At 58.9% G+C, this 130,611-nt stretch overlaps 16 protein-coding genes across 33 annotated transcripts in view; 8 read left to right on the top strand and 8 right to left on the bottom strand.

The window, feature by feature from the left end:
• Positions 1-9,523, bottom strand: part of CEP85 (centrosomal protein 85) — a 10,359-nt gene extending 836 nt beyond the window's left edge. The window contains exons 1-12 of the mRNA XM_082329598.1: positions 9,457-9,523; positions 8,709-8,861; positions 5,740-6,464; positions 4,957-5,090; positions 3,937-4,054; positions 3,358-3,543; positions 2,845-2,997; positions 2,437-2,591; positions 1,810-1,930; positions 1,298-1,348; positions 1,104-1,211; positions 220-448 (exon numbers count right to left, since the gene is read on the bottom strand). Coding sequence (XP_082185724.1) covers positions 220-448; positions 1,104-1,211; positions 1,298-1,348; positions 1,810-1,930; positions 2,437-2,591; positions 2,845-2,997; positions 3,358-3,543; positions 3,937-4,054; positions 4,957-5,090; positions 5,740-6,464; positions 8,709-8,861; positions 9,457-9,511 — 2,188 coding nt within the window. The 5' untranslated portion in view covers positions 9,512-9,523. The remainder of the gene's footprint in view (positions 1-219; positions 449-1,103; positions 1,212-1,297; positions 1,349-1,809; positions 1,931-2,436; positions 2,592-2,844; positions 2,998-3,357; positions 3,544-3,936; positions 4,055-4,956; positions 5,091-5,739; positions 6,465-8,708; positions 8,862-9,456) is intronic.
• A 2,242-nt stretch (positions 9,524-11,765) lies between these two features.
• On the top strand, positions 11,766-12,365 carry LOC309598811 (claudin-19-like; the record flags this gene model as incomplete). Its single annotated transcript, XM_082329755.1, has 1 exon — positions 11,766-12,365. The coding sequence occupies one exon, from the start codon at positions 11,766-11,768 to the stop codon at positions 12,363-12,365; it is 600 nt and encodes a 199-aa protein (XP_082185881.1).
• A 746-nt stretch (positions 12,366-13,111) lies between these two features.
• Positions 13,112-20,241, bottom strand: CNKSR1 (connector enhancer of kinase suppressor of Ras 1; the record flags this gene model as incomplete). Its single annotated transcript, XM_082329754.1, has 21 exons — positions 13,112-13,580; positions 13,658-13,839; positions 14,084-14,198; positions 14,274-14,338; positions 14,583-14,656; positions 14,753-14,824; positions 15,212-15,285; positions 15,368-15,540; positions 15,636-15,666; positions 15,936-16,102; positions 16,188-16,333; positions 16,841-16,926; positions 17,091-17,210; positions 17,631-17,699; positions 18,122-18,181; positions 18,266-18,565; positions 18,651-18,692; positions 18,924-19,008; positions 19,084-19,274; positions 19,655-19,812; positions 20,190-20,241. The coding sequence occupies 21 exons, from the start codon at positions 20,239-20,241 to the stop codon at positions 13,380-13,382; spliced, it is 2,463 nt and encodes an 820-aa protein (XP_082185880.1). The 3' UTR covers positions 13,112-13,379.
• Positions 20,242-23,027: 2,786 nt separating this feature from the next.
• Positions 23,028-24,368, bottom strand: ZNF593 (zinc finger protein 593). The gene is made up of 3 exons (XM_082329633.1): positions 24,143-24,368; positions 23,691-23,753; positions 23,028-23,508 (listed from the first exon to the last, which is right to left on the bottom strand). The coding sequence occupies exons 1-3, from the start codon at positions 24,337-24,339 to the stop codon at positions 23,367-23,369; spliced, it is 402 nt and encodes a 133-aa protein (XP_082185759.1). The 5' UTR covers positions 24,340-24,368; the 3' UTR covers positions 23,028-23,366.
• A 673-nt stretch (positions 24,369-25,041) lies between these two features.
• Positions 25,042-26,016, top strand: LOC309598754 (uncharacterized protein C1orf232; the record flags this gene model as incomplete). Its single annotated transcript, XM_082329627.1, has 4 exons — positions 25,042-25,128; positions 25,236-25,322; positions 25,411-25,508; positions 25,758-26,016. 4 exons carry the CDS (start codon positions 25,042-25,044, stop codon positions 26,014-26,016), a joined length of 531 nt encoding a protein of 176 aa, XP_082185753.1.
• A 315-nt stretch (positions 26,017-26,331) lies between these two features.
• Positions 26,332-30,644, bottom strand: FAM110D (family with sequence similarity 110 member D). Its single transcript, XM_082329618.1, has 2 exons — positions 28,999-30,644; positions 26,332-27,959 (listed from the first exon to the last, which is right to left on the bottom strand). Exon 2 carries the CDS (start codon positions 27,838-27,840, stop codon positions 26,803-26,805), a length of 1,038 nt encoding a protein of 345 aa, XP_082185744.1. The 5' UTR covers positions 27,841-27,959; positions 28,999-30,644; the 3' UTR covers positions 26,332-26,802.
• Positions 30,645-30,785: 141 nt separating this feature from the next.
• PDIK1L (PDLIM1 interacting kinase 1 like) lies at positions 30,786-43,817 on the bottom strand. 5 transcript variants are annotated; one of them, XM_082329609.1, is made up of 3 exons: positions 43,749-43,817; positions 41,206-41,507; positions 30,786-38,466 (listed from the first exon to the last, which is right to left on the bottom strand). In XM_082329609.1, the coding sequence occupies exons 2-3, from the start codon at positions 41,488-41,490 to the stop codon at positions 37,726-37,728; spliced, it is 1,026 nt and encodes a 341-aa protein (XP_082185735.1). In that variant the 5' UTR covers positions 41,491-41,507; positions 43,749-43,817; the 3' UTR covers positions 30,786-37,725. The 5 variants fall into 5 exon arrangements, with proteins under 5 accessions (XP_082185735.1, XP_082185732.1, XP_082185731.1 ...); XM_082329606.1 differs by having other exon boundaries at positions 41,206-41,923; positions 43,749-43,809; XM_082329605.1 differs by having other exon boundaries at positions 41,206-42,614; positions 43,749-43,804.
• A 2,794-nt stretch (positions 43,818-46,611) lies between these two features.
• On the top strand, positions 46,612-50,133 carry TRIM63 (tripartite motif containing 63; the record flags this gene model as incomplete). Of its 2 annotated transcripts, none has more annotated exons than XM_082329611.1 (9): positions 46,612-46,770; positions 46,929-47,095; positions 48,198-48,366; positions 48,635-48,730; positions 48,898-49,131; positions 49,245-49,267; positions 49,451-49,575; positions 49,686-49,763; positions 49,874-50,133. In XM_082329611.1, 9 exons carry the CDS (start codon positions 46,612-46,614, stop codon positions 49,882-49,884), a joined length of 1,062 nt encoding a protein of 353 aa, XP_082185737.1. In that variant the 3' UTR covers positions 49,885-50,133. The 2 variants fall into 2 exon arrangements, with proteins under 2 accessions (XP_082185737.1, XP_082185738.1); XM_082329612.1 differs by having other exon boundaries at positions 46,639-46,770; positions 48,201-48,366.
• Positions 50,134-51,141: 1,008 nt separating this feature from the next.
• Positions 51,142-53,398, top strand: SLC30A2 (solute carrier family 30 member 2; the record flags this gene model as incomplete). The annotated part of the gene is made up of 8 exons (XM_082329753.1): positions 51,142-51,191; positions 51,378-51,577; positions 51,811-51,957; positions 52,267-52,420; positions 52,509-52,665; positions 52,846-52,951; positions 53,042-53,176; positions 53,253-53,398. The coding sequence occupies 8 exons, from the start codon at positions 51,142-51,144 to the stop codon at positions 53,396-53,398; spliced, it is 1,095 nt and encodes a 364-aa protein (XP_082185879.1).
• Positions 53,399-53,967: 569 nt separating this feature from the next.
• EXTL1 (exostosin like glycosyltransferase 1) lies at positions 53,968-61,825 on the bottom strand. Of its 4 annotated transcripts, XM_082329597.1 has the most exons (12): positions 61,461-61,825; positions 59,972-61,257; positions 56,748-56,841; positions 56,565-56,672; positions 56,028-56,147; positions 55,817-55,949; positions 55,619-55,737; positions 55,164-55,259; positions 54,976-55,062; positions 54,616-54,776; positions 54,370-54,541; positions 53,968-54,288 (listed from the first exon to the last, which is right to left on the bottom strand). In XM_082329597.1, the coding sequence occupies exons 2-12, from the start codon at positions 60,904-60,906 to the stop codon at positions 54,103-54,105; spliced, it is 2,211 nt and encodes a 736-aa protein (XP_082185723.1). In that variant the 5' UTR covers positions 60,907-61,257; positions 61,461-61,825; the 3' UTR covers positions 53,968-54,102. The 4 variants fall into 4 exon arrangements, with proteins under 4 accessions (XP_082185723.1, XP_082185722.1, XP_082185721.1 ...); XM_082329596.1 differs by having other exon boundaries at positions 56,565-56,841; XM_082329595.1 differs by having other exon boundaries at positions 53,968-54,541.
• A 3,100-nt stretch (positions 61,826-64,925) lies between these two features.
• Positions 64,926-68,452, top strand: PAFAH2 (platelet activating factor acetylhydrolase 2; the record flags this gene model as incomplete). Its single annotated transcript, XM_082329613.1, has 10 exons — positions 64,926-65,015; positions 65,175-65,325; positions 65,538-65,634; positions 65,793-65,861; positions 66,036-66,150; positions 66,958-67,071; positions 67,489-67,580; positions 67,695-67,865; positions 67,985-68,133; positions 68,358-68,452. The coding sequence occupies 10 exons, from the start codon at positions 64,926-64,928 to the stop codon at positions 68,450-68,452; spliced, it is 1,143 nt and encodes a 380-aa protein (XP_082185739.1).
• An 11,890-nt stretch (positions 68,453-80,342) lies between these two features.
• Positions 80,343-84,822, top strand: STMN1 (stathmin 1). Of its 3 annotated transcripts, none has more exons than XM_082329629.1 (5): positions 80,343-80,403; positions 81,947-82,017; positions 82,819-82,991; positions 83,790-83,981; positions 84,359-84,822. In XM_082329629.1, the coding sequence occupies exons 2-5, from the start codon at positions 82,005-82,007 to the stop codon at positions 84,425-84,427; spliced, it is 447 nt and encodes a 148-aa protein (XP_082185755.1). In that variant the 5' UTR covers positions 80,343-80,403; positions 81,947-82,004; the 3' UTR covers positions 84,428-84,822. The 3 variants fall into 3 exon arrangements, with proteins under 3 accessions (XP_082185755.1, XP_082185756.1, XP_082185754.1); XM_082329630.1 differs by lacking the exon at positions 80,343-80,403 and adding an exon at positions 81,416-81,651; XM_082329628.1 differs by lacking the exon at positions 80,343-80,403 and adding an exon at positions 81,664-81,856.
• A 2,139-nt stretch (positions 84,823-86,961) lies between these two features.
• On the top strand, positions 86,962-90,561 carry PAQR7 (progestin and adipoQ receptor family member 7). Of its 4 annotated transcripts, none has more exons than XM_082329616.1 (3): positions 86,962-87,068; positions 88,414-88,544; positions 89,336-90,561. In XM_082329616.1, the coding sequence occupies exon 3, from the start codon at positions 89,375-89,377 to the stop codon at positions 90,413-90,415; it is 1,041 nt and encodes a 346-aa protein (XP_082185742.1). In that variant the 5' UTR covers positions 86,962-87,068; positions 88,414-88,544; positions 89,336-89,374; the 3' UTR covers positions 90,416-90,561. The 4 variants fall into 4 exon arrangements, with proteins under 4 accessions (XP_082185742.1, XP_082185741.1, XP_082185743.1 ...); XM_082329615.1 differs by having other exon boundaries at positions 88,389-88,544; XM_082329617.1 differs by lacking the exon at positions 86,962-87,068 and adding an exon at positions 87,331-88,312.
• A 905-nt stretch (positions 90,562-91,466) lies between these two features.
• On the top strand, positions 91,467-95,853 carry AUNIP (aurora kinase A and ninein interacting protein). Its single transcript, XM_082329604.1, has 3 exons — positions 91,467-91,581; positions 92,293-92,428; positions 94,203-95,853. Exons 1-3 carry the CDS (start codon positions 91,489-91,491, stop codon positions 95,153-95,155), a joined length of 1,182 nt encoding a protein of 393 aa, XP_082185730.1. The 5' UTR covers positions 91,467-91,488; the 3' UTR covers positions 95,156-95,853.
• Positions 95,854-96,077: 224 nt separating this feature from the next.
• On the bottom strand, positions 96,078-107,631 carry MTFR1L (mitochondrial fission regulator 1 like). Of its 5 annotated transcripts, none has more exons than XM_082329624.1 (8): positions 107,561-107,631; positions 107,330-107,447; positions 106,242-106,346; positions 105,417-105,526; positions 104,396-104,607; positions 101,160-101,472; positions 96,951-97,076; positions 96,085-96,657 (listed from the first exon to the last, which is right to left on the bottom strand). In XM_082329624.1, the coding sequence occupies exons 2-7, from the start codon at positions 107,342-107,344 to the stop codon at positions 96,971-96,973; spliced, it is 861 nt and encodes a 286-aa protein (XP_082185750.1). In that variant the 5' UTR covers positions 107,345-107,447; positions 107,561-107,631; the 3' UTR covers positions 96,085-96,657; positions 96,951-96,970. The 5 variants fall into 5 exon arrangements, 3 of the variants coding, with proteins under 3 accessions (XP_082185751.1, XP_082185750.1, XP_082185749.1); XR_014230117.1 differs by having other exon boundaries at positions 96,088-96,247; positions 96,493-97,076; XR_014230118.1 differs by lacking the exon at positions 96,085-96,657 and adding an exon at positions 98,500-98,718 and having other exon boundaries at positions 97,008-97,076.
• Positions 107,632-107,857: 226 nt separating this feature from the next.
• SELENON (selenoprotein N) lies at positions 107,858-126,158 on the bottom strand. Its single transcript, XM_082329603.1, has 12 exons — positions 126,027-126,158; positions 120,325-120,442; positions 119,371-119,501; positions 118,675-118,887; positions 117,707-117,831; positions 116,770-116,907; positions 115,039-115,120; positions 113,864-114,052; positions 112,685-112,790; positions 111,711-111,823; positions 111,443-111,544; positions 107,858-110,736 (listed from the first exon to the last, which is right to left on the bottom strand). Exons 1-12 carry the CDS (start codon positions 126,132-126,134, stop codon positions 110,566-110,568), a joined length of 1,596 nt encoding a protein of 531 aa, XP_082185729.1. The 5' UTR covers positions 126,135-126,158; the 3' UTR covers positions 107,858-110,565.
• Positions 126,159-130,611: the final 4,453 nt, after the last annotated feature.

The raw sequence follows: 130,611 nt of genomic DNA, 5'->3' as shown, positions 1-130,611 counted from the left end.
TTGCAAGTGAGCCAGAAAAACCAACGCACATTTGCAAAAGAGGTGCTATGTAACATTTGGTTATTACAGCACGCACCTTTAGAGCTAGCTAACCACAGAAAGAAGATTCAGAATCCCAGACAGATGAGAACCTTCCATGCTGTAATATATGCGAGTTATTTAATTCTGCGGCAGCACAGGAACCGAAGGGTTTGCTCCGCCATCACTCCACATACTTACAGCGAATGCCCAGGAGCAGAGAGAGGTTGGGATCCTTGCCCTGAGCCCTCTGAGTGACAATGCTGTAGACAGACTGCAAATCCTGCAGACAACTGGCCAGCTCGCTGTGCAGCTCCTGGGCGAGGCGGGCTGTCTCCGCAGGCAGCGGCTGGGTTGTTAGCTCTGCCTGCCGGAGTCGTTCCTGAAGGGTCAGGTTCTTCTCAATGAGATCCTGGTTCTGCACTGAAAGCTGAACAAACGGACGCAGCAGGTTAGTGGTCACTCGGTACAGAACTAGCACGCTTACAGCAACTTAACGCAACTGCTCGATGACGACGGGAGCGCCGAGGGCAGGAGGAGCTGGTTTACATCGAGCCCTCCAGACTCTCGCCAGATGAGCGACTGCCAGTCCTAGCGGGTGTGAGCATTCGGCTTGCCTGGCTCAGACAAGAAGCGTCCCATCACGCGGCACCGTCCCTGCCGGGGCACGACGCAACAGAGGCGGCTTCCAGGAGGCTGCGCACCAGCCGCTCACCCCAGCGCCGGCCATCCCTTCCCTCAAGGGCTGCCATTGTGCTTGCCTGCCTTTAGGCTGGAGAGTGGTGCTCAGGCCTGCCCTGCAGCCAGGGCTGTCCTGAGTTTGGGCTCCTGCTCGCTGCCTTGCTGCCCCCAGCTGGCAAGCTCAGCGTCCTCCACCACAACCCGGGCTGAAGTTCCCGAGAAACTGCCTTTCTCCTCCTGCTCTTGAGCAGGGAAGAGCTCCTTTCAGAGCACTGACCCGGCCAGTGACTAGCGGGAAGCAGGAGAGGTTGTGCTGCTGACTGCAAATTAAGGGCCTTGGTAAAAGACAATCCCTTGTTCGTTCAGCTGCTATGCTCGGGCACTCTAAACGCTCCTGCTCTGACCTCTTTCACAGCGGTCCGGAGCTGCTGCAGCGCGTTTTCTCGTCTCATCGCCTCCTCTTTCAGAGCTTGGCTTGTCCCCTCTTCCTGGGCCACCTGCTCTTCCAGGTTCTGGAACAGACCACGGGAAAGCAGTAAGTCTAACTCGCTTCACAGCGGATTCTCAAGTTCTAGGTCCCTCCACAGTCATCTCTCACCTTTACTTGCAAGGACAACTGCTCCATCTTCTTCTGCTGTTTGTCCACAATCTGGAATCAAAAGCAGAGGCATCAGAACTGGCCACACAGATGCAGTAATTCCACCAGGATTTCTCCTTGGGTAGGACAGCATCCCCTCTCCTTCCCTTTCCTGTTCACTTACTGCTCTAATCACTGCCTCTGTTAGTAATGGACTTAGATTGCCCGATAAAAGGCAGCTGATAAAAGGCACCATTAGAAGCATCAGCTAAAAACAGAATGGAGAAGTTGCATTCTTGTGGTTTTCCTCTCCCCTCTTCTGCATTCTGCAACTTCTCCCCCGTGTTACTACAGGAGTGCATGGTTATCACACCAAGAACAGCGTAAAACCCCTCGGTTTGGAATTCCAGGAACTGCTGCTTCTGTGCAATTGTGACTGCCTATGACTGCAAAAGTCCTCGATTTCATTTTAGTGCCTGGTGTGACTCAGTGGAAGGAAAAACGTGTGACTCCCAGTTGGGACAGCCTGTTACCTTCCTGAGGCAGTCGCATTCTTTCTTCAGAGAGTCATTTTCTGTTTTCTGTCTCTCCCCATCCTGGGCAGGGGTTCCTCTCTCTGCATTCTTTACGCACTGCTGCATCTTGTCCTGCAAGCTGACATGAGCAGAACGCCATGGGAAAGCCAGCTTTATTTGGGGTGTTTCCCCTCACTAAATACGAGGCAGTGAATGTTTTTCCTATCAGGTGTCAGTGTTGCCCTCTTTGCATCCCAGCTTGCAAACTGGGGTGTGAAGGAAGGAGTCCCTCTCCCTGGACGCAGCCCTGCCCACGATATTGGCACATTTGCAGAGATGCAACGATTGTGGATTACGTAGGTCCATTTTGCAAGGAGTTACAGTTGAGAGCAACAGCCCCAGGACACAGACAAACCCAGGTGACAAAAGAGGGCCCCCCCTTTCTTTCAGCCATCTGGTTCTGCTCCCACCCTCCACTGCTGGCTCGCAGAGTTTGAACGCGGTGTTTTGGCGAGCGCTCACCACAAATCCACGGCGACCTGGTTCTGACCGGTGCGACAGTGGCTGTGCTGAACCATCACTGCTCTTGCGCAGCGATTACTTCGGTGCTAAGATGAGGCTTAGTCTAACCCTCCAGATTTTTACCTGCGCACAGTGGAAAGCAGCTCCATTTCCTTGTGTTTTTGGGTTTCTAGCTGCATCTCTTGCTCCCTGAAAGCAGCCCGGACGTCTCCAAGCTCCGTTTCCAGTGCCAGCACTGTCTCCTGCATAGCAGTACTCTTCAGTTCAGATTCCTTCAGCTGCAACAAAGACCATCACAACACTCTAGAGACCTCCCAGGGTTTCACCACACACACCGTGTTTCAACCACATTCGCGAGGCAGATTTTTACTACTACGTGGCAATTCTCAGCTATAGCTCAGAACATTCCTCCTCCGAAAAGGTCAGACCACGACGCTGCTTGGGCAGCTGCCCAGGGGATTATCTGCAGCTATAGGAAAGCCACCTGAGCAGGTATGAAGAGCTACCATCACGACTCGGAGGAAGTGTTACCTTCTGACTCTGTTTCTGGTGGTCCTCAAGGGTTGGCAGATCAGCCAGGTATCGTTCCAGGGTCTCAATTCTCTGTTGTCTCTCTCTGCTTTGTTCAGATTCCTTCTGGCATTTCTTTTTAAGATTATTAATGTGTTTGTCTCTTCCCTTTACCTGCAGGGACAGTCATATACAAGTCAGTTTATATAATTTCTTGTCCATTCTTCAGCCCTCTAAGCCCACTCATTTACCTTTTTGTACAGCACAACACCACAATACAAGATTACTAACTCAGCAGCATTTCTGCTCACTTCACTAAAGACAAGCTTCTTCTCTGGTTAAAAGAAGAGGTACTGAAATACTTCTAACTGCAGGAGGAAGGGCTTTTGCTTATAAACCAAACAATTCTACAAGGAAATCGGAAAATACCTACAATAACAGACTGCCACAGAAAACTTTCACCTACGCACTACATTGACTTTTAGCTTCTTGAAGAAAAAACACCTTCCTATCTGTAGAGCAACGGAATCATACCCTTTCTTCCTGTTTCTTCAACTCTTCTGCATGTTTCTGCATAGTTTCCTTCAGCGATTCCCGGATCAGCTTTGCGTCCACCTCTGCAGCAGCCAGTTTTCTCTCCAGTTCAATCTTTTCCTTACTGAGGGATTCAGTCTTCTCTGCGAACTGTGCTCGAAGAAACGTGTTCTCCCGCTGCAGCTCCTGCGAACAGCCAGCCCGTGAACCCTGTCCGCCAGCACTAACAGTTAGGTGCAAACTGGCACTAAGCAGCTGCACTGCCTCGGAGCCGCGTTCGCAGCCCTCCCGATTCCCAAGCATCATTCAGCCCATCTTAGAGACTGCAGTGTCTGAAATAGCACTTGTCAGTGCTGCCAGGTGCTTGCATCGCTAGCACGGCTTCTAAACAAACCGTAGCACTTCAGGGCTCGAACTCTCAAGAGTCACAGATCTCGGAGATGCCAGGTGACCAGCACCCCGTACAAAGCATAGTTTTACTCTGCATAGCCCTCCTACTCAGGAAACACCTAACGAGAAGTGGCAGGGCTGTTGGATTCAATACATATTTCATACTGACACCCTGCTGCACCCAACTACCTGCATTCTCAACATGTAGACATCTCCGTAGGGTGCTGGACAGCCAAGCAGGGCACTGTGAACCTGCAGTTCACTTTCACGGACCTTCTGCTCCAACTGGGATATGTGTTGTCTTTGTCTGTAAAAAAAACCAAACGGGTAATCCACTGTTCTCAAACATACAGCAGAGAGCAATACAACACAACAGTGCCACCGCTACTCTAATGCTCCGTGCAGCAACACGCAGAACAGAAAGACAACTCTGCACCTCAGAACTGACCTGCAGAGCAATAATCTGGAAGATGTCCACTCTGACGTTTTTACAATTGGTATTAACTTTTCTTCCTTCCCCTCCCTTCAAAGGCTCCCCCCCAGCAATGATTATACATAATCACCGGCAGTGCTAGGTTAACGGTTGGACTTGATGACCTTAAAGGTCTTTTCCAACCTAAACGAGTCTGTGATCCTATAAAACACACAAGCCTTGTGTGCTTTGGAAGATCCAGCTTGGCTGCAGAGCTTATGAGTAAAACGAACAGACAGAGGACTCAAAATGAGCAAGCAGAAAAAGTATTTACAGTCCAAATGCTGAAGGTAGTTTTCATGAGGACTTACTTTTTCCAAAAGCTTATGGACCACTAGCGTTAGGTATGAGAAGTGTCGTTTGCCAGCCCAAACTCACAAAGAACAAATTTAAAATAAAGATCTCCAAGAGCTCCCAGAAAGTCCTCAAGCAAAAAGGCAGCAGTTATGACATTCCAGATAATCGTGATGTAAACAGAAATCTTTATCCCTTACAAAACACAGAAAACCATAACTGAAGTTGATTCATTTGAACCCTTCAGGGTCATCACCCTAATTCCAAGAGGAAGGGGAGGCGCGCTGTTCTCAAAGGTCTTTATGTTCTTCTTTGCAATAAAGAAAGCTCAATCAGGTAAAAGGGACTCAGATATGAGCTTTCCTCGGTACTTTCAAAACCCTCCCTTTCCAAAAGGAAAAGCGCTGGAGTCCTTGAACCACGTGTCAGTACCAAACTCTCACCTGTCAATGAGAAGCTCTTTCTCCTTGAGCAGGTTTTCGTTGGAGTTCAGCATATTGATCCACTGGGCTGGATCAGGCGTAGGCAGCGACGGAGAATACATGGAGGGATGGTGGCAGGCGCCTCCATTTTGTAACTGGAAAAGGAGACAAAACGAGGAGGGAGAGGTTTGTGCTCCACAGAGGTAATTGCAACATTGCTAGAGCTATTCTGCACACTGTGTGCTCATCTGCATGCCAGGACATAGCTATTTCAGTCTCTGTCGATGTCCAAGAACAAGTAACTTTGCCCAAGCACAACTGGAGATTAACAAATAATTTTAGACCACTGTGCTAGCTCACTGGAAACAATTTGTCTCCATTAGGGTACAGCTGGTGGGAGGTGATAAACAAACTGTTCCCATCTAATAAACTGCAGTTAGTTTTACGTGTCTTTTAAAAAAAGCCTCTTTCCTAATTCTAGACACAGAATACAATTATTCTAGAAACTTAAGAACTTCTTGGCGTGCTTTTTCTTTCCAGTTTCTAGCGGACGGGATATTTCACCTCCTGATCTGAACGGCTGTGCAGTGCTGTAACATAATACAGGGCTGCTCTACATAAGCAGCACATCAAACGATACCTGTGACACCACACGTGAAAACAGATCATTAAGAGACTTCTGGTGTAAGACAGGGAGAAGCATGAGACATTTTCCCCCTTGCTTCCCAAGTCTGGGGCAACGATTCAGGACTGAAGAGACAGGAAGGGTTTCAAACACATACATTCGCACCAGCAGCTCCCTACCTGCATTTGCTCTATTTGGAATCGCACTTTCTCCAGCTGTTGTTTCCAGGCATTGAGCTCGCAGACCCTCTCGTGCGGATGTAGCGTGCAGGCTTCTTGCATCCATGCTCGAGATGAAGGAGTTACAGGTTTTGAAAAGAAATTGTTGGCCTGGAGTCCCGTTGGCATCAGCCTGCTCCCGCTCGGCCACGTTCCGTCCTGGGGCTCACAGGCTCCGTTAGCCCCTGCCGCTTGCTTACTCTCGGGCAGCACCTTGTAGTGGTCCTTTCCTGCCTCAGCTGCCCCAGAGTTCGGATTGAACTTCTGGAACCTGTGGAGAGGGTCAGTGCACAAACTATCCAGAAAGAGAGACTGGTTAAGGGTGCGCTCGATGGCAGGGGTGTCAAACTTCCAAGTATCTTCTGTTCTCATGTGATCAGAAACGGGATGCCAGGATTGCTCAAAACCATTTTCCCCCGAAGTCCTGTAGAGACGCAAGAGATCCCTGGGCGGCACCTGAGACGACTTTGCGGCATTAAAGTCTCCGTTTCTCGTGAGCCCTGCGTGTTCGGAGGCAGGTCCTGGCATAGCAGGTTTTGGAGCACTCTGCGAACAGCCCTGGTCTCCCGCAGAGCACAGCTTGGAGGGTGAGGCGCCCAATGTAGAAGGCATAACATGGGCTGTTGGGATGGTCACTTGGGTTTTGATGGGCTGGAATGAGGAACCGTTACTGGAATTGCAGAAGTCTAGGGAAAGAAGAAGAGTGATGCTCTCATTACAACCCTGAAAATATTCTGACGTGAACAGCCATTCCTCTGCCAAACAACTTTTCAAAAGAATTTTTAAAAGCGATTCTTTTCCCCCTGAGCACGTCCTCCTAAGCCGCAGCAGCGCGACCAAGGCATTCCTGGGCTCCCCCTCACTGCAAGTTTCGGGAGCCTGTTGACATTCTCCCACCACCGTAAACCACGGGGAGAATCCAAGTTTAGTTCAGCACACATTTTTAATCCCTTGTTTTTAAGCTACTCTAGTATAATCTTAAATCAATAACGTTATCTTTCTATAGGTTTAGAAATCAAGTCCTTTAAGTTGAATAAAAGGCTGAAACTTACTCAGCTGAACACTGAGACCTTGATTCTGTTCTGCCCGTCCCACAGCTCAGCGACTCTGAACCGTAACCAAAGCTAACTGCAGCCTCCACTAAGCCCATGATGAGCTTCAGACATAGCTGAACACGGGATCACACAGCAGCTGACCTTCGAACTCCTCCAGGACGCTGCAGAAAAAGAGCTTTTTCTAGAGGTGAGAGCAATGGCTCTCGCCTTATTGCCACAGGAAACGAGATAGAGTTCAGCGCACGCACCCCGACGCGAGCCCGTCCTGTCCGGCAGGCACCAAACCTGGCTACGTGGAAATACAGGGCTATTCTTAGCAACTCTCAGATTTCAATACAGCAACAGCAAGAGCTGAGAAAGGCAAACAGCAAAGTGCCTGTTCCCACTCCTCGTCCCGATACGCTGTGTATCACAACAATTCCAGGTTTCTCCCAGATACACAAACTTGTTTTCTTCATGGGTTTGGCTAAAGGCCCGTCCTCACATGATGTTTCTTTAATCCAACATCAGGGCTGCAAGGTCACTCTTCCACCTATTTGTAACCTCAAAGCATTGCTACAAGAAGGAATAAAAGGTTACGATTTGAATGGGACCAGAACCAGATTCTGCAAAGCCCATCATCAAACGGCAGGAAAACTATCACAATAAGGGCACAAACCCCTCTCCTCAACAGCGAGCACGAGAGGGAAGAAAACATCTTGGACATTACTTGGCTGTGCCTAGGAACTCCGGAGAACAGCATGCTACCAAGCAGTCACAAGCACATTCACCTTGGCAAACGGAGAAGAGACAGTACAATTTCCTTTTACAGCCCCTAAATTTATAGCCCAGTATCGCTGTCAGGAACTCGCGTTCTCTGACCAGCACGCCACGTGCGGATGCTGCAATCGGTTCCTTGAGTGTGCTAAGGGTCATCGCAGCGTTTCTGACTAACGCACTGGCCCGAAAGTCGGCGTGGTTCAGCCAGCTGCCAGTGCCGCAACCCAGCCTCAGCTCTTACAAACAAGGCTACGACATGACAAGCGTTCAGAGGGCAATTTCCGAAAGGGCCATCGCCATCTCCCCTGCCCTCGGCAGGCAACTGGATATTTTATTATGCTGAGAGGCTAAACGCTTAAACAGGCACTCTAGTGGTATTTCTAGCAATATTTTCACAAGCCAGACCTTTTCAAAAGCCTTCGTTTCAACTCGCACATTATTAAGATCTATGGCTCATTCAAAAAGCTCAGGGCAGCTTGTGACACACGTGAATGTGTGAGGTTCTTTTAAAGAACTCCACAGACTTCCTCGCTGCTGAAAGACGAATCAGTGAATCAATAGTGGCTTATGTCACTTTGACGGGTGAAGACGAAAATACAGGTGGAAAGGATTGCTGGGACAGGCAATGTCACAGAACGTGCCGCAGCTGAGGGCGAGGCTGCAGCATTCTCCAGCGAGAAGCACACAGCTCTAGCACTGGGGAGACTTACGCACAAAGGCACGCCGATCTGAAGTCTCGAGAGGCACCCGTAAATTATTTCTTAAAAAAGATAAATCACACAACAGACTTGCTGATAAATCACTTGTTGGTCAATATGAACCAGCAAATCACCAAGGGGGCTCTTTTAGTCAGTTAAAAATGCTTACTACACTTAAGAGGACCAAACTAGCTTCCAGAAACAGCAGGTCCCTTAATCACTTGTTTGTATTTCAGGCAGCGTATCTGTGTGCCGAGGCACTGGTTTTGAAACAGTCTCCAAACGTCATTACAGATTCTGCTCTCCCCAAGTTTTACATTCTAGGGTTCGGTAATATCGGGCTATTTAATCCTTGTCGATCTTCTGAGAAAACTTAGAGTCTTTGGCTGTTAGTGTGTGACCCCACGCTCACCATCACCTTCTGTGCTGTCCGAGCAGGAGGTCCCAATGCCCCCATCCCCGCTGTCGGCCACGCTTGAGCAGCGACTGACGCGGCTCTGGAACTTCACAGACAGCATAGGCGTCTTCCAGTCACTCTCCAAGAAATGACTCTTCTGACTGGTGCTGGGATCTGGAGAGAAAAAGCCAGGGATATTTATGTTTTAGCCAACAGACTGAAAAGCCTTTTAATACACCTAATTAAGCCATACCTCATTCCCCATGCTATCAAAAACCAAACTGACCCTCGCTTGACTCCCTGTATTGCTGCTAAAGAAATCTCTTTTACAAAAGGAAATGGCAGCAAGTACAGAGAAGTCACATCATATCAACAGGAGACTGAAAATCAATCTTATTACAGCAGTCAGGATGCAAAAGCAGTTAAATATATTCCCATTGAGAAGCTTGGCGATATTACACCCAGGCGATGCTCTCAAACCAAAAAGAGCAGCAGCAGCGTTGGCACCCAGCAATACTGGTAAAGATACAGTTTTGCATTAAGTGTTAAGAACTCTTCCCAATTTATCAGTTATCACTCAAGAGATAGGTTCGTTATCAAATGATTCTCTACCCTTGGATACCCATGCAATTGTTTTATTTTGCAGGAATAAGATTTTTTTTTTTAATAAAAAGCATTTTGGTAAAGGACTCTTCTCAGGGCCACATGTCTCCTCACAGACACTGAAACAGGATCCGACAGCGGCGTGGCTTTAACGGACTGTCCTTACCCGATGGATTGTTCTGCTGGAGCATCAGGTCTGGATGTTTCTCAAGAGCAGCCATCTTATCTAGCCAGTGAACTACAGGGCGATAAATAAAAATCATAGCTTAACTCAGCATAAACCAAACCCTGTTCCCACTAACCAAGCAAAGGGTACACACATCAGCTACTCTTCATTCAGAGTAACGCGGTATTTCAGTTAATCAGCACCTCCTCCCAAGGGCCCCTCTGTTTCATCCCCGCAGCAACAGAGGCAATACTTGGAAACCCCTTGCAGTTACGGTAGGTTTGCTTCGCGCCTGGGAAGCGAGGAGAGTTCCTGTTTGCAACGTTCTCCGGGCACGCAGCAGTTCAGCAGCGCCTCTCAACTGGGGCGTGCGTTATCCCCATCGTAGTGACTTACAGCATTGGTCACCATCGTACCTACATGCTGGCTTTACGTCTACAGACACTAAAAATTTCCCTTTAAGTCTTGACTCCAAACCAGTTCATTTCTGCCCTCTGTAGAGGTCACTGAGCAACTACATGCAGAAACGCAGTCATTCAAAACTTAGCGTTGCTGTGCCATAAATGGCAATCGTTATCTATCCGGAGCTTTGGTTTAATTTATCTGCTTATCCCAGTACTCCAGGCAGTGAATTTCCCGCCTCTGACGATGGGAACGGAATTTACAGCTCTCGGGCTTTCCCGTGGAAATTCAAGGCCTCTCACCTCTCCACCAGTCAAACACTAAATCCTCGATTACCCGCTCTTACAGATTTTTGCTTAACTGATTCAAAGAGCTCACAGAAACCATTAATTCTTAGAAAACATACATATACAGATTTTACAACATAGGATAGACATGGGGAATACAACAGAATAGCGAACCAGAAGCAGCATTTCACTCGGCAAAGAGATGAAACACTTCTAGCTAAATGTAGTGCTTATCATGCTTAATTTAGGTATGTTTCAGAAATTCCCCAGTTTAAATCTCAGTCTCCAGCACTACAGCCAGCTTTAACAGGGAAATCCAAGCGTGGGCTCTTGAAATAAAACAGACAAAGCCACCGCAGCGTTCCTGCCTCCCCCAGCACCTCCCTCTCAGCCCCGCACCATCCTGCACGCCCCCCCCCGCAGCGGGCACGGGGCAGGCCCCGCAGGGCGCCCGGGAAGCGCTTTACCGGGCGGGGGGGCGCTCGGCCAGGGTGCGGGGGGAAGCCCCTCGCCCCCAGAAGGGGACGGGGAGAACGGCGATGCGGGTGCAGGGAGGGCAGAGGGGAAGGCGGTTGACCCCGAAGGGGGGGCAACGGCCTGGAAGGCGCAGCCGGACCCCGAGGGGCCGGACCCTGGGGAGCGGGGGAGGCCAGACCCCAGGGTGAGGGGGAGGCCGGTCCCCGGGGGGCAGGGGGAGGCCGGACCCCGGGGTGAGGGGGAGGCCGGACCCCGGGGGGGGGGGGGGGCAGGGGGGAGGCCGAGCTGCCCGGACCGGAGGAGGAATGGTTTCACCGAGGGGAGCAGAGGGAGCGCTGCTGCCCCACGCCGGGGCCCGCCCGGTGGGGCCCGAGGCCCGGCGGCGGAACGGCTCCCGGGCAGCCCCGACCCCCTCACCTGGCTCCGCCGCGCCGCGACCGTTACCGCCGCGGGGGGGGCGTGGCAGAGAAAAGGGGCGTGGCCCCTCCCGCCCCCCTGCCCCGCAGCCTATCGGGGGCGCCGGCCCCGCCCCTGCTCCTCGCTCATTGGCTCTTCCGAACGCTGATTGCCCCGCCTTCTGGCGGAGGAAACTGACCACAGCCGCCACCCGTAGGGCGGGGCCTGGCGGAGCGGCGCCGGCCCGGTCCCTGCGCCTGCGCAGTGCGAGCGCCGCGGCGGCGTGGGGCAGCGGGGCTGGCCCGGCCCGGCCCGGCCCGGCCCGGCTCAGCTCAGCACGGCCCGGCTCAGCACGGCCCGGCCCGGCCCGGCTCAGCACGGCCCGGCTCAGCACGGCCCGCTCCGCTCCGCTCCGCAGTCGGGCCCAGCCCCGCCGTTGCCCCCACATTCCCTTACCCCCGCGGCCCGCACAGGCTCCACCACCCCCTCAGGGCCCCGCGTCCCCCGGGGCCGCCCAGGCTGAGGGGCAGGGCCCCCAGCTCGGCCCCCTCACGCCCGGCTGCCCGCAAGGTCAGCGCTGCGCTGGGTGCCGGCAGCAGAGGGGCCGTGGCGCTGGGCCCTTCGTTATGCCCGGCCACGTCGGGGCTCCTCACGTGTGGCGCGGGGTCACCTTCCCTCCCCGGCTCCGCGGGCAGCGCCCGCCCCGGCTGGAGCAGCGGCCCCGCCGGCAGCGAGGCCTCGCCGGCCATGGGGACCCTCTCCCTGGCGTGGGGGCTGGCGCTGGCCCCCATGGGCTGGGTGCTGCTGCTGGCGGCCACGGCCACCCCGCGATGGCGGGAGCTGCCCGAGCGGCCCGGCTACCCCCGCGACCTCTCCTTCAGCGACGGCCTCTGGGAGAGCTGCGTGGAGGCGCTGGCCCAGCCGGGCCCGGCCTGTCGCGCCCTCCCGGAGGACACGGCCCATTTCTGGCCCATGCGGGTGCTGAGGGCGGCCACCGTGGGCTCGCTGCTGCTGGGGGCCCTGGCGTGGGCCCTGGCCATGCTGGGGGCACGGTGGTGGGCCCCCCCGCCACGGACCAACCTGGTGGCCGCTGCCGGGCTCCTGCTGACGCTGGCGGGTGCCACGTATCTGGGTGCCGCTTCCTACATGGCTCATCGGGTGCTGCAGGAGTTGGCCAGCCCGCAGACCCCCCCAGCAGACCGCTTCCACCTGGGGACGTGTCTCTACCTGGGCTGGAGCGGCGGAGGGGCAGAGGTGCTGGCTGGCGTCTGCCTGGCCACCAGCTTCTGCAGGAAGAGGGGGTTCAGCGGGGAGCCAGCCGCGGCCCCGTACGAGGTGGATTATTGAGGCACTGGGACCAGTTCCTGCCGCGAGCATCACGGGATGATGCCGCTCACTGTGGGGTGGCAGCGGCTCCTCAGCCTCCCGCCGTGGCCGTCCTGCACCCCTGGAAGCCCCTTGGACCATCACTGGCTGGAAGAGGTGGGTCCGTTTCCCACCTTTACCTCTTCACTCCTAATGTTTCACTTGAAAGCAGGCGTTCTTGCCTGTTACTTGATTGTGCTTTAATCCTTCTGCAGGTTTTAGCTCCTGCAGCTGCTGCTGAATAAAGTGTCCCCATACCCAGCCGTAGCTCGTCTGTGAGGGGCCGGGTGGCACAGGGAGGGGCAGGACCTGGCCACCATCTCCAGGCTGACCACCTCTCCTCCCCCTCCTGCCCCTCGTGAGCTGCACAAAGCCCCCAGCGCGCCCCAGCCCTCCCCGGGACACCTTCCCCGCTTCATCGCCCTCCCTGGCCTCGCAGCGCCGTCGGAGCCCGTCCCTGTCCCCCACCCCACGGGTGGGTGCCATCGCCCCCCAGCTGGGCTGGGCGCACGGGGAGAGGGGAGCAGGGCGCAGAGGGACACCACAACCCCGTAGGGATGGTGGCACCTGCCACGGGTAGGGGCTGGCTGTCACCACAGGGATATTAAGCACCAAGGAAAACCACAGCACAGTCAGCCCTCGTCGACACCGTTTTATTTACAGCAGAAGAGACCCTGGCCAGGACGGCTGGCGGCACCACGCCGGCGTGCGTGGTGGGGGCACGGTCCTCCAGGAAAAGGCCCCCGTTGCCAATGTGCAGCCGAGGCAAAAAGTCCTTGAAAAAAGCAAGACCCGCTGCAACATCCCGCCCCAGGGAGGGGGGATGGAGCAGAAGCCAATTCTCCTGCAGCAAGTCCACGCTGGGGGCTGAGTCTTCAAAAATGTCGCCAATCCCCCCGCGCCCCCACCCCAGCACAGGCAGAGCGCCCGCTTTGCTCCCGCGGCACCCTGATTTTTATCGGCAACGATTCGCGCCAGAGAAGTCCCAGTGGGGTGTCAGGGTTCGGCCGCCTCTTCAGGGGGGCTGCACTCGGCCCCGAGCCCCCCGTCGCCGTCCCGGCCCTCCTGCCGTGCCCACCACTCCTGCAGCTCCTGGTACAGCTCCTGGTGCTCTTCCTTCCAGCGTGTGAACTTCTCCGAGGTGAGCGCAGTGTCGCTGAGCAGCTGCTCCAGAGCCTGCAGCTCCACCAGCTTTGCCTGCCGAGAGGAAGGGCACGTTTTGGGGTGGCTGCACAGGGGGCTTTGGGGGCATCAGGGGGCTGCGGGGGTCCCACCTTGAGCGTGCTCTGCAGCGCCCGCACCGCGTGCACCTTCTCGTTGATGCGGGGGTTCTTGTTGCGCCGGACGAAGGACTTGCGGCACTGCTCCTGCGTCAGGAACCGCTGCCGCCCGATGAGGGACACCCCCCCCTGCTTCAGGCACCGCATCAGGCACTCGAGATCCTCCTCGGCGGGGTCTGGGCGAGGAGAGGGGGCACCGTAGGATGGGGGCAGCCCCAAATCCCAGGGGGGGCTGCCCCTGCCCGCGACCCTGCCCCGAGAGTATCCCGACACTACATGGGTGACGCTCAAATACATCCCCACTCGAGTTACCCCCAACACACACACACACACACACACACACAAAAGGGTGGCCCTAACTTTGGTTAAAGGGTGCACACGAGGTGACAGGGTGGCAGATGTCACCCCCCCAGCACCTACCCATGGGCGAGCAGGGCCGGGGGCTGCCCTGGGGGCTGCTGGCTGCGCTGCTGGGCTCGCTGCCGGCCGGGAAGAGCTGCGCTTTCTCTGGGGCGTTTTGCAGCTTCTTCTTTGGCTGGGGAAGAGATGGGGCGGGAGGTGAGACGAGGATCTCCCATCCCCTCCCCGGATCTCCCACAGGGCCACTCACCAAGTCGCAGCCCTGCCTGGGGCACTCGTCATCGGGGTCCTCGGCTTCTGTCTCGCTGTAGCAGTCTGGAGGCCACGGGGGGTGGTGGGAGTGGGAAGCCCCAGGCTGTGCCCCCAGCCCTCCCCAGGGCTGCGCATCGCCCCAGCCCGCCTCTCGGGGAGCGTTTCTCACATTGCCCCCAGATCACGGGCAAAGCTCCCAGCGGTCCCGTGCAGGGGCCGCAGCACCAGGCATGGCCGCCCCAGCGGGACCCCCAGCCTGCGGCTCCCCCCAGGGTCCCCATCTCCCACCCCAGGAAGGGCCCGTTACCTTCCTCCCTGTCTGGGACGGACTGGTGGGCCAGCGCATACTTCGTTTTGGCTGTTATCAGGCGACTGACCCACCTGGGGAAAGAAAGGATGGACAGACAGACAGAGGGTCATGGCCAGCCCGGTGTGGTGGGACCGGCACGGGCTGTCACCAGCTGGTGTGTTACTCACATGCTCAAATCAGCCAGCGTTTCTGCGGCGAAGATGAAGGGCTTGTACCGCTGATGGGAGAGCTGGAACACGCTGGAGGGGGACAAGCCTTTGCTGCTGGGGCTACGCAGCACCGGAGCCAGCCCCGAGCCCCCGTCCGGCCTCCCCTGCGCTGCAGCCCCCCTGTTTCGACCCAGCCCGGGGGTTTGGGCTTTTCCCTGCCGTCGGAGATGCTCCGGTCCTCAGCCCCGGCCCAGATAACACCGATAGCGCAATGCACGTCTTGCTTAGGGCACGGTCTCCCTCATTGCACGACAGCCAGCCCTGCCACACTGCAGGGACCCCACCGGCCCCACAGGGACACCACCATCACCGCAGGGACGTGCAGGTGGGACCCAGCTCATCGGCACGTGCCCTTGGGACAGCATCCTGCCCTCCACCGCCAGCTGGGAGGTCCACGATGAGACAGACCCCACTCACTATTTCTTCTTCTGCTCCCTCGTGCTCTCCAGGTCGTAGGTGGCCACGTTGATGAGACCTGCAGCCTTCTCATCCTGCGAGGGAGAAACGGCCGCGCTCACCGCCCGCCTCGGCTGCCCCAGGTGGGGACCGAGGACACCCAGCATCCCCACTCACGTTGGGGTGGTGGTACCAGTAGAGCGTGTGGCCCTTCAGCACAAACCAGCACCGCTTCCACTTCTGGGCCATGAAGGCCACGTGGTCCTTCTTCTTCAGGAGCCAGCCATCGCAGTCCACCCGGCCCAGGTCCCGGCACGAGACCCGCCGGCGGCTCAGCCTGGTCGCCACTCCTGCTGGCCACAGCGTTGGGGGGGTCAAGAGCAGGGAAGGGGGAGCGGGGGGGAGAGCCTGGGAGAGCCCCCAGCCCCGGCAGGGTCCCGCTCACCTTTTGCTCTGTGTCCCGTCTGGGGGCTGCCCTGGATGGGGAGACAGAGACGAGTGGTTAGGGATCAGGCAGGGAGGCGAGGGCACCGCAGCGTTGGCCGAGCCCCCCTCAAGCAGCACCCAAAGCCCTTTAAGGGCCCCCAACTCGCACACCCCGCAGCAGCAAGCTCAGAGGGGAACCCACCCCAGGCATGGGTGTTTTGCCTCCCGGCTCGGGCAGGACATGAAGTCCTGCGTGTCCCCCACTGATGTCCCCCAGGGCCCCCCTGAGGCTCAGCGCTCCTCTCCCACCAGCTCTCACCTCCCCGGGGAGCCGGCCGGGCTCTCTGCCCTCAGCCCCCGTGGCAGGGGCTGCCGTGGGGCTGAGCTCCGCGGTGCAGGGTCCGGCAGCAGCGAGGGTGCCCGGGGAGCACGGGGTGCCCAGCGGGGTGCCACCCTCCCACGCTGCCTCCTCCTCCGCAGCAGCACCTGTAAACAGCGAGCGGGGCTGCAGCCTCCCATCCCGGGGGAGAGACCGCTCGGTCCCCAAACACCCTCTCCGCTCCCCTCCTACCGCGGCTGGGCAGCGCCCGCAGCTCCCCCACGGCCGCCCCGGGCAGCCTCAAGTCCTGCTCGTCCTCTCCGTCCTCTTCGTCGGAGGCAGGATCTGGCACCGAGTCCAGCCCCGAGTCCGGCCCCGAGTCCAAGTCGGCAGCAGCGCTGGGGGATAAAGGGATCCCTGAGCCGCAAGCCCCCTCGGCCGCCACGGGGGTCCCGCTTTCGGGCTCCAGCCGGCCCCGCACTCGCTTGGGGCACCCGCGGTTCTCCCTGCCCGAGGAGGAGCAGGGCTGGAGGCAACGTGGCGGCGGTGGTTTGACACCGGCTCCACCGGCCTCCGCGTTCCCCAGCAGGGTCCGAGCCCAGCCCAACGCTTCTGCCCGGCTCGCCCGCACTGCCGCCAGTTCCGCGCACGCCTTTCCATTCTGGGAGAGAAGGGTCATGTCTAAATATAGTTTCAACCCCATTAAAACGTTACCAAGTGAATGAATTACAAACACAACCACTTTTTTTTCATTCCTTAGGACTACTGGCAGCTTCCCGGGCTGCTCGCAGGCAGCTGCCACGCTGCCGGCACCTCTCCCCCCAGAACGAGCTGGGAAGGGGCCTCGGGTGCACCCAGACACCTCCGTGCTGGCCGGGCTGGGGGTGTCGGGGGACGGGGCTCACCTGGAGGTCAGGGACACGGGGCTGCCCGGGCACTCGCCGCTCCTGGTGCCGGGGGGATCCGCAGCATCCGAAAATGCTCCTGGGAGCTGCGGAGGGAGCATCAGAGCCAGCCCGCATCCCACCATGGTCGCCCAGGGCTTTAGGGACCACCAATGTGATGGGAGATGTCCGGCTCCAAGCATCCTTGCCTGGTTCCCAGCCCAGGCCAGTGCAGCACTGGAGCTGTACTGGGAGCACTGGGATCACTCACCTGCTGCCTGGGAGAGGGGGGCGAGCCGAGCAGGTCCAGAGGGATCTTCTTCAGCACCAGCGTCACCCCGCTCGCCTTCTCCAGCAGCTTCTTTGCCAGGTTGACGCGCGTCCAACCCACCTGCGCAGACACCCCGGTGAGCCGCAGCCCGGCCTCGCGCTGCCCCGCGGCCGCGTGCGCCCTCCCAGCCCCACGGCTCCCGCATCCTGAAAACCCTTCCCGGCTGCAGCTCCGGCGTCCCCCACATCCTCCCTGGCCACAGATCCACATCCCACGGATCTCCCCGGCCATGGCTCCTGTGTCCTGCAGATTTCCCCAGCCACAGCTCCCATGTCCCCCAAATCCTCCTCCGCAGTGGCTCCCGCATCCCCGAAACCCCCCCGGCAGTGGCTCCTGTGTCCCCCAGACCTTTCTCAGCCGCGGCTCCTGCGTTCTGCGGATCACAGCTCCTGTGTTCCCCCGAATCCTCCCAGCCCCGCAGCTCCACGACCTCACTGCCGAAACCAGCACCACCCTTGAGCCCCGTCCTCCCCGACTCACCACGACCTGCTCGTTGACCTGCACGATCTCGTCTCCGGGTAGGACACGGCCCCCGTGGGCAGCCAGGGCCTGGGGCAGAGGCAGGGTGGGAGCGGGGTGCCCGGCCCCCGCTGCTCGCCGCTCCCCCCCAGCTAATCCGCGCTCGGGAGCTCTCCCGGCTGGGAGGAACCGGGGGGGGTTAACCATTAACCGGCAGCCTGACCTTGCACAGCACCAGCCCGAGCGGCTGGTGGGATCGGGGTGCGGAGGGGGGCTCCCACCCTGGCCCAGGCTGTGCTCACTCGTGGGATGAGTTGCACGGTCTCAGCTGCAGGCAGCCACCCCAAGCTCTGGGCTGGGGAGCGCGGATTAGGGCCCCCAGAGGCTCACAGGATCCAGCCGGATGGGGGGCAGCGGGGACGGGTGGTATTCCCCACGGCAGGCACTAAAAGGGGGTGACTGAGGGACAGGGTGGCATGGGAGGGTGGCAGGCTGGGCAGCCCCCCACTCACCTCCGAGGTGGTCGCAGACACGAAGTGCAGGCAGGAGCTGGTGGAGGTGATCTCGAGGCCCTGGGGGGGCGGGAGGGAGGCGTGAGCAGGGTGCAGGGGGTGTGAGGGGGCAGTGGGGGACGGTGGGGGGCGGTGGGGACTCACCAGCGGGGCGGTGGGGAGCGGCGGGGGGCTCCCCAGGGGGTCAGAGGGCAGCGGCGGGGTGCCAGGGGACGGCGGGGGCCTCTCCCACGGGCTGGGGGGCAGCGTCGGGGTGTCAGGGGATGCTGGGGGGCTCCCCCACAGGCCAGGCGGCAGCGCCGGGGGGTCGGGGGACATCGGGGGGCTGCCCCGCGGGCCGGGGGGCAGCGCCAGCCCCACGCGCTGCAGCACAGCCCTGCAGTCCAGCAGCGCCGGGGGGCTGCAGCCCACGATGCTCTCGCAGATGCCCACGATGTGCTGGCACTGCGGGTGACAGCGGGGGGCTGAGGGGGGCCCTGGCAGCACCGGGCCCCCCATGCCTGCCACCCCCTCCTCACCCAGCGCTTACAATCCGCAGGATCCGGCCGTCCCTCTCAGCCGCGGGACAGTCCTGGGGGGACAAGACGCTGAGCTGAGTGGGACGGGATGGCTCAGCCCCCTCCATCGCGGCTGGGGGGCCCCGCGGGGAACCCCCCTGGACCACATCCCCTCTCACCCCAGCTCTCCCCCCCCCTCCAGCAGGCAGAGCTTTGGGGGACAGGAGAGCAGACGGCTGGCTCCCCACCCAACACCGTGCCCATCACCATGGCCTCGGGGCAGCGCGGCCGCCCTGGGCACCCACCGCCTGCAGCGTCTCCGCCAGCTGGGCGCAGAGCGGGACGATGTCCCGGCTGGCCGAAAAGTCGTTGAGGGTGGAGAAGAGGTACCTGGAGGGGACAGAGAGCTCAGCCCCAGGTGCCGGGGGCACCCAGCACCCACGGGTGCCCTCACCCGCCCCGGACCTGTTGAGCCAGGAGAAGAGCCCCTTGGCAGCCCCGACCAGGTCGACGACGCGGGCCAGGAGGGTGAGGGGGGGCGGCTGGGGGGCAGCGCCCGCCGGCAGCCCCCCCAGCACCAAGCTCTGGGTGCCCTGCGCCAGCTCCCGCAGCCTCTCCGTCAGCGTCCGCAGGCTGGTGCTCGCCAGCCCCGCGTCCTGCGGCGGGGGACACGGATGCCGGGGGATGGGAGGGCAGCGGGCGTCTCCGGGGTGCCCCCACATCCCATCTTCACCCAACCCAGGGTGCCCCTGAATCCCCCCTCCACCCAGCCCGGAGTGCCCCCACATCCTCCCCCTCCAGCCCAGGGTGCCCCCATGTCCCCCCCCTCACCAGCCCAGGGTGCCCCCGTGTCCCCCCCCTCACCAGCCCAGGGTGTCCCCGTGTCCCCTGCCTCCACCAGCCTAGAGTGCCCCTGCGTCCCCCCACCTCCAGCCGAGGGTTTCCCCATTTCCCCCCTCCACCCAGCCCCGGGTGCCCCCCACGTCCCCCCTTCCGCCACGGGAGCCCCGCGGCACCCACGGGTGCCGGCACTCACCAGGGCGCGGAGCTGCTCCACGGCCTCCAGCAGCAGCTCCTGGTGCCCCAGGCGCCACACGCCCAGCGCCTCCAGGGCCCCCGCCGACAGCCCCAGCAGGTCGGGCCCCGCCAGCCCCCAGGCCTCGAAGGGGTACCCCTGCACCGCCGCGTCCAGCCCTGCCCACAGCCCTGCCCTAGCGCCAGCCGGACACCGGGGGGGCCCAGCACCCCCCCGCCGGTGTCCCCGCTGGCCCCCGGCCGGGTGACCCCAGGGGTGACGCCTGGTGCCGGCAGAGCCCTCTCCGTGCAACGAGTTCGCCCGGTCTCAGCCCAGATGGCGGGGATGGCCGGACCCCCACCCCACCCAGATCCAGGGACCGACCCACCCCGGGGACAAGGGGCGAGGGACGGGAAATGGCTGCCACCCCCCCCCGCTGTGCCAGCTCACCCAGATGTCCCCAAGCCAGGGACAACCCGCATCAGACCCCCGCCCCAGGGCCAGCAGCGGGGTCCCCTCCCTGTTGGGGGGCAGCCGGGGCACGGGGAGGCCTCACCTCGGAGCCAGGCGGCCGCCCGCGCAGGGCCCCAGGCGCCCACGGGCTCCATGGCGGCCAGGCCGGAACCGGCGGCGGGAGCGGCTGCTCACCTGCGCCAGGGACGGGCGGCCCCATTGGCGCACCCGCGTGCCGCTCACCACGGCCTCCTGCCGCGCCCGGGGCCGCCCGCCCAGTACGGCCCAGTACGACCCCGCGGGGCGAGGCCCCACCACGCACCCCAGCGAGTCACGGGCCGGACGGTGACGCACGGCTGCCGAAACCCCCGCGGGGAAACGGCACCCGCCCAGGGAACCCTCCCAGCCTCAGTTTCCCCTCAGCTGTCAGATGAGGTGTCCACCCCCAACCACTGCATGCAGCGAGGGCTGAGCCCCAGCAGAACTCATGGCACTAGTGGGTGTCCCCCAGGAGCCGGGTGCCCTGTGGGCACAAGGTTTGGCCCCACAGACCCCCGTGAAAGCCTGGGGGGAGCCCCTGCTCAGCCCCCTCCCCACCGCCTGGGGATTTTGGGGGGTCACACCCTCCCCCAAGGCACAATTCCCAACCCTTCCATTGCCGGTGGGGAAACTGAGGCAGGGGGCAGCCCCTCGGCAGGCCTGCACGCGGGCTGCTCCCTAGCCAAGCCCAGCTCTCCCGCCCCCCCAGATCTGACCCGGGCTGGCGCTGGCCCCCCCGCCAGCGCCTCGGCGCCCGTCTCCCCCCGCCCCGGCGTGTGCGCTTGGGGGAGCAGCGGGCGCTGATCGCGGCTGACAGCTGCTCGGCGCTCGCCGGGTGCGTGCCGCCCGTTCCGAGGGGGCTGCGGGGCCGGCAGGCGGGCAACAGACGCAGACGCCCTCCTCGCGGTGGTCGGGGCAGGGGGTCCCGGGGTTGGGGGGGACCCAGCCCCACTGCTGCTGCTGACCCGTGAGGCCTGATCCTGCTGCTCCCCGCCGCGCCATGATCATCCGCCCCAGACGCTTAACCCCGGGGTACTTCCGTCTGCTCCAGGTAAGGGGCGAGCGGGGTGTGGGGAGCCCACGGGGACCCCCGGACCCTGCCCGCGCTGCCCACCAGGCTGCCGCCCGCGGGAGCCATGCCCGGCCGCACCCCGGCTCCAGGTCAGCAGGGAGGGTGCTGCTGCGGGAGTCCCGCAAGCACTGCATGGGGCACCCCTGGGCGCCCGGGGGGGCCACAAAGCGGCCCCCATCGCCCTTACACCCCAGCTGGGCCCGATGGGGACGTTCAGGGCACGGCCTCAGGTCCCCCGTCCCTGTCGGGGTCTCGCAGCGCTCCCCTCTCCTCTCCTCTCTCCCCCCGCAGATGCAGCTGGCAGCGGGGCGGGGGGCCGAGCCGGGGGGGCGGCTGCTGACCCCCCTGGCCCTGCTGCTGGCGGCCGCCGGGCTCTGCCTCTCCGTCTACAGCACCCGCAGGATGGCCGGCCCCACCAAGGCCCCCCCGGAGCCGTGAGGAGGGGGCTGGCGGGGCCGGGCCCCAGGGGGGTGCCGGGGTCCCCCTGCGCCCGCTGGCCCCCACCCGAGCGGAGCTGCCGCCTGCAGCAACTTCCCAGCTGATCTGCGCCACGTCCAGCCCTTCCCTCCATGCCTGGGCGGTGGGACGCCCCGGGGCCGGGGACACCCCCTCTGTCCCCCTGTCTGCCCCTGCTTTTGGGACCCGGTTCTATGACCGGGATGGAGAACGGAGAAGCCACCTCCCGGCTCCAGAGCTGCCGGCTGAGCCCCTGACCGAGCCACTGCGAGACACCAGGATCCGGCCGCAACAAGACCAGAGGCGGAACGGACAGACAGACGGATGGTGGAGCCGGGTGCGTCCATCTCCATCTTCCCCCCGAAGCAGAGGGGCCCGGGGGGCCCCTTGCACCCCGCTGGCGGCCATGCAGCCCCCTCCCCATCCCTGCAGGGCCGGGCTGGCTGGGAAAGGAGGTCAGCACCGCGCGCCGTTAGGTAACGCGGCGGGGAGGGCTGGGACCGAACCGGCCTCTGCCGCCGCGGGGGGAGACGGGGCCGGGGGCTCAGCGATGCAGCCCGCTGGGATGGGGTCTGCAACCCTCCCGACCCCTCGCACCCACCAAACCCGCGCTGCGGATTTAGTCGCCTCCATCGCCTGGGGGGGACAAATCCAGGCAGGCTGCGTGGAAATAAACCCTTTCCTGCCGAGCACAGCCGCGTTGTTGTGCTGCCTTTCTGCTGCTCCGGCCCAGCGCCCCGGCCCCGGCTCGGCCGGAGGGATGAACCTCCGGCCCGAGGGTTTTGCCGCCGGGGCTGCATCGCGAGACCCGCGGTGGCATCGTCACACAAAGTCCCCCAAGGGCCAGGCAGGCGGAGGCAGGGTCACCGGTGGGATCACAGGAGCATTAGGCTGGTGGACGTGACGGGGAGGCCGGATCACGGCACACACCCCAGCCCTCTAGGAAGACGAAATCACTTGCAGGCCTTGGGTTTTAGGGGACAGGAGCCTCAAAGCGTCCCTGCTGGGTGGACGCCAGCACTCCCCTCTCAGGCCCAAACAGGCAGGGCCGGCACCACAGCGAGCTGCTCGCTACAGACCCAAGTGCTTGACGAAGAGTTCACTCAAGCACATTCCCCCTGAAAAAGCAGCCCTGTATCTGCTACCAGCAGCCAGGAACCCCCTGCCAGGAGGGCGAAGCAGAGGGAGCTTTACCACCCTGCCAGGGCAGGAGCACCGGGATGAGGCTGCTCCTCCGGGCTGGCACAGACGCGGGCAATGCTTCCCTTTGCGTGATCGGGGAGAGCACAACACCGAGAGGTTGCCCTGCACCCCGAGGGGCGGCTGCCGCCCTCCAGCCAGGCCCTGGGTCACACTCACAGAGAGCTCTCGACATGGCCAGCCTGTTGGTCGACATATTTTAATGGACGAGTCACTGGGGTCAACCTCTGACCCAAGGAGAGAGGCCTAAAACCACTCTAAAAGCAAAGAGACGAGCGCACAGGCACGCCAGCGCTTCGGGAACGAGCGGCTTGCCCCTTCCCCGAGGAGGAGGGCACGCAGCGAGGGCACCCGGGGCCTCGCTGGCTCCTTCTCCTCGTTAGCGCTCCGGCGAGGAGGGCTGCCAGAGCAGCGGTGCCTTTGCTCGCTGGCGGGCTGCGCTGCGGCATGTTTTTCTCACAAAGCTGAGGACAAAGACGCCTTTACGGAGCCGCCCGGCCCCTCAGTCCACGCTCAGCTGGACGCCTCCATCTCGGTGACCTCCTCGAGCGGCTGGGTCTGCACTTCCACCTTCTTTGGGGGGATGTAGGAGCCCATCCCGGCGGCGCGCTCTGCCTCCTCCTGCGTGTACGGTGCCTCCCGCAGCTGCTTCAGCCTGCGGGGAAGGCAGAGAGGAGGGCTGAAGCCTTCCTGCCCGGCTCCTCAAAACGCGACCGGCCCTGAGCTGCCACTGCCACCCGCCTCACCCCGAAGAAGCCGGGGCAGGGGGCCGCAGCCCGCTCCGGGGCAGGGCACGGGCCCACGGGGCGGCTCGGGGCCCCGCTCGGGCCCCCTTACCTCTTCTTGTGCACCTTGGACCTGAAATGCTCCTTCATGCTGGTCAGGTCCACGAAGTAGCGCCTGGGGGGTCGAGAGGCTGGGGGTCAGTGGGCCCCGAGATGGGAGTGGGGCTGGGGAGAGCCCTCCCGAGGGGCCGGGGTCCCCCCACACCCCTGGGGCCGGGGTCCCCCGAGACCAGGACAAGACCCCTCGCGGGGGGTGAGAGCCCCGCTCGCTGGGACCAGCCCCCCCCCCAGGAGCCAGGGACCCCCTCCGGACCAGGACAACCCCTCCCAGGGGCCAGGGACCCCCCCCAGCACCAGGGCAACCCCCAGCACCAGGAACCCCCCAGCACCAGGGACTCCCCAGCACCAGGGCGAGCCCCCCCAAGGGCTGGAGCCCTCCCTCCCCAGCCCCCTCCTCCGACCGGGACCCCCCCCCGGTGCGGGGACCCCCCCCGACCCCCGTACGCGCAGTGCAGGCAGTAGAACTGGGCGCAGCCCGGCAGGTCGGGGTCGGGCTCCTGCCGCAGCAGCCGAGCAGCGTTCTCGGGCTGCAGGTCGCCGTGGATCTCGTCCAGGTCGCGGCGGCGTCGCTTCGTCTTCAACTGCCGGGCCAGCGAGTGCGCCCGGTGGGCGCCGGTGCGGCGGCCATTGCGCGGCGACATGGCGGAACCGCGCCGGCACCGGGCTCCGCAGTGCGCAGGCGCAGGCGGTTGCAGGCCCCGCCCACGGAGCGGCAGACTCCGCCCACGACGCGGGAGACCACGCCCATGGAGCATCAGGCCACGCCCCCTCCCCCGCTCAGCCCCCGTAGCCACCCCGGGCCAGCGAATGCCCTCGGGGCACAGCCACGGCCCCGAGGGACCCCAGCGCCCGGCGGCGGCCGTCCCCAGGCTGTCCCCGCAGCGGGGCACAGCGCCTGGCCTCGGGGTCCGGACCTCGGGGCCTGCGCTGCCCCGGTCACTGCTGCGATGAGCTGGGGAGGGCTCAGCGCACCCTGTCCCGGCACCGATCACGTTTCCTTCCCCCGGGTGGTCCATTATGGACGGGGACCCACGGCGGGGGGAGCGCCCAGCCCCAGCCCCTGCCCCGCTCTGCAGGCTCGGGGCGGCCCCGGCCCTGGGGGGCCCCTGTGAGCGAGGGGCACTGGGGGGCTGGGGCGGGGGGGAGGTTTGGGGGTGGCCGGAGCAGCCGCCCCCGCGTTGCCCCCGCTCAGGCCGGGCTCAGGTTCCCCTTTGTGCATTGGAAGCGGCCCCTGAAACTTTAATGAAGCCACCGGATCGCCGGGGCGGCGCGGGGGGGCCTGGCCCCGCACCCGCCCGCTCCCCGCACGCCTGCCAGCTCCCGGCCGCGCTGAGCCCCTCGCCATGACCCAGGCCTTCTGGCGGCTCTACAAGGCCAAAGTGCTGCAGACCCTGGGGGGGGCGCGGGCGGACGGGGCGCTGCAGGAGGAGGTGGGACGGGGGTACCGGTACGGCTGGGGCCCCCCGAAGCGGGGTGGCCAACCTCCCTGCCCTCCCCCTGCCTGCACCCCTGCCCTCACCTGGGGGCTTCGTTGCAGGGAGACCCCCCCGAGCTGATGGAGACGGCCGAGCCCCCCACGCTGACGGAGGAGGGACCCAGCCCCGTGTCCCAGCTGGCGCGGAAGGTGAGGAGGGGGCCGGGGGAAGCGGGGGGCCGGGGCGGCTGCGGGGACCCGGAGGTCCCCGGTGAGCCCGGTGCTGCCTCCCCTGCAGGTGCAGGGGGTGGGTGCCCGGGGCTGGCAGACGCTTTCGTCCCTCTTCGCCCGTGAGGACGAGCACCAGCTGCTCAGCCCGGAGCCCTGCGCAGACCAGTAAGTTGCAGCTCGGTGGGGGGGACCCCAGAGCCTGGATCCGGCGCCCGGGAGCTGCTGAGCCCCCGCATCCCCCTGTCCCATCGCCTGCATCCCCCTCCCCTGCCTGTACCCACGGGGCTGGGGAGCAGCAGGAGGAGTCGGCGTGGAGAGGAGATGTGGGGGGCTTGGGGGTCCCAGTCCTGGCCACTGTGGGACCCGGTGAGAAGGGTCCCCAGCCCGACGTCGCCGTCCCCGCTCTCTCCCCAGCCCGCTGGCCGCCTCGCCGCCCGAGCCACCGCCCTCCGAGCAGGCACCCGGCTTTTGGGATCTCTTTGCTACCAAGTGGCAGCAGGCATCGGGGCTGGAGAAGGGGGTGCCCCCCCCGGAGCCGGGCGAGAGCCCCGGGGAGCCGCCAGGCGACGATGGCAGCGACCTGCGGGAGCCAGAGGAAGGGGCCTTCCGCTGGGGCTTCCTGGCCGGCAAACTGGCCGAAATCCGGAATAAAAATGCCCCGAAGGGCAACTAGAGGAGGAGGCGCCGGCCGGACTCCAGCAGCGCGGGCGAACCCCCACCGCTGGCAGGCAGCCCCCTGCCCACGCCGGGTGGCTCCGCGGTGGGGTTCGGTGATGTGTCTGCACTAAAGACCCCGAGGCACCCCTTTCCCCGAGCCCTGCCTGGTGCCTTCTTCACCCTCGCCCCCGCCCTGGCAGCCCCGTTGCCCCCGGAGCAGCACGGCCCCGTGGTGGGGATGGGGATGGGGATGGGGAGCTGCCACCCCCAGTCCCGAAGCATCCCCCACCGTCCTGGGCTCTGCCCGCCCGAACCACACACACCGCCAGGCTAGAAAACAAAATACCAGGTTTATTGAGCGCTGCTCGGGCCCCAGCAGCCCCGTGTTCAGGGAGGAGGGAGCTGCGGGCGGGCGCTGGCCGTGGCGGGGGGCTCAGGCGCTGCCCACCCCCCAGCCTGCAGCCGGGGCAGGACAGCAGTCGCCAAGGGGGCTGCAGCCCCGTCCCACCGCCCTGGGCTGGAGAGAGGGAGGATGGAGAAGAGGGGCCGCAGTGGGGGGCAGCCGCCTGCTAGACCCCGGGGCCAGGGAGAGACTCACCCAAGGGAGCCCCCTCCCCGCCTGCCCCTCAGGTGCCCCCGCTGCCCTCAGCACCGCGTCCAGGGTAGACCTGGTGGCCCTCCCGGCCAGCAGCAGCCCCACGGTGGTGGGACCGAGGATGCCACCAGTCCATGGGCCACATCCAGCGAGGGCAAGGGGCCACATCCAGCCAGTGGGACCCACATGGGTGTCCCCGTCCCCCGCTCAGACGGTGGACTCCTTGGCAGCCGCCCAGGCTCGCTGGCAGCCGTAGAGCCACTTGATAACGCGGGCATTGCGCTCCACCACCGAGACGGCAGAGCCCAGCCGGGTGTCCGGCTCCTCCTCGCCCGGCCCCGCGTCCCCCTCGCTGCCCTCCGAGGCCTGCCCGGGCTCCGACTCACAGGATCCGGGGAGCCGAGCCGAGGCGTTGTCCCAGCCCGCCGGCCCGAACCGCTCCCGCCCCAGCAGCTCCACCAGCGCCCGGTCCAGCCCGCAGTAGTTGAAGAATCGCTCCTTCTCCGAGAGCGGCAGGGAGACGCGCAGAGCCAGCGCCTGCTTGCTGGGGGGCTGGGGGGGCTGCGCCACCGGGCTGCTGGGCAGAGGGAAGATGCCACCACTGCCACCGCCGCTGCCGGCACCGGGCGTCCGCACCTCCTCCTTCTCCATGGGCACCCACAGCATGGCGGTCTCGGGGCTCTGGGGGGCTGGTGGCCCCTCATCCAGCCCCCTGGCTGGGGGGGAGCTGGGGGGCTTGTCTCTGAGGGGTCCCTGGAAGAGGCGTCGCACCAGCCCGGAGCCCTTGGCGTTCTCCTTGTCCCCCCCCGGGCAGTCCCGCTTCTGCCGGTAGATGATGAGGGAGTCAGGTCTCAGCAGGCGCCTGCCGCCGGCCCGGCGCGACACGGGGGACTGGGGGCACGGCAGCTTCCGGGGGCCTTCCCGGCCCAGCTCCGAGCCCTGACACAACTCATTGCACTGCTGACGGGCGAGGAGGCGCCGGCCGCGGGGGGAGAGCCGGGGCGAGCAGCCCCGCAGCGCCGGCTCCTGCCGGCTGTTGATGACCTGCTGGGATTTGACGTATTTGGCCTTGTCGGCCTCCAGCCGCTCCACGGCGCTGGGCACGCGGCCCCCGCCGCCCCCCGGCTCCCGCAGGCACTCGGGGCCCCGGTTCAGCCAGGCCAGGGGGGAGCCGCGGCCGGGGGTCGCGAGGCGCAGGTTGCTGGAGGCACAGACGGCGAGAGGGGGGCTGCCCAGGGGCACCATCGTCCCCCAGCCCCGAAACGGCAGCCCTGGTCGCTCTGCTCCCCGGCGGGTGGCGGCAGGGGGTCCGGTGCTGCGGCCGGGGAGGCTCCCAAAGCGTCGCTTGGCTCCTGAACTCGGCCCTGGGAGGAGAGGGGAGGGACGGGGTTGGAACCGAGGGTGCAGCAGTGGCAGGAGAGGACAGGGGGCGAAGCGGAGCCAGGGGTCCCCCCGATCCCACCCCACGCGTGGCAGGGCAGCGCTGCCCTCAGCCAAGCAGGCAGGCAGCAGGCAGCGAGCCCTGCCAGCCCAGGCAGGAACAGTCCGCCGGCAGGAAGAGAGAAGCGCCGAGCATCCGCCGGCTTCACCCGCATCCCAGGAGCGGCTTCCAACAGGAAAAAATACCGGAGCTGGTCGCCTTATCTTTCCAAGCGCAGGGAGAGCAGAACAAAGCCCGTGCGCAGGAGAGCTGGCGAGCTGCCCCGGCCGGGCCCATGCATGATGGCAGCGGGGCAGGGGGACGTTTCGGGGTCCCCATGCCGTGCTCCCTGCAGCCAGGCTGAGCTCGGCTGCCGGGGAGGGAAGGTACCTCTCCTGCTCGATGCGTGGGGGGCATGGAGCAAAGGGGCTTTTATCAGCCTTGGGGTGCGATGGCTCTTGCTGAGCCATACCCGAGCATCCATGCGGGACCGGGGCTGTGAATTTGGTGGTGAAGGCGGGTGGCAGGGGAGGGGGTCTGGAGCCAGAGCCGGGGGCTGTAAACGCCCGAAGCAGATGGTTTCGCTGAGCAGAAGAGACCCGAACGGCCGTGAAGAGCCGCCGCATCGCCAGCGGCTGACCCAGCTCCGCAGCCTCCCCAGGTGACAGCAGGGACATGGGGCCGGGCAGAGCAGGGCTCAATACAGAGCAAACGGCCCGGGAGCCCTCTGCCCACGCACCTCCACGCACACAGCCCACGGGCTCCGACACCGCATCCACCCCGGTGTACAGATGGGGAAACTGAGGCACGCGGTTTGGGATGAGCTCCCCAGCTGCCCCCGGCGCGGGGCAGAGCTTCGTGGGGGTCCCATCGCTGGCTTTGCCCCGGCAGAGCCAGGGTGCCCAGGATGCGACTGCCCAGTGCCGCTGCCAGGATCCGTGCCCGGCTGCTGGGCTCAGCGGGTGGAGGATGCTCTTGCTCACCTGAGCCCACGCAGGGATGCAGGGATGGGATGCAGCGATGCGCCGATGGGATGCAGGGATGCTCCTGTCTCACTCAGCTCCTGTCCCTCTGGCTGCCGGCAGCAAACTGAGCCCAGAGCCGGCAGAAGCCTCATATAGCGGGTGAGGAAGAGGAAGAGCCACCTTGTTAACCCCTGCCAGCCCAGCTCCGTCAGCAGGAGTCGGCCCTGTGCCCCCCCTGCCCCAGCCACAGCCTTCACAGCCGGGGCTCTGCCCCTGCCCGGCCAGCATTAACCCACCTTAACACCTCTGCCAGCTCTCCTCCTCCCTCCTCCTCTTCATGGGAGCCTGGCCAGGATTTCGGGATCCGCAGCAGAGATCCCTGCCTCCTCCCAGGCAGGACTGAGTCTCTCTGTCCTCCCAGCACATGGGGCATCAGGAATGGGACAGGGAAACCATGCCCACGCCGGCAGCTTCTCCTTCGACACCCCCCAGATGGTGGGTGCAGCTCAGGAGCAGGAGCCCACCGCGATCCCCTTCCCCAGGATCCTGCCCCAGCCAGCGCGGGAGAAGGAGGGAGGAAGGGTCCTTCTGGCACCTTCTCGGCTGGTGGCGAAAGGGTCAACGCCAGCCCCCAGCCAGGCCGGATCCTGCCTCCACTTCCCGCCGGGAAGGGCTGTAAATCGCAGGAAGCCACAACGGGCTGGAGCTGGCCCAGGGGTTATTTTTACCGCTGCCCTCTCCCCTTCCCGAGGGCTGAGCGCTGCGTGGGGGCAGCCCCCGGCCCCCCTCCATCCCCGGGGGCTGCGAAGGTGGCACCGCAGCGGGCGGGGGGAGGACACGCTGCACCCTAAGCTTGGCTCCCAGCCCCTTGGAGCAGGGCTGGAAAAGCCCCCAGTGCTCCCTGGGGACGTGCCAGCTCCCTCCATCCATCTCCCAGCCGGAGGGGACCCGCCGCTCCCGCCGTCCCTCCCCACCCCTGGATGGGAGCTGGGGCACAGCCCAGGCTGCCTGCAGGGACCCGGGGACCAGGAGGCTCCAGCGGGGACAAAGCCGTGGCATTCGGCCCAGGACCCGCAGGCCAGGGCGCTCTGTCCCCGGACGAGAGGGGACCCGGCCCCGAGCGCTGCTGGCCCCCACCCCAGTTCCTTCCTCCAGTGCCGCTGCTGGGGAGCCAGTGCCGGGAACCAGGGCCGGGGCCGTGTCCAGCACCTCCCTGCGCGACGGCACCGGTGCCAGGAAGGGGCTGGAGCCAGCGCCCCTGGGCTGATGAAAACAGAGGCTGAGCAGGATGAGAGGGGCCAGGGCTCGTCTGAGCTCTGCCAGCACCGGAAAAAATCCCGGTGAAAGCGAGGAAGGAACAAACCACCTATCCTCTTCTCAGAAACCTGGAGAGGAGCAACGCAGGCAGCCGGGCTCCCAGCAGCGCTCAGGCGCTGTGTGCAGGATGCGGCCGGGCTGGAACAAACCCGACCGTCTCCAGAGGAAGATGGGGAAAAGGATGGGAGCGAGGGACAGAGAAACCCGCAGCAGCCCTGGGATCTGCCCCCAGGAAGAGAGCACCTGGGTTCCCAGCCGACAGGACCTTGTTTTTAACTCCAGGCAACGTGAATCACTGTTTATTAGGACAGGGTTTATTTTCCGAGCTGGAATAGCAGCAGCCGTTCCGGTAAAGCCACGAGTGAGTAAGAGCAGCCTTTGATTCACCTTTCTCCGGCTGACGGGGGTGTTCCGGGGGAGGCCCCTGCCCTGAAGCGCGGCAGACGGAGCCGCCGTCCGCTCTGGCTGCTCCTCGGCGCACCGCCAGCCCCTGACTGCTGAACCGTTCTGCTTGGAGAAGGCAGATTCCCTTCGGGATGCGAAAAGGGATGGCGCGAGGAGCCCTTCCGGGCATCAGCATCCCAGGCAGCTCCCGCTTCCCCTGGGGAGGTGCTGGGGGTTTTGTCACTTCGACTTCTAGGAAGGGATTTGCCCAGTTAATCAGCCTCTCGTGAATGCACCAGGTGGCTTTTCTTAGGCACAGGGATGCTCAAAGCTCCTTGGTTTTATTTGAGGTTACTCGGAGCTCTGACAGGCGCGCTCTGCTCTTTGATGGGGCTCTGCCTCCCTCCCCTCCCAGCTCGCCGGGATGGGAGCACGGTGCCCGGCGAGCAAAGCAACCCCGGGCAAAACCCAGGCGCAGCTGGGGCCGGGTATGGAAACTTCAGCCCTCGCAGTGGGCGAGGAAAGTCTGAGAAAGTCCTCAAAGGTCACGAGTCCCGGAGCATGGATCCTCCTTCCAACGCCATTTTCCCGAGCATGCCTAGCTCCCGATTAGCCAGCCCTGCTCCGTGCGAGCCCTCCTCCCTCCCAGCCCCGCTAATTACGCCCCAGCTCATCACGCACACACGGGGCTGGGGGAGCAGCACCACCAGCGCGGGGCTCCCAGCGCGGCTCCGAGGGATCCGGGCGGGCAGGCGAAGCCAGGGGCTGCCATGCCCACAGGCAGCGGGAGGGCTGAAGCCGGCCATGTCCCATTCAGTCCTTTCCAAATGCATTTCTCCTTTAAAAATAAAAAAAAACCCAAACACTTTTAACTGCACCACAAGCAGGTGCAGAGAGGACTGCAGCACCTGATAACACAACCATCTGCTGCTACTCGCTGGTTTACTTTCACCACCCACACAAAAGCCCTTGCTGGTCTGAGGTCCATGCAAATGCCACCGCCTGGAGAGCGGCCCGCGGGAGCTGGCGGGCTCGGGAGCCGGGTGGCTGCGAGCCAGAGAGGGCTCAGGATGCAGGCACTTTCATTTAGGAGGGGGCAGGAGTGGAAGGCTTGCTCTACAAGTTTAAAAATACCAAGGGCTCAAAGGGGCATGAATAAATCCGAAACCACCCCCCAACGCGAGGCAGCCACCCACAAGTTGGTGCAAGCAGGAACCGGGCAGCAGCTGGGCCCAGGAGAAGGCACCCAGGCTCCCGTGGATGTTCGTACCCCCCGCGGGGGCTTCCAGCCCACGGTGGGCGATGGCCGGCCTCGCGGACTTCTGCCGGCTGTCCGGAGTCTGGGAAGCAAAGCAGGCCAGCAGCGGGAGCGCAGGGAAGGGCAGAGATGGACGGAGCTGCGGGACGGAGGGAAGCCTCCCAGGGTCAGCGATGAGCATCTGGGCTGAACCCACCCCCCGTGCAAGGGACCTGCAGCGGCTTTTAGGTTGCATCTGTTTCCCTCTCAAACCCCAGAGATCAGAGAGGCCTCGGAGCAATGCAATTCCAGCAGCAGTGTTGCTTTTCCCTCTTTGGGGGAACGCAGCAAGGCAGCTGCGCCCTCCAGCAGCCCAGCCCCGCACCCCTTACCCGTTCGGGGCTGCCCCGAAGCCGCGGCTGCAGCTCCAACCGCCCCGGCTCAGCCCCGCCGCGCAGCCCGGGCCCCTGCACTGGCCCTGGCTGCTCCTTAGGAACTGCAGCCCTTACACAATTGCTTTCTGCTTCAGGCACCCAAATGATCTGGAAATTCATCTGGGAACAAAGGGATTCAACAAGGCCATGGCCGCGGCTCCTCTCGCAGTGACGGTGCTGGCTCGTCCTTCAGGTCGCTCGGCTTCTCTGTGCTTTGCTTGCTCTGCTTATAAGAGTTCGCAGCCTCAGACTCCCCCAAAGCGCTTGCGGAGCCACTGAACAGAGATCCGCAGCAGGTCCGCCTTGTGTTTCCACCTCCCACCGCTCCCCAAACAGCACAGAGGCTCCGGACGGTTCGTGGCGTTTCAGATACATCCCTCTTCCTTCATTGCACTTAAAATAGAAATTGCACTTTGCATAAACTGCTCCCCGGCCCCTCAGACCGAAAGGGGAACGAAACGGCCAGCGCTCAGCAGTGCCCGTTAAATGGAGTTGGTGTTTCAATACTCGTAACCAGCTCTCCGTGGGACACCCCCTTGCGTTCGCCACGCAGACCACCAGTACAGACTAAAGACACTTAAGGACAGGATACCCCATGGAAGGATTCGCGGGCCATCGGTGGGGCAAAGGGAAAAGCAACAGGAGAAGCCGGCCGCTTGTGCCGCCCGCGGTCCAAAGGCCACCTGAGCGCGTCCGCCGGCCGGCCACCGCGCCGGGGGAATGAAGGTGTTTCCCAGAAGCGAGGGCACCCTTCCAAGGGGCGGGCAGCGGCCGCGGGCTCCGCGGGACAGGGCTTCACCTCGACCCCAAAGCAACGCCTGCCACCGCGCCGCGGTTTGCACGGGGGCCGCGATGGGCTGGCGCGAAGGAAAACCGCGTTTAAACCAACACGAAGCAAAACCACAAACGAGGCGAGGTCCCGAGCCCAGCGCTGCCGAGCGGGGATCGCCTGGCCAAGCCCGGCCCGAGGAAAGGGGATGGGCAAGCCGCAGCCCGAGGCCTCGGCATTCTGCAGAACAAGGAAAACGGAGCAGAGGTTGGGTTGGTCGAGCTGAGCTGCAGCCTTAATTGCATTTAATTTCTGCACCAGGGCATTGCCTTGCACATCCCTCCCCCCGCCATGGACCGGGTAGGTTTCAAGTACACAGGCTTCGCTTTCTTCATTTTGTGGGGGAAGAATTTAGCTTGTGTCCATATTTAAAATCACCGCTCTTACAACTAGAGATGTGACTTTCTCCTTTAATTAAGGTGCTTATCCTTTAATAAAGAATAATCTACATTTCAATCCCTTTCTCTTTTGCAAGGGCTGCACCGACTTACGGACGTAGCCGACTTACGGACGTAGCCACACAGCTCCCGCCAGGTGGGGAACGGGCCCATTTCTGGCACCAGCACACGCAGGAAGCCGCGGGCGACGATGCAAGCGCAGGGCACGCAGGAGACGCGCGGGCTTGCGTTGGTTGCGGGGGTAACAAAGGGCAAGACAAAACAATTTACAGCTTTTCCAGTTTGCGCTGTTCCCAGTCTGCACGGCCCTTTGTCCCAGAGCACTGCTAATTAAAACATGCAAATGACTCCTAGACTCTCGTATCATGTAAAGGCAATGGCGATTCCTCACCTTAATTTTTAAGGCTTCCCGGGGCGCGAGACCAGGAGGCCCCCATCCCTCGCACCCCCCCAGGCCACGTACGCCTGGTCCGGCCGCGGGAGCCGCCCCGACAGCCCGCGCACCCCCGCTCCCGCCAGCAAAGCCAGCGGCGCTCGGCCCGCGCGCGCGGGAGGGCAAGACGGCAGGGGAGGCCTTCGGCCCCCGCGCGGGGGGCAACGCTGTTCACCCACAGACCGAGGGCTGGCGGCTTCGTGGGCCAAATCCTGCTGCAGGGGAAGGGCTCGCTTCAGCGGGAGGAGCGGCGGCACCTATTCGCAGCCCCAGAAATCCAGCAGCACCAGCAGCAGGGCAGGCAGAGCCTTCCTCCCAGCCCAGGGTGGTACTCACTCTGCTTGTAACAACAACTTAAGCGTGTACTGGATGCAAGAATGACGTTTTTGGTCTTCGCTCCCCTCTTTGAAAGCGAAGCACACCCCGAAGAGCACGGTTTTGATTCTCACCGGGCCGGGCAGAAGCCGCAGGGTCCACGCGGACACGGCTCACCTCAACGGGTCCAAGAGACAGCTCTGCTGTCACGCCCAGCTCGGCCTCGCTCTGTCAAGTCCTCCGGCAGCGCGTTACGCATCCGTGAAGTCTGGCGCTGCCGCTACCCACAGAGGATGAGCAGCACAGCTAGTAGCCAACCCGGCATCTTTTACAAGCCCAGGATCACTTACGGTATGACTGTGATGAAGTGCTACAGCTTCCTCCTGTCCTAGCACAGGCAATAAACCCTTGGCAGCTTTGCCGACAGCTAGGTGACATCGCGCTGACGGAGAAGAAAGCATTTCTCTGTAGGACGTTCACAGACTTCATCGAAATTCAGATTTTATTTCAAAAACAGTCATGAACTTAATAAACTACACAATGATTTTCCTCATTATAAATTCTCCATAAAATATATTTTACAGTTTTTAAAGAAAGATTGGAAAAAAAAAATCTTTTCTGAGTGCTGAAAAGTATCTTGACTTTGTGTCACGCTGGTGAATAACTGTAGCTGCTACAATTTGATTCATCAAAGGTTTTAAAACAAAGACCTCGGACAACAACAAAACAAACCCAAACAGAAGGCAGACCTGGAGGACTGCCCCTCGGCGTTCACCCAGGAACCACTCAGTGTCACCCAACAGCAAGGCTAAGCACCATGAGAGGGATTTCAGGTACCCCCACCCTTTAAAGTGGCGATCAGTGCAAAGAAACACTTTGGGAGTCAAAAACCCCAAAAAAAACTTCCCTGTGCCATTCACCGGCACTGGTTTCTGCACAGCGGGCAGGCAGCGCGTCTGGTGCCCATCCTACGGAATACCGCAGAGAAGAATCAGGCGCTGGGCAAAGCGCCTTGAGGGTAAGTAGTATCCTTCTGTAGTCGATTCATACTTTAGAATAACGTAGCTGATTCTGACTTCGGGTGGGCAGGAGAGGAGGGGACGTTAGCAACGTATTTTTAAAAAGCTCTCAAGTTTAACATGGAAAAAAAAAATATATAACCTCTTAAAACTTTATCGAATGAGCATGTTGAAATGCAAGTACTGTGAAACGGTGCTGGCACAGACAGCGAGAGGTTTGTTTTCTTCCTTTCAGTAACATGCTGAGGCTTCAATTGTACTGAACTCGGTTAAAATATGAGAACAGACAGATCTCCACTTCTAGAACACAAGAAGAAATAGATCTCTCCTTATCATTACTCACAGATAGGGTCCAAGCCGTCTTTTACAGACTAAGCTCTCTGCAGGGGAGGAGCGACAGTGGGACACCTACGCAGGCAGCAGGCTGTACCCCGGTGCGATGCAGTCGTCTCCGTCCCTGCCCTCGCGCTGTACTCGGGAACACCGTCTTCTGAAAGTTACTTCTAAACAATAAACATCCTTCTGAGACAGCAAAGTGTATTTGATTGAGAATCGCTGTTTAGACAACTTGCCTTAAATGATAAAGTGAAGCAAAATAACAAGAATTAAGGACTAAGGCCCCCTGGGTAACTGCCGCCAGCTCTGCACAGCACCAGGGAAGAGCCAGCTGTAGTCGGTAAAGCCTCAGAAGTTTGGTAGAACCAGAATCCTTTGCTTTTGGAAGAACAAAAAATTGTATTTTGTGCTGTTTATTCACACTCGGACAGAATACAGGCTGACTGATCAGAACTGCTCTCACGGCACTAAGAGGGAACAGTATCTGAGAAGCAAGTTACACCAGGGAATACTTATGGCAGTTTTCAGGTAAGATTTGGGAAAAAAAAAAAAAACATTAAATTGATTTTATTAAGAAAACCAGCCTTTGTTGCAGCTTTAATATATCTGCCTTTAAAGGCAATTTTTTAAGGCTCTACTTTTTCCAACAGGCCAAATTGATGAGAAAGGGCACAGTCCTGCACCCAGAACAGTGTTACGCTATTGCGAAGCAGCTCCTGCCTGCTGTCCAGCGTCAGGCCTGCGTGAAACCTCTCTTCGCATCAGTCTGCTTCTGTGGAGCGAGAGCTGGGGATAAGCAGCCTTTCAGCTACTTCAAAGCTCTCCATCCTACTGTCCATGGTGTTAAATAAACATTGCTTCTTTAAAAGGAAGAAGACACATTAAAAAATTGGCCAAGGTTGTCACGCAAACCAGAGATACCTTTCACATACCGGTTACCGAGTTCTCCCATATTTGAGAATAGGTGTGTTCAAAACAAACAGTCACCCTGGATCTCCTCATCACCGCCAGGTTGGAGTCAGTGCCAGAACGGAAGAGTCCAGGACCAGTATTATTAGATTCAGTTAATGAGAAAACTGTGCTGCGGCCATGTTTTGGAGAACCTGAAAAATAACGCTCTGTGCTGCTGGATTCCCTCACCCACGTTTCCATAAACTCAGCTCACTGTACTCTATTTGAAGTACCCAAGCTGCTATTGGATTATAGATACAAGAGCAGAGAGCATGTTGTGAAACTGTAGATTAACTGATTAGTAAAGTATTTGACTACTAGAAGAACGCAAAAATCAAGTGATTCATGAACTAGCCAACATGCTAGCACCCGATTGCATACATTTGTGATTTGACTCCCTCAGTGATGAGCTCATTAAGCTGCAAGTGCTAAGCTTGGCCATGTCGGCACTTTAAAAAACTGCTGATCCCTTTGCATTGCATTTTTTGTCTACAAAGTCAAGTCTCAGACCCTATCTTTGACATTAGATAACAAAAATAAATAATAAAGTTATTCAGGCCTGGAGAAGAAGGAATGCTTCTCATTTATCTTCTTCACCTAGTTTTCTAGCAGACCCCCAATCATTCAGACCCATAGCAAATAATTTAAGAAAAGTGGCATACACTCCCAGTCACTCCTATACATAAATATATACACAGAATTACTTTACAAAGCCTGAAGATTTGCACTACCAGCATGCAAATCTCCTTTTTCCATGAGAGTTCCTAATACTGACATAGGAAACTGGAATGTACGAAATACTCCATGACGTAGTGCTGGAAATCAAGTCTCGGCTCTTAAGACATCCCACTGCCAGCACACACAAACGAACATCGTCACGTCTTACACTTGCAGGTAACGTCCTGGTATTATACACATCAACGCATCGTTAACACAACGGCCAACTCATTCGTATCATTTATGAAACTCGGAAGAGATTCGTTTGGTAGAAACTACACCCTGCAGGTTTGAGTTCAGGCTCGTTTCTTTTACTGCCATGAAGTTGCACCACCAGTTAGGTGAGGAGCCCTGCGAGAGACACGACTCGGCGGGTCACGTGTCCCAGCTGCTGTCTTTAAAAGCTATGTTGACTAATCGCAGCTCCAGCTCAAAAGCGTCGGGTCGGTCCTGCGGGTTGGCAGCCAGCATCTCCTTGATCAGCTGTTTCATTCGAGCATTCATGGATTTTTTCTTTACGGGGATGAGCAGCTCCATTTTAGGGTTTTCCAGAAGCGCCTCTCCAACAGGCACGATCGCTGTCCCCTGCTTGACGTAACTCCCCAGAAGTTCTTTCTTTGTTTCTGTATCTATGAACGTGATTCTTTCCAGCATTGCCCAGATTATAATCCCCAACGCAAAGATGTCTGCCTTGGCGGTATAGTGTCCTTCCCAGACTTCGGGGGCCATATAGAAGTCAGTCCCACACGCGGTTGATAGAAAACACTTATTGACGTTGACTGGTTCCTCGGGATTCTGTCCTGAGGCTGAACATACCTTGCTCAGCCCAAAATCAGCTACTTTCAGGGTAGGCTCCGAGTCACTGGCATCCATCCTGCTCTGAGATATCAGAATATTGTCAGGTTTGAGATCACGATGAATAATTTGATTTTTGTGCAGGAACGCCAGCGCGCTGCTGAGCTGAAGCATGAAACTGGTGTTGGTCTTGCGGTTCGGCTTCCGGGACAACAGATACTCATTCATGTCTCCTCCATCGCAGAAATCCATTACAAACCAAAGGTAATAAGCACTTCTGGGGTCAAAGACTATTTCTCCTTTTAACGAGGTCTCTACAAGCTGCAACAAGGAAAAGAAATGTCATAACTACCTGATGATCACAAGAATATAAAGATATGATGGAAAAATGCATGAAGTTTGGATCTTCCTCTCAACAATCCAGAGAGCAAGATACTGCAACTGGGGAAAATAAAACTATGCAAAATTTATGATGTAAAAAAAAAAAATCACAATGTATTTGACAGCCTCCTTATTTTCGTGCATGCAAAGCATATCAAGTTCACGCTCCTGCCCAGAAGCTGGACCCAGATAACAGTATTTTGAAAGATACTGAGCAGCCATTGCACTCCCATCTGTTTGAGCTGGACAGCGTCCCACCCCAACAAAGCCCGTCCCACCCATTTCGCTAACAACTTCAATGTACAAACAGTCTCAACAAGTAACTCCGTACAGTGCCAGGGGGTGAAATGCTCTCACTTTGTATTTGTCCTCCGCTGACGAAGCGGCACCACAGTAACTTTTAAAGCCTGTTCTCCATTCCTTACACATGAATGTATTCTAGCACATGTTAACCCAGGATCCTTAACTCGGGAGAACGCTAATCTACAGGCACAGCTGAGCAGCTGCTGCACCTAACACCCCTCTCACCACCAGGATCCACTAGCTATTTTCTAGAATATAAGCAGCAAGTAGCTCGAGCAGCCAGTTCTCGTAGCTGCTTCACACAAAAAGCAAAGTCAAACCAGCAATCACTTTTACTAATCCTGTTTACACATTTGCCTCTTCAGCTCCTCTGAGGTGGCTCTTAGCATGCTCTGGAAGGCAAATCTTGCCATTATTTCTGTTAGTAGTAAACCAATGTATACTAAACCAAACGTAGCTCCTACAGGCTTTCAAAAATTAAGGTAGCTATTAATATTTAGAGAGGCATTTTAAAGTGCTTTAAAAAAAGTGACCTTCTCCATCCAAGAGCAAAATTACTAGCAATTTACAGCTATCTTTAATTGCTAGCACAACTAGTACTCAAACCGGACCAACTTAAACCAGCAAATCCATCTTAGAACTAGAAAACAAGGTATTCAGGGGTTAGAGTCATTAAGAGTGAGATTAAGGTATCCCGGGAGAGCAGGGAGCCTCCTTGGCCGAGCGAGCACCAACGCACAGCTCTCCCCTCCACACGGCTTTACAGAAGCTGTACTTGCATCTCAGTTCAGAGCGTTAAGACAACAAAACCCACTACCACATCTGTGACGGTGGCAAAGCACCGCAAGACCAGGCTAGTTTAGGACTCTGACTTTACTGCCCGAGTTCAGCTGACAGCAGCTAAGCATCTGCCCCAAAGCCCTTCAGGAGACGCCAATGCCCCCTCCCCGCACGCTGCGCCCGTTCAGCTCTGTAACGCAATAGCACCTGGGGCGGGCAGAGGAGAGGGCAAGCCAAGGCAGATCTGATTTTCTCTGTTTTAACACGTGCTATTATAAAGTGATCCTGGTCTCTTCAGAGTCAGCTCAGCTCTGCCCTTTGCCCTTCTCTGCTCTCTGGAGCAGGAAAACAATTTGTAGTGCTTGCGCCTGACACGGGCGGGATCAGCATGCACATTGTTAACAGGCACTACAACCAAAATCCAGTGCTGCAGGTGATCTGGAAGCTCTTCCCCACCCTACAGTTCCACCGTTTTGCTTTTTAAGCTCCTCCCTCTACAGCTGTCCCCAAGTTCGATGCAATCTCTCACAGATCCACTAACAACTAGGAAGGCAAGGCACTCATTTCTCCCACATGAGCTAGCCAGTATTATTTTACCCTAATCCCTTCATGAAAGCAGGTCAGTAACAACCACCAAGCTACATCGAGTTTACAAAGGCGAGAATCCTCTTTCTCAGGCTCGTACAGCGCTCAGCACAACAGGATCTGGACAGCCGTGAAGGGTTGTCAGATGAGTGTTCACTAACAAAAGGTCCTACATTAGACATGCAAGAATGACAACAACAAGAACTGAAATTATAAAAGCTGACTAGGGATAACACAATAAACATCGAGCAGGCTACTGACTTTTTACACCAGAGACACAGATTTCTGCCAGGGGATGATTTATAGTTGGGGCAGCTTCTTGACAAGGGAATGAATCAGATTATCTTTCGGAGTCTTTCCAGAGCTGCTTATTCTTCAAAAATACACATCTTTGAACTTAAAGGCGACGTAAAGGACACTTTCAGTAGCCACACGGGGGAGTGATATTTATTCCCTTATTTAACATACCTTTACCTCTCTCTGAGCAGATTAATAGTTATTTATTCAAAAAAGAAAACAGCTCATTGCATGCTACCAATTGCTTATTATTTCTGAAAGAACTTTAAGTGTTGGCTTCCTAAATCAAGATGGCTACTTCCTCTTCTAAGGACATCCGAGATTAAGAAATTCTTCAGAGCTCTGTCCCAAGACATTCGTATCTGTCTGCTCATTAACCCTGCAGCAGGGCTTCCACCAAGCAATACGACAGCCTGCACCTCCCTCGTGCTTTACCTGTGGCGTTTCCTCAAATTATCAAAGTAGATTTGCATTAGAAAAATCCTGGAGTCTTTTAGAGTGGCATGGCTTCAAATGACAAGATACAGGTGATTGTTCAACAGATACGCTCTTTTAAAGATAGAAAATAATTTCTGGGTGTCACCAACACAAACAATACCCTCTCCTAACTAAGCATACCTCAAAAAAAAAAAAGATCTCAGCTACCCACCTCCTTCCCTCCCAGCTACACATCCATATTCATTACTTCCACCCCATTACCTCAGCTTCGTGTACCTGTAAATAAAGGGAGGAACTGGAGCCATGGGACATCTTCTGCACCATACCATCTTTCTGCAAGATGCACTCCTCCAGGTGAATGACGTTGGGATGCTGGCTCTTGATACTGCTAAGTGCCCAGAACTCACGCAGAGCTAGTTCCACGTTCTCTGGAGCATGGCACCGAATCTTTTTCACCGCGACCCGTGCAGAGGTCTTCCTGACGACTGCTTCGTACACCACACCATAACTGCCACGACCAACCTCCCGTATTAGATCGTACTTAGGCTGGCTACTCACCATCTTCAAGATCAAGGGTTCTGGGGAAGGGGGGAAAAACCCACAGAACTAAAACTCATGAACAAGAACTGGGCTGTATTTTCCCCCATATGGCTCGGTGCGGCAATATGAGGCCTAGCAAAACCCTGCAATTAACAGGGCAGTGCCTCCAAGCGTTACGCCGAACGCAACACTGCATTTCAGTGCTGGAACGTTCCAGAAGCTATTCTGTAAACCTGGACATGTTGCCACGGACTAGTTAAAAGTGAAATTACATCCTTTTGGTGGGACTATTAAGATTTCAAATACAGCCCAGTTTTCAAGGTGGCAACAATTCAAACCTAGACGTGTATTGTGCCGAGACAGGACTACTGCGTATGCTCCTGCTCCTTTCTCTCAGTGTCTTCCGTGAACATCTGCGGGAATAATAGTACGGTATCATGCTCTCCATCCACACCTGGGATAGCAGAGAAGAGGTTCTAGTTGAAGCCTGTGGCTGGGCAGTAACAGATTTAATTAACACTGCCTTTTATGGAGGTGACTGCATAAGTAAATGTTTCTGTTGCAATTTAATCATGAAATTCTTTTACTAAAACAAGAAGATGCTTTGGATCGCTTCCGATTTTTTAATGTTACTATGATTTTTCACCTAGTCTCCCCGAATGAGGAGTCTACAGTTACAAAAAGTTAAAAAAGGTAACTGATTGCAGAAGCTTGTACCCAGCAGCTAACTTTCACTTTTGCTCAACAGGGCAAGGGCAAAAGTTAAGATATTGCTCTATAAGTAAAACAAGAGACACACACACAAAAAAAAGCCACCAAACACTGCTACAGATTTATGACCCTCGCTGCACACTTCCCTGCAAGGTTACAAACCAAAACACACCAGCACCACCTTCACACAACCAAACCAAATGGGACACTGACTATAGACAGGAAAAAAAGCTTGGCTAGCCAAGCCTCACTGGTCAAACAAAACGAAACAGACAAAAAACCAAACACAGCTAGTATATCAGAACTAAAACAGTTTGTAAGATTGCCAGTGATAAATGTAATTCTCTTTATGTCTGTAAACCAGGCAATAGGGACCACATTGAAACAGCCTGTTATTAGTATGAAGCTTTCAAGTATTTCCATTGTTTTAGGTACTTTTTTTTTTTTTAGAAAAAAGAAAAAAAAAGAAAAAGAGAGAGAAAAAAGGTATCATCAGTCTCATGGCAATACTACACAGACATTTTAATCTTTCAGCAAAGTTCTGTGATGCACCTTTACAAGAACATTTTGAACTGAAATGTGATGTGCCCAAGAAACACATTACCACGAGATTCTGCTCACAAGATGCACTGAGCCTGCACCTGCAGCAGGACTGTGAGGAACAGATTAACATTACAGCCTGCACATTACAATCTGATGGGCCAAAAGCCCTTCCCATGCAGGGGAGAGGAGCAGGATCCGTAATCTCACCAGTGGCCAAGTAACTCCTGAGGAAAAGATGGTGTTACTCAAACACTCACATCAGGTTCAAAATGAGCAGAAAACGTGCCCCCGTGCTGAGGGTCAGTCAGCTGTGTGCTGTTACCAGAGAGGCTCTGTCACTGCCAAGCGTCGGGGCTCCTACCTGCCCTCCTCCAGCACCACAGCGGCCTAGGCTGGTCTGGAAATGCCACCGAGGTCTGTTGCCTAACCCGGTGAGAAGTGCCGCCTGCTCCCCAGGGCAGCGACCGGGGCAGCCCCTGCCAAGGCCTGGCAGCGGGGCCAGGCAGGGCAAAGCAAACAGGCCGGGCCTGCCCCTGCTCCCCTGCAGCCCCGGGCAGCTGCAGCCGGCACCTCACACGGGAAGGGCCTTCCCTCCCTGGCTGCCTCGCTAGCAGGGGGGAGTTAATTACAGAATAAAATAAATGACACCCCCCCCCCCCCTTGGCCCTGCTCCTCCAGGGAGGCGCCACAAACGGCGGCCACAGCGGGACCCCACCTGCACCGAGGGGGACCTTGCTCCGGAGGGAAATCACCGAGGCACCGCTCGCTTGGGGCGGAGGCCGGGAGCGGGGCCTGACCCGGTCAGCCGCGGCCCGAGGGGCAGCGCGGCCCGCTGGGCCCTGCCCGCCTCCGCAGGTACCCGGGCCCCTCACGGCCCCCGCGCACACCTGGGGCGGAGGCCCCCGCCCGTGTGGGCCCGGCGCGGCCCCCTCCGTTCGGCCCCCACTATGACGCACCGGGGCGACCGCCCGGACCCGCTCCCCGCCGCCCCGGGGCCGGGCCGGGCCAGGCCGGGCCCGCGTTACCTCAGCGCCGCCGCCGCCGCGCTGCCTCCGCCCGGCCGCCATTATAGGGCTCCCCCCGCCTGCGCCGCCGCCGCCACGCCCCCGCGCCGGCCACGCCCCCGCGCCGCCGCTGCGCCCGCTGATTGGCCGGCGGCCAGGGGGAGTGGGGAGCGCGCGCCCCTCGGCGGCGAGGTGCGCGCGCGCCGTTCCCGCGCTTCCCCGGCGGCGCGCGCGGCCGCTGCAGCCGCCCGTGCAAGGCGATGCGCGGCGCCTTCTGCATCCCCTTCTGCATCCCCTTCTCCCCCCCCGGCTGCTCTCTGTCCTGCCCCGTGCCTGCATCCCCCACCGCCGTGCTCGCCCCACTTTGCGATGACAGCTCTCCTCTTTTTTGGGGGTGTTTTGTGCTTTTTTAAAAATTTATTTATTAACCTATTGTTTGGCATTAAGAAAAAAATAAGCGGAGTCCCTCACGCCTTTGCTTGTGCTCTGGCTTTGTGTGACGGCGACGAAGCTCCAGGCAGAGACCCGTCCCCCTTCCTGGTGCCCCCCGCTCTGCCGTCGCCCCCTTTCTGCTGCAGGCTGCTGGGCTGGGGGTGCCCCCACGCACGGGAGGTGGGCACGGGGCTCCTGCCCTGGTCCCTGCTGTCCCCTCCGCCCACACGGCCATCGCAGTCATTTTGGGGGAAGCCAGGGCCAGCCGCTGCTCCGAGCCCTGCAGAGAGCAAGCAGAGGCCGTTCCGATACACTCCCGCCCCAGCAACGCTCCCGCGCCTCTCCCGGGTTAACTGGGCAGGAGCCCGGGGTGATCAATGCCCCCGGCCCTGCCTAAGCTGCCCCAAGCCAATTAGGGGCCAAGGAGCTCCCTGGGGGTTTTGAAAGCCGATTAGGGCATTACAACCCCTCCGTTCCCGCGAATCCCCTTAACCGAGTCCAGAAGCAATTAGTTAATCAATGCCACCCCCGGGCAGGGCCAGCTCGTGGGTCTGGGTGCACATCGGGGTGCCCCACTCCTGGCTCCGGTCGGTGGCTGACCCCCGCGCTGCCCTCCCGAGTGCCCGGCCAGCCCCGCTTCCATGCCAGCACCTCCCCGGAAGAGCCCCGAGTGCCGAAACGGGGACAATTTTGCAAGATGTGCTTGGCCAGTTCCAGCACAGTCACTTGCTCGACACGTGAGCCTGCCTGGAAGGAGCACCCAAACCAGCTGGGGGCTGCCCTGCCCCGGGGGGGCTGGCTGCAGCGAAAATGGGGCCTGTGCACCCATGTGCCCCTGTACCCATGCACCCCTGTACCCATGCACCCGTGTACCCCTGTACCCAGGCACCCCTGTACCCATGCACCCGTGTACCCCTGTACCCATGCATCCATGCACCCTTATACCCGTATACTCATGGTCCCAGGTACCCCTGCACCCATGCACCCCTGTACATGTCCACCTGTGTACCCCTGCACCCACATACCCCGGACTTCTGCACCCATTTACCTGTGCACCCATGTACCCATGCACCTTGTGTACGCATTTACCTGTGCGCCCATGTACACCTGCACCCATGTACCCATGCACCCCTGCATTTCTGCACCCATTTACCCCTGCACCCATGTACCCATGCACCCTGTGTACCCATGCATCCGTGCACTTGGGCACCCATTTACCCATGTACCCCTGTACTTCTGCACCCATTTACCTGTGCACCCATGTACCCATGCACCTTGTATATGCATTTACCTGTGTGCCCATGTACCCCTGCACCCATGTACCCATGCACTCCTGCATTTCTGCACCCGTTTACCCATGCACCCACATACTGCTGTACTTGTGCACTCGTGTACTCATGCACCCATGCACCCCTGCACCCCAGCACTCATCCCCTCCTGCCTGCAGCTGCTGTGGGTGCAGCAGCAGCCACCATCCCACCCCACCCCGTCCCCCTGCCAGCATGACCCATAGGCGACGGCGCTATAATTACCCCTCTCCCCTCGTGCAGCTGCCAGTATTTACAGGTCTCGCTGTGGACGGGTGCTGGCATTTGGCACAGCACCCTGTTTATCGCCGCGCCAGCCGGGCACTGTGTGCCGGGGCTGTTTTCCCTGGCGGGTGCAGGTCCCGAGGGGCTGTGCGCGGCCGCTTCCCCCCAGCCGTTTCTGGGTCAGGTTTTGCAAGCGAGCAGAGGGGCCGGCTGGGTCATGGCCGTGCACGCCAGCATGGGGAGCAGCTCTCGCAGCCCTCCCTGCGGCTGCCCCTGCATCTGGGGGTACAAAAGAGCCCCCCAGTCCCTGCCTGGGGAGGGAAGGGGGGCCCCGGTGCATGTGCCGGGCGTGGGAGCTGTGTCTCCCTGGTGCTCCCAGCACAGCCTGGGGACCCGCTGGCGAGGCGCGTCTTTGCACCCCAGCAGTGGATGCATTTTGGGGGTGCAAAGGGAGGTGCTCCTTATAAGCCAACCCCTGCTGTCGCTGGCCCCAACTCTGCCCCGTTCCTGGCACCATCACAACGCCTGAATGGCCGCAGGGCCGGTTTTTGCCCCTCCGCGCCCCCACCCCTCTGCTGTTGTGGGCTCCAGCCCCAGGATCTGGCCACGCTGCCCCCGGGGTGTGCGGCCGTTTGGCCCAGGGGCGAAGCCTGGCCCTGTTTACCCCCTGGCTCCGGTTTCGGCGTGCCAGCAGCCGCAGCACGGGCGGGCAGGGCCTCCCGGACAGCCTGTCCCCAGCTTGTTTACTGCCGCCGGCGGCATCCCGATGGCTCAGTCCCGTGTGACAGGTGCTGCTTCCCCGGACACCCGATCCCGCATCGGGATTTGGCTCCTCGTGACCAGGGAGCGACTTATAAATAGCGGGATGAGGGGTGCTGCCGGCAGCCGAGAGCAGTTGAGAGGAGCACGCCGTCGTGCCAATGGATTTCCAAGCCGGTATCCTGCAGGATGGCAGCCCCATGGAGAGCCTGGAGAAGCAGCTCATCTGCCCCATCTGCCTGGAGATGTTCAGCAAACCGGTGGTGATCCTGCCCTGCCAGCACAACCTCTGCCGCAAGTGTGCCAACGACGTCTTCCAGGTGAGAGGGGGTCCCTGCGCCCATTTCCCCCGCCCTGCCCGGGCTGGAGGTCACCGGGATGCCCGTGGTGCCGTGGGGACGCTCGCAGCGCTGCGGGGATGCTCGCAGTGCTGTGGGGATGCTCATGGACCCCCCCGATGTGCATCTCCCCCTCCCAGGCTGCCAACCCGTACTGGCAGAGCCGAGGCAGCGTGATTTCGGGGGGCCGGTTCCGGTGCCCGTCGTGCCGCCACGAGGTGCTGCTGGACCGACACGGCGTCTACGGGCTGCAGAGGAACCTGCTGGTGGAGAACATCATCGACATCTACAAGCAGGAGTGCTCCAGGTGGGCACGGGCAGCCGTGGCTGATCGCTTGTGCCTTGCCCCGGTGGGGACACGGGGACATGGGGACGCGGGGACACGGGGACGCAGGGATGCCCACCTCCTGAGCCCCAGCACCATTGCTGAGACTGCAGGAGATTGCAGCTGGGTGAGAAATTTGGGGGCTTTTCTGCTGGGTCAGTGGTCCCCGATCCAAATCTTCCTCCCCTGACCCAAATCCCTGCCCTGTCCAGAGCAGTTTGGGGCTCAGGGCGGCTCAGGGGGATGGTCGGTCCCGGGGGGGGGTGGCAGGGCAGGTCCTGTCCCCCCCGCGCTCTGCAGCCAGAGCATTCGGTGGCTGATAAGAGGTGTGGGGGCCAAATCCAGGCTCTGCTCCTGACAGCGGGCACTGCTGGCTGATAAGGGGCGGAGGGACAGTTTGGGGGGCCTCTCGGGAGCAGCAGGCAGCTGGCGGGGGGCACGGAGGAGTCACAGCTTCTCCAGGCAGAGCGGTGGCCCTGGCCAAATTCCCCGAAGCACTGTAAATATTGTTTGAGAGCCATGGGGACGGGGACGATGGCACGTGGCAGGTGTCTGCAGCCCCGGGGGGGACACAGGGGGCCAGCACCGGGTTTGCTTCGGTGGGTTGGCTTGTCCCCATGTCCCCCCTTGCTGCAGAGGGGATGATTTGGCTGCAGCCCCCAGCTGGGACCCCCCGGGGATTTCTGGGTGCCCCCACCCCGGTCACACGTTGGGTGACAACAATAAATGCCGGCAGCCCAAGGCTAAAATTAGGCACTTGCGCAGTGTCCCTGGAGCACGGCCCCGGGCCCCCTGCCCACCGGTGCCGACGGCTGCCGCGCCCAGTGCCGCACTGGTTTAAACTGGGCACAGAGGTTGGTGGCTCCCGAAGGATCAAGTGTGGGGTTATGCCAGGATCTGGCCTCTCGCCTGGGGAACCTGATCGTGGGGTGGCTGCGCAGCATCAGTGGGGATGTCACCACGGTGGGGATGGAGCTGCAATGGGGACATCATCACGGCGGGGATGTCGCTGCAATGGGGACGTCACCCTGATGGGGACGCCACCCTGATGGGGACTTCACGGCGGCTGTGCCACTCTCTCCAGCAGGCCGCTGAAGAAGGGGGAGCACCCCATGTGCAAGGAGCACGAGGACGAGCGGATCAACATCTACTGCGTCACCTGCGAGGTCCCCACCTGCTCCATGTGCAAAGTCTTCGGTGCCCACAAGGACTGCGAGGTCGCCCCCCTGCAAACGATCTTCCAGGGCCAGAAGGTGCTGTGCGGGGGGACGGGGGGGGACAGGGGGACATGGCTGGTCCCAGGGCGATGTGCTGAGCTGGGACGGCCACAAATAGCACTGGGACCTGCTCACAGGGTATTAATAGCCCCTGGGTGACTTCGCCCAGGAGACAGCCTATATTTAGGCTCAGGGCGGACGTGGGGGGAGCAGAGCAATGCCCAGCCCGTCCCCAGGTCAGGATGGGAGATGTCGCTGTCCCTGCTGGGGTTCAAGCTGTTTCTGTCCATCCACCCCTGCCCAGACTGAGCTGAACAACTGCATCTCCATGCTGGTGGCGGGGAACGACCGGATCCAGACGATCATCTCCCAGCTGGAGGACTCATGCCGGAGCACCGAGGTGAGGAAGGGGGAAAAGGACCCCTCCAAAACCCGGGGGTGAAACCTCAGCCAGGGGGCACCTGGGATGGCCAGAGGGAGCTGGAGCCCACGGAGCAGGGAAGCCCCCGGGATGCTGCTGGTGCCGAGGGACACACGCGTGGCATCCCTCGTCCCTCGTCCCCGCAGGAGAACAGCGAGGCAGCCAAGCAGGAGCTGTGCGCTCGCTTCGACGCCTTGGCAGCGCTGCTGGAGGAGAAGAAGTTGGAGCTGCTGCAGCGCATCGCCCGTGAGCGGGATGACAAGACGGGCTTCGTCCAGGGCCTCATCAGCCAGTACAAGGAGCAGCTGCAGAAGTCAAGCCGGCTGGTGGAGACGGCCATCCAGGCCATGGAGGAGACCGGGGGAGCCGCCTTCCTCATGGTGAGACCCCCAAACCTCCCCTCCTGCCGGTGCCCACACGGGCTGCCACCGGCTTGGGGACATCCCGGCGGCTGCCACACGGCTCCACTCACCTCTCCTCTTGCTCCCTGCAGAACGCCAAGCAGCTCATTAAAACGTAAGTGCCCAAATTGGGGAAAATTCGGCCATCCCCAGTCCCTGTCCCACAGCCGGGCAGGATTCAGCCACAGGGTGCCCAGGAGGGGAGCGTGGGGATGCCCCGACCCCCAAGCCTGGCACCCCGCGGTCCCCCAGCCCGGCGAGGGGACGGGGGGGACATGGCTGTGCTCTCCCTGCCCAGGATCGTGGAGGCCTCCAAGGGCGGCAGGCTGGAGAAGATCGAGCACGGCTATGAGAACATGGACGCCTTCTCGGTGAGCCTGGACCACCTCACCAAGGCGGTCTGCGCCTTGGACTTCGACCCCGGTAATTCAGCCCCCAACCCCCTGCTGCCCCTTTACCAACTCCCGCCGACCTGGTGGCACCTGCCGCGCTTCCCGGTGGCCCCGCGGTGACGTTTGGCTGCCTGTTTGCAGTCGAGGAAGATGAGGAGTACTTCGATGGGGAGGAAGAAGAGGTGGAGGAGGACGAGGCGCCCGAGAGGGCAGTGATGGGTAAGAGGGGTGGCACGGCTAAGCCCATCTCCCCGGGACCCTCAAGCATCCATGGGGGAGATTTGGGGGCTTGGACCCCCCTCGATTCCCCCATCCTCTCCCCCTGGCAGCTCCCCAGTAGCCGCAGAGACGTTGCCGGCGTAGGAGAAACGCCGCGGGCGCAGGATGTCCGGCGACGGGACTCGGGATGGGGGGGACGCGCCGCGGGGGCCGGCAGCCTCACGAGCCGGCGCCTGCTCCAGCACAGGACACTTTTCTATACGGGTGCAAATAGGACAATTCCGCACGTTTTGTATCTTCCTTGTTTTGTATATAATTGTCACGGATTTGAATTTTGTGTATTTTGTAAAGAAAACTGGTGTTTCAGGTGCTTTTTTTTTCCTTGCCTCTCGTTCTCGGCTTGCCGGCCCCATGGTGGGCATGGGGATGCGGGTGGGTTTGCCGGGCTGGTGCCATCATGGGCGTCCCTGCCAGCGCCCGGCGCGGCAGAGGGACACTTCCCAGTCCAACACTTAATTTTCGGCCTCATTGGCACCTCTGGCAGTGCTGGCACCCGTGCCTGGCCGCCTGCCCGGGGATGTAACAGGTCAGCACCCGTCAGGATTTATCTCCCGGCGATGGGGTGCCCAGGGCCAGTGCTCGCCCGGGCCCGGGGATGCAGCAGGACAGGGTGAGGATGCTCCGGGCTGTGCCAGTCCCTGAAACAGGGACGGCCTCGGCATCGAGCTCCCGGTTTGCTGCCGGCTGAGCTCACACAACTGCAAAAACGTACCATGAATGCAAAAATAGACCACAAATGCTTTTCTCCTGCAAAATCATAAGCCCGGCTCAGCACTTGGCCGAGGGGAAACTGAGGCAGCTCCCACAGCAGCGCTCTGGGCTGTGCCACAATTGCAATTAGCCCCAGGGCAATCAGTGATGCTCCTCCGGGGCGGGGGGCAGGAGTCACTGCTGGGGGGGGCTGGTCCCAGGCTTATCCATCACACGGCTGCTCTGCGGCTGGATCCAAACTGGGGGGGCCCGAGGGCTCCCCGGAGCAGGGAGGGGGTCACCGGGTGCCTTTAGGGGGGACAGGGGGATGCTCCATCCGCCCCCGCCTCGGGGGCTGCATCCGTGCCCCGGTGCGCGGTTCCTGGGGGGTGCCCGGGGGGGTCCCCCAGAGCAATCCGCCCCCATCAGCAGCCCCTCGGGTGCTGGGTGAGCGGGCCCACCCCGGGGCAGGCGGCCGCGGGCGCTTTGCAGCCGGCCTGGCCCTCCCTCCCCCGGCCGGACTTTGCACACGAGTCCCCGGCACTTCACACGGGCCGAGGCCACCGGCTGCCACCAGCGCCGGCCACGCAGCGGGGTCACCCGCCCTGGCCCCCCGCCACGGAGGAGGATGGCAGCCAGCGAGGAGAAACAGCACCTGCTGAGCGAGGGCGCAGGCGGGTAGGGGGGTGCCCCGGGGGGCTGGGGACGTGGTGTCCCCTCTTCCCCGTGGGGCTCCCAGGTGGGGTCCCCTGGAGGTGTCTGGCCAGAGAAGGGGCTGGGGGGGAGCATTCAGGGTCCAACCTGCTCCCCAAAATTGTCCCAGACCCCCCAGCTCCGGCCCCTGACCACCCCTCTCCCCAGCAGGTCCTACCTGGGGGCCGCACAAAAGAACCAGCACAACTCAGTGCAGGGACAGGCGCCTGCCCTGGAGCTGGGGGCACGGCGCAGCCGGCACTGCCACACGCAGGGGGCCGCTGGCCACCCCCGCCAGCAGAAGCGGGCACGCAGAAAGCTCTACCTGGCTGCTGGCATCTGCCTCGTCTTCATGGTGGGGGAAGCTGTGGGTGAGTGGTGGGTGCGGGGTCCGGCCGGGGTGGTCCCCATGCAGCACCCCAAGCAGCTGCCCGCAGCCCCTTTCTCCTGATTCCCTGCCGAGGGTGCAGGCAGGGTGCAGGCAGGGCTCCCCGTTGCTTTTCGGTGGGTCGAAGCACCCAGTGAGGCTCCCACTGTGGCACGGGGTGACCTGGTCCATGCCCAGGACCCCCCCCGATGCCACCCCGCTGCCCCCTCTCCACAGGTGGGTACCTGGCGCACAGCCTGGCCATCCTGACGGACGCAGCCCACCTCCTGACGGACTTCGCCAGCATCATGATCAGCCTCTTTGCGCTCTGGGTGTCCTCGCGCCCCCCCACCAAAACCATGAACTTCGGCTGGCACCGGGCAGGTGATGGGGCAGCACCACCCCGGGGCTGCCGTCCGGCTCCCAGGGACCCCGCGGAGCACCCCAGGGTGCCCTCCCCATGGGGACCGGGTGCCTCAGGGAGCCCTGGGGGGCACGGGGAGCTCTGGCAAAGCCCTGGCACCATGCGCATGGGCAGGGCAGAGGCATCACCGTCCCTGTGCAGGGAGCAACCCCGGGCACGGGTGCTGGGTGCCCACCCCAAGCCCCGGTGCTGCTGGGGGGGCCGGGAGGGTGCTTGGGCTTGGCACGGCGGTGCAGCGGCAATGCGGGGTGGGTGCATCCTCTCCACAGAGATCCTGGGGGCCCTGCTCTCCGTGCTCTCCATCTGGGTGGTGACGGGTGTCCTGGTCTACCTGGCGGCCCAGCGCCTGCTCTCGGCTGACTACGACATCGAGGGTGGCGTCATGCTCATCACCTCTGCCTGCGCCGTGGCCGTCAATGTCGTGTACGTATTGCTGGCTCTCACCCTCCCCAGGTGTCCCCCCCTCCTGTGCCCGGTGCCCCCAGGGATGCCACCGCTGCCCTGCCCGCAGGATGGGGGTGGCCCTGCACCAGACGGGGCACGGGCACAGCCACGGGGCAGCAGGCGAGCAGCCCAACACCAGCGTCCGCGCCGCATTCATCCACGTCCTGGGGGACCTGCTGCAGAGCGTCGGCGTCCTCATTGCATCCTACATCATCTTCTTTAAGGTCTGAGTCGTTACTGGGGGCAAAGGGGGTGCTGGGGACACGGGGACAGCAGCTTCAGCCAGCCCTGGCCAGGCACAGGGGCGAGACGGAGGGGACCGTGTCCCTTTCCTCTGGTGCTGAGGGGGGTTTGGGGTGGGGCGATGGCACCGGAGGGGCCTCACCCTCTCCCACCCCCTCCAGCCCGAGTACAAGTACGTGGATCCCATCTGCACCTTCCTCTTCTCCGCGCTGGTGCTGGGGACGACACTGACCATCCTCCGCGATGTCCTCCTCGTCCTCATGGAGGGTAGGGACCCACCGGGGGGTCTGGGACACGGGGCCACTCGTGGGTGCGGTGGCCCCCATCCCTCCAGCGCCTGCGGCTCTCCCTCCCCAGGGACACCCAAAGGGATGGACTTCAACGCCGTGCGGGAGACGCTGCTGGCGGTGGGGGGCGTGGAGGCCGTGCACAGCCTCCACATCTGGGCGCTGACGGCGGCGCAGCCGCTGCTCTCAGTGCACATCGCCATCAGTGAGTGTCGCTGCTCGGGGAAGCGATGGGGGGGGACTCGCCCACACCCTGATGTCCCCTCCCTCGCTCCTTGCAGATGCGGGTGCCAGCGCGCAGGAGGTGCTGGAGGAGGCCAGCTCCCGGCTGCAGGGCACCTTCCGCTTCCACACCACCACCATCCAGGTGGAGAGCTACTCCGAGGAGATGCGGGACTGCCGGGAGTGCCAGCCCCCCCGCGACTGAGCCCCCCGGCAGCCCCCTCGCGTCCCGGGGGGCACTTCTCATGCGTGGAAAATAAAGAGGAGCAAAGGGCTGGGTGCGTGCAGGGGAGGATGTTGGCTCTGGTGGCGCCGGGGCGTTATCTCGGGTGTCTGCTAGGAGCGAAGGCAGCAAGGACGGACCCACGGCTGCGGCGGCCGGAGGAGAGCAGCTGTTGGAGGCCAGAGCTGTAATTTCCCCTATTTCTATTCAGCTGGGTGGAAAGGCAGCTGAAACGTCCCCTTTCCCTCCTTTGGGGAGCGCTGCGAGGCAATGGGGTGCTGGGGTGCCCGGGGGCTGCGGGGGGACCCATCCCAGCCGGGGGGAGGGAGCACCCGCCCCGCTCTCACCTCTTATCGCTCCTCTGTTTGCCCTCGGGAAGCCAAAGGACTCGCCCTCCCCACGGGCTGGGGGGGCTGCGCGCGGCCGGGTGCCACACGGGTTATTCCCAGGGTGCCTGGGCGGCCGCCGACGGCAGAAACACCGGTGCACCAAGCTGCCGGTGCTCCTGGTGCTCCCCACATCCCACAGCCACGGGCCGGACTCTGCCTCTCCACCCTCCTTTATTGTACTGGTAAAACCCAATAACGAGTAAAACCCCATCAGCAGCCACCGCCTGCCCTGGGAGGGCTCCGTGCAGCAGGAATGGGGCGCCCGGGGCCGGCCCCAGCCCCGATCCCCAGCAACCCTCAGGGTTTCTCCAAGCGTGGGTATTTCTTGCGCAGGACGGAGACCTGGTCCTTGAAGAGGACGGGGTCGAGGCGCAGCTGGGAGGACACGAGGGGCATGTAGCCAAACCAGTCCGCCAACTGGTTGAGGCAGTCCTGCTGCTGGGAGAAACGCCGGCCGCCGGCCACCCCTGCCGTGCCCTTCACCTTGGCAGGAGGGGAGCGCAGGGGTGAGGGGCTCCGCTCCCTGGCTGGGGGGGTCCCCACATCCCCCCCCTCGCACCCTACCTGCTGGGGCACGGCCTCCTTGTGCTGCTTCCGCTGCGTGACCTTGATGGGCGGCAGCTTGGTGACGGCGGCCACGAGGACGTTCATCAGGATGTCCTCGCAGGCGGCCAGGCCGTCCACCAGCTCCCGCAGCCCCGCCGGCAGGTACTCCGTGAAGAGGCTGTGGTAGTACCTGGGGAGGGAGCAGGGTGGGGGGCAGGATGCGGCCGAGCCCCCCGCCCCGCCGGCCCCTCCCCGGCCGGGTACCTGTGGTAGAAGGCGGCGGCGGTGAGGACGATGGAGAGCTCGTTGGTCCACCTGGAGGTGTAGCCCCAGCGCCGCTGCTCGGCGTCCCAGAAGTGGCTCTGCGTGGGGAAGCCCACGATGCGCTCGGGGAAGCTGCGCCACACCACGAAGGCAAAGTCCACCTGGGACGGAATGGGGGACAGTGTCACCGGGCTGCGGGGACCTGCGGGAGGGGGCTTCCCCCGGCGGTGTGCCCTGGGCGCGGGGACAGCGGCACCGCTCCCTGCCAGCCCCGCAGTGACCACTGAGCATCCTTCCTGGCTTGGCATGGGGCTTGCCCCAGCGCCACGGAGCTGGGGACCGCGGCACCCACGGCCTCACCTCGCTGGTCGAGAGGCTGGTGTGCTCGTCCAGGCTCAGCACGGCGTCCGTCTGGATGGCCGTGTAGGGGAAGAAGCGGTCGCTGAGCTACAGCGGGGGTGAAAGACAGGTTGGGATGTGCCATGGGGTGGGTGCCCCGGCTCCCTGCCCGTGTCCCAACTCTCTGCCTGCATCCCGGCTCCTCTCACCTTCCTCCTGCCCTGGATGATGGTCAGAGGCACGGTGGTCTGGGGCCATTTCCCACTCGGCGGCGGTGGCTTCTCACAGCTCCACAGCACCAGGATCTGCAGGGGGAGGACCAGCGTGTCTGGGGGTTTTTGGCCGGGCTGACCCGTTGGGGTGTGTTGGTGCATCAGTGTTCGCAGGGGGCCAAGGCCGAGCCCCCCCAGCACCGCAGCGGGACCTGCTCCAACCCAGCTCACCCCAAAACCATCTCACGGTGGTCTGGACCACGATAAACCTGCAGGTGGTCCCACCTCCGTCCCAGCGGGCTGGGGGACAGCTCTGCCCACCCAAGCGTGACACTGTCAGCCACCCCCTCCCACCCCCAACCCCCCCTTTGCCCTTCCCAGCCCGCGGGACCCTGCCCCATCCCTCCCGCTGCCCCCCCGGGAGCTGCACCGAGCGGTGCGGGGCTCAGCACCTGGGCGCAGTACTGGGACGCGGAGACGGCCTGGATGAGCCTGAGGATGGGCTGGGAGAGGGAGCCGGACGGTGAGATGGCCCGGATGAGAGCCGTGAACTTCTCGGAGGGGCTGGAGCCTGAAAAAGGCAGGGAGAGGATAGGCGTTGTGGCATGCACTGAGTTTGCCGTGCTCAGCCAGGGCAGGCGGGGTCCTACCGTGTTGCAGGTAGTAGAAAGGAAAGTCCCCGAGGTGGGTGGAGAAGCCAGGCAGGGCCAGGAGCCCCCCGGGCAGCGTGTTCCAGAGGAAGCGGGAGCGGGAGCGGTGTGGGAGCAGCCGGTCCTTGATGATCTGCCAGAGGCCGGAGGGATGCTCTCAGCACCCCGGCTGTGACCCTGGGGGCTGGGGGGTCCGGGGCGGGGGGCTCACCTCCAGCGTGGTGTGCACGATCTTGTCGACGGAGGAGAAGTACGCGTCCCACAGGACCTGCGTCTGCTGCTGGAAAGCCAGCACGCGCTCGGGGTGGATGCAGCGGACGGCGGAGGGGATCTGTGGCGGCGGGGGGGAGCTGGTCTCGCACCTCGGCCCCCCCAGCCCCCCGGCGGGGTTGCCTTGCCTCCGTGCCGTCCCGGGGGACACCCCGTGCCTGAGGATGCTGTGCCACCACCCCGCTGCGGCTCTGCCACCGCCTCTCCCTGGAGCGGGATCTGGCCCAGGACCCCCCAGGGCTCTGGGTTTGTGGAGGCGCTCAGCACCCCTCCGAGATGGACGATGCCCCAGGGCTGCGGCTGGGATGGGATCCCCTGCTCCGGGCTGGATGAGACCCCCCTGCATCCACCCACGGGAGGGCTGCCAGGCTCGGCTGCGGGGGTTTCACCCCCAAGCTTGACTGGGGGTCCACCACCGCTGGTGTCACTATGGGCGGGTCCCTTGTGTCCGGCATGGGGCAGGATGCGGCCGTGGTACCTGCAGCAGCAGCCTCTCATTGCCCACGACAGCAGCTTTGCCCCAGTCGATGGCCTCAGCGAAGGGCAGCTCCCAGCCGTCGCTCAGCAGCACGGGGATGCAGGCGGCCTGCGGCGGGACCCCACACGGGCTGGGACAGAGCCCCCGGCCCCCGGCGCGGGGTCCCCCCCCGCCGCCCCGTACCTGCAGTGCCTCCAGAAAGCGGAAGGAGCCCAGGCGCCTGCCCCGGGGCACGATGCAGAAGGTGGAGTTGTGCAGCAGCTCCTGGTAGTCGAACCTGGCATGGGAGATGGGGTGGGGGTCAGGCACAGCCCCCTCCCAACCGTGACCATCCCGGGGGGTCTCGCTGGCACCCGGCAAGGCTGAGCATCCCTCCCGGGGGGCACGGGGCCAGCCCAGGGCAGCGTTAGGATTGATCAGGGCTGGTTTTGGCTCTGAACAACCCCGGCTCCGCGGGGCTGGTGGAGCAGAGATGCCCTGGGTGATGGAGGGACATGTCCACGGTCAGAAAGGGAACGTGTGGCAGAGTCAGGAACCAAATTCAGCTCAAAGAGGGGGGTCAGGATGGGACCCCGGTGCCCAGGCAGCGCTTGGCTTTCCATGGTGTTACCCAGCTCCCTCCACCTGCCTGTAATGAAACGCCAGGCAAAGCCAGCGCCCGAAGCCCTGAGCCCGAAACTGGGACGACTCCTCTGCCGTGCCCAGACTTGCTGGGCAGGACCGGCCCTGCCTGCCCTGGCAGCGTTTCGGCAGGGGCAGAGATCGGCTGCCCGCAGGGGTGCAGGCAGTGTGCCCCCCCCGGGCCAGGCTCGCGCCATGGGGCTATGAAAGCCCCTTCTGTGCGGCCGGTGGGGAGAGGCGCATCCGCTGCCGGGTCCCTGCGACCGCGCCGGAAAATCCAATATTGACATTAGGTCGGGACAGACCCCGTCTGTTCCTGCCCATGAGGAGGGAGGGATGGGGCAGCCGGGTCCTGGACGGGCCGGGGGGGACGCGCGTGGTCCAGCTGGGGGGGGCTGCGAGGCCAAAGGGCTGCTTGAAATGTGCTGGTCCCCAGGGGAAGGGTCCCCCTGCGGTGGGGATGTGGGGCTGGTGCCAACCTGGGGGTTGAGGACGTGTCCCCTCCATGGGTGCTGAAGCACCCTGGAGCATCCCAGCGCCCCGGGATGTAGGAAATCAGCCCCAAGGCACAAAGTTTTATGATCAAAGCCTGCCTCCGGATGAACCACCCCACCGTCTCCAATGGATGCCAAAAACCCCACGAGCGCACCCTGCCCCGTGGACACCGCAGCTCCTGGCTGAGCGACCCGCCGGAGGGGCGCGGGCGGCTCAGGCAGGGCCCGGACCCCCCATGAAGCCACAGCAACGACGGCCACATCCCCGGGGCCAGACGCTGCCGGCGCTCGCCCTCGGGGCAGCCCCGCTGCCACCCGCTCCTCCGGGACCCCAGCCCGGCCATGACCACCAGCGCCTCTGCGGGGCCGTTGCCACTGCCGGGCTGGGCGGGCAGCAGGATGCGTCCCGGGAGGCAGAGCAGCCGCGGGCAGCCTCCCCTCGCAGGCAGCCGTCGTGGGGAGGCTGGCGCCGGCCGGGCTGCGGGGCCAAAACCTCCCGATGGAAATACTTTGCTCCTGACGCGCTGCGGTTTCCGGGTAATCACGCCGTCAGGGCTTCCTTGTTTTGTTAGGAGCCGGGACGGCCGCCCGCCGCGCTCCCTCCGCCCGGCCCCTCCATGGCTCTGGCCAGGCACGGTGCCGCCGGGGGACCTGTTGGCTCCAGAGAGCCTTTCCCAACCCGCTTGCTTTAAACCTGGAGCAGCCCGCAGCGGGGCCGGACCACAGTGCTGCTACAAGCCGCCCTTTATCCGGGCACAGAACCGGTTTGTTCCAGGCAGCCTTCCGGGTGCGAGGAGGGTGATGGAGCCCCCAGCAAGGCCTTCCTCTGCTCCCCGTGCTGCCCTCCGCCGCCCCGAGCAAACGGGGACGTCCCCAATGCACCAGGCGAATGGGGCAGCTGGGGTCTCGCTTTGCCAACCGTGGTGTGTCCCCTCCCCGCTGGCCTGTCCCCATCGCCACTCTGCCACTGTCCCAGCCCCGGGTCTGGGGACATCTTCTCCTGGGGCAGGAGGGCATAAACCCCCCACGTGAGGCTGGCAGAGCTGGCCTGGCGCCATGGAGGCGTCGACAGCTTTTTGCCCGGGGGTCCTATGGGGACGAGCAGGATGGCGGAGGCTTGGGGTCACGCACGAGCGCGCTGCCCTGCGCCACGTGTTCCCTGCCTATCTGCTGCCTAAAGCCGTCCTGGGCGAGGTGCAAATCTCCCTGTACTTGCAAACAGCATTAGGGGATTACCTGGGCTGGCGGGAGGGGGATTTCCCATCCCACGGCCCCTCTGCACAGCACGGGGCTGACCTTGGGCCCCCTGCCCCGCCAGCCCGCAGCATCTCCCACGGTCCTGCGATGCCCCATCCCCAAAAAGGCTCCGCCGCAGGGGCTGACCCTGCCGGGCCGGTGGCACCCATCGGACAGGGCCACGCGGTGCCTGAGCCACCCCAAAGCCTTGGTTAATCCCAGCGCCCGCAGCACCCGAGCTCCACTTTTACCTCCCGGCACCTCCTAAGACGCTTTGAGGATGATGCCCAACGTGGCCTCTCCCCATCTGCTCTCTGGCTGGGTGGCTGCGGGGTGTCCCCAGGCAGGGGGACGGGGACCTGCCCATCGCCGGCGGGACGGGGTCTGTGCTTACCGGCGCTGGAGCGGGCAGCTGGTGATGGTCACAAGCAGCGGGACAGGGAGGCGAGGAGCCGGCGTGCGTCCCCGCAGCATGGAGCCCCCCAAACTCACAGAACTTCTTCCCCCCCAGTTTTTCTGCTAAGGTCCATCCCACACTGCTGCCACCACCCCCATTTGTGAGGGGGGACACGGGGGACCCCCCACCCCACCACGTCCGGGTGAGCTCGGGGCCGCCCACGCCGGGATGCCCAATCCCACCAGTTTTGCGGGATTTTTAGCGGAGCCAGTGGGGGGGGGATGCTTGGGCTCATCTCCAAGATAAACATTTATGTTAGGGGAGGGCAGGAGGGGGGAGAAGAAAAGCATCATTCATCAGCGTTAGGAAAAAGGGAAATCGTATTAGAGGCAGCCGCGGCGATTGCAGATAAGAGCCGCTCTCGCCAGATTACTCGAACTTTAATACAGAACAGGAAAGCCCTGAACAACCAGCGCCTCGCTCCCCACTATGGAAATGAAACCCTCATCTCTTTCGGGAGAGCCCAAAGCTTTCCGCCCTCCCCACGCCGGGAGGCCCGGCCACCGCAGACGGGCACGGCTGCACCCCGCAGAGGGGCAGGAGCATTTGCGGGGTGTTCCCCCCACCAGGCCCCCCTTCCCACCCCGTCTCTGACTCACTTTTCGTAGTCGACGTTGTCCTTGTCGCAGCGCGTGTCCTTGTGCTTCTCCCAGTCCTTGCCGTGCTTGCAGGTGGTGAGGGAGACGATGTCCTTCCCGTTGTGGATGTGGTGCAACGCGTTCCTGGTGCTGGAGCCGATGCCGGTCAGGTACCGCTTCCCCTTGAACACCAACAAGTATTTCTTTTTCAGACGGACCGAGTCCTGATACAACCACCCCCTCTCCCCGCCGCGCTGCGGGTGGTCCTTGGAGAAGAGAGGGATGGAGATGTCGAAGCCGGGCCTGAAGTTCTCGGTGTAGAAGCTGGCTTTGGCCAGGATGGCCTGGCCGATATCGAAGCCCAGGTCCTCGGTGTAATTGGGCCAGGTGCCCGAGTAGAGGTTGAAGATGAGGTGGTTACGGCCGCTGTTCCAGAGCGGGAAGCCGCGGATTTTCTCATCGACGTTACGGACGTATTGACCCGAGAGATGGTCGCGGTCCAGCGTGTCGATGCTGAGGATGAAGAGGCAGGCTTCCTCGGGGTTCGGGGTGTAGTAGCGCGAGCGCTCGATGGAGGTGAGGATTTTGCTGTAACTCTCCGAGAGGGGCTGGTCCCTCTCCCGGGGGTAGGTGAAGACTTTGAAGCCGTGCTTCTCGCACCTGGAGAAGTCAAAGCAGGTTTCCATCCGGCATCTGCTGTTCTTGTAGACGCTCAGCCACGCCGCCCGCCGTGCCCGGGGCGATGGCAGCGAGGGGTCCCCATCGCTCTGGAGCTCCTCGGGGTCCGCAAAGCTTTTGAGGAGGGACCGATCCGTCCAGCGGGGCCAGTTCCTCCGGGCTTCGGCTTTCCTCCCGGAAAAGAAAGCGAAACGGCGCAGCTGGTCTCCTCCAAAGAAGAAAAGCAGGAGCCAAGAGGCAAGGAAAGTCAGGAAAATGTATTTCTTCCTGGTCTGCATAGGTTCATGCACGGCCCCGGCTCCTCATCGGGCTCGGACGGGCACCAGAGTCCGGGCGAAAGGCCGACGTCCCGAACCCCAGGTGGGCGGTGGGGTGGCTCCCAGTCCCCAGGGATTGTCCCGTGGCCCTTGCAGCCCGCAGGAGCGTGGGTGAACCCCGCGGTCCTCTTGCTGCCCCCTCCGACCAGGGCTGCGCTGGCTTTTCGGGGCCGTCCCTCTCTCCGGCTGCGGAGCAGAGCTCGGTGCAGCGGCGTCCCGCTCCCTGCCCTCCGGCGCAGCGTTTACTTCTTCGCTGGGCCCCCGTGCCGCGACAATGACAATTCCATCGCCGCTTGGCCCAGCTTCAAATCCCTGGAGAAGGGGAGAGGTCACGCCGTCGCTGTCGCCGTCCTGCCGCCGCCAGCCCCGTCACCGCCAGCGGCTCCCCGCGTCCCCGCAGCGGGACCCCGCTTCCCCAAACCCCTCCTGGGAATAAACCCCCCGCTGCCCCCGGAGCCCCCGTCTCTCGCCAACCTGCTCCCGCCCCGCCGCCAAGCCCGCTCCCCCCGCGTTACCTTCGGGGACGCGCAGCTCCGGGGGGCTTTCGGGCCGCCGCGCCCCGCCGCCTCGACGCGCGGCTCCCCGCGGCCCCGGGCCGCATCCCCGGCCGGGGCAGGCGGCGGAGCAGCCGCCGGAGCAGCCGCCGTGCCGCCCTGCCCGGGCCCTCCCCGCCCGCGGCGCAGCGCTCCCGGGGCGCGGAGGAGCCGCTGCCGCTGCGGGAGGCTCCGCGCAGCCCCGCTCCGGGGCGCGCCTGGCTGGGGGGGGTTGTCCCCCCCTTGTCACCTTGTCCGTCTGTCCCTGCCTTGGGCTGTCTGTCCCCGTGTCCCCCCCCGGCTGCCTGTGCAACACCCCGGCTGCCTGCACCCCTCGTGGCTGCCTGTCGCCGTGTCAGGCCGCCTGTCCCCCCCGCCCGCGGCTGGCTGTCCCCTGTCCGTCTGTCCGCCCCCCCGCCCGCGGCTGGCTGTCCCCTGTCCGTCTGTCCGTCCCCTCCCCCCGGGGCTGGTTGTCCCCTGTCCGTCCCCCCTCCCGGGGCTGACTGTCCCCCTGTCCGTCCGTCCCCCGGGGCTGGCTGTCCCCTGTCCGTCCGTCCCCCCCTCCCCGGGGCTGGCTGTCCCCTGTCCGTCTGTCCGTCCCCCCCCCGCCCAGCGCCGGTGCCCCCGGTCCCTCCCCGGCCGCGGCCCCCGCCCGCCGCTGTCACCCCGCGTTCCCACCCTCACCACCCTCGCCCCTTGGCCCCGCCCACCCGCCTCCCATTGGCCATCCGCGCCCCCGTGGGCGTGGCCCGAGCCGGCCGGCGGCCACGCCCCGCGGAGCCCCCCCCTGCGGCGCCTTCCCATTGGCCGCTGGCCGGGGGTTCCCCGCGCGCCCGGGGTGGGGTGGCCGGGGGGGGGGGGGACAGGGGCTCCGCAGGGTCCCTGCGCCGCCCGCCCGCCCGCTGTGGGACCCCACGCGAGGGGCGTCCCACGTCCCGTGTCACCACTCGCCTCCCTGCTCTGGGGGCGTCCGGTGCCGGGGAGCCCCGAGGGGGACCCCCGAAGGGACGGGGCAGCTACAGGGAAGCAACGGGGCCACGACGGGGCAGCGATGGGGAGCAGGGAGCGGACAGAAACACGGCTGGGGCCGCCTCCACCCGTGACAGCCCCACGCTGCGGGGACACCCGCGGTCACAGCGCGGGGCGGGAGGGACCAGCCCTTCTGCAGCCTGACGGCTCCTGCCTAAGCCAAACCCGGCTCCAGACCCCTCCGCGCACGGGAGCACGGCGCGAAGCCGGGGCCGGGCTGCGGGGGCCGCCCTCCCTCCCGGCCGCCCCCGAGGAGCCCGGCGTGGGCGGGAGCGGGCGGCGGCGGCAGGTCCGGGCTCGCCTCTCCCGCCCCGCCCCGGCATCCCCGGCCGCGCCAGCCGCCCCCCGCCTGCCCCGCCGGCCGGGCAAGCCGGGACGCGACGGGGCGGGGGATCCCATCCGTGGGTGTAACAACCTGGCCGGCCTCAGCCCGCAGGTGGGCCAGCCTCCGGGCTGGATGGGTGCCCGGCACAGGTCAGGGTGCCGCCAGCCCCGGGGGAGAAGGCGCCGGGCACCCCAGGGTGGCCGTGCTGGTGGGTATGGGCTGGGGTCCCCCTCTCCCTGCCCCGGCAGCCGGGTGGGACCCAGGGGACGCACACCGAGTGACGGCCCCGGGGCCCACCCCGTGCCTCAGTTTCCCCATGCACCCGCGGGACCGCGCTGGGGAGCCGGCACGGGCCCGTGTGCGCAGCAGCTGGGTAGGGACGGTTTTTACCAAATCTTTGGATGTTGACTTGCCGGGCCCGGCCGGCTCGGCCCCGCGGGGAGTTAATCCCCGGCCGCGGAGGGGATCACCGCGGGCCCGAGCCGCCTTAGCTGCAGAAAGCGGATTAACCGAAGGACGGGGAGGTGGGGACGGGCAGCGGGGCCCTGGGGCACTGCTGGGGCTCGGGGGGGACACGGGGACAGTCCCCAGCCCCGGGGGGCAGGAGCCCGGCTGGGGTGCAGACAGGGACAGGGCAGCCCCGGGGTCAGGGTGCTGCCCATGGGCACGGCCCCCCACGGAGGGGCCGCAGCTGCAATGGTGACACTGGGAGCTGTGGTTTTGCCCTGGTGGGGCTGGGAGCTGCATCTTGCATTGGTGACACTGGGAGCTGTGGTTTTGCCCTGGTGGGGCTGGGAGCTGCATCTTGCATTGGTGACACTGGGAGCTGTGGTTTTGCCCTGGTGGGGCTGGGAGCTGCATCTTGCATTGGTGACACTGGGAGCTGTGGTTTTGCCCTGGTGGGGCTGGGAGCTGCATCTTGCATTGGTGACACTGGGAGCTGTGGTTTTGCCCTGGTGGGGCTGGGAGCTGCATCTTGCATTGGTGGTACTGGGAGCTGTGATTTTGCATTGGTGGCACTGGGAGCTGTGATGTTGCACTGGGGGCACTGGGAGCTGTGTCCTGTACTGGTGGCTACTGGGAGCTGTAGTCCACGTGCAGGGGTGGCACTGGGAGCTGTAGTGCAGGGCACACTGGTGCGTGCTGGGAGCTGTGACCCGGTGCACTGGTGAATGCGGGGGGGACTGGGGAGGGGGAGAATGGGAGATACTGGGTGCTGGGAGCTGGGGGGCACAGAGGGAAACTGGGAGCTGGGGAAGCCCTGGGAGCTGCGGGGGGGGGGGCACTGGGAGCCGCAGGGGGAGCTGGGGGGGGCACTGGGAGCTCTTGGGGAGCACGGGGAGCTGAGGGTGGAGCTGGGGGGCACTGGGAGCTGGGGGAAGGATTGGGAGCTGCGATGGTAACTGGGAGCGCTGGGGGGAGCACTGGGGGCTGCGGGGAGGGCTCTGGGAGCACTGGGATCTGTAGTTCAGCTGGGGATACTGGGAGGTGTAGTCCGGGGACCCAGCGCATACTGGGAGGTGCGGTCCCAGGCCAGGGCCATGCTGGGAGTTGTGGTTCCGCAGCCCCGGGAGCTGTAGTTCTGCACGGGGGGTGCGGGGCTCTGTCCCCCCGTGTCTTCAGTGGCTCCCGTGGGCGCCCGGGGCTGGCCGGCGGCCACGTCAGCCCCGCGCTGACCCCTTGCTCGCACATCGCCTCTGCCCCCAGCTCTGCGGCGTGCGGCCATCCCCAGCCCTCGGCACCCCGGGGCGCAGGGGGGTCGGGGACGCTGCCCCGCAGCAGGCGAGCCGTGGGGCAGGTCCTGCTGAGCCCCACCGCCCCGTCAGCCCCACCGCAGCGCCCGGGAGAGGAACCGGGGGGTTCATCCCTGAGCAGCCCCGAGGGTCTTCGTGCGTGGGAATTCGGTGGGGTGGGAATTGGGTGCCTGGTTTCTCCTCTTGCTGCAGGTGCGATTGCTGGCGCGGTGCTGGGGGGGATGCCTGGGGTCGGGGCAACGGGAGAGGGGTGGGGGGAGGAGGAGGGATGGAGTCGGGGTCCCCCGGACGGGAACGGACCCTGACGCCATGCCTCTGCCTAGGCTTGGCCGCGGCAGCATGGGGGGGACGCAGTCGCTGGCGCTGCCCCTGGGGAAGGGACCTCACCTCGTGGGCTGCACGGACGTCATGGTGGGCCACACACGGCAGGTACGGGACGGGGACAGGGATGGGGACGGGGACAGGCTTCCATGCCCAGCAGGGTGGCTGCAGCCAGCTGGGATTTGCAAAGGCTGAGCTCACCGAGGACACGGCCACCGCTGCTCCGTGCTGTCCCCGCCGTGTCCCCCGTTCCCCTCTCTCCTGCAGGGGCTCTTCCTCCGCCTCTTCTACCCCTGCCTGCCCCGGGCAGGGGCCGAGCGGCCGCTCTGGATCCCACGCTACGAGTACTGCGGCGGGCTGGCCGACTTCGCCCACCGCAGCCGGCGCTGGTGCGCACCCCTGCTTGGCGTCGCCGTTGGTAAGGGGGTGGCCAGCACCCCGTCCCCCATCCCGGGTGCTCCCCCGTCCCCTGGGCATCCGCTCCCTTAGCGGGGTTCGGGGACACCAAGCCCGTCCCATCTGTGCTCAGGGGAGCTGGGTGGCAGGGATGGCGCCGAGCAGGGACCCGCTGCAGCAGCAGTGTCCCGGTGCTGTCTCCCACCTTTTCCTGGGGGTTTCCCTTCCCCGCAGGCTCCTGCAGAGTGCCGGTGAGCTGGAACGGGCCTTTCAAGCCCTGCAGCAGCGGGTACCCACTCATCATCTTCTCCCACGGCCTGGGAGCCTTTCGGTAGGACGGTCCCCGAGCGAGACTGGGGGTGCTGAGCCCCTGCTCAGGGCTGGAGCCAGGACGGGGACCGGGGTGTCCTGGGCCCCCCGGGGCGCCGCTCGGACCTGCCTTGCGCTGGCGGGGCAGCCCTGACCCCGCTCCCCCCGGCTCCCTGGCAGCACCCTGTACTCCTCGGTCTGCTCGGAGCTGGCATCCTGGGGCTTCGCGGTGGCGGCGCTGGAGCACAGGTGGGTGCCCCCGTCCCCGCCGAGTTTGGCAGCCGTGAGGGGCAAGCGATCCCGCCGGCGCCTCCGACGCGGCTCCCCGTCCGCCAGCCGGGCAGGACGGGGCTGGCGGGGCATCGTGCCCCGGGGAGCTGCCGGTGCCCCCGCGACGCGCTGCCTGCCCTCCTGCCGCCGCAGGGACCATTCTGCCTGCCTGACGTATTTCTGCACGGCGGAGGCTGGGAGGGAGGAGTGGATCCCCTACCGACGGGTGCCCCAAGGGCAGAAGGAGTTTTATTTCCGAAACAAGCAGGTACCAGGGTGGGGGGTTAAGGGTGGGCACCCGGGAGGCGTCAGATCCCTCCTGCAAGCCGAGCTGGCTCCCCGCGCCTGGGGCCTTCATCTCCTGCCCTTCCCAAACGTGTACCGCCGTGATGCCGGGGCTGCGCCTTCTCCTTGCAAGCTGAGAAAAATCTGTGCAACCGGTTTATCTCCGGTTCATGGGGTTTCTCTGTCTGGCTCCAGCTGAGCCCAGCAGGAGCCGGGCTGGGCTTTGCCGTGTCCCTGGATGCTTAACGTCACCTGCACTGCAGGCAGAGACGGGCTTTCTGCCCAGCCCAGCGCCACGGGCTGGCGAGGCTCCGGACCGGCTGCCGGGTTTCTTCACGCTCTGATTTTTGTCTCTCCGTGATTACCCCGGGCCAGCTGCTTGCTGGGGAGCAGGAAGGGTTCCTGCTGAGCCAGGCTCCCCCTGCTCCTTTCTGCCTCGTTTAAAAGGACAACATCGAGTCGAGATTTGTCGTAGAAAAGCTCTCTAGGAAACGTAGTGGTTGGAGGTGCTTTTGGCAGTCTTAAATCACCTCCCAGCCTCTTATTTTTAGGTATGCGTTGCCTCACGATGTGTTGCACAAACAAGGGCAACAGTTTTCATATAAAGATGAAGCCATGAGCCTGAATGTTGAGGGTGAATGAGAAATAAATTATAAATAGAGGGAAAGGTTGCATCCGAGTGCTGCGGTTTTAGAGGGACGAGCCGGGGGGACGTCGGGGGAGGATCTGGCCCCAAACCTGCGGGGTTGGGAGTGGGGTTAACCAGGGAAGGGGCAACTCTCGCTCCCAGGTTCATCAGAGAGCGGAGGAATGTGTGCGAGCGCTCCGGCTCTTCAAGGACATCAGCAGTGGTAAATCTGTCCCGAACGTCCTTCACCAGGACTTTGATCTCTCTGTGCTGAAGGTATCAGGGTCTGTCTGTCCTGAAGGTATCGGGGTCTGTCTGTCCTGAAGGTATCGGGGTCTGTCTGTGCCGAAGGACCAGCCAGGGGGATCGTTTGGCTGATGGGGGGTCCGGCTGCCCTTTGCTGGCAGCATCAGTCCTTGTTCTGTGACACTTTTCCTCTGGGACAAGCAGGGGCTTTGCGGAGGCACAGCCTTCCACGTCTCGGCTTCTTGGTGCCTCTCCTCCTTTTTCTCCTCCATGCGTGCCGGGGAAGCCGGGTCGCATTGCACCGGCGGTGAAAACGGGACACGGCATCCCTTGCAGAGGGCAGAGCAGTGGGGCTTTGCTGATCTTCCCTCGGTGTTTTCTTCCCTAATCAGGGACCTTCTGCAGCGAGGTTTGGGCACAGGCTCCTCAGCCTTCTCCTTTTTGCAGGACAGCGTTGATCTGACCAAAGTCGCCATCGTGGGCCATTCCTTCGGCGGGGTGACAGCAGTGCTGGCCTTGGTGAAAGAGCCCGGCTTCAGGTGAGCCGCGGCAGGGCCGAGGAGCTGCGGGAAGCTCCGGCGACACGCGGCTCATCCCGGTGGGAAGGGAAGCCGCGGCGTGGGCAGCAGTGCCGGGCGTCCGTCCCGCTGCAGGTGCGCGGTGGCTCTCGACGCCTGGATGTTCCCCCTGGAGAACGTGCTGTACTCGGAGGTGCTCAAGCCCGTGCTCTTCATCAACACCGAGAAGTTCCAGACGCCAGAAAGCGTTGCCAAAATGAAGAGGCTGAGCTCCAGAAACAGCCAGACGAAGATTATAACCATCCTGTGAGCCAGGGGCTGGGGCACCCACCCGCCGGTACCCTCCTGGGAGCACCTACGAGCTGTGTCCCAGCCGGAGGACCCCTCCCCAGCTCCCACTGAAGCAGATCCCTTCCCTGTCCCAGGGGATCCGTGCACCGGAGCCAGACCGACTTCACCTTTCTCACTGGGAATCTCATCAGCCGCATCTTGGGCGTGAGGGGGACCCTCGACCCCTACAAGGCTCTGGACATCACCAGCCGGGCGGCTCTGGCCTTCCTGCAAAGGCATCTCGGTACGGCGCGGGGCGGAGGGCGCCTTGGCCGGGGGCTCGGGGGAGCGCGAGAGCTCCCCCGCTTGCAGGGGGCTGCGGGGCAGCCGCTGCCTCCCGGGGCTTGGCTTTGGTGCTTCCCATCCCGCTGCACAAAGCAAAGGGGTCCGGTGGCTGCTCCTCCTTCATGCCCGGAGCCGGGCTGATAATGGCTGTGCTAACCCCGGCACCATCTCTGCCCCGTGCAGACCTGGAAGAGGAGTTCGATCGATGGGACAACCTCCTCGAAGGCGTCGGAGACTCGGTGGTTCCAGAAGCGCCGTTCTGCCGCTCCAACCTGTAGCCTGCTCCGAGGTCGCCGGTGGGAGCGGGAAAGCGGCTGCTTCTTGTCTGAAATGAGCCGTGCAGGAGCCAGCCTCCCAAGGGCAGGGGGACCCACGGGGAGAGCAGGACCTGGGGACCACGCTCATAAGATGTCTGGTGGCCGGGGTGCTGCCCGAGCGCGCCAGGAGAGCCCTGCCTGCCCAAGCGCTGCCTGCAGTGGCTGCTGCCTGCAGTGGCTGCTGCCTGCAGTGAGGGCTGGGGGGCTAAGGGAATAAAATCCTCGGGGACAAAGACTGAGTTGGCTTCGCTTGGGCCCGAGGTGAGGCCCTTCTTGCACGCAGCGGGCAGGTGGGCATCGCTCCCGCGCTGGGCCTGGCTGGATCTGCTGCAGCTGTGGCACATCTGGCAGGAGCAGGCAGGGGATTGTTCGCCGTGGGCTGGGGGTAGTTCAGCCACGGCCAGAAGAACCAGCGCAAAGAGATGCAGCAGCAGGGCTCCAAGCGCAAAGGTAATGAAAATCGTATCGTCGTCCTGGAAAACTGGCCAGATTGCTGATTCCACACCTAAAATCTGGGGGAAAAAAGAAAAAGGGGAGGGCTGGAAGTATCTCTGAGCACCCCAGCAGCACAGGAATGTGAAATGGGGACTGAGATCAGCCCCGGGGATGGAAGGAAAAGAGCCCAGCCTGGTTTTGCAGCATGAAGAGCAACACTGCTGCAAACAGGCCCGTGTTGGCGGTGGGAATAAGGCACTGTGGAAGTACCTACAGCACATTCCTGGGTAACACAAGAGACGTTGGAGCAAGGGGTGCTTTTTAAGGGGGGTCTGACCCTCAGCCATCCCGAAGCAGGGCTGAAGCCAGAGGAGCTGCACGGATTTACCCCACCGGAGACCCTCCCCAGGGTCCTCGCTGGCACCGCGGCCGGAGAGGCGGCAGGCGGCCCTGGACGCGCCGCCTCGGCAGCTGCTGGGAAGGTCCGGGCTCCTGGCACACCATCTGCTTTTGCATTGTCCCCGCCGTCGGCGCGGGATTCCTGCTGGGGGACGGCAGCGGCAGCCCTGGCTTTGCTTCACCTCCTGCCATCGCGGAGAGAAGCTGCTGCAGACGACAGCGCCCGGTGCCGCGCGGAGGCAGGATTTCCTGGGGCGCCGAGGCCGGAGGAGACGGGGTTTGGGCGGCACGTGCTATTCCTCACCCAGCGACAGCGGGTTAGCGGGCGCCAGCAAAGCCCTTCTCCCAGGGGAAGAAAAGGGAACGGAAAAGCAGCATCTCGCTCCTCCAGTGCCCGAATTGTTTGTGTCGCCGTGACGGCCACGTCCTCGCCTCGCTGGTGGCCCCCGGCCCCCCTTAGTCGAGCGCGGGTCCTCGGGCTGAGGACGCTCCGGGATGGCCTCGGGGGGACGGCGCAGCGCTCTGCAGCAGCAGGGAGGACATCTCTCAACGTCTCCTCCGCTCTCCAGTGACACAAAGGACTGACGTGAACGGGACCGCAAGACCCCGGTGCTTTTGAGCCTTCCAGATACTTGGGTTTTTTTAATTGTTTTACACCTAAAACACCATCTCTAGCACTGGGAGCAGGCTGGGGTGTGGGAACCGAGCCTCAGGACCGCTCGGTTGCGATGCTGAGGGGGGGGACACACGTTCAAGGTCGATGTATGCGATGAATGGTGTGGCTGAGCCGGGGGGGCAGAGCCCGTCAGGTCCCGTTTTAACAGTGAGAGACAGTGACTGGTGCAGAAATCAAATCCCATTTTCCTCCTCGAATTAGCACGGCTGGGGATCTGCGCTGGCAGCTACGGGCGAGCAGCCTGGTCGTGGCTCCGGCGCGGCACAGCTGAGGCAGGCTATAAATTCTGCAAGACGTATGTAAAGGCTTTCGGGAAGGGGGTGGCAGAAACCCACTGACCTCAGAGGGTGGCTCTGACATTCGTTAACCCTTCGGTTCACAGAAAGCTGCTTATTCCCATCCCCGGTGCCCGTGGGGCTGGGGACGAGAGGAAGCAGGCAAATGTCCTTCTGCCCGGCCCTGCATCCCGCCCGGGGGCTGCTCCCCGCTCCGCAGCCGGTTCCTGCACCTTCTGTTCCCGGTTGCCTTTGTGCCTCTGGAGGAAAACCCCGCCAGAAGAGGAGAGTTCAGAAGAGCCCCGGGGTCACTCGGGCAGGGCAGACACCCTCTTTCCTCTGCTCCATCGGCCCCTCTCTGCTCTCTGCGGGATGTGGTGGTGCAGGAGCCCTCTCCGAGCATTTTCCTCCCTCATTGACTCGCTGCATCTGCTTTAAAATCCGGCCCGGGGCCATCTCTTCAGTCAGGCTCCCCTTGCAAGCAGCACTTTCCTCCAGAGCCCCATTACATGCTCCAGCCTCGAGGCCGGAGGCAGCGTGCATGAAAGATGCAGCACAAATCCCCGGCGTAGCAGGCGAGGAGGGTGTTTTCCACACATCCCAGCTTGCTTGGATTGCTTTGCTGGGCCTGAGAGGTCGGGAAGAAAGGAGCTGGGACAGCTCTGCCAGGGCCAGCGTTTCCCAGGCCAGCCACGGGCAGGGACAGAGCATCGTTCCCTGCCACCCGCCCGCGCCAGCGGCCGGAGGGGAGAGCCCTCCGGTATTTGGGGTGGCCCGGGCGGCTCCGGGCTTGCCTGTGCCACGCTGGCGGGTTTTCTGGCACACAGCAGGAGTTAAGGCTTAGCCTGGTGTGCCATCTGCCACCGCAGCCCGCCGGCACCGGCTCTGGGTTGCCGTGTCCTTGCAATGCGGAGGTTCGGGTTTGGATGTGAACTCGCTGGGTTTTATACCCATAAATCCCCCGTATTTTATCCACGGGGGGACTTTGCTCCTCAGGGACATGGGAAGGAAACACCGACGGCGTTGCCTCGGGGGTCGGCACCCGGGGCCCCTGCCTGCAGCCCGGCCGAGCCCTGCCCTGGAGGGCTGTGCGTTGGAAAGAGTTCACTTCCAGCCAAGCATTTCAATGTGCCTGATCTGCTTTAATATTCAAACTGGTGGCTTTAAAAATTAAAAAAAAAAAAAAAAAAAAGCTGCCCATTTATATTCCCCTCACAGCTGTGCTTGCAGCATGGCTGGGGTATGAATGGATGCATTCCTCTTACCCACGGCTTATCTCCGCACAGCAACCTCCGCGCTCTGACCGGCTTCGGCTTCAAAGCTTTCCACTCTCCGGGCTGAAATCCGACAGCGTCAGCACAGACCCGGCTGGGAGCTCTTAGCATCTCAGAGCTGAGAGTCTTCTTCTCCTCCTCCCCACCCCCAGCGCGTCCTGCCTGCGGCTGCCTCCCTCCTGGGAAGCCCCTTGCAGCCGGCAGATCCCTCCCCATCCCGCCGCACACGCAGGCAGCAAACTGGAGTCACCAGCTCCAGCCTGCCGCAGCGTTTGCTGCCGCTCAGAAAAAAGCCTCATTTACTCAATTGAAGCTTCCCTGTTGATTTAATTAATGCAAGTTGAGACATGTGTTAAAACCTCCTTGTAATTACCGTCACACTTACTGTCGTGGGTTTTTTTCCCTTTTTCTTGTATTTTTAAGGAAAATACTAAGGCCTGGGTTCACAACAGCTTAGAAAGGTCCGCGGCCCTGCAAGCTGAGCCCAGTGCGTGCAGCGAGAACCGCGCGAGCTCTAGTAGAGGAGCTCGGTGTCGGGCCGTGGGCTGCGATACCAGCCCCGAAAACCAGCGCGGATGCAGGTGCGGCGCTGACCCCGCTCCCAACCCAAACCCGGGCAGCACCCGCCTGAGCAGAGTTCCTTAGATCCCTTTGGTTGGTGAGTATATGCTTGGTTTTATGTTGGTTTTTCTATTGGCAAATCAAAACTTGGCTCTGGGTGAAGTTCTGAAGAAAAATCAAGTTTCTTAATCTCCGAAGCGAATTGTTATCATCTAATTCCAGGCTGCCTTGAGCTGAAAACCCCGGATGCTCGCAGCCAGGAGGGATGCAGCTCAACGTTGTCGTCTTCCCAAGCACCAGTTCCTCCCGCGCGGGGCTACAGGGCAGGACCAGGGCTTTGCCGGGCGGGCAGATCCTCGGGATCCGGCGCAGGGCACGTGCTTGCCGGCTTCGAGCTGCGATGCTGCAGGGCTGGGCTGCAGGCGTGATGCTTGCTGAGTTCCCTGGCCTTCAAAATGCAATGCCGCGGGCCACGAGGGCTCCTGTTCTCTCAGCCAGCAGCATCAGGGGTATTCTGAGGGCACAGCTGTGGTTTTGACAGTTTTCACTCTGCAGCAGAAGCCCCGTTTCAGGCTGGAGCGGTCTCTTGCTGACCCTAGAGATGATTCCTGACTAAACGGGAAAAAAGGGCTGAGAAGGGAAACTGAGGTGCTGGAGGAGAGAAGGGGCTGCGTGAGGTCTCTCTAGTTCCAGGCTACTCTGAAAAAGCCCCTGAAACAGATTGGAGAGCTTGGGTTTGGTCGATATCCAGATTTCCCCCATTTTAGGAAGGACTGGCTGAGCTCAGCCCCGCGGATGCTGGCTCCTGCTTTGCGCAGAGGGGGGAGCTGGGTGAGGCAGGCACCCCAAATGCCCCATCCTCCTTTTTAACCCTTTGGCCTACGTCTTCACCCCAGACTGGGGTGCGGGGAGGTGCTGAGACTGTCAGCACCCCTCCCCGGTGAGACGGCGGCACCGGCCCCCCCAGCCCGCCCGCTTCAGGATGCCTTCGTCTCCTCGCGTTGATAGCGGCTCCCTAACGACATTCATCACGCAGGGCCCGGGTTGGGGTTTTTTTGTGTGGTTTGTTTTTTTTTTTTTAATTAAAATGAAGCACTTTTATGTTGGCAATCGCAACGTAAGCGTGTCTCTCCGGTTATTGATTTCAGCGTACGGCAGCAGTTTGCTGGTTTATTGCATAAAAGACAGAGATGTGTTTTGCCTCCAGAAAGGCTGGCTTTGTTTGCCTGTTCTCACAGCTGCAGTGAATGTGTCTGGTCTTTTTTCCTTTAATATATATGTTGATATATTATGAACTCAAATTAGTGGGGGAAAAAGGGATCAAACAGCACTGAGCAAATGTGAGGTGCAGGTATTGTTTCCACGCTGGTATTGCTGAGCGATTGCAGGCAGCGGGTGAAGAGCCAGCGGGACGGAGCAGGAATTAACCCATTTTGATGCAGAATTGGTGGTGGAGATGAGAGGGGAACTGCTCATTCTCCTGAGAGGATCTGACATGCAAAAGCATAGATCTGGACCTCCTTGTCCAACTGAAGTCGAAAGGTGCCATAAAAGAAAAGCCCAGACTCGTTTCCTCGGCTCACGAATCCTGCGGGAAGAGGCACGTTTTATTCTGCCCACGGTGTCTGACAGATCTCGTCCACAAGCAGCACCTATAGATATTGCCACGGAAAAATTAGCTGTGGCTGCTGCACGGGGCAGGTGGGGACCTCCTGCGTTACCTGGGCGCGGGGCTGGATGCAAGGGGGACCCTTCAAAATCCTGCCTTTCGATCTGAATTCTCCCTTGCGCTGTCCGTCTGGAGCAAGCCAGGCGCTTGGGAATTGCAAACCCCCCTGCTCCCCAGGCGGCAGATCTCTCTGAAAAATAAATAAAACCTGTTACCGTGTGGCTGCACAGTGATTTTGTCAGTGAAACAGCCTTGATAGCAAGCGGCCCGAGAGCTGTGCACTGAGCATTATTTTCAAATTTGCTGTTAGGGGGAACAGGCTCAGTCTGGGGGCCGTTACAAGCTCATTCATATGGTTTATTTGACATCGGGGAAGTCATATTCCTTTAAGAGGATTTCCATCCCTGAACTCCTCCCATCATGACACTTCCAAGCTACATTTTGTCTTGAAAGGGTGGGAGTATTTTTAACTATATCACGCCAGGGAAGTATTAATAGCACAATAGGCTTGCTGAGCTGCTGGTAGAGCTGAGTCCATATTTTAAATTCAAGGAACTAATTAGGAACTGGGGAATAATTAGTGCTATACCCAGCTTTTCTTTCCCCCCACTTAATTTTCAAAGAGCCAAAGCAAATGTCTTTACTGGAATCTTCTATGGCTGTTGAATATTTGATGGCTTCCCCACGCATTGCTATTCCATGTGGTTGTCAAAATCCCGCTGTCGCCTTTGCTGTATCGCAGCTGAAATGGCTGACTCTGACACTTTTGAAATCTAATTAGTGCATCTCCTGTTGGCTCACATGCAAACCCCCCCTTCTTCGTGCTTCTCTCCCAGCCACTCGCTATCGCTGGGCGATGCGGCTCTGTGCAGCGCAGTTATTTTTGCACCCTCGGCAGCGAGTTGTTTACGGGCTTCCTTGAATAGCAAAGCTCTTGGTGCTCCATATGGGAAATGCAAATTCGTGGACTCCGGTTGGGAGCAGAAAGGGAAAAGCAGCGAGGAGGCAGAGAAATGGGTTGAGGCTCCGGGCTCGTTTGGGAGCTACGGGAGCAAGGAGCGGGGGAAAACGATGCCAGGCGATCTCCCGGCCAGCTCTCATCGCGCGTTTCTGGACGCGGCGGAGGTGGGAGCCGGCATCCACGTAGATCTGTCCTTATATTTGGCAGGTGGCTCCCAGGAGAGCACAGCTGCGCGCTCAGTGTCTTGGAGGATCTGCTGGTGCCCTGGAGAAAACCACCAGCTCTGAAATCGTACCCGCTGTTGGGAGCGTCTGTGATAGCGCTCCTCGGTGTGAAGGCTCTAATAATAGTTGGGCTTGTGCTGAAGCCTTTTTCTCACTCTTGCCTCTCCCCTGCCATCTGTTTTCAAGAAACTTGTGGAATTCATGTCACTGAGCTCTTAGCCGAATTTATCGGAGGGGCAGAGACAGGCTCACAAAGCTAAAAGCTGGGAGAGAAGACTAGTCAGAGCTGCAGAAGTAGTTTGATCATGTAAAACCTCATTTTGTTAGGAAACAAAGAACGGAAAGCATGCCAGGAGAGCTACCAGCAGGCTGGGAAGGGAATTCTGCTGTTCCTTGCCCAGGGTGAATCGAAGGCAGAGATCACTGTTTAGGAGAAAGACCAGATCTCCTTCAGCATCCTGGCTGCGGCCAGGACGACGGGGCCCGTGTGTGGGTACCGCAGCCGCTGCCCTTACTTCGGGGTCTGTCACCATTTCAGTGTGCTGGAGAGCGTTTTGCAAGGGGAGCAGGGCGCTTGTGGGGCCTTTGTCTGTAGTTCATTAGAAGCTTGCGTAATTTTTCTACTCTAGAGCCTTGTCAGCCCTCATCGCCCTGGTATTTGGATATCATGCAGTACAGTGCTATGACTGCGTTTGAAGAGGTGAGTATGACATTTCAGGGTTACGTTGCCCCAGTATCAACGCAATTAATTTATATTTTCATCCCTCCTGCTGCAGGCGCAGTCACCATCTGCGGTGAGTGCTTTTACTTGTCTCATTGTATGGAGGAATTCAGTGAGTTCGAGTGAATTTCTCAAAAAACGAACTAGCAATGGAAGCCAGGCGCCCTGTCTGATTCGAAAAAACGACATCGTTCCCAACAGCACATCAGCACGTGGAAATTTGTTCAAAAGGGAACATTTTCTTAACGATGTTTTTCAGCATAAATATGATATCAGCCTAAACACCTCCAGTAAACAAATACCAATTACCTTAAACGTTTCTTGCCTGTGGAAGAGCTTTCGCTGTGAGGGAGACGCTCCCTAAAAGTCTTGGTTTATTCTTCATTTTGCCACGGACTCCTCGTGCATTTGGATTAAATGCACGACTGCATTTGGATAAAAATGTATTTTTATACGAGATCTTTGCAGCCACTCGTTTTCTTGCGAGACCTCTGTCAGGCAGCAGCACGTCCGTACAGCCGGCGGGAAGATGGGAAAGCTGCGGCGTGGAGAAAAATTTGCCAAATATTCATACAAAGGCTGAGAAACAGGGACAGAAAGAAATCTTGTAGCCTTTCTCTCTACCTCTGAGTGCAAGTTTCTTTCAAATTACTGTCTCCTCTAGCGGGTTATTTATTAAATCAGTTAAACTGATTGACTCAGGCCAAATGGTATATTGGATTTCTAGTTTTGAAATGAACTTTGCTAATGCAGTGACTGTTACCAGTCTCGGCAAATACTTGCTAATATTACGTACCAAGGTGCTTTAAAACATTCTCTGATTAACAAATAAGCTGTCAGTCCATCCACCACGGGTGCTTAAGGGTGGCAATTTATTACTCAGGAAGCACGTTTCCTTATTGGAGATTAAATATTTTTGCAAGTTAAAAGAGCTGCCGTGGGCTGAGTTGTCACCTAATTGTGTCAGTCTCTTTGTGGGGTATTTTGATAAGCACATCAGAGGAGACGCTTTAATCTTTATGCTAAATCTGATCACGTCACGTCCTAAATTCACACGTACAAGGAATCCTCCCGACGAGCCCCTGCCTTACCTGTTTCCCTGCGAGCAGAGCCTGCTGACCCCAAGCCGAGGGGCCTCGGGTTTGGCTGTGCTGGGAACGAACCCCCCCGAGCAACCGGTGGGCAGCTACAGCCGTGGCCGCCAGCCCCACGAGGGCAACGCTTTTACGTGGGTGCAGTTATCACCGGCTCGGAGGCATCATAGCCGCTGACCCTCAGAGCCGGTCGTATCCCTAATTTATCCAGCCTTTGTCCCTTTCTGCCCTGGGAATCTCTCTGCAGGTTCTGCTGTCGTCCTTTCTTTTCCTCAGGATGCACAAATTCATCCGGCTGATGTGGCTAGATTTGGGTTTGAAATGGTATCTTCCTTCTCGAACCCCATTTTGGGGCTAAAGAGCGACGTGTCCGAGGAAATTTCTCATACTGGCGCTTGCTCTTTTTTTGGAAAAACTGGGATTACAGCAAAAAGCTCTTGTTGGTGATAAGGAATCCAGTAGACAAAAACTACCACAGCCACATGCTGCTAGGCTCGACGAAAGAAGAGTCTGTTTAGAATCGCAGTAGATGTGTCGATAAACACAAATCAAATGCAAATTAAATAAAAGCTTTTCATATACTCCATTCTCCTTGAGATCAGACAAAAATAAATGCCACATAAACAAATGAGTTTTATGAAATGTTCCAAAAATAAAACCACTCTTGCAACGAGGCCAAAAATGAGATCGTCTCCATGCCTTTCCAGCTGCTAAGAGCTGTTACTTCTCTTTGTATCTCAATAATACTCAAAGATTTCAGTTTAAACTGAAACCAGTTGTGGCAGGTGGTGTAAAGAGGTTGCTGAAGAGCCTCAGCCGAAGTGACACGGTGTGGAAAATGTCAGAGCTGAGGACAGATCCCGCATCTCATTTGCTCAGCGCCTCTCGTCAATAAACCGCGTTGCCTCTTACACAGGAGAGTTCTTATCTGAAAGAAATATTTTTGGCTTTAAAGCTGATTTGCAAGAGAAGGTAAGTTACCTTCCGGCCTTTTTTTTTTCCCCCTCTCTTTCTTTTTCCTTGTCCCTGTAAGAAGCCCAGGAAATAAGATGGAAAGCGCTGCCAACAGCCCCTGCGTGACTGGTAGCGTTATCTCAGCCTGCGTCCCTTCTTCAAAAGCGGTAAATGCTGTTTCATCCCCATCTCTCCAGGGGGTGAGGGCTGACGAAAGGCGGTCACGCAGGTACCAAACAAAAAGCTCCGAGCCCAGGAAGCCTTGTTTCCTCGGGGAAATCCTGAGATCATCCCAGGATAAGCTCATTGATTTTACTAAAAAGCATTAATATTAAAGCATCCAGCACACTGTTGGTCTACATGGATGATAATTAATAAGTGATAAAGTAAAACACAGGCTGGTGGCATGGTCTCTTGGCTGCTTTGTCTTCCAGCGACATTTAATGCAATTTAATCCAAGCACTCAAGATGTTTCATTTAAAAACATGTGTGTCGCCTGTGATATCTATGCATACACCGCTGGTATTCGGCCAGGAACCCCGTGAATGTACCAGGCGTGATCCTGAAGGGCCAAGCAGCCCGACCATTTTGAATCTGAAATCCCTCCAAGCCCACAAAAAGGCTCTACCACGCTGCTGGAAAATGGCTCTTCCCATGCCCAGCGAGCCACTCCGGCAGAAACCTCTCCCAGTTCTAGCAGCTCGGCGGCTGGATGTGGTTTCCATGGAAATAGACGTCAGATCAGCAAAAAACAGGGCAAGTGTTTAAAATAATCTCTGTTTTGAAAGCTTTATGCGTTTCTGTCACAATATTAACCTTCCTCAAGGTAGGATTTTTTTTTTTTTTGGTGCAAAATCCTTGTTTTTAAGAGTGTGCACAACAAGGGTGAGTCCCCTCAGAAAAGCCCTTTCTTCGGTGTTACGGTACGGAGACTGCTGCGGTGGGCTTGCATCGTAGCGGAAGATTTGTGCTGTTCTCCGGCCATCTGCCTTTTGTGCGCTGGCTCTTGGTGTAACTCAAGTGACTGTGGCGTGGAAGCCACCACGGGAATTGTACCGAAGTCATTTGTACGGAACGGGCGAAAACGCAGCCAGTTCATTTAAAGCACATTTGCGAGCAAACCACTTATCTACGCTTGGCCATAGCGTTATCTTGGGAAGGGAACTGCTCCCGATGCAGCCCGCAGGACAAGGACGGATCATCGTTACGTGGCCGTTGTATACGTGCTATGGCATCCGCATGAGCGATGGCTTTTCTGGATGTGCTTTGGCTCGCTGGTGTCACCCCAAGGGAGCGGGTGGCCATGTGGCTGTCCCCGAAACACAGTGCCGAGGGCTGTGGGGCCGACGCGTTGTCAGACCCACAGATCCTCTTTGGGGTTGGCCTGTGGTGGCCGTGACCCTGAGGTGGCCAAAGGAACATGGTGGTCACCTTGAGGATGACCGAGAGCCCCGAGGTTATCGTGGCTCTGAGATAACTGACGGGCCCTGAGGTTACCATGCCCTCAGGTAGCTGGCCATGGCCCTGAGGTGACCGTGGCCCCGAGGCAAGCGGCCATGGCCATGAGGTGACCATGGTCCTGATGTAAGTTGCGATGCCCTTGAGGTGACCGTAGCCCTGAGGTGACTGAGAGCCCTGAGGTAGGGGGGCTGTGGCTCTGAGGTGACCATGGCCCCAACATAAGTGGCCATGGCCCTGAGGTGACCGTGGCCCTGAGGTGACCGTGGCCCTGAGGTAAGTGGTCATGGCCATGAGGTGACCATGGTCCTGAGGTGACTGAGAGCCCTGAGGTAGGGGGCTGTGGCCCTGAGGTGACCGTGGCCCCAAGGTAAGTGGCCATGGCAATGAGGTGACCATGGCAATGAGGTGACCATGGCCATGAGGTGACTGTGGCCCCGAGGTAAGTGGCCAGCCCCGAGGCGACCATGGCCCCAAGGTGACCGTGGCCCCGAGGTAAGTGGCCATGGCAATGAGGTGACCATGGCCATGAGGTGACTGTGGCCCCGAGGTAAGTGGCCAGCCCCGAGGCGACCATGGCCCCAAGGTGACCGTGGCCCCGAGGTAAGTGGCCATGGCAATGAGGTGACCATGGCCATGAGGTGACTGTGGCCCCGAGGTAAGTGGCCAGCCCCGAGGTGACCGTGGCCCCGAGGTAAGTGGCCAGCCCCGAGGCGACCATCCGAGCGACGGCTCCGCTCCCACCAACGCCCCCGAGGGGACGGGCGACCCCGGCCAAACGAGGCCGCCCCGGGTCCCCGCGCCCCCCACCAGCGGGCCGGCAGACAAAGGGAGTCCCGCCGCCCTCCGGGCGCGGCCGCGGAGCGCGGCGCGGGGGTCGCGCAGCCCCGGGGCGGCCCGCGGAGGCGAGAGGCGTCGCGCCGAGGTCCCGCACCCTCCGCCGGGGCCCCGCCGGGCCGCGGGGGCCGCCGCCCCTCGCCGCCCCCGCCCGCCCGCGGCGGACTACATCTCCCGGCGTGCAGCGGGCGGCGGCGGCGGGGGGGGGGCCCCGAGCCCCGCGCCCCCCCCTCCCCTCCCCGGGGCGGGCGGCACGTGCCGCCGCGCTCGGCCAATGGGGGCGGGGCGGGGCGGGTCACGTGCCTTTGTTTGGCGCTTTTGTGCGCGGCGGGGCGGGCGGGAGCGGAGTGGGGCCGGAGCGGCGGCGCGGGCAGGTGGGTGCGCGGCGGCGGGGCCGGGGCTGCGGCGGGCGGCCGCGGCCCTCCGGGTGTTGAGAAGGCGGCGGCAGCGGTCGTGGTCCGCGGAGGGTCCGGCGCTCCGTGGGAGGGGGGCGGCGGCGGTGCCGGTGCCGCAGCGGAGGGGCTCTGAGGGCGGGTGTCAGGGCGAGGGGGGCCGCCGGGCGCTCCGCAGGCGCCTGAGGGTGGTTGGGGAGGGGGCCCCGCGCTCGCCCCTTTTGTCCCTTCGCCCGGCGGGGGTCGCGTCCCCGGCCGCCGCCCGCTTCTGGGGCGTCGCGGTGACAAAGGGGCTGCGGGAGACAATGGGGGGGGGGGGGCGCATCTGCAGCCCCCCCCGGTCTCGGCGGGGAAGGGGGCGTCCATTGTCCCGGGAGCCGCGCCGTGAGGGGGCGAAGCTCTGTGAGGGGCGACGCCCTGCTGGCGGCGGCGCCCCCTCCCCTTCCCTGACAGGACCCCGCCATTGTTAGTGGGGAAGGGGCGGCGCCCGGGCTGCCGCGCCCCCGGCGGCCGTCGAGCTCGGGGATCCGCCGTTGAGCCCCGTGTGGCGGCGGTGGGGCGAGGGTCCCGGTTCCCCCCCTCCCCCCCTCCGGTTCCCCCCTTCACCCCGGGGTAGAGGCGGGCGGGGGGGGGGGGGGGGAGCAGCACCTGGGGGGGGGGGGCGCGACAGGTGCCCGGATGTTACGGTTGGCCCCGCCCCTCCCTCGAGCCCCCCGCGCGCGCGGGCGCGCGCGCTCGCTCGCTGCTCCCCGGCGGTTTGAATTCGGTGCGGTGGGGAAGGGGGCGGAGCTTCGGCCTCGGCTCCTATTGGTTGGTGGCGGGAGGGGCGGGACCGCTGGGGGCCGGGGGGGGTGCGCGGTCCTAGCGCCGCCCGTCCGGGCGGCGCTAGGACCGCGCACCCCCCCGGCCCCCGCCTCATCCTCAGCTTAAAATCGGGGGGGGGGGGTAATCCCCCTTTTTACGGTTTTTAGAGCGCTTCTTGCCCTCTTTTTATTACATCCCTTTATAACAAGGGCCGCCGGGCAGTGTCCGTCCTCCCTCTCTGTCGTGATGTGCAACATCTGGCTTCAGCTGCGCAAATAAAATCGGATTTTAAATGAGCTCGATGCGCACATTGAAGATCCTTTGGTAACAGCCCGAGTCCTGGCTGTGCTGTCCTGTGCGCCGTGTTTTAATTCAGGGAGCTACATCGGTGAAATATCCATAGCGTTGCATGCTGCTGAACTAATGGTAAAACGGGAGTCTTTGTTTGCATATCTTAATTATGGTGGAGTAAAAGAGGGACTGGAAATGCCCGGCTGTGCGGTCGTACGTACAGATCCGGCAGCACCAATAACCGAGAACGTCTCTGCTGTTCCTAGCAACGTCCATCAGCCCCACAGACTGACTGGAATTACTGACTGCAGTAACCCACCCGGCTGCCTTTGTTCAGCAGGTCTAGTTATGCTTAGCAGTTTTTATTAGGAGGTAGAAGAAATAAAATTCCTGTGCTTACTGTTCAAAGGCATGTCTCTTTGTTGTCTAGGAATCCAACCGATTGGCGTTCTCCCTGAGTTGGCTTCTGGAGTCATATTTTCTTGGTCATGGCTACTTCTGGTATGTAGTATTATGTAGGAAATACTCTTGTGTTTTTTTTTTGTTTCTCTTAATTTAGAATCATTAAGGTTGGAAAAGACCCTTAAGATCATCGATTTCTCAGAAATACTTTTAAATCTAATCTAGTAAAATAAACTGTCGTCACCACGCTTTCCTCCCATATCTAGGCTGCTTTGGAGAAGCTGTTAAAAGCGGGTGCTTGTGGAAACACACCAAAAGCCCTCTCAGATGAGGCTGTGAGCAGATGGGCTCCAGCCCAGCTCATCTGCATGCCATCTGCTCTGCGAACAGAGCTGACTGTCATCCAGACATCTTGGTGATCCAAAGTGGGGTGCTGGTACAACGGACCCCGTGCAGGGCTGACGTGCCTGCTCAGAGGTGTTTGAAGAGAGAACGCCGCATTACGTATTTCTTTGAAAACTGGTTTTGGTTCTCTGCTATGTCAGGTCTTAGGCGAACGCCTTGAACTCTTCCTCAGATTTCTCATTGGAGAAAGAATGATTTGTTTGTTTGTTTGTTTGAAGTCCTGATACACTTGTTTTCACGACCCTGGATATTAAAGGCTAAAATAAAATGTCAGGTGCTTGGGTAATGCGGTATCAAGGAAGAACTGCAAACCAAATCGCCTGCCACATTTTTGAATGGCATTGCTGCTGCTTAAAACAAAACCGTCACTCAGATGCCGACTGTCTCCTTAAGCGAGCTTTGTGGCGTTGAGTTTTTGAAGGCTGCTGTTCAAGTTACCTAAGCCAGTTTCTGGCTTAAAATACTGTTTGTTTGGGTTTTTTCCCATGTTCCTAGATATTCAAGTGAAGGAACTGGAAAAGCGTGCCTCTGGGCAGGCATTTGAGCTGATACTGAGTCCTCGCTCAAAAGAAGCAGTCCCAGAATTCCCTCTTTCTCCCCCAAAAAAGAAGGATGTGTCATTGGAAGAGATTCAGAAGAAGTTGGAAGCGGCAGAAGAGAGACGCAAGGTAAATTTGGAACAGCTTAAGCGAGCTGTGCTCAACGAGTCTGTGCAAGTTGTGTGGGTTTGTTTTTTAAACTGTTGCTTGGGACAAGTGATAGCAGTTTGTGTTACGGTAAATGGAACACTAACTGAACTTTGGAATCTCTGGGGCTCTTGGGAACCTCTGTTATGGCCTGCCAGGCCATAGCTTTGTTCCCAAGGTGATCTTGAGTGATCACTTGAAAAACCGGGAGGAAATGTTGAGCTGAGAGGGGATGCTCTTTCAGGAGGAAGCCGTTTTTCTCGTCTTTAACATCATAACCAGATTCACTTTCTCCTAAAAAATGTAGTGCTGCATCTGTAAGGAGAAGGTTTGCCAACGCAGTGTCTGACCTGATGTGAGCTCTTGCTGTTGGGAGGTAGCTTGGAGCCCTTGGCTGTGCAGAGGCTCGCTAACTGAAGCGCAGCCTCCTGCGTGACCTGAATCGCAGCGCTTCACCATTCTGAGAAGCGAGAATCTTCTAGGAGAGATCTACCGATGTTAACATAAAGATCCATGTTCTTTTTTTCCAGAGAAATTCCATTTAATAAGGCTTGCAAGTAATGACAGAAACTTTGCTTTCCCGATTGTTTGTAATGGTGAAATGTGGGTTGTGTGGGTGGAGCAGGCACCAGGGAGCTTTGTCCTGCATCGCGAAGTTACGCTGTTCTCCAGCAAAATAGCAGAAAATCTTTTGTCTTGGGAGCTGTGAGCAACTCGAGGACAGTGGCCCATGTAGTTCATCTCTTTTATGTTCAAAGCGTACCTCCTCTGTTTTGTTAGTCTCATGAAGCAGAAGTCTTGAAGCAGCTAGCTGAGAAGCGGGAGCATGAAAAAGAGGTGCTTCAGAAAGCAATTGAAGAAAACAACAACTTCAGCAAAATGGCAGAGGAGAAGCTGACCCACAAAATGGAAGCTAACAAAGAAAACCGTGAGGCACAAATGGCTGCTAAACTGGAACGCTTGAGGGAGAAGGTGGGTGTGGAGTCCCGGTTCCCAGCCCGTGGGGGGGAGTTGATCCATGCTCCTCGCCGTGGCTAAATAGAGCCAAGTAAACGGCCAAGTGAGGGGGGTGCTAGGAATAGGCAGATGTCCCTGGGAGTTCTGCCGCGGTCTAATCTTGAAAATGATTAAGTCTGCAAAAGACTTTGCAGAAATCCTCTTCTTGGGGCAGAGGGGATGGACGGAGTTAAGCAGCATCCCACTTGCTCTGATAGAGCTTCATCCCCGAGTCCCCTTGCGTAGCGCAGACCCCCAGGCTCCTGCCCTGAGCAGGGGCGGGAAGCAAGCGGGGGCTGGCTCTGCCGCTCTGCGCCCGGGCGGCTCACGGCTTCCCTGCTGTTGTCTTTCAGGACAAGCATATTGAAGAGGTTCGAAAGAACAAAGAAGGCAAAGACCCCGGTGAGGCTGAAACCGACTGACTTCATTCTGGAAACTGACTCTCTCCCCCTCCTCTAAATATCCAAAGACTGTACTGGCCAGTGGTTTTATCTTTGGTTTTGTTTTTTTTTTAAGTTTCTAGAAACTGATGTAGAACTGTAAAATTAGATCCAAACTGTACACTTTCTTTGGGGGCTAGAGGGGAGACCTTACATGTTTCACTTTTTCTAAAGTGTTGTCTTTCCAGTGTAGCTATCTTCTTGTTGCATCCTTTTCTACTCCAGTGCGCTTGCTGCTGGGTTGATGGCTAGTACTGTATCAGCTCTGTAAGACGTTTGTGAAAGGAATATGTAGTTCCATGCTGAATATTTGTTACACTTCAAAAATCTGACTCTGTCCCAGTCTGCTAAAATACTGCTGTAACTGAGTGACTAAATAAAGCTGCACAGTGCTGTTATCATGAGAATTACTTCTGAAAAATGACATCAGAAACAAAATGGGTTGGCTGAGGTCTGCGGCAGGCGTCCTTATGCAGTGCTGGGCGGAAAGGTCTGTAGCAGCACTTTTCCTTGCGCCCGCGGGCACGCTGCGTGACTGCCTTTCCCCAGAGCACTCTCATTGTCTTAATTTTACAATCAGAGCTTTGTTTTGACACCTCAACAGTTGTCAGCTGTTGTGTGTTGTTGTTAAAAAGAGTTCAGAACCACCTCCCGTTGGATGCGGACACTTCAACAAACGCGTCCTTGTTACCACATGACTGATCTGAGCCTTTTTTTGGTAAGGGTTTCTAGAAGCTGACTTGCGCTGTTGAATGGCGGCTTGTGTTCCGCTTCCTGCAGCCCCCGAGCGTGAGGTCGGAAACCTGTTCTGTGCTGGGATCGAAAACGCTGTTGCGGAAAAGAATTATTTTCGATTTGGTGCCTGCCGCAGATGCGTTGGGATATACGCTGTGCCGCAGGGCGAGTCCCATTACTCCTGCCCATGACGAGATGCGTATCATCTTTTCCTCTTTGTTTGTTTTTTCTGGGATGTGAGAAATAGATACGACTGCACTCGTGCTCTGAGAAAGATGCTTTTTAGGTGGATTGGGTACAGAGTTGCTGTGTTGTCAAAAAAAAAACCCCAAACCCTTCCTCTAGGACTAATCCAGAGTCCTGCACATCCCCAAGTACTCGTGCCGCTCTGCGGTAAAGACGCGGTTGCAGCTGGTGCGTGAGCAGCCACTAACGGGTACAAACAGCATCGTGTTGAGGAACTCGGCTTCGGTCGGTGCGGGGAAGCCGTGGGTTCCGCAGCCCCCGTTCGTGGCGCGCGGCGGCGCCCGTCTCGGTGAGGCGCGCTCGCTCCTGTCCTCCCTTCTGTGTCCTTGGTCTCCGTGCTTGTGTTCAGGTTGGCTCCGCGCCTGGGGCCTTGGCGCTGGCCGGGTGACAGACTCCCATGTTCTGAGGATGGAAAAGCTGGTAGGGATTTATTTTTTTAAGGGGCTAATTGAGTCCTGCACCACTTGCCCTGTCTGCTGGGGCTTGCTAAGGAAGGAACCTCAGTTTAGAAAGCTTTCACGTATCACGTTGCATCAGGGTTGTGCTTAACCAAAAGCCGATATTGCACTGTTTAACGAAAGAAGAAGAGTGAGATCAAGTCGGTCGTGATGCGCTGGAGGGCTGGGATCGGATCCTCGGCCTGGGGAATCTGCAGAAGCGTTACCATACTTCGTGATGTCGGGTAAGAGAGACCGCGTCCGCCCGTTGGGGAGCGCCCGCCTGCCGTGCGGGTCTGGGGCTTTTAACGGCAGGTCTCCGCAGCTGAGAGCGCGGGCTGCGGGCCGGGATCCAGCCGGGGAGGTGAGGAGAGGGACGGGAACACGGAGCTGAACGGAGACGCGGGCCTGAAGCCCCGCGTGTGTGCTGTGAGAAGCTGAGTATCTCTCCTACCGCATAATGGAGGGTTAAGTGATCAGTTCCCGTGTACAAGATCAGGCATAATTAGCAATCAAAAAAAAAAAAAATCAGCTCTTAATTTTAGTGTCTTTTTTCACCTGCTGAGAAAAGACCAAGTGTCCCAAACACCGTGTGCGGGTTCCCCCGACTTTTCAAGGGATGGGGGAGGAGGATGGCAGCGCTGCCAGACCCCGAACGGCGGTAAGCGCACGGAGCCCTGAAATGCGAGGTTTTGACTTGCCAAAGCTGCCAGATCTCGGCTCGGGGGCTTCTGCCTTAGTCCCGCTGTGCTGCCTTACGCTGAACTGGAGCTTAATGCCCAGGGCCTGAGCTTGGTCTCATTCCTCTGGGAGCTGCTGGGGGGAACGGAAGGTTTGAGGGGTGGGAATGGGATTGGGGGCGCAAATAGTGAGCGGGTGGTTAATGATCGGGAATGGGTAAAAGGGGGAAAAATAGCACGGAGGAGATGGTGCTCAGGCAGGAAAATGGAAATAATGGTTCCTCTGGAGGGGAAAGCTGGACTTTAAACAGATTGCTTTAAAAAAAAAAAAAAAAAGCAGCTCTGCAGCTTTATTTGCTAGGCCAGACAGCCCACCGTGTGGTAGCGACTCACAAAAGCAACTGCGAGCCGTGTGCTGGGTGTGGCAAAGGGAACTGGAGAAGTGGCAACCTAAACCGGCTGGCGGACAGGCGGGGGCCGTGCCGGGGCCGAGCCCCGCCGCTCTCCTCGCCCTCCGTCCGAGAGGTGAACCGGGGCGGCGGGGGTCCCGGGGGGCGGCGGGGGTCCCGGGGGGCGGCGGGAGGGGAGGGCAGGGGCCGGGGCCCCGCCGACCCCCACCTTCAGCTGCACCCGCGTCTGGAGGCTGGAGGTACCCCTTTCCCCCGGGGAAAAAGCATTCCCGGGAGGGGGGATGGCTCCCCGGCTGCCCCGGCGCGGGTTTGGGCAGGGCCGGTGCCGCTGTCCCTGCCGCGAGGAGGGAGAGGGTGCCCGGGCGCGGGGGCTGGAGCGCGGCCACCGAAAACGCGCTCGGCTCGCGCGTCCCGGGGGCTCGGCGGGCCTGCGCCGAGAAGGCAACGATGGTAACGTAGAAGAAACGTATTCGTGCTTTAGAAGGCTAAAGAGAGATGGATGCATGGGAGCAAACAGCTGGGGCCGAGTCTGTGGCGTTAAAAATGCAGCAGGATGGGTGGATGCTGCTCGAGAAAGGAAACGCTCCCTAGGAAGTAACAGGCGTTTGAGGCATGGTAGCGTAGGTATGTGGGGGTTGTTACTCAGGGTACGAGCCAGATTAACGGCTTCCAGCACCGCGCAGGATGTGCTCCGTCCGTAACATTGCTCAAGGCTTCAGAGCTAGGAAGAGCTTTGCAAATTAAGTCCTGCTCCAACAAGTTTTGGAGGACCTGAATTAAACACGGCTCCCGTCCCTGCCTCGTGCCTGGCCGCTCTGAACGCGGCTTTTCCGCTGCTTTTCCCGCAGCGTCTCCCTGCGCAGAACCGGGGCTGCCTCTCCCGTAGGAATTTGTCTTCTGGCAGCCGTGAGGGGGTCAGACGCCGTCGGGAGCCGAGCCCCCTCCCCGCGCACCCAGGCGCCTCGTGGGCAGCGGCAGCCCTGGCACAGGGGCAGGTTTCTGCCAAAATGCCCGTAGAATTTTGGTCAAAATCGCTTAACCTGGGAAGTTCTGCTTTTGCCCGCGTCTCCCCGGCAGGACTGGAGGCCGTTTCGGTTCAGCGCAGTAGCTGCAAGTCCGGAAGAGGTTTACGAAGTTAATTTTTCACTGGCAGCCTCCGCGCTTGCAGCGTTAGCGGAGGGTTTAGGCCAGGCCGGGGTCAGGGCTGCCCTCTGCGAGGTGCTGCCCCGAGCCGGGGCAGTTGGTTTTGACGTGGGGCCTCTTTAACCAGGCGAGGTGGGAAAAGAGCATGGGGGAGGGAAGCCCAGCAGCAAACAGCCTGGTTTTATCTGCATCTGTGCTCCTCGGCTTCGGGCAGGCGTGAGTTACAGACCTATCTACTCCATTTTGATGAAGAAATTAGAGGTTGGTTGTTTTTTTTTTTTTAAATAAACAGTCCCATCCGCTCCTCCTGTTCCCAGACTTTGAGGAGCTTTTCCTGTCTGAGCTGTCCCTGAAATGACTGCCCTTGCCAGGAGCTGAGGCGTAAATCAGCACCGGAGCCGGACGGGAGTCGGGCTGTTTTCTTCAGAACTTGGCTGAGCAAGAGCAGGTAAAGGTGGGGGAAATCTCATTTTGAGCACGTTGTTTCCAATGTGTTTTTCAGGCTGCCATGAAAAGGCAGAGCAAGGCAGCAAGGCTGCCTTTATCTTGGTAAGGACAGCAGCCTCAAAAATGTAAATATTGCAGCGCTTGCTCGCAAAGATTACGCTGCTGGACCTCAGTGATGCAACAGGATGAGCTCGCTCGAGCTGTGTTGTTTTTGTGGGAAGCTGCATGAAAAAACGGGCTGAAAAAAAGATGGTAAAAACTCTAAAACACAGAATTTGCATCTTCTGGCACTGCCGTTAGTTCGTTACGTTCTCGTGTGCACCCCTCGTGAGGCAGAGCCGGGCGTCTCGCTGCTTGGGGGAAGGCGGCTCATTGTTACCCGTGAAGTCGGGTACCGCACACGGTTTGCAGGGGGGGAAATCCGGGCCGCTCCTGCAGCGGGAGGTTGGTTTGGGATGTTCAGTTTGTGTAGCAGGTCCCGAGCTGCTGGGCAGGGGCGAGCCTGGGAACGGAGAGATGCTGGTGTGTTCGTTACTGTGTCAGTTACCCCCCGCTCGTGTCCCCTGCCTCCGCTCCTCCCGCCGCGTCGCCTGTACATAAATCTCCCTTCAGCCTCCTTCAGGTTACTATTTGTGGCGATTCTTTTATTTCAGCTGTAATGAGGCCGCTCCCCAGCTACCTGTGATTTTTGCATATCTTTAGAAAAAAGCCAAAGCTTTCAAACAGCCCCTGCTTGTTGATTTTTTGGTAAAGTCATTATTAGACCCTGCAGTAAAACTTTCTGTCCCCAAGGTTGTTTTGCACAGCGGGGAACCGGAGTTTGGCTGCATCATGGCAACGGTCGTCACCGAAAAGCTAAGCCGCCTCTTCATTAACGTGCGGCAGGTCCCTCAGCTGCTGGGCCCCCTCTCTCCCTCCACCGTCAGCAGTTCGGAGGTGCCGAAGGTCTTCTGGAAGCCCTACATCCACACCGGCTACCGGCCGGTGCAGCAGACCTGGCGCTATTACTTCTCGACGCTCTTCCAGCAGCACAACGAGGCCATCAACGTCTGGACCCATCTGGTGGCCGCGCTGATCCTGCTGCTGCGGTTCCAGCAGCTCTCGCAGCGGGTGGAGTTTGGACGGGACCCGCACGCCCAGCCCCTCCTCATCATCATCGCGGCGTCCATCACCTACCTGACGTTCAGCACCCTCGCTCACCTTCTGCAGGCCAAATCCGAGTTCTGGCACTACAGCTTCTTCTTCATGGACTACGTGGGGGTCGCCATTTACCAGTACGGCAGCGCTCTGGGGCACTACTACTATGCCATCGAGCCAAGCTGGCACGAGAAGATCAAGGGGTTTTACATGCCGGCGGCCGTCCTGCTGGCGTGGCTGTCCTGCGCCGGTTCCTGCTACGCCAAGTACCGGTACCACCAGTCCGCTCGCCTTCTGAGCCGGCTCTGCCAGGAGCTGCCCTCCGGCCTGGCGTACCTGCTGGACATCAGCCCCGTGGTCCACCGCATCTGCACCGCGCCGCCCGCCGAGCGGGCTGACCCGGCCCTTCTCTATCACAAATGCCAGGTGCTGTTTTTCCTCATCGGTGCCTTTTTTTTCTCACACCCTTACCCGGAGAAGTGGTTCCCTGGGAAATGTCACTTCTTCGGGCAGAGCCATCAGATTTTTCACGTGTGCCTGGTACTCTGCACGCTGGCGCAGATCGAGGCGGTGGTGTTGGACTACGAGTCCAGGCGACGGATCTATTCCACCCTTCAGGGCGATTTGGCGCAGAACTTCTCTGCCCTGTGCCTCTTCACCGTGACCTGCTCTGTCCTCACGGCTGCTTACATGGCACGGAAGGTGAGGAACAAGCTGAGCTTCAAAGAGGAGTAAGCGCCGGCGGGCGAAGCCGGTGAGCTCACCGGAGCGGCTGCTCTGCGGCCGTGCTGGCACGAACCCGGCCACAAACTTCGAGAAGAGGAATTGAAACGCTTCCCCGGCTGGTACTCGCAGTGCTCTCTATAGGGAGGGAAAGTAAGAGCTGCTTTTTATGATTTTTTTTTTTTTAATTTGGAATTAGTTCCAGCTTGCTCTTAAAATGGCACACTGGTTTAATTCACCTGTCTGAATAAAGAGTTGGAATTAACGTTGTTAAGCTAGCAGGTCTCTCGGCGAAAGGTGCGGAGGTGCCCTCTGCCCCCCTGTGAGCGCTGGCAGAATCCGACCCGTGGGAACAGAGCGAGGTGAGCTTGCGTAAACCACAAACAAGGGTAGCAAATTGATGCGAGATCATTTCAGGCTCCTTTTCGATGTACAGAGCCGTCCGGGCAGGGCCAGGGCCCCGTCCCTGACCCGCCGAGCCACGGACCCTGTCCTTCAGAGCGCAGCGAGGGCTGGGGAGAGCGGGGGGGGGATGGGCCGGGCCCGGGCAGCGGGGGGGAGCTCTGCCCCCTCTGTGGCGGATGAGGCCCCGCTTCTGTGCTTCAGCCCAACGCAGCGGCCCCCCCGGCATCTCTGCAAGCACTCGGCCCCCTTTGCCCCTCGCCCCCCGCTCTTCTGCTGCTCTCGGGCCGGTCGCGGCCCCGGGGCCCGCCCCGACCCCGGGGCCCGCCCGTGCGCGGCCCCACGGCGGCTGCGCCCCTCGCTGCCCGCCGCCATTCCGGCCCCTCGCCGCCGCCGCCTTATATAGGGCACGGCGCGTGGTGGGCGGGGCTCCGCCTGCCGCTCATCCCGCCCCGCCGCCCGGATTGGTCCCTCTACCACGAGCGCGCGCGGTGGCCGTTGGCTGCCGTTCGGCGGGAGCGGCGCGAGCGAGCGGCGGGCGGGAGCCGGGGCCGGGGCCGGGGCCCGCGTCCGAGGCCGCTCCCCCCGGGCGCCGCTCTGGCGGCGGCCCCTGCCCGTCCTCGGGCCGGCGGAGGGGCGCGCTCGGCTCCGGGAGGCCGGGCGGAGGCCGCCGGCTGCCGGGGATGAAGCGCAGACGCGGGGGCGGCGCGGCCCGGCGGGCCGAGGCCTGCGATGTCTGGCTGGACACCGCCGAGCTGAAGCAGAGGGCGGCGCAGGTGGGGCTCGGCGCGGGGGCTGCTGCGGCCGGGGCGTGCCCGGACCCCCGGGCCCAGGGCGCCTGTGGCTCCCTGGGCCTGCGGGACGCCGTGGTGCGGAGCGGGGCTGCGGGCTGGGTGCCAGAGGGACGGGGGGGGGGGGGGTGGCAAAGCCGGGGCCGCCGTGGTCCTGCTCGGGGTGACCCTGCTTGAGCAGGGGGCCGGACGAGGGAGTTTTCCGAAGCAGCTGACTGCGAGCATCTGCGCGGCAAGAGAGATCCAAGCGCGATGAGTTTGCAGGTGGACCAGGAACGGGCACCGCTTCGGGGAGAGGCCACCTGTACTTTGTTTTGCTGTGGTTCATTACTTGATCTGATAAGTAGTGAATGTTGTTTCATAATGACTGGGAGGGAAAACAGGCAGATGTCTTTTCCTGCCTTTAATATTCGCATAAAGGAGAGACTCGGTCTCTACATCTGCAACGCTTGGACTTGGCGGTGCTGGGTTAGCGGTTGGACTCGATGATCTTAAAGGTCTTTTCCATCCTAAACGATTCTGTGATTCGAAGGTGACCTCTGTGGGCCCCTTCCAACCTCGGCCGTTCTGTGACGGCCTCACAGGAGGAGTTGAAGCATTTAACAAAGGTGGGAACCATGCCACTGCGCTGGAAGAAGGGCAGAATTGTTTTTAATGGCATATATTCACTTTCCATTTCTTTCTTTCCCTACCCAGTCTCTCATCGCCAAGCTGAAAGCATCTAGTCGAGTTCTGGAAAGGAAGCACGCCTCAGCCGCTTTCAGGCAGCCAAGAGCCGCTCAGCCGCGCACCAAGCAAACCACCATCTCCGCCTTCTTCAGCACTCGCGCAGGTAACGTGGGCCCGCGTACGCCCCTTAGGGAAGCAGTTTCAGGCTGTAATAGGAAGCCCCGCTCGCTTTATTTCTTGGCAGCTTTACTAGGCAGAAAAGTGCATTTTCTAGTGAAGAGGGTAAAGGTTAAAGGGTTGAACTCCTGGGAAGGATTTTATTAATCTAAATGCAGGCACCTTTTCTGGCGTTGGATGAAAGCGTAAGTAACAGCAGTCACAGCCAGTCTTCACCGGAGAGCAGTCTGAACTCTCGGTAACGCAGCAGGCTCCGCTCCCTGCAAAACTGGCGTGTTCGGTGGAACGCTGGGAAGCCCGGCTCGGCCCACGCGCTGATACGAACCGTCCAGGTGGCAAAATGTCCAGTTCTGGGCTGCCCGATGGCATCAGATAAAGGACAATCCCGTCGGGAACGCTCCGCGGGCTGGGGCAGGGTGCGGCCTGGGCAGGAGCCCCGAGCCCGCGGTGTCCTGCGGGCGGCTCTCCCTGCCCGGGGAAGGGGCAGCCAGGGCGTGCCGGGCCAGATCTGTTGTAAGCGGCAGCAGCCCGAAGTTGTCGTTAAATGCCCTGGGGAGAGCATTACAGCTGGGAGCGACGATGAACGGTACGTGGTTCAAACAGCCTCCCCGTAAGGGGAGCCGGCGGGAGCTGTGCGAGGAAAGCTGTGTACGAGGGGCTGGACAAAGCCTTTTCTGCAGAACGCAGTGTTTAATCCTAACCGACTCAAGGACGGAGTCACGGGGAGCGGCGATATTTAAGCTAATTAAGCCAGCTCACAGCCTCTGTGCTTTTGAGGCTGCTTTTGTGCTCTGGAATACGAGAAACTGGGATTTGTCCGTGGGTCTCAAACCAACAAACATGGAGAGGAATGGGATGGATGCAGAAACCAGCAGTGCAGGACTGCGTGGGTGGTTGTGCATTGTAAGTGTGTCATGGCTAGTTCACCAGCATGAAACCAGTTTAGCAATAAGCGATGAGAGGAAGCATTACAGAAATTGTACAATCTCATTATTTGACAGAATTGTTGTGTTGTGACAGGCCCATTGATGGTTTTTGCCTTGCACTCGTTAGTCCTGCTCCTTTTGAATGTGTTGTGTGCTTTCTCCTTTTTTCGTTTGATTCCCTCGATTGATTGCATTCGCTTATTCACTGTGCGGGTTTGGATTCATCGCATGCTGCTGCTCTTCATCCAGAGGTCTGTAGGATTTGAGATGCTGGAGTATTTCTTATTTATTTGCGTGGTGTTTTTTTTTCTTTTGGCATATCCTGAATTGAGGATGAGCTCTCTTACATTGAGAAGTTGTATTAGATTTTATAGTGAACGGTGTCAGAAGGAAATGTGGGCCTCGATGCCTTCATCGGGCGATGAAAGCAAGCTGTGGCAGTTTCACTGTGGGGTTTGGTGGGTTGTTTTTCGTTTTGGTAGCTCTTGAGCTGCTGCTTTAAAGGGAAAATGTCATGGGCGAAGTGCTGGGACGGCTGAGGAGGAGGGCAGAGAAGCCAAAGGCTGGGGCAGCTGGAGATGCAGCTCTTGCACCTTGAGGGAAGCTTACTTTTTTGAGCTACTCCAACGGTTTCGGCTGCCGTTCCGCCACAGCCTCAGCAGCACAAGGACAGCTTTTTGTGAGGCGTGTGGAACAGGCTGGGTGTCGTGGCTCAGAGGAGCGGGACAGCGGCAGTTGTGAGCCAAGCACCACCGAATGGTGCTGCGGGTAGTGACTAACCCCGAGAAATGTGTGTGCCGGCTCTGGCTTTATCCACTTCCATGTTTTTTTCAGATGAAAAAGACAAAGAAAACTCCAGGCCAACTCCTTTCATCCTGAATAAAGGCTGTGAAGAAAAAGGTATTTCTTTGGCTGCTTCCCCTGCGAAGACCTTGGCTCTGCCACAGACGGAGGAAGCCCAGAGCCGATCCTTCGGAGCCGAAGAGGGGACGGTGCAGGTTACGCCCCAGCGTCGCGCGCAGAAAGCGCCGGCCTCGCCGGCTCCTTTGCCAGACTCTTTGTTGTTGCAAGCGCAGCCCCGCAGCACGGGTGAAGGCTCCTGTGGGGTGGGAGAGAGCTGCTGCTTCTTCAGCTTCACCCAGGATTCGGAGGGCAACCGGATCATCGCCCACAGAAATGAGTCCCCGTTGTTTGCTGGGGAAACGGTTCCAGCAGGCGGCGGGGTGACGTCAGACTGCGGGGCGAAGAGAGAGGGCCGGCGGCTCCCCGAGGCGGCGAAGACCGGACTCGATTTCCAACCAAGACTGGGAGCAAACCAGAGTAAGAAACCACCCCAATGGAGTAGTGTTCATTCTTTAATTGATTTCTCTGAGCCCGAGACTATAAATCCTCCTGTAACGAGGGACGGTACCTGGGCTGCTGGCTTTTATTCATCTCCACAAGGCCCCGCTCGAGCCCAGCCTCTGAGAGAGCGCAGCCACAACGCTGGTGCTGGGGCAGCCGAGGGCCGGGGCGGCGAGAGGGGACCGAGCAGCCCCTGCAGGCAGCTCTTCACCCAGGATTCGGAGGGGAACAGGGTCATCGCTCACAGCTGCCAGAACGCCCCACCTCCTCGCCGGGACGGCGGCAGCTCGCGCGGGCAGCTGCCCGACTCTCCGTGCAGGGGCTGCTCCAGCCATGCCGCAGACGGGCGCTCGAGCGCCGCAGGGCAGCAGCGGTTAGGTGTGTGCTACGATTTACTGTTCACGCAGGATTCGGAAGGGAACACAGTGATTAAACACTGGTAAGGCACCTTGAGCGGGCCGCCTAATGACCTCTTGTGAAGCCTCAGGAAAGCATGTTTTGGTAAGAGATCGGTTGGAATTAGGCAAGTGTCCCCGTTGTTTCTGTATGTGTGGTGTAGCCAGCACGTGCCATAGCCCTGTGCAACGGGCAGGACCTCTTTGTTCTCTGAAATTTTGCTTTAATAAAAATAAAATGTTGAAGGCATTCGTTTATAACGGTTTGACTGTTTCAATCATGATTCCAGCCCGTGTGGCTAAGGCCTGGCTTTAGCACTGCCCGGGGTTCACGGAGCGGGCTGCTGCTCAGCCTGAAGAGCCCGCTGCTGACGCATCTCTATTTCTTGGGATCCCACAAGACCAAATTTAAAGGTTTTCTAGGCTCAGCTCAGGAACCGCACCATCTCCTTCGCCGTGGCTGCCTCGAGGAAGCGCTAGGCTCAGCTGCCTGCTGCTTGTGCCAGCCCTGGAGGTGACAGCTGGGGTGCGGCAGCCGGGGAGGGTCACGTTTCTCAGCTCGTGCCTCTGTGGCTGCGAAAGATGCGCCTCTGGTAGCTGCAGCTGGGATCGCAGCACCTAACTGCTCTGGCCAGAGGTTTAAAGCGAGGAAGACTGTGATAAAGGGAGGCATTGTAACGCTGTACCTGTCCTAGCTAAGTCCAAGCTGTAATCCCCTCACTTTAAGGTGGGGACGATGGTTTAATTTTCCAAGGGCTGGGGCCTGGTGGATTAAGAAAATCCTTGGCATCTGACTGGAGTCATCTGCAGCGCCGCCAGCCAGCGCTTCAGCTGCAGCGGCTGAAATTCCACCCCCAGCCTCCCCGAGATACGATGTCTGGACATCTGCGCGTTAATAATACCAAGGACACCCATTCTCTTATTAAGGCTCCATTTTATATAAAGGGGGAAAAAAAAAATCATACTTTAAATACAGCTGTGAGGAACACTGCAGAGAATGTGGAGCTGAAGGAGACCTTCAGTTAGCGCGAACTGCAGCCACAGACAATGCCAAGTTCCTTCGTCCCTCTTCTCAGATGATGGCTCTTGTGGGTGCTCGGTTCTTAGCATTGGTGGTTCAATAAATAGACCTTTTGAGTGCTAAATAAAATACATCATCTGAATACAAGGACTATTAATGAAACATTAAATTACTGGCAAGAAATTAAGGCCATTCTGTCATGCAACTGTGGGGATAATTTGTGAGTTAAGAAATACCCAGGGCTACCAAAACCAGCCAGCCTCCCTTAGACGCGACCGAGGGGTTTGACCGCTGACTGCGGTTTCATCCCGCCGTCGGCTCGGCGTGAGCGGGACGCCGCCTGTCACCACGGTGACTCACCCACCTCCTCGACGCCGCAGACCTGGAGGCATTCGTTAGCTGATTCTCAGTAGCTCTGTCCCATCCTCAGAACAGAGAACGAACTGGATGGTTGGCGTCCGCTTATCCTGGCGATGGTAACTAGTTCTACTGTAACAAGGCCGTTATAACTTGATGCTTAACTGGGACCCTAAGGAAGATTGCAGGTAGAAGGAACGTCATCCAGCGGCGCTCGTTGCACTCTTCAGAAGATCCTTATCAATAATCAACATCAAAATACAGGTGGAAAAGACCTCCCATCTTCTTAAAAAGTTTTTTCTTAAATAGAACAATACATGGCAAACACAGCAAATCCGCAGGGTCTTTCCTAAGTACGTGTCCAGTGCGGAAACCATTTCTAATTAATAAAAGAGGCAAAAGGCTCGATCCTTAGGAAGGCAGCTACTGTGGAGAAAATCGTGGGAGCGTAACACTTCTGCTTACAGAGTTTAATGCCGGTGACATCATTTCTCCTTCAGGGCCAGATCTTCATCCTTGAGGGCAAATTTTCTTCTCAGAACTTCTGCTATAAGAACGGCCGGGTCGTCCTCCTTCACTGAAGTTCGGGTTCTACATGGAAGACAAAAGCACGGTGCGTCAGTAAAGAGAGGTGCCAGAACTGGTGGTTTACAGCTCCGGTTAGAGCCGTTTAAGTATTTTTTCTGCAGCCTTTATCATCAGCTTTTGTCGCAGGTGGAGAAAGTGCAAGACCACCACCACAAACCAACAACAATCAGTTAAAAATTCAGCCCTTTCACCCTGGCTTAGGAAACCTGGAGCTCATTTTGTGGATCAAGGGTTATCCTGAAAACCTCAGCGTCAAAGCTCTCTGTAATTTTTACTCAACTGTGTTAATAACAGGTAAGTAAAATAAAACTTCATTAATTATTTACAGCCTACATCCCCTCAGTATAAATCTACAAGTGGTGTTTGAGTTGAAGTCCTGGAAGCATTTTCTTCCCATGAATTTTGCTACACAATGGATCTACGCTGTCACGTTTAAATACGGGCGGTTACAGGTATTGTGAAGGAGGGCTGGCACGCGTTCCCTCCGCTTGGCTACCGCACGTCAGCTGTGCTGCGCGTTCCGTCACCAAAGCCTCGTCCCACCGGCTCAGCCAAGCGGGTCGCGTTGGAAGCGTCAGTGAGCTTGTTTTACAGGAAGCCAAACCCCAGTTCTCCTTCCTCAGCTATCGTGAATTGCTCACCGAGGTTTTGTTTAGAACCTGTAGTAATAATTTCAGAGCTTAACTTTTTTTTTTTTTAAATAGCTGAAGTCCTCCCTTGGTCAGAAAATATTCTGGGTGTTTTAAACATTCCTAAAAGAAAAAATCCGCCCGAATATCTCCATATGTGTTTGGGAGGGGCTTGTTCTCAAATTAACAGCGAAGGCTTTTAGTAGCTGCGTGGGATGCCACTGAGCTGCTCAGGGGTGACCCTTAGCGCTCTGTCAGATCTGGCTGATGCAAGTTCTTAATTTACAGTTGCATAAATGCATCGCTAATTTAAAAGATGATTTTGTAGCCAGAAGCATGCCTTTGATTTCATCCCGACAGAACCGTTCCTTCTGAAAAGGGCGCAGAGAAAGACCAGAGCGCAGGGGGTGGAGCCCCCCCAGACCCTTCCTTCCGCAGGGGCAAACCTGAGAATCCGGGGTTCCCCGAGCATCCGTCAGCTGCCCCGGCGGAGGGACGGGGGAGACCGAAGCAGCCAGGGGAGGAGGCGACACCGACAGCAGCGAGGAGAGGCAGCGCTGGCACTGGCACAACAAGGAAAAGCTCTCCCAGGCTGAGCGAAGCGACCGGCAGCCCCCAGCGGGGGGAGGACAGGACCATCTCCTGCCGGAGAGCGCGGCGTCCTACAGCGAGGCACAACCAGCAGCGGACCGCGGAGCACCGGGATTCAGCGTCTCGGCCCTCTCTAGCCACTCGAGGGGCCAAGGGGATAATCACGGAAAAATCACGTTGTTCAGCGCCGTAACAGTCGTACTTACAAGTGCAAGTGTACTCACAGTCCGAGCAGCTCCTCACGCTACCTGTCCTTAACCCCGCAGCGAGCGCGGCCAGCAGGCACGCCGCTCAGCCGCTCCCCTCGCAGAGGGCGTCACAGACACTTTACAGGCTCTACTTCACATTGGGGGAAACATGCACATTCCTGCAAGCGTTTCTCACTCATTCCCGAAGCTTCCAAGGCTGTGTTTAAGCACCAAGTCCTAAACAGGAGCATCAGAGAAGCATCCATGTAGTTATCTCGTTAAGCATCATTAGGTACCTTCATCCACTTAAAGAGTACAGGAGCCTTTTAAGGTTCCCAGTGCTGCACACCTACGCTAAGCACCGCTCTGCGTAACCCAGCGGCGCGGCTGCAGAAGCGTGGGGCTGCTCACACAACCGCACCCGCACCAGAGGATTGTGTCTAGGAACTAAAGCTCATCAAGAAATGAACATCAGCGATTTATTTAATGTCATTTTTCAACTACCTGTGATTCTTCAAACAAACAAACAAACAGCTTTAATTAAGCTGTAATAACTGTATCCTAAAATGTCCCTGTTGCACGTAGGAGGCAAGTTAGAGGCCGAGACAGAGAAACATGAGAGGCAAACGGTTCAGCTCCAGCAAGAACCAGTCTCAAGCTTTTCTGTTGAACTGTTCCGAGCCCTGACCAAGCAGCAGCGCAGCAAGCGTGCCCCAGCTCCCGGGTCATCGGTCGAAGCCGCTGCAAGGGGAGGAAAGGGGTCCCGGTGGTTCAGTTCCTTTGCCTGCTGCACCCCAGCGAGGAGGGGTCTGGCAGCTATCGCCTTCCCCCCAAGAATTCTACCGTACCAAATCCTCGCTCTCCCCCATCTCCTGTAACGTTAAAAAGAATCGGCGCTGTTGGCAAATCCCTTCTTTGTGCACAAGCCGTCTCCCTCCCACTCACTCACACAGCTGCTCTCCCAGGGTAACAGAAGATCAAACACCTTCACCCATTGTTAGTTGTTCTCACACGTTCTGTCGAGGAAATGAAGTGAAATTGTGACCCATTACATCGCAACGTTCCCCGTCACCTACGCGCTGCTTTTCACAGCCTCCCCCAGCCAGCGCCTGGCTCCTCGTGATTCGGCCAGCGCTGGCAGGAGCCTTGCCGGCACATCCAGGCGCGGACAAGCAACGCCTCGCATTTCCCTACCATAATCTCTATTTGTACGAGGTTTTTTCCCCCCGAATAACGCACATTTCCCTATCTTCATCTGGCACAGATGGCAGTTTTCTTACCCTGGAAAGCCTGCTTCCACAGAAGGCTGCCATACCAGCCTGCGCTAATGAGAAGATTGCTAATTACATTGGTACAGGTGAAGGCTTAGTCCCACCCCTTTCTGATAAAGTTCAAACATTACATGTCGCAACGTGAAGCACCTGCAAGCTTTTCTGGCTTTAACAGAGCCAGGGAATGGCCCAGTTCTGGTCTTAACGGGTAAGATAGATACCTACAGCCTAACCCGGAGCTCTGCTGAGCCAACGTGGCCCAGTCGCGCCCAACAGCAGGTATTTTTCTTGAGAATTCTCTCTCCCGCTGACTACTAATCCCGAATTATTTCTGGATGCCCAAAGCGCTGCTTTGCAACAGACAGGAAGAAAGAAGAGGAGCAATTCATCTGTGGTCCATGAATTCTACTCACCCCCAAGAAAGATTATAGGCATTTATAGCAAGTGAGCATTTAAAGCTTTGAATAATATTTAACACTTAGAAAAAGAAGAGCAAAAGGGTAAGCTGTGTGAATTACGGACGTGTAACACCGTACTGGCGTTCTGGATGCAAGCTGAACATATTTCTCTCATTTGACTATATAATTTTTTCAGTGCTGAGAATTTAATTTCTTTTAAACTGAATTAGGCATAGAAATTGCGAACAGACATCACACAACATGTTATTTTTGGCCAGGAATCTTACTCACACAACATAATGTGGGACAGATCTTTGGCCTGAAAAAATGTGGAAACTGAACTTTATCCCTGTGATCTCCTGTGTAAAACGCAGGCAGCAGAGCCAACGTTAAAGCAGCTACGTTCTCGGCTGGGCAGAACCCCGTCTCAGCCGCGCAGCAGCTGGCGTGTCAGCAGCCTGAGGCCTCCTCAAGATCGATGTGTAAACCCATCACGAGACAAGCGAAAGCTCGCTCTGCCCACGCGCAGAGCTGGGCCAGATGCAAAAGCTGAGAAGCTGAAAAGCTCCGCGTGTTAATTCCTGCATGTGCCGTGCTGAAAAAGCTGCTGGGCTTCCCAAGCTTCGGAGCACCAGCACCGGGAACCGCTGCCCGCAGAGCGTGCGGCGCGACCCTCGCTCTGACGGCTGCCGATACATTCGGGCCTGGTTCTCATCTGGGCAAACGCAAGCTTTCTTTCAGGCGAACAAGCCGAAGCAGCCAGACATTGTGCTAATCGGCTCAAGTTCCCCTCCATTGCTTTCTACCCAGGCAGGTCAACCGTCGTTAAACAAACCCCCAGAAACGTTAAGTGTTAGCAAGTTCTGCTCTAAACGGGAATTTCCCCCCGGTGAATCATGAATATGCAGCAGCACCAACAAGCAGTGGATGCGATGCCCAGTGTCTACAATCATTTGACAGACAAAAAAAAGAGAGAAAATAAAACGAAGAGAGTTCAGGAAGCACTTACAAGTCTTTGCTCTGCTTCATCCTATGAATGTCTTTAAGAATGCCCATCATATCTGCAAAACTGCTGGCCTTTGACAGAGAGACAGAATCTTCCTCGTCGGGATCCTTTGGTTCGGGTTTGCAACACTCGGAGGCGGCAGAACAAAGCATGGAGACGGACGGGAGCTCGGGGCTTTCGAGTTCCGCCTCCTCCTCTGTGATATCGCTAATGACAAAGGAAGTTGTAGATTGGAAAGAGGGTCCGAAACAAGGTAAAGGAGAAGACGCATTTGAACTTCCTGGAGATAATAAATCTGGTGTTAATGCAGCAGAGGCTGAAAAAGAAAACAATATAGGTGGATAGATAAACTAATACCAAACCACGTAGGTATTTTTTCCCCCAAACAACAGAATATAAATCAAGAGGCATCATCAGCCAGCCTCCCCCATGCTATGAGAAAACAAATTCATCATATTCTGTTACCGTCCACTCTGCTGCCCACGACCCCACGTTGCAACACGCGACCTCCTCCAGTACCTTTCATCCCACCGACCCCCGTACGTCTCTCTGCTCCTACCGCGCCCATCACCGTATCACCCCTGAGTTCAAACGCTGCGCCCCGTCCCCGCAGAGGTCAGGTAGTGTTTACTTTTTCCATTTTTACAGGTAAGAAATGGAGGAACAGGGATTTAGCTGCCACTCAGGGTCACAGAGGGAGCCTGTGTCAGCACGGAGCTCTTAATTGTCTTAACTTTTTTCCTCTTTTTCTTCCTCGCCTTGAGAGCTGCTTGCCTTTCTTTTCCTTCAGGCTCCTTCCCCCATCACCGCTCTGCCTGGTGCGAATGCGGAGCTGGTTCAGGAGCTCCAGCATTTTACCCCAGACGGTCACAGCAATTCGCCCTGTGACTGCGGGCACTTTGACCTGTTTGGCTTTCCATCGCCATCTGCAGAATGAGAACAGCGGCCACCTATTCCACAGGGAAGATGGGATTTATTTGTTCAGGCTTTAAAATGCAGTGAGGATAAGAACAGCTATATCAATTCCGAGTGTTATTACGTGGAAATGAGTTAGATATTTCCAGTGTAAAACACTAAGGGAAAACAACCAAAAACCCAGAAAAATGCTTAGTGCGCATCTCCGTGAAAGAACCTTCCTGTACTGAAGACAAACTGTACCGTAAAGCACTAATGCCCTTGGCCTCGAGAGCAAACTTGTAGATAGTTATCAATTTCCAATTAAGGGATTTCTCTAACGGTACATAATAAAGCAGATTGCACAATATTTCTTTTTTGACATCAATCTTTCCAAAATAAGCCTGCTAAATAGTTATCTATCTCCTTCATCAGATTACCGAGCTACCGCCAGGCCCTAAATCACCGCTCCCCGTTATTGACCGAGAGGCCGCGACGGCAATAGGAACTGTTCTCAAACGCCAGCTGATAGCAACCAGGCGCACTGCTGGGTAGGGGGAGAGAAAAAGGTATTGCACGATTAAATCATTTTTCTCCCATCTGGATCTCTAATTTTCCTCATTATTGCTCTCCCTGAATTAAAACAGACTTTTCTAGCACACAGCTTGAGCAACTGTAGAGCCGAGACAGAAGTCGGAAGGAAAAAAATCACAGGATCTCCCCGTTCTTTCTTCCAATTCGGCTGCTCCTCTGATCTTGCACCGAGACGACAGAGGGCACGTGCAGCCTCCCTAAGGGGACGCCCGCGGTGCCCCCTTTCACGCCTGCTCCCCGCAGAGCTGAGGGCAACGTGGCTCCCTCACCCCCAGCGCGCCTTCCTTTCACCACGTGGCACACAGGATCCCGTGCACCGCGACAGGAGCACAGACCACCAGAAACACCAGCACGTGCATTATCGCACAACAGCCCTTTACCACGGAAGTGAAGAAATATCTCATCTAAATACAACTTCACGTGCTAGAAACATCATACATGTTCTCATGTGGTGGCACGTATCTTCACACTATTGATAGCAAACAGAGTCCACTGACCATCACACAGAACTGAAAAAGAACCCAAATCTCTCACGTAGAAACCAGCATTTCAGCTAAATCAAACACCACGACTCTGTTTCACGTTCAAATGCGTTCATGGCTCGTGGATAGCTGGACTAAATGTAAGCAGTCACTAAAGCTGCAGGTCCCGTGGGGCTACAATAATCAGACAACCACGTCGTCTTCCGCAGACCATGAGAGATTCGCTCTCGTGCACGCGCTGTGCAGTGCAGCGCAAAGGAGCAATCCGGGAATTAAAAAAAATATTTGCTTTCAGATGTAGGATAAGGAAGGTTTCATCAGCCACTGTTGCCTGTCATAAACAGGAATTAACCCGCCTGATATCATTTCACGTGCGGCACAATCCGGTTTGGTTTGGTTTGGTTTGGTTTTTAAGCAATGGGGAGAATTGCAGGTCCTTCTTTTCCTCTGGAAAGCAGCCATAATACAGCTGTTGTCTTGGTTACTGGCAAAAGTATTCTGCATACAAGAAACGCAGCTTTTAAGAAAAACTGTCTTCAGGAAGGCCCAAATTCCTTTAGTTTGCAAAACTGTTCAATGTTTTTGAGATGGGAGATCAACAACTCCGCCTTCTGAACGCTCCACAAACAGATACCAAGGTATTTCTGTCTTGCTCGGTTCCACGCTCTAAGCCAGCCGCTGTTGCAGCCTCGTAGAACCACTGGGATTTGGATCCTACCAAATATCTTCATATTTTCAGAGCTGAGTACACAGCTCCTCGTGGTTCAGTTTTGCGGCTAAAACATGGCTTTTAGTTGCATACAAACTTACTAAAAGAAAGAAATGCCTCAGTTCAACTAGGCTTTTCCCCAAATACCTTATTTGCTACAGAAATGGCACTGTCATTTTCAGAGCAGACACAAACACTAACATCTCTTTGCTACCCAAATCAAGATGTAACCCTCTCACTCATGGCTGACGCGGAGCAGGAATAGCAAGAACACACCACATGTTTTCATGAAAGAAGGTGTTTGAGATGAGAGTTGGCCTCCAGATCAAATGCAGTCACAAAGCAGCACTTGGTGTTTCTTAAAAACAAGCGGGACTCCTCCAACGCAAACATCCAAACACAGAACCAGCACGGAGCCGACACCAAAGACGGCATCCCACCGACGGGAGCCACAGCTCTGCTGGAAAAACAACACGCAAGTCTGCTCTGCGTGGAGGAAGTGACACAGTTCACTAATTCAGCCCTTCTTGATCAACAAAAAAACCTCATTGCACTCCTACCTGACTCTGCAGCGACTATCTTAGCTATCTGACTCCGAAGGTGACTCAGCTCATCCTGGAGCTCCGTTGTTCGGCTCAGTGCTGGTAAACCAGGTTTCTTCAAGGCGAGCAGCTTCTCCTCCTGCTTCCTCAGGTTGGGGACTGAAGCGTTTCGCTGTATAACGGTGAAGGGACTCGGCTTCCACTTGTGCTTCAGCGGGCGAGTGTCACTTCTGCAGGACAAAAACCTGTTGGTCATTTACAAGGTCCAGGCCCCTCGGTGCCAACAACGCTCGGCAAGGCTCTGCCTCCACCTCAGGACAGCAGAAGCCTTCAGCACAATGAATTAAGCCTCCGCGCCACTGTGCTGTGTGTACCACCGTAGGTACCACCGTACAGGTGCGCTGGGCTGCTGTACGTGCTCTCCGTGCGTTACAAGGAACGGAAAGCCCGTCACAGAAATCATGACCCAACAAGATGAGGTGAGAGGACGCAGGGACAAAAGTCTGGGCGTGTTCACGTGGTTTCAAGCCATTTCTCCCCGGTAACTGTGTCCCCGTGCCGGGCAGTGCGCGGGGTGCACATGGGAAATGCCCCTGATCCGTTAGCTTTTGCCTCTGATTTCAAAGTCCAGTTTATCTTTCACAAGATACCTATTACTACTGCCCGGCTTTAAGGACAAAAGCTCAACAGACCAGACCCAGACTCCTGGGGGCAGAACGTTTCAATCCCAGGAGAGCTCAACTCTTCAACTTTCTAACCAGAAAACAGCAGGGATCGGGGGTTACTCTGCACAGATCTTTCAGTGAATAAAATATGGCACAGCAGAGGCTCTTGCCACTTCCTGCAGGAATTCCTCCCTGGGTCCTTTATCCAATTTTATTTTTTTCCTGTCTCTTGGGAAAAACGTCTTTCAACAGGCACCACATCAGACCTCGAGAGGACTGGAAGTTGTGAGCATTTGACCAACATCTGGCCCGTGCTATGTGAAATAAACCAGCGCATAAAAACAAGGATCAGCAGACGCAAAGCGGAAACCGACCTGACTCTGGCGTACGTTTCTTCATCATCTGCCGCTATCCACACAATGTCCGCCAAGGTGGGGACTGGAGGGACATCATTTAAATAGAGCTCCGAAACATTTGGTAGAACCTAAAAAGAAGAAAGTTGCGTTAAGGCGACGGTGCCCCGTCTCCTGCAGCCGCCCCAGATGGGCTGCACCGGCCGTCAGAGCCGTTCTCCTCTGCACCAGCTCGGCAGCTGCGTCCGTCAGAGGCGCGACAGCAACACCACTTGGCTTACGGAAACGTAGCGCTTCGTGCGTCGGCTTCTGCGCCTGTTCTTGGGCGTGCTGGTGTGCTCTGAGGGACTGGCCAGCGAGGCAGCGAAGGGACACTCGATACAGCTCAGCACGCTGCCAAGGCCACGTGCAACACGTTGCCACTACAAGGCCCGGCGCTGTCCTTGAGCTCAAACAGTGACGTAAGCGTTCCCATAAGCCTGGTTTTACTGTTTAGGAAACGCAGGCCCAGAGGGCACGCGGCTTGCTGGAGGTCACACAACAAGCACTGGCTCAGCAGCTCCACGGTTCTGTCTCCTCTAGCGTGCTAAGCCAGTCCGTGGACCCTATTTCAGGAGGTACCCTCCTCAAGGTGCCACCAATCACTTCACAAGAACAGAATTTTTTAAAAAAAAAGGAAATTAAAAAAAAAATCTTAAAATGAACTATACTGCTACATGAGTTTTGTGAATACAGCTCTGCAGACACACGTGGCTGACAGAACAGCCGCTCGTGACAGTGCCTTGCCTTGCTCAAGAGCGGCAGCGCCCTACACGCCATCGCCACAGCCCTCACGAGTCCGCTTACCTCAAAGGTTGCTCTGGGACAGGGCTTTAAAGGGAGGTTTGAGCCGATCCTCCTGACCACGCTGCGCGCGGAGCCGTGGGGTTTGTTCTGCCAGATGGGGATCGTCTACGAGAAGCCACGTGATATAAGTAATATTTCAAACCAGTTACCCTTCTTAAAATGTATTAAATTGGAAATTCTCCTATACAATCTACTCAACAGCTCTGATCTCTGTTTATTTGTTGAGTGATACTTTTAATTGGGAGCCTGCTAGTAACTAAGGTCCTCACTCCATACAACCGTGTTTCAGCTGAACGCACACGACAGTCAGTTACTACGGGGCGTTTTAAACACGGGGGCAGTGTTTTCAGGACCGAAAACTAAAAGCACCCAGTGACAGACACTGAGCTCCAAATGAAAAGATGCCAAAAGCAGGGAAACAGGGTCCCGTGAGGGGCCCAGAGGAAAAATGAAATCAGAAGAAAGTCTCATTTAAAGGAACGCTCTCCCTTCCACATCGTCTTTAATACAAGCAGCACTGATAAGACTGTGAACGTTTTTCGGATGATGGCAAAGTGACAAGTGTATTCAAGGCCAGCTGAGGGCCGATGAGAACGGCCTCCGAGGGTGTTTTCAGAAACAGCAAGTGTTTTAGTGGTCTCTGGCTACCTCTGAAACGGGTTCAGAGGCGAAGAGCTCCGTCCTTTGACCGTCTTCGCCTCCGCCAGCTTTACGGCCGCCGCCGGCTCTCATGGCAGGAGGCAGCGCAAGACTCCGGACAGCGAATACCACCGTGACCGACCGGAATCCGAACAGGCGATTTCGCCCGGTCCGCCAGCAAATCCATTAATTTATTTAGCGCTGGGACTTGCTACGCACCCAACGCCTGAACGCCGGTCTCACGCAGGTAAATTCACAGTTCTGACGTGCGTTTTAAATTGAATCTCTGAGCTGGGGGCGCGCTGAGAGCTGCGACGGCCCCTGGCTACCGGCGGCGGGAGAGGCGGGGTCCGGGGGGGGAGAGGGGGCCCGGGGGGGGGGAGAGGGGGCCCGAGGGGGGGGGAGAGGGGGCCCGGGGAGGCCGCGGCTCGGGCGGCGCCTACACTTACGGAGTCCGCTGCCATCTCCGGCGCTGGCGGCGGCCGCCGGGGCGGGCTCAGCGCTGGCTGCTGCGGCTCCCGCGGGCGCGGACCGGCCTCATCTCACCCCGCTCCCCGCCGCTCCTCACTGCAAGACAGCGGTGACTCGTGCGGGCGGTGCCGCCGCCTGCGCCGCCCTCCCCCCCGCCCCCCGCCCGCTGCCCCCCCCGCTCCCCCCGCCGCCCCGGGCCCCGCCGGTACCTGAGGGGCGGCGGCGCAGCGCGGCCCCGCTCCCGGCCCCTCCGCCGCCATCACCCGGAAGCGGAATCCCGCCCCCGCGCTTCCGGCCACGCCCGCGCATGCGCGGTCTCCCCACAGCGGGGGTGTCATGCCGGCCCCCGGCGGCGGCCTGCGAGGGCCGAGCCCCCCCGCTCCCACCGAGCCGCTCCCACCGAGCCGCTCCCACCGAGCCGCTCCCGCCCCCCTCCCGCGGCCCAGCCGCCCCCCGCCCGCCCCGGAGGAGGCAAGGACTGCAGGAGGCCGAGGGTGGTGGGAAGGGTTTAAGGAGCGCAGCTACAGCCGGGGCCCGCGGCCCCTCACGCCAACCGGCACCGAACCGCGCGGGGCTGCCGCCCCCGAGCCTCGCTGGCAAACATCGGCCCTGGCCCGCTGTGGGTTTCAGACCAGAGCGTCACAAAGCACAGGAGGCGGGGAGAAGCGGCACCTCCTCCCCCCGAGCACCACAAACCCATCGGGGAAACCCTCAGGAAGTTTACAAACAGGACGAAAAGCTCGGCACCGGTTAATAAAACCTCAGGCAACAGCTTCTGGCGGCAGCCCGGCAACGGGCGCCACGGGTCGGGCAGGCGGGTTTGCAGGTAACGGGGACGCAGATGGGTCCCCCCTGCTCGGCTGCTGCCGCCCTCCAGACCGACCCAGAGCGCGCTCCTTCGCCAGAGAAAAACCAAGGTGCTGCCAGGGATGGCGAAGGCTTCGCGTGAGGCCGGGCTCGCCGCAGGCTCGGGCACGGGCCCCGGCACCGTCTCTGCCTGGCAGCTCCGCATCTGCAGCGTCAGCCGAGCGACGCTGCCCCGTGCAGCTCCCGCCCTCAGCGCGGCACGGGCGAGGGGCTCTCCCGGCCCCGCACGACCGCTGCCTGTTCTTCCAAGCCTGGAAAGACAAACGCAACCCCTGCCTGCGCAGCCGCTGCCCTCGCCGGCCCCTTCTGCCGCAAAACCGGCGGGAAGGAGAACAAGTGGAATGAACTCTGCGCCCGGGCACAACTGCCAGGCACCGCTGTGAAGTCCGAAGGCCCCGACCGAGGGGCTCGGGAAAGGTGCAACAAAAAAAACCTCACGCGAAGCTTTGTAAAAGCCAGAAGGGCAGACGCACAGGACAGCTCTGCCTCCCGAGGAGCCGGGCAGGCACCCCACCCCCTCTGCCGCTCTCCACGGGGACCAAAGTCCCCCGAAGGGACGAGACCGCTGCTGTGACAGGAGCTCAGTCTCAAAAGCTGCCTGGAGGCTTTGGCACTTTCCGCAGCTGGAAGCGCTGCCAGATCCAAGCCTGTCATTACTGCAGGAGTGCGAGAAAAGTGCAGAGCTAATGCATAGTTATAAAGCCGATACTGAGAAACATCCCAGGGGTAATTAATCTCACTAGAGCAATTAGTGAAGCTAGACTGGTTCAGCCCAGAGGTCCATCCACACTCCGTCTCCAGCCACAGATGCAGACAGGAGGGCTGGGGCAGGGTGGGGACAGGGTAATCGCGACCCCCGGGCTCCTCCCAGGTCCTGGAGCTCAGGAATGCAAATATCCCTTCCAAAAAAATGGCTTTTCCCCGTTTGATTTGGTCCGACAACATTGTGCTTCAGAGAGCAGAAAAAGCATCGACAGCCATGGCTGTCTGCAGCCATCTACTGCAGGTGCTTCGTCTCCTCACCTGTCTACAGGAATATCCTTTAAAACCTGTTTCATTTAACCTTTCCTTCTCCAAATTACACTCCCTCTGTAGCCAGGCATTGGTACAGAGCAGGGGCAACTGCTCAGGGTGGTTACAGGTAAGGGCCAATGGCGTTCTGTCCTAACAATTTCTTTGGAAAAATCTCCTGAAAATTTCTTTAGTACTGCTGGCTTTGAGAACTGCCCCGTTCTCCACCAGTTAACGCGCTCAGGGCAACGCTGAACCTCCCGTTCCCAAAGGGAGCTTCATCCCGGTTCATCGCTCGGTGTGACTTGGAAGCTCAGAGCAAACGCGGATGGGGCGTCTCACCGGCTGCGCGGAGACACTGGGAGAACGAAGCTCTCGGTGCCGGTGGGGTGGGAGCGGCCCTGGGCTGAACGGGGTGGGGGCACTGCGCAGTACCGTGTCCCGTGGCCTGGGGTGCACGTGCTGCACGGGGGGAGCTCAGAGGGGCTCTGGCCCCCAATCCCCCCCCGAGTTAATCCACGCCTGAGGTCTCTGAGCTGCACCGTACCTCTAATGCCCTCGTCTCCGTTCCTAATTTCACTGTGTCAACCTCAGCACCTCCCTCAGATGCAAAGAACCTGAACAAGGGAGACCGCTCTCCCGCCGCGTCGCACAGGCTGCTGGGAGGAGGCTGCTCTAGAGCTGAAGGCTCCAGCTCGCACCTCCTACTTTCATGTCTACGCATTCCCAGCCACCGTCCCATTATGCCACTGCTGTCAATAAACGCCATCGTGAAGAGCTGGTGTCCAAGCCACAGGGCAGCTTACAGCTCAGAGCTGCCGCTGGCAAGGAGGCCTGGAGGACACCGGCTACCGGGAAGGAGCTTCCCACCCGCGCTGGATTCTGCGCCTTCGCCCAGAGGGCACGGGCGCTCGCCGCGAGTGTCCGGTCATAACGGCAACGCTGCTCTCCGTGACTCGGCACAGTCCAGTCCTTGAGATCAGGGGGTTCCGGGTGACGCTTGCTATCCTCTTACGTGAGTTTCACCACAGAGTCTGAACAGGAGCTGGAGAAACACGAGGGCGAGTGGCAAACCGAGGGGTATGCACCGAGAATGTTTATGGATTCAAGTATTTTCACTCCTGTAAAAATGTGCCTGAACGCAAAAGGGCAGGTTGTGTAAACTGGTACCACTTGGAACTTAGCCTCAAACCAACACCCAGAGCAAAGCCCCGCTCCTGGGACTGTCTGCGTCTCAACATCAACATCTGCCATGAAGATGAGGAAGAATTGCTGTAATCAAAATAGATCTCTGAAGTCTTTGGCCGTCTCTGTGGGCACTCGGGTGCCTTGGTTTTTAGGTCTGCATGTATGGTTTTGCTCTTTGCAGTCCTTCCTTCAAGAACTGGAGGTAAGTTGCAGTAGAAGGGTCTTCAAAATTGGTTGAGAAACTAAAGATGCTACTTTCAACATCTTCAGGCTTCATAGAAGTAATGTCCAGGAAGTAGTTGGCATTGATATGGTGAACCTGGGAAAGAAAACAGATGAGGAGAGGAGACTTTAAGAGCCAGAACAATTCCCCAGCCACTGCCTTGGCCTCTAGCCAGGACATAGGTGACTGCAACAACTCTTAAAGAATCTCTAATAGTTTGCAAATGCTAATTCAGCATCTGAGAGTCAGGTTTGCATTTTACAGTCAGAGAAAGATGAATCCAAGGCGGGGGGGGGGCTCCTGGGGAGCGCAGCAGAGCCGAAGTGTGTGGACTTGCTAATGGCTGATCTGCTGTGACAAACGTGGGGAATCAGGAGAAAGGTAAGTGTGCTAGGAGGTGCTGATGAGGAGAGGTTTTCTCCAAAGCATGAGCACAAGGGAGAACGGGTGCAGGAAACAAGCTACGGTGGCTTCCCAAAGGTCACTGACTCCAACCAGGGACAACGAGGAATCGCAGGCAGACATTTGGTTCAGGCCTGATTGTTTACCCCCCACCCCAAGCTGCTGTTGTTCCGTCTCGGAATAAAAAGACCTTTGTTTCAGATTTCTTGGTAGAGCTGCTGTCTGTCTGCCACAGCATCCCTGAGAGCACAGCACCGTAAGGGACTACGGCCCCACAAAGGCTCGAGGAGCCAGGGAGCGGCGGGGGGAGCGCACACTGGGTTCAGGGTCTGCAGATGACCCTGAAGAGAACGCGTTCCAATGGGAAGAGCCAAGCCCAGCTGAAGGGGTAGCGCCATACCACCGTGCCGTTGGGGAGGCAGATGATCATCTCCACGGGGAAGTTGTATTTCTCCAGGTGCAGGTCAGCCAGCTTGCTGTAGAACTCATTCTCTCTGTTGGTCTGTAAGGAGACCCCAAAGAAACACGTTTGCACACACCCAAACTAGCAGAACAGAAACGCCCCACTGGCACGGGCGTGAGCTCCCCGCTCCTGCTGCCACCCCCAAGCGCCGTCCGCGTTCACCAGCACCGAAAGCGAAGGCGGCAGATGCGGCTGCAGCGCTCACCTGCAGCTCCTCCAGCTCCTTCACCAGCGACCAGCTGCTAATGAAGCTCTCGTTCAGCAGGGCGAGGATGGGCGAACTTTCCAGGACGGTTTCCCGGAGAGTTCGCCCCGAACCTGGCGTAGGGAGAGAGGCAGACAGCGGTTTGCTGAGCTCCTGAGTTGTTGCCATGTTTGGTGCCACCACGATGCCACCACTCTGGTTGCTGGGGTAGCTGGCTCAGGCTCCCCCCGGCCCAGCCCATTGTCTTTTTTCTCCTTTGTTGCCAGTTTTCCACAGCTTATTGTTTCCCGTCTGTGCTGCTGGCAGAGAAGACTCAGCAGAGCAGACCCCAGCCACCTGCAAGGCCACAGAAGGACCAGGACAAGCTTGCCACGGAGGCTGACTGGTGTGGTGCATTTAGGAAAGGATCAGGCCCTGCGGATCCACCCCGAGTGCCTCCTGCTGTTCGTGCCGAGCAGAGCCCGTGCATGCTGGAGAGTTTTTAAGGGCGGAGAGGACTGAAGATACCTGCCCCTCTCCCCCCCATCACTCCTGCTCAATGTGGCATGCAAGTTCTCAGGCGTGTGGGGGGAAAGAGCTGCACATCAGGACAAGCCCAAGCCCACACCTGGCTCTGGCTCCTCCTGTGCAGGAGAGCAGCGTCCCTTTCACCCTGCAGACGCTGCCTCCACCCAAGCAGACGGAGAGGGGGAAAGAAAAGAGAAAGACCAGACCCATGCCTCCACCTCGACAAAGGCACCTGAATTAGCGAGTTAGTCTAGGGCTTGTCTCAAATAGATCTGACCCTGCCACGGGGGGCCTAAGCTCTGATCAGTAATTCCCCACTTCCAGCCCTTTTCTATTCCGCATCGTCAGTGCCAAAACAAGTAACACAACATTTACCGCTGGCCCGTGACCAGCTCCCTGACCCCCAGCTCTTCTCAGAGCCTGCACGAGGCGCACCATTCCTCCAGCCACGCCGGGAGCGTCCTCACCTCAGCAGGACTGGTCGTCCAGGGCACCCCACAGCAGGATCGAGTGCACCAGCTTCTTTTCTGCTTTTGCTCTCTCGAAAGCTTGCGTGAAGGGAAGATAGGAGACCTGGAGGCAGAGAGGCGGCTTGAGAAACAGACACAGAACAGCCCGTCTCAAATACGAGCAGGGTCTGAAGGAACCAGACCTGCACATGCCCCAGGTGACACACACAGAGTTTAGTCTGCAGTAGATCCTGCAGATTAAAGCAAATGACAACTGTGGTGCTCTCCCCAGGGCCAACTTCATCTCCCAGCGAGATCGTAGCGAGCCCCTCGCAGCACGTGGGCCGGCAGCGGCACCAGCGGAGCCCCATCTTTACACGCTGCAGAGAGCATCTGCACCACGGCGGGCAGGCTGTCTGCAGCGCACCTCAGCAGCCTGGGAAATCTGGCCTGGAGGTATTTATTACAAAACCTCACCGAAACGGCCTAAAAACTGGCTGTGAGGGACCCGGCACAGAGATTGTTCCAATCGCTCTAATGAAGGGGACTTTATTAACATCTTGGCAGCTCAAAGGGACATTTGTAAGCTCAGGCACAAGGAGGCGGCCATTGAAACGTGTCCCTTCAGCCAAGTGACAGGCAGTAGCCATCTGCTCCACAGGCTACTGGCGTGTTATATAGTTTGGGTCACCCAATGCTATAAATTTGTGTCTCACTGCGGGATGCAGAGGCACAGGCGGATTGTGTGTTTTCTGCTGATAAGGAAAGCTGGTCCAAAGGTAGCTGAACGCTGCAAAAGTAACGCCAGAGGAAAACCATTTGTCAGCGGCGCGATTACCTGCTTCACTCAGAAATCGCGTCAGCAGCTACTGATAAGAGGAAGGAAGGATGAGCCTACATTTACAATGCAAGCCTGGGACACATGACATCTAGGCTTTGCTCCTGCCTGTGCTGCGGCGCGACCCCGAACGGCCTTTCAGAGATGCTGTACTCCCTCATCTGGAAACTGGAAGTCCACCAAGCCACACACCCAGAGCCTGGGAGGCAGGCGCTGAGCTGGGAGACCCTCACACGCCTCTGAATGCTGATCAGGTCGTGGCCTCTGGTTTCTGCCGGTCCTCGAGGTGACTGGACATCTCGGTGAAGATGACCTGCCCCAAATAAACGTGCCAAGGAAGAGCCCGGCCCCTTCCTCACCTTCTTAAATGGATACATGGCCACTTCCAGCTTCTGGGCTGCCTCTTCCCAGGGGATTTCCTGCTGCCAGGTTATCTCTTCGAACACAAACTGAATGGGCTCCCCTGAGGGATCCCTGCTGTCAATCACATTTCCGTTCTCGTCGTGGATCACAGAGGGGATTGAAGGCCCTGTCGATTCCAGCTCCATCTGCAGGAGAACAGGCTGAGTGGGACACTGCACACATCCACTCCTGGCTTTTCTGTACTCCAGGACAGGATAAAGATGCAAAATAAGACTGTGCAGCTTCTAATGAAGATACAGCTTGATCTATTGTCTCCTGGAGCTGCGCTTTACCAGTTGCAAATGTCTTTTATTGGGGAATAGCAGGAAAGCAACTTCATTTCCTTCAGTTATTGTCTGACTGTGCTCGCTAGATTGGAAATGCACGAGACCTGTTCACTCCATGCTCCCACCTTCCCAGTGGAGATTTTTGACTGTGGGACACCAGATCCGTAAAATCGCTGGGACCTGCAGGGCTGGTTTGAAGCTCCTGCTCCTGTCGCCAGCACAGCCCTTCCGCAGCCTGTGGCTAGCCACAAGAGGGTGCCACAGGGAAAGCTGTTCAGGAGCTTCCCTGTAGTTCAGTGTTCTGGTACCTCTGAAATTATTTCCTAAGTCTCTTTTCCTGACTTTTGGCAATTAAAAAGAAACGTAGATCTAGTTTAGGAGAAAATGGGACTGTTACATTCAGGCATTCAAAATCCTGACTTATGTTTCCTGTCCCAAGAGCTGGGATTACCACAAAACAGAGGAATAACCTCATGCGGCTTCTAAATGCAGACACACCCTCGTTCCTGCACCCCTCTGGGCTCAGGGCCTGCGTTCAGCTCTTAATCACCCCCCCGCGCCTGTCAGATAACTTTTTAAAAATGGAAGAAGTCACATGACTCCAGGAGCTTAAGATTCAACCCACACAGAGGGAAAAAATAAAACATCACAAGAACTGGCAATAGGGAGCCACACAGCTGCAGAGGACATGCACAGATCAAGAGAGATTATATTGTTATATGGAAATGTTCAAGAGAAAGCTCTAAAGAAGAGGGATAACTGAGGTTATACCGCTTAGGGGCACGGCGGCATAAATCCCTGCCGAGATGCTGCAAGCGCACGGAGGACTGAGAGCGACTACAGACCTGAGGCAGGTAACCGATATCCACTTCCATGTTGCTGCTTTCACTCGCCCCATACAGCCACTCCATATCAACGTTCAGAGACCTGCGGGGTGAACCCGATACGTTCAGAGTCATCCAAGGCGAAAGCTGTGTATGGGAAACCCCGCGCAAATGAGAACACCCAGCGCTCCTCTCGCAGGGTCAGCACCGAAGCCCAGAGCCTCTGGCTCCTTGGAGATCACCGTGTTCCCTGCACAAGACCAGCAACGCTAGATCCCTGCTGGATCAGCGCCCAGCACCCACCCAGCACCCTGGCAAATGCGCTCGCACCTTTGAATACTGTCAAAGTAAGGAAGAGAGAGGTGTCTCTGCTCCCCCTTCCTTCCCAGGACTTAACTTGCACGTTCTGATCCTGCTGAACTTTTAAAAGTGTTTTTTGGAAGCAAAAGGCTTTTGTGAGGAGTTGCTGGCAGAGCCCTAAGTGTCTGCTTGCTGTAACAAATGTGCTGACAGAGCCATAGGGATTGAGTCACCAGGGTAATGTTATAATAGAATTTTCACTCCAGCCGTCATGGGCAAAGAGATTTGAAGCTTCTTTCCCCTGAAACGCTTCCAGCTGCTTGCCAGAGAACAGGAATGAGCTAGTGTGAAGCTATGCACACAAAACCTTAACCTGTGAAACACCAAGCAAAAAACATCTTGAAGCAAGAGCATCAGGCTTTGCTGAGCTTCAGTGCTTCGAGCCTGGCACTGGGATTGCCAGGGGCTGCCTCTCCCCACCCTGCCCAGCTCTCCCCATCCTCCAAGTACCAGGGGACAGTTACTGGTGAGTGAATCAGACCCTGAAATGGGTCAGGAATCCTCAGCGACCGGTAGAGATGCATTTGCCAGTTTTGCACGCAACCGCAGAGCTCCATTCACTCAGATTTTCCAGGGACTTGGCTGAAAAGCATGAGCTCATCCATCACAGACACCTGAGCAGCCTTCTGCAGCTTGCAACAGGTATCTGACACCAGCAAGAGTCCCTGCCACAGCCAGGGACTGCTGGGACGGGTCAGGGGAGCAGTGCTTGCAGCAGTGCTGCTAACGAAGAAGCCGATCCCTGTCTCTAGGGCAATATCAGGACAACTGAAATTCCCCATCTTCCCACGTGCCTGCAGGTACCTCCCTCTGTCCCTGGTTTGGCACAGGACAGCTCGGGCTCGGACGCTCAGCTGACGCACGTGCCAGCTGCAGCCAGGCTGTGCAGGGACATCCAGCCCCAGCCCCGTGCTCCACGTCCCCAGCAACCTCCGCCCTGCTTCTCCCCTGTCCCTCCTCTGCCCTTGTCCTTCCCTACCTCTTCCAAGCCTGATGCCCCCCACGCCTGTTGATAAACAGATCTATTCCTGAAAAATTGCGTCAGAACCAGTTTAGGGAGCAACTGAGAGAACTGAGGACATGACGACCGTGATGGCCACTGGCAGGGAAGGATGCGTGCGGAAAACAGATAAGCAAACAGCAGAACTGGCCTGCCCAAAGCTCCGACTGCAGATCTGCCGTCCCTGCATGGGCCTGGATGCCCACAAACCGCAAGGGACAGAGCTGTCACCACACTCATGTCTTCATAAAAAAAGAGCCCCCGGCCTCCCCCCATGCACGGCCCCCACTCCTGCACAGGACAGGATCCCAGAGCCCCTGGGTTCCCCTGGCCTCATTTGTAACAGTCCTCCAGTCGGTTCAGCACCCGGGGAGAGAGGGAAACGGCTGTACCTGTTGTTAGGGACAAAGAGCTTAAACTCTCGGACATGGGAAGAATCCTTGGAGAGGATGATGTGACCTGTGAACTGGCCTGGGGAAAACCAGAAGGGGAAGTCTGGTGGCTCATTCAGCTGGAACTCAGCGTGGATCCTGAAACGAGAAAGGAGCCATCAGCTGCAGTGCCGGGAGGAGAGAATGGATCAAGCACTGCAGATGACAGCAGGGAGAAGCAATCTCCAGGCACCAGAAATTATGAAGCTAAATTGGGGCAGAGGTTCAGTTCAAAAAGCTTTTCATGTCACACAGTGAAGAGGGTAAAAGACTGGAGCAGATCCCCTGGGTCAGGATCATCTCCAGTATCGATGCCTTTTGGAACTGGGCAGTAAGTGTCCATCCAGGAAGGATGAATTACGTTATCATTCCTTGAAACACAGGAACAGACTAAGACCCCTTCAGCCTCCCCTCTAGCTCGATCAGGCAAATAAAAGCTGTGTAACACTCCCAGTAAAACAAGACAATTCCCCAGACTCTCCCCCTTGGAAAGGCACCCCGCTCCCTGATTAAACAAAATCTAACAAATCCCTTGCTAATCCGACTCTCCCCTTTCAGCCAGGGATAGTTCTAAACGAAGGGTGATGGAGGAGGGCTGCTGTCCTGGACCTGGGCAACAGTCCCTGCCTCACCAGGGCCTCAGCAACACCGGGAGCACGGGTGCCGTCCTCGGGCACCCGCAAAGCATCGCATCGGGGCAGGAGCTGGCTGGGAACCCCCCTCTTCCTCCCACTGCTTCGCCTCCCTCCCACACCCAGGAGACATCTGGTCTTGTTTGGGAACACGACTGCACCCGCTGCCACGGGCTCACGGCAGCCTGCTCCCCTCCTCCAAACAAACGGAACACATTCAGAAGTGCCCCAGGCCCTCCTCTAACGCCCCGGACCCAGGGCCTCACCTGAACGCTATGGTGTAGTAGAAGGCGCTGATGGCTTGGATGCAGGCCACAGCTCCTTGGGGAGCAAAGCGGGTTTTTACGAAGGGGCGTGGGTGGAACATGCTCAAAAGCCTGTGGATTACGATCTAGAGAAAGAATTGTAAGAGAGCAAAAATGAGAACAGTTCCTCCGCTGCAGGTCAGCTGCAGCTCCAAAGTAACTCTCCACCAGATCAGGAAGACAAGAGAACTGCTATGACTTAAAAATTAGCTCAGAGACCTACCTAATCACAAAACAAGGAGATAAAGCAAGAGACTGCTTTTAAAAATAAATCCATCTTCTGCCCTTTTTAGGCTATTCCCATTGTTTGCAGGTTTCCATCATCCCAGTCGGTTGAATGTCTGAGTACGGTAAACTGATCTACGAGGCTGCCTCCATCAATACCACTTAAGACTTTGAAAGAGTGGGTATGCGATCGATAAACACGCCAGGCTGCGAAGGTGCCTCAACTGTGTGATCACCGACACCTACCCGGGCACCCCGCGGGAGAGCGATACGCACGCCTGGCTTTACAAACGATGCACAGACATCGTTTCACTTGTCAGCGAAACGCTCACCTCTGGGGCGTTCCGCAAGGCACCATCACTGCATGCACGTGCTTTCTGAAGAACCCTCTCCCCGCCCTGTCCGGGAAAGGCTAGCCTAAAAACCCACACACTTAAACGAAGCAAGATGAAGTTACTCAAGTCAGCCTCATCCGGCCATGACGGACACCCAGAGCCTTTGCCTGCTCTCGGTTTTATCTCCGATCGAGGAGACGGCGCTCCTGGCTGTAAGCTGCAGCCTTTTTGCTCCCTTAGGTAGTCCAGGGAGACATGATGCAGCAGCCTGGTCCGCCCTAGGGACTCCTGCGATTCATCTGAGCTGTAAGGCAGAACACTTACACAAACTACCTCTCAGGTATATAGAAATTGAGTTTCATATCTCACCTCTTTGCCCTTGGGAGGCGGAGGGTAAAATCTGTTGTTGGAAAGGTACCCAGTGAAGATGTTCAATTCGCTAGGAATTATCCACCACGGATCCCCGAGATCCAGTTTATTCTTTGGAGGAAGAAAGGCTTTAAACTGCCTGGCAAGCATCACGCTCAGAGGGGCTGCTGGGGCAGTCCAGTTCCTCAGCCCAGACAGAGCGACATGAGAAATCTGTGAACAAAAGACTCTGTCAGAGCCCAGGCCGGGCTCTGCAAACACGCAGCAGTGCTGATGGATAAGGAGGCTTTGAAGAAGGAGGGGGGAAAATCACGTTTTAAATTCTTCCTACCACCCCAAACACCACCGAATAGTTCCGCCAACCTTCAATTATGCGAGTAATAGGACACGGGAGAGAGGGGAACACACCACATAACGCCGCTGCTTTTGGACTTGGCTCCAGGAGAGCCATCTCCAATGTCTGCTTCCAGCCTCGCAGCAAGGGCGTATTAATTGGGGCACAGTGCTGCTGAGCGCACTGAAAACAACGAAACGCTGCAGAAAACAGCGAGCTCGCTCGTCAAAGCAAATCCCCCGGGCTTGAGCAAGACCATCTCCCCCTCCTAACGCACTAGCACTTTTTCCGGTGATGCTACCAGCCCACTGGACGTGTTTGTACCAGAATTTCTGGCCGTACACATCCTGCATGATACCTACTCCCAAGAAACCGTCTTTGCTCTTCGTCATCGTTTCCATGACCAAAGGCTGGAATTTAGCCACAACGGACAACGTCTCCCCGCTTGGATCAGGCGTCTCCTCCTCTTCAAATTCTGAGATGGGAGCAACCCCTAGACAAAGGGACAGGAATTTAAGCAGCTGTTTCCCCTCCCTCCCTTTTTAAGCAATTGTAAAGCGATTATACATTTATCCTGGCAAATCCAGGAGCGCTGGGAGCTTCCCAGCTGTTGCTAGACTGTATGCAGCGGCAGAGCTCAGAGCCACCCCGGAGACCAGCTTTGGCTGCATGAATTAAAGGGGAGCCCTCCTTTTAGGGGGCGACTCTCTAAACCCCATGGCTCAGCTAAGCCATCTCATTTCACCTAGGAGGGATCAGACCACAGGCTTTAGCCGATTCATTACAGCACAAGCAAACAACTGTCTCTGTTTCGACCGTACTGTAAGCCCTCCTGTACATTATCACCACACTTCTTCCTGCTTGGCACCACCAAGAGGCGTTTGCCACACGCTGATACGGTCTCCAAACGTGATCTCTCACAATTGCTATCCGAGAGAGACTGCGACAGCCGGAGGAGCGCGTGAATGAAACACCGCGACTCACCAACAGTTTTGGCCTAGCCTGGGCTGAGCTGTATTTGCTGCATTCACCCATCCCAAATCCCCTTTAAGCTCCAGACAAAGTAACTTCTGTACTTTGCTAGTCCAGCAATGCGATCTTCGGTCTTACAAAAACTCTACTTTCTGAAAGTGATGTCTAGTGCTTAAGCCTTTTCAAAAACATGTAAAGCTTAGCAGCCTCTCTTCATGTAAATAAGACCCAAAACAGCACCCAGACAAAAAAAAAAAGACATGAATAAAAACTGTTGAGTGCATTATCTTTGGCTTTTGCACGGTCTGTGCAGAGAGAGCTCTGCAAGGCAGACAGATACCTACCCGTCAGCTTCTCAGCTATCGGCTTGAACTCTTCCGGACTGAGGTACAGATCGTTGTTCGTGTCCAGAGAAGAAAAGAGAAACAGCCCCTCGCTTCCCAAAGACTTCAGTGCCAGCTCCTAGTTCGGGAAGAAGAGGCAAGTGAGATTTCATTCCAACCTCTTGCAGAAATTCACTCCGGCCCCTCTCAGCGTCAGAGTTAATTTGCATTCTTTCCAGCATACAAACAGCCACCAAACAGAAAGATTAACGCCCCTTGGCAGGATTTTGTGTTATTTACAATAGGGATCGGTGTCCAGGAACTGTTGGCATGAGCATATTAAAACTACATCTGGCTGAGTAATTCAAACTGAATCATTTGCTCCGAGTCGGCCTCAAAGTCTGTTGTCAGAAAAATTTCCAACTTTTTCCAGATAGTTAGCCCTAAACCTGCAGATATTCAGAGCACCTGGAGACTGTGATTTCTGTAATTAACTGATGCGCAGTGAAACAAAGGCAGTCAAATACGTGACTATCCACATTGCAAAAAGACAAAGGAAATGAACTGAGCCCTTGTAACTCTGCAGAAAGCAACTTAACTTACACCCGTGCCGAGATCCGTGCCAGCACTACTGCGCACAACTGCCCCGCTCCAGTCAGGCTCCCCTCCAGGTCTCCAGCCTCAGGCCAGGATGGAGCATTTCGGTCCCTTGCTCCGCAGGGAGCACTGCCTACCCCTTCAGCCATACACTGGGGAGCCACAAATCCCATCGTCTTCTCCAGAAATTTCTGCAAGATCCCAGCCACCCTGTGCCTCAGTTTCTCCCTCTGCAAAGTCCCCGCGGATAACATCCAGTGGAAAACACGACTGAAACGCAGTGTCTCCCTTGGAGCAGCCGCAGAGAGGCTCTAGGTGCTTCTAGTCGTTTCCACGCCGCAGCAGTCAGCACTGAAGGGAAAGGGACATCTCGCAGGCAGAACGAGGGAGCTCCACGTTGGGGTGAGAGGAGGAGAGACACAGAGCAAGTCAGACCAGCCACATCCCTGCAGCGTGTCCCCTGTGACCCGTCATTTGGGGCAGCTTCCCCTGCCACCCCCGTAAAAGCCTAAAGCTGCAAGGATAAACACTCTGCATTCTGCTGTTTAACCGTGTTTACTCTCTATTGCCTGCAGCACCATTACCATCCCCAGAGCTCCTGAACTAGTTTATTTTCCATCTGTTGCCTGCCAGCCTGAAGCAGCACTAATGCAGCCTGGAAGGCTTTGCTCCCGTCAACTGCAGCAACAAAAGCACTTAAGAGCCTTCCAGGGCAGCTTCAGGACTGAGACAGACAGAAATAAAGACCCTGGAATACAAACCAGAGATCTGGACGCAGACGTGGCTGAGGAAAGACAAGGAGGGGAGAGCGCTGGAACTACACAGCTGAAAAAAGGAATGAAGGAACAAGATGGCTATTTATCTACGCACAGGAACAATCCACTCCGGACTGTCCACGTTCCTGGGGCCAAAACCGTGCCTTTGCTCCCCACGTGAATTGGGGACGCGCACCCTTGGCCTTGTAAATTTTCCTGACGTTTTCCCGAGCAATCGCGCTGTTCCCCGACAGCCAGGCGCCAGGGTCGTGTCACGAAGCCTTGGGCCAGGCTTCAGTAGCCCTCTCGGCTCTAGATCTTGCCGGTGCACAGCACGTAATGCATTAACCTCGTAAGGGCCCGCGTGATCGCTCACTGTCTGGGAGCCGGCTCGCGGCGCAGGGAAGCGTGCAGGGAGCGCACGATGGCTTCCTCCTCTGCAGCGGAGGCTGTCCTGGGCGCGTACCGAGCTCGGAGGAGACGGTCCATTTCCTAGTCCCCTCCGCAGCGCGTCAGCGATTCCCTGCTGATGAATCTTTTAGAGTCTCTCTTCTTTTTGCACTTCGCAGACACGGACCTCAAGGGATGGGAGGCAAACGAGCGACAAAGTTTTTAGCTGGTTAGACTGCCTGCTGCAGCAGTATTAGGACAAAGTCATGATCATTTACTTAACAGGGCTGAAGGCAGGAAGAGAAGCGGGAATACTCCACACATACAGAAGAGCATCTCTGACTGCGTCTGACAGCGGAACGCGAAGGCGGGAATACGGGTGCCTGGTGTTGGACGTTAGCATCCAAAAATCAATCTAAATTGAGAGCACGCTCCCGTCCCCTCGGCCTGCACCTTCACAGAGGTTAAGCAAGGAAAACCCATCAGCTGCAGAACCATCAGATAATTATTGCTACAGCCGCAACTGGCCAGAGACACGGTAGCTCTGCGGTCAGGCGACTTACGTGCGTGCACACCTCTCACGCGAGCCAGCGGACGGCTGAATGCGGCCTGCCTGCTAATAGGATTGGTACCGGGCTCCTGCCTGCTCCAGACGCCGCTGCCCGCTCCTGCCTGCTCCAGACATCGCTGCCTGCTCCTGCCTGCTCCAGACGCCGCTGCCCTCCCCAGAGCTAGTTAAAACAGCCATTTCTCCCGCAAAGGCGCGCTCCGGGCAGCACTGGCACAGCCCATCAGTCCTGCACAACCCCGCAGGACAGATCGCTCCCTTCGGAAACATTCGTTTTACGCTCGCAAAGCACGGCAGCTCCGCGGCGGTGCGTCACCGCACCGGGGCCGCAGGGACCCCCCCGGCCAGAGACAAGACCCCGACCACAGAGGAACAAAGACTTCCGCAGAGCTCGCACCAGTCCTGCTGCACTCAGTCAAGAGGGATGCTAAAAATTACGTTTAAAAGGCGAGAGAGATGTCAGGGCTTGGCCTTTTGCTCTCTGATAACATTCACCTTAAAGAAAGCTCTCCGGAGCTTGCGTTTTTTTTCTTTTTTTCTTTCTAATCTGGGATTATACGAAATAAAAAGTTTCCCTGTTTGTGCCAGAGAAGCAAGACTGAGCTTTTTCAGTCTCTTTGTAGCAGAGGAGAGTTGTGGTTTTCACAAAGAGTTTTCTTCTCCCACCTGCTTGTGGGTTGTTTAGCTAAATAAACATTTCCATAGAAAGAGACAAGACATATGTTTTAAGCAAGATGAAGGAAAAATAAAAACCTTGGGCTGTTCGCATTTTGTTCTCGTCTCCAGCAGCGCCCAGGCGCAGCCCCCTGCCCCTCGCTGGGAAAAACAGAGCCTCCAGAAGGCCCGGCTTTGCGTCAGGCCGGGCTCAGCTCCTCTCAGCCAGCCCGGGAGGGACTGTCCTGCCCTCCTGTCCCTGTCGGGAGAATTCTTCTAATTAACTCATTTCAGCCATTTTTCCCTTTTTGCAATGCAAGAAGAGACAAAGAAAAGAGGCAGCCTTTAAAAACGCTTGTCTTTTTACTATAGAAATATCAAGAACAAGAAGTCTGCTCTTTTCCATGAACCTTTTTAGATGTTCAAGGGCGCACGCCGAAGCGAAGAGCCAGGGGAGTACGGTCCGTGACAAAGGGACGCCTTCCCCAACGCAGGCAGCAGCCATTTGAATTACACGGACTGCAACCAAACCCGATGGCCCTCAGCCTAGTTTAAAAAAAACCACACCAAAACCCCTAAAAAAAACCCCAACCCTTTGCATTTTTCAGCTCACGTCCTCCATTCTTTCGCTGCTTCTACAGAGTTGCTGAGGGCACGCGAGGCCTGCGTTTCTGGGCGGAAAAAATCCACCGACACCTGAGCGCCTGGGGCCGCTTCTCCCGGGGACGACGCGGGGACGACGCGGGGACGACGCGGGAAGGACGGACACCGTCGGGGCCACGTCGCGCGGCCTCGTGCCGAGAGCGCGGCTGGGCCTGGGCGCTCCCGCTCTCCCTCCATCCTCTGGCCTCAAAGGCACGGCCGCTGCTGCTGCCTGGTGGTCACCACGGCTCTGTGGTTGTTTCAGCCTGGTGGTGGCCACCACAATCCCCGTGGCCGCTTCAAGCCCGGTGGCCACCACAGCTCTACAAAACCTCAGCCTGGCAGTGGCTACCTCAAGCCCATAGCCACTGGCGTGTGATGAGAACCACAGCTCAATGGTCACCTCAGCCTGGTGGTGGCCACCACAGCCTGGCGGTGGCCACCTCAAGCTCCATGGCCACTGATGCCTTGGAAGTGGCTGCCACAGCGTCATGGTCCCCATAGCCTGATGGTGGCCAGCTCAAGGTCCACAGCTGCTGATACCTAGTTGTCCCCACAGCCTAGCTGGTGACTACCGTGGCTTTGTGGTCACCACAGCCTGGCGGTGGCTACCTCAACCCCAGCAGCGACCTCAAGACTGCAGTCACCAATGCCCTGTGGCCACCACAGCCCAGTGGCAGCCACCACAGCTCTGTGGTCCCCTTGGCCTGGTGACAGCCACTTCAACACCAGTGGCCACCAACGCCTAGCGGTCCCCTCAGCCTGGCCACAGACACCTCAACCCCAATGGCCACCTCTGTGTGGTGGTCCACTCAGCCCAGCAGTGGCCACCTCAAACCCTGTGGCTACCAATGTCTGGTGGTCCCCTCAAGCCTGGTGGCCACTTTAAGCCCAGCGGCCGCTGCTACCTGGTGGTCACCTCAGCCCAGCAGTGGCCACCTCAACCCCAGTGGCCACCGACGCCTGGTGGTCACTTCAACCCTGGTGGCCACCAATGTACGGTGGTCACCTCAGCCCAGCAGCAGCCACCTCACCCCCAGTGGCCACCTCAACCCCAGTGGCCACCTATGTGTGGTGCTCCCCTCAGCCCAGCAGTGGCCACCTCAACCCCTGTGACCACCGCTGCCTGGCGGTCCCCTTAGCCCGGTGGGGGCCACCTCAGCCCCGGTGGCTACCTCAACCCCAGTGACCACCAACACCTGGCGGTCCCCTTAGCCCAGTGGTGGCCACCTCAACCCCTGTGGCCATCGCTGCCTGGCGGTCCCCTTAGCCCAGTAATGGCCACCTCAACCCCAGTGGCCACCGCTGTCTGGTGGTCCTCTTAGCCCGGTGGCGGCCACCTCAACCCCAGTGGCCACCGCTGCCTGGTGGTCCCCTTAGCCCAGCAGTGGCCACCTCAACCCCAGTGGCCACCGCTGCCTGGCGGTCCCCTTAGCCCGGTGGCGGCCACCTCAGCCCCGGTGGCCACCTCAACCCCAGTGGCCACCGCTGCCTGGCGTTCCTCTTAGCCCGGTGGCGGCCACCTCAACCCCAGTGGCCACCGCTGCCTGGCGGTCCCCTTAGCCCGGTGGCGGCCACCTCAGCCCCGGTGGCCACCTCAACCCCAGTGGCCACCGCTGTCTGGCGGTCCTCTTAGCCCGGTGGCGGCCACCTCAACCCCAGTAGCCACCGCTGCCTAGTGTCCCCTTAGCCCAGCAGTGGCCACCTCAACCCCAGTGGCCACCGCTGCCTGGCGGTCCCCTTAGCCCGGTGGCGGCCACCTCAGCCCCGGTGGCCACCTCAACCCCAGTGGCCACCGCTGTCTGGTGGTCCCCTTAGCCCAGCAGTGGCCACCTCAACCCCAGTGGCCACCGCTGCCTGGCGGTCCCCTTAGCCCAGCGGTGGCCACCTCAGCCCCGGTGGCCACCGCTGCCTGGCGGCCCCCTCAGCCCGACAACAGCCCCCTCAACCCCGCCGACCCCCTCAACGCCCGCGGTCCCCTCAGCCCCGCGGCCGCCACCGCCCCGACCCCCGCCGGCGGCGCGGTCGGCTCCGCCCGCCATTTCACCTCCCCTCCCTCCGTGAGGGGCAGCGCGGCCTCGGGACCCCCCCGCCCCGGTCCCGCTCCTTCCCGTTACCTGCTGCCGGGCTGCCTCGGCGTCCCGGTAGTATTTAACGGCGACCAGCGCTGCCAAAGCGGCCAGGGCCAGAGCCAGGCGCGGAGGGGCCGCGCCGGGACCCGCCATACCAGCGTCGCTCACCGCCGCCGCCGCGCCGCCATGGCCGCGCCGGCCGGGGGAGGCGTCAGGCGGGCAGCGCCCGGCGAGGAGGGGCCGGGGCCGGGCGAGGGCCTGCGTCCTCCCCGCGGGGCCCGGAGGAGGGGAGAGGGGCCGGACGGGGGCTTCAGCCCCCGTCCGGCCCCTCTCCCCTCCTCCGGGCCCCATGGAGACCTTCCCTGCGCTCCTCCGCTTGGTTTCAGCTCACCAAAATGGACCTATATTTCTTTTAAAACAGATATTAGTAGTTCCACTTGCAGTTGCTTTCACCAGGGTTTAAACCCCGGGATCGCAGGGAACGACTTTGCAGCCGTGAGGTGACGGTGCCCGTCCGCAGCCATCGCCGAGCCTCAGCCTCCTGCCACCCATCGCGATTCCCAAATTTCGGGTCGTTTCTACCGTCGCCCCGCGTTTTGGGTCATTTTCGACCATCGCGGACCTTTACGACCACCCCCAAATTTTTCCACCCTCCTCGTTGTTCTTTGTGCCCTTCGGGTTCTTCTGCGCGGTTGTCACGTTGCTCCTTAGCAATGGCCAAGAGATATATATTTAGTCATTTTAATCATGCCTCATAAATCAGTCCGCCGCTGCTCCTTACACGCAATCCTGCGCCGCCACCGAAATCCCCTGATTGCTGGGGAAGATTTAGTACCGTTTTCTGCTGCTGCAGGGCTAACAGCGCAGAATGTTTGATCTCTCTAAGGGTAGCAGGAAGCGTTAGCATTTAATCCTTTGAAGCTTTTGCTGTTTCCTAAGCCTGCCTAATCATTTTTGGTTTAGGTTTAAAGAGCTTTTTGGTTGGAGATGAGGAGAGCATGACCAAGCCGTTAAGAGAGCAGTGGCAGCTGCCTGAAGGAAGGAGGGAGAGGCTGGCGATGCTGGGCAGAGCAGGCCAGGAGCGCGTGGAGTTTTGAGCAATTCCCGGGACAAGATAAAAAAAATCACGCATTTTCTTGCAGACCAGAACAAACACTGGGTTATTTGCATCTCAGATCAGTGCCGTTACATCCGCACGGCCAAGGGAGGAAGGAGAAGGTTCCTTCTGCCAGCTCCGCCACAGGAGACAACGCTCATGAAACTCTGCCGCTGCTCTTTGCTCTCCACCTCCCCATCCGTCAAAGAACCGGTGCTTGGGCCGCGGGGAGGAGATGGGAGGAACGGAATTAACAGATCATGGGAAAAATGTCTGGGAGCAGAGGCAGGCGTGAAGGAGTTAAGCACTCAAGCACTTCAAGCAGATGTGCTTTAAAACTTTCCGGACTCATTAGGCTGGGCAGTGAGGTGTGGAGAGCTTTTGCTTACCTCAAATAACCTAGCAAGTACCTTTAGAGCACAAAACGTAACAGGAGACGTAACAGGAGACAGCTTTAAAACAGGATAAATGTACCCGGTGTCTGGGAAACGAGGGAGAGGTGATGGAGATGACAAAGCCTGCAGACACCTAGATGGAGAAGGAGAGCTGACAGGGTGGCTGGCAGAGCCAAAATGATACCATTTAGCCGAGAAGCAGAGGGGCTCATTTTACATCCGAACCATTTCCAGTGTCGTCAGCGACCATATAAAGATGACAAAAACGGATGAATTATTTGATAGGAAAAAGAATGAAAGACAAAAGGTGAAGTCATTCAGGGCATCTGCTGGGAACTAATCCTCCTCAAAGGAGAACAAAACCAACAACTCCTGGCTCTGCACTGCTGGTTCTTGAGATTACAGATTACAGCACTCAGGAAGAATCTTAAATATCCAGACATCTGCTGCCTGGCCCACCCAGGCACACTGGTATCAAAGGAAATCCTCGTGATAGAGAAATAACCAGGAAGATTTCCACCAGGAAAACTCACCCAGCAGGAAAAACTATCCCAGATTTCCCCTTTGCCGGCAGGCAGAGAGTCCGGCTGGAAATAACAGTGAGAAATTGGTAGCAGGGATGAAAAGCTTGGAGCGACCTTTTTTCCAGGGGAGGGATGGGTTTTCCGTATGTCGGAGTACACGTGGTAACTCCACGTTCCAGGGCAGCACATTGCAAAAGCAGAGAAACTCTGTCCTTGTTTAAATTGATGGCCCCGTTCCCATAGCCTGAAACCCTGGCCTGCTTCAAAGTCAAAGCGATCGCGGTGTAACGGAAGGCGGCATTAAAATCCGAGCTCTGTGTATAAATGGAGAAAGCACCTGGAAACAGAAACCCCCTGAGGAAGCAAGTCCCGACCAGACTGAGGCCCCAAAACATTAATCCTCTGGAAAGCAGCAGGGAACACGGCGTGCCCACGGCTGGTTTGGCGTGGGGCTTTTCGAAGGGGACAGGAAAACGGGAGGTGGGTTTGCGGCAGAAGAGGGGCTCGCGTCCTGCTCCGGGGATGCGCTGTGACGAAGCTTCGCAGCCATGGAAAACGCACAGTTCAGCCTGGAAAAAGAATGGCCAGCAAAGGCTGCGGGGTGAAATGAAGCTTGGCTGAGACATTTCCCAGCAGACCGTTTAGCTGAAGGGCAGGAGCCGATGCCTACCCAGTGCCCATGGGCTTGCATCCCGAACTCCTCCCTGGCCTTTCCTATGCTGCAGGAATCAATCCAGCCTGGTGGGTCACTCACAGTTCCGACACTCGCTGGCTCTCGCTAAACGAAAGCATTTACCGTGCAGGAGTGTTTTATTAAGAGGATTCCTAATTACAGCACGGTACCTGTTTGGGGCTCCACAGGGAATGAAGCCAAAGACCCAAGCGTGATCAGAAGTAACTGCTGAAACTTTGAAACTGCTAGCACTGGGAGCCAGCGCTCGATGCATCACATCTGAAACAATCAGATAAATAGATCAGATCAAAATGTATGTGGAAAAATGCTACGACTGCCAGGCTTTTGAATTCAATAACCAATTCCGCTGAAAGCCTTCCAGGGGAATTTAATAATGCCGTAAAAATGAAGTGTGGGTTTCAAAAAGATGCATTTGTTTTCTGGATAGTTTTGTCTTATCTCCTTGTACGGCCAGGCGACAACAGCCAGCCGCTCTACAAGCGGTAGCTATTATTTTCCTTTCTACCACTAACACAACTTTCTTTTATCAGAACTTCATTTACAGGAAATTCCTTCTGACACAAAATAGGGCCATGTGTTCTGATGGTGAAAATTAACATGGTAATCACGGCTTCTGAATTTGAATGTTAACAGGGGAAATGGGAAATAACCTGGGCTGATCACATTTCCTGCTAAGGTGACTCAAAGCAGAAAAACCACACAATCGACAACAGAATTCCCCTGGTGTCCCGCATGCCTGAGACTGGAAGGCAGGAAAGCAACTCAAAGACACACGTCCTCCCAGAGCCTTTCCATTTGACATTTAAAACCAAACCTCTGGTTCCACATGAACGCCCCATTTATTTATCTACTCCAAGTATGAAAACAAAGGGGTTCCCACGCGGCGGAGCAGCCCGGCCGCCCGCACCGGCAGGAAGCATACAGGCTGGGCGCAAGACGGGAGTCCCGGGGCCTGCCTCCGCGCTGCAGGCTCCCCGAGTCGAGGGCTCTGCTCCAGCCAGCGGAGGAGCCAGGAAAGCGCAGAGGCATTTCAAGACACCAGCGGGGCAAACGTTTCTGTTACCTGCATTGCCGTAGGACAGAAAAATCCCAGTCATGGATCAGGGCCAGGCCTTGGAACAAAGCTGATCCGTGGAACAAATCTTTGCTCCTGGTAAACACATGCATGCTTAACTTGATGCCTGTGATTAATCCTCTGGCCTCAGGGATTTAGCTGTGGATATCTGTGAGCACAGGCAGAAGAATTTGCAGAATTCAAGCATAGCTGTTTGCAACACAAAGCTTTCCTCTGACTGGTGCTGAGCTCCGTAGGAGCTTATCAGTACGCGGTACCTCGCCAGGCGTGCTGGGCAACTTAGAAACCTCCCTATCTGCGACGCAGCCGCTGAACTGCAGGAAGGCAGCAGCTCTCCTCTGGAGTGTAGGTGACTTCACTAACGCTGTTCTTGCTCGCTTGTGTGGAAGAGAAGACAAGAGCAGAGTTTTAATGTAACACCAAGGATCTATTTCTAAAGGAAACCAGAACCGTGCTATTTATTTTGTGGATTTACATTTTGCCAGGCAAAGTGTTTTGAGTTACTCCAAGAGCAGGACATTTTTATTTATGGAATTCCCTTAATCCATGATAAAAATCCTCTGAGCTAAACCAGCTTCCCGGTATCCAAATCTCTCGGATAACACAACTCACTCCCAAGATGTTTATTTACCAGTAACCATTCCTCTAGGCCAAGCTTACCAGCCAGTATCTTTATCCCCGGGATAATGCTAAGTCCCCATCTGACAACCTTATTTCTCTTGGGGAATTACACAGCCATGAATTCAGAAACACATTTTTTGTTTTCACAACTTGCTCAAAGCAACTTTATCTTCCCAAATCACGGAATGAACCAATTATCAAGAGAACGTCACAAGAATGAACAAA

This window comes from Platalea leucorodia, assembly GCF_965183815.1.
Source record: "Platalea leucorodia genome assembly, chromosome: 18".
In the NCBI taxonomy this organism is placed as follows: domain Eukaryota; kingdom Metazoa; phylum Chordata; class Aves; order Pelecaniformes; family Threskiornithidae; genus Platalea; species Platalea leucorodia.
This window is presented reverse-complemented; position numbering and strand designations above follow the sequence as displayed.

Excerpts from the sequence above, each read along its gene's own strand:
- ZNF593 (XM_082329633.1), bottom strand. The coding sequence starts at position 24,339 with ATGTCGCCGCGCAATGGCCGCCGCACCGGCGCCCACCGGGCGCACTCG. Across the intron at positions 23,754-24,142 it reads TTCTACTGCCTGCACTGCGC|GCGCTACTTCGTGGACCTGA; the intron begins GTACGGGGGTCG and ends TCGACCCCCCAG. Across the intron at positions 23,509-23,690 it reads TCCAAGGTGCACAAGAAGAG|GCTGAAGCAGCTGCGGGAGG; the intron begins GTAAGGGGGCCC and ends CCTTCCCCGCAG.
- FAM110D (XM_082329618.1), bottom strand. The coding sequence starts at position 27,840 with ATGGTGCCCCTGGGCAGCCCCCCTCTCGCCGTCTGTGCCTCCAGCAAC.
- PDIK1L (XM_082329609.1), bottom strand. The coding sequence starts at position 41,490 with ATGGTGAGTAGCCAGCCTAAGTACGATCTAATACGGGAGGTTGGTCGT. Across the intron at positions 38,467-41,205 it reads GTTCCTCCCTTTATTTACAG|CTTGTAGAGACCTCGTTAAA; the intron begins GTACACGAAGCT and ends TCCTTGTTGCAG.
- EXTL1 (XM_082329594.1), bottom strand. The coding sequence starts at position 60,906 with ATGCAGACCAGGAAGAAATACATTTTCCTGACTTTCCTTGCCTCTTGG. Across the intron at positions 55,738-55,816 it reads TTTCTACTACCTGCAACACG|GCTCCAGCCCCTCCGAGAAG; the intron begins GTAGGACCCCGC and ends TGCCTTTTTCAG. Across the intron at positions 54,777-54,975 it reads CCAGCCTCTCGACCAGCGAG|GTGGACTTTGCCTTCGTGGT; the intron begins GTGAGGCCGTGG and ends ATTCCGTCCCAG.
- STMN1 (XM_082329629.1), top strand. Across the intron at positions 82,992-83,789 it reads CGGCAGAAGAGAGACGCAAG|TCTCATGAAGCAGAAGTCTT; the intron begins GTAAATTTGGAA and ends CTGTTTTGTTAG. Across the intron at positions 83,982-84,358 it reads TGGAACGCTTGAGGGAGAAG|GACAAGCATATTGAAGAGGT; the intron begins GTGGGTGTGGAG and ends GTTGTCTTTCAG.
- PAQR7 (XM_082329616.1), top strand. The coding sequence starts at position 89,375 with ATGGCAACGGTCGTCACCGAAAAGCTAAGCCGCCTCTTCATTAACGTG.
- AUNIP (XM_082329604.1), top strand. The coding sequence starts at position 91,489 with ATGAAGCGCAGACGCGGGGGCGGCGCGGCCCGGCGGGCCGAGGCCTGC. Across the intron at positions 91,582-92,292 it reads TGAAGCAGAGGGCGGCGCAG|TCTCTCATCGCCAAGCTGAA; the intron begins GTGGGGCTCGGC and ends TTCCCTACCCAG. Across the intron at positions 92,429-94,202 it reads CTTCTTCAGCACTCGCGCAG|ATGAAAAAGACAAAGAAAAC; the intron begins GTAACGTGGGCC and ends TGTTTTTTTCAG.
- MTFR1L (XM_082329625.1), bottom strand. The coding sequence starts at position 107,611 with ATGGCGGCGGAGGGGCCGGGAGCGGGGCCGCGCTGCGCCGCCGCCCCT. Across the intron at positions 104,608-105,416 it reads GAAACGTACGCCAGAGTCAG|AAGTGACACTCGCCCGCTGA; the intron begins GTCGGTTTCCGC and ends TTTGTCCTGCAG. Across the intron at positions 101,473-104,395 it reads GATAGTCGCTGCAGAGTCAG|CCTCTGCTGCATTAACACCA; the intron begins GTAGGAGTGCAA and ends TTTCTTTTTCAG.